At 35.9% G+C, this 121,896-nt stretch overlaps 1 protein-coding gene and 2 long non-coding RNA genes across 4 annotated transcripts; 2 read left to right on the top strand and 1 right to left on the bottom strand.

The window, feature by feature from the left end:
* The first annotated feature begins 5,244 nt into the window (after positions 1 to 5,244).
* LOC133523091 (nose resistant to fluoxetine protein 6-like) lies at positions 5,245 to 68,481 on the top strand. Of its 2 annotated transcripts, XM_061858610.1 has the most exons (13): positions 5,245 to 6,096; positions 16,743 to 17,071; positions 49,534 to 49,715; positions 51,133 to 51,332; positions 53,313 to 53,445; positions 54,878 to 54,956; positions 56,334 to 56,442; positions 57,445 to 57,600; positions 57,690 to 58,199; positions 58,292 to 58,461; positions 60,449 to 60,625; positions 61,767 to 61,963; positions 66,069 to 68,481. In XM_061858610.1, exons 2-13 carry the CDS (start codon positions 16,810 to 16,812, stop codon positions 66,198 to 66,200), a joined length of 2,307 nt encoding a protein of 768 aa, XP_061714594.1. In that variant the 5' UTR covers positions 5,245 to 6,096; positions 16,743 to 16,809; the 3' UTR covers positions 66,201 to 68,481. The 2 variants fall into 2 exon arrangements, with proteins under 2 accessions (XP_061714594.1, XP_061714585.1); XM_061858601.1 differs by lacking the exon at positions 5,245 to 6,096 and having other exon boundaries at positions 16,479 to 17,071.
* Positions 41,392 to 41,891, bottom strand: LOC133523262 (uncharacterized). The gene is made up of 2 exons (XR_009800205.1): positions 41,649 to 41,891; positions 41,392 to 41,428 (listed from the first exon to the last, which is right to left on the bottom strand). It is a non-coding gene; the product is annotated as an uncharacterized LOC133523262 (long non-coding RNA).
* Position 68,482: 1 nt separating the features above from the next.
* On the top strand, positions 68,483 to 69,441 carry LOC133523268 (uncharacterized). Its single transcript, XR_009800208.1, has 2 exons — positions 68,483 to 69,038; positions 69,290 to 69,441. It is a non-coding gene; the product is annotated as an uncharacterized LOC133523268 (long non-coding RNA).
* The last annotated feature ends 52,455 nt before the right edge of the window (positions 69,442 to 121,896 follow it).

Genomic DNA, 121,896 nt, shown 5'->3' with positions numbered 1-121,896 from the left:
CAGCATGGAGTGTGGACTGCTTCGGGCATTTCGAATGTACTGATGTGAACGAAAAGGTACTGATAAGTATTTTATGTTTATCCTCTAAATATACCTATAAGAAATAGTATTTTATATAATAGAGAGCTTTTCAGTCGAGTACCGCGTTCGAAATAACGAAGGTACGAGATTGAAAAGCTTGAATATACCACCATTGTATACAATACTTTCTCTACGAGTCATCTAAAATAATACTAGAAAACCTAAATAATTAATGAAAATTGGAGAGTATCTCGGTAGACAAAAATGTAGATATAAATGCGAGACTCCCGCCCCGCGCCCCTTTAGTCTTTTCTATGGGAGCGCGGCGACACCTAATTACAGCGTATTTTTTTTACAGATGACTACAGACGAAACGGTAGCGTATCGAAATGAATCTTATAGTTAAATGGGAGGCCATACATGAAAGTACGCAATTATAGTTTGGTATACGATTCTTATAATTCAACCATTACAGTAGACGAAAGAGAAAAATATATTATAAGTAGAAAATATATATTTAATATAGTGTGGTACTGGGCTACTCTTGTACGAAACTACTTTCTTTTATTAATTTATTAACAAAAGAAACATCCTTTTACATTACATAATGAACTAAAAATAGACCTAAAGCTTCCTATATTACTAAGAAAACTATTACAAAGTAATGTAAATTACTAAATTATAAATTGCCCATTTAGTTGTGTATTATATGCAAGTACCTAAAGTAGCAATACATAATATAAACATATGCATACAACAATGCAAAATATGAATGGAACCAATTTATCAACTTCTGGAAAACAATATTTGCCGAACTTTGTTCTTGAACACGGACAAACTATGAACGAGATTCATTATACAAATTACAAGTGCGCCTAAAGCAAGATTTTTAGCATACTGTGTGCCACAGGAGGAAATAGAAAATGTAGGTTTAGAACGTGAGTGGAACCGAGAAATTTTGAAGGAAATGCTCTCTAATAGTAGGTGAGAATCTATGTGATTTCTAATAATTTTAAATAAAAATAAAACATCTAGATATGCTATTCTTTTCTCCAAAGAAGATACATATATTTATCCTTACCGTTTTAAAATAATATGGTACGAGTAGTTAAACCGTAATAGCGCTTGTTTGCCACCGTCGATACATGAAAAAGAAAAATTTGCTAGCTCGACATTTCTTTTGTAATTTTGATGTAAATATTTTGGCATGACCAAATGAGCTCAGATCTGGTTGTCTATTCTATGGTCACGTAATCGATGGCCCAATTTATCTGGTACCTACACCTCTCGCGTCGAATGATAGTCCATACCTATTTATGGCATATATTTCCTTCTGGTATTTTTTGGTTCGATTATGTAATTGAAAAAATAAGTAATTAGAATTACTTAAATGTTACATTGTGTGTGTAAATTAATATGGTAAATTTAAAAAAAAATGTGTGGAGATATATTTTACGTGACAACTAGGTACTCCATATAAAATTGAATGGTCATAGAGACCATCATTCGACGTGAGAGGTATCTATAAATATCCTGTCTATCAGGCAAGGTCCCACTTTATTACACTGCGCTATTTAATTCAGTTAGCGAAGAAGAAGCAATTTGTACGAGTAGGTGATTTTTGGCTATAATTTTAGTAATAATAGGTACTTATATTAAGGCGTAGGGATGTGACGACCCCATCGTCCGCTGGTTTTACCAATGCAATAATTCAAGGCAGGGCAGCTTATGGCGAGCTGTTGGGGAATAGCGACTCCACGTACCCGAGTGCTCCTGGGGAGTACTGTCACCCGAAGGAGAGTGGGTGTTATAGGATTCTGTCTCTTGTCTTACTTTAGCTGGCAGGCCAGAGTGGAGTTGCAAGAGCTGCATTCTCGAGGGTAGGTGTGGAAACGTAAGTGGCGATTTGGCTATATGTTAAAAAAAAAAAACTCGTGGGAACGAGTCACCGTCTGCTAGAAATAAAACTGCATACCGTTTTATTAGACGGGCGTAAGGATTTTTATTCCATAGCTCTGTACTTAGTGTACTTAATAGCTTAGTTCATTTTAGATTCCATCAACTTCCAATAGATTTTGCACCTTGGCGGGTGCTGTCTCTGGGCGTGCCCCATGACCCGCACAATGACAGCATCCGCTCGGTGTACCCTTACATTTTATTAAGGTGTCAAAAGGGACTCTATGTGTTGGCTTCGGCTCCGTACATGCCTCCCAAAGGTCCGGAACACCATTATTCCGTTATGGGGGAAACAAATACTTATATCCCATAGTCCAGAATTTAGTCCATCGCATTCACCCAATAGCTTAGTTCATGTTAAATTCCATCAACTCTCAATAGTCCTTACACCTGCTTGCAGGTGCTGTCTCTGGGTGTGTCTCATGACACGAGTTAGGGCAGCATCCGCTCGTTGTACCCCTTAAATTTTGATTAAAGTGTCAAAAGGGACTCTACGTTTGGCGCAAACGTCCAGAACGGTACACCTTGGCCTCGGCCTTATTAGGAATCATTGATAGTGGAAAATATGTGAAATAAAGGAAATCAATTCCGATACAGAAAATAATTAAAAAAACGGCTGTACTTTATACTGTTTGTTCTTGAGGTGCAATACTCCGATCAGAGGCATCACAAAGTATAGATCGCGCCATTCACGACGACGCGTGCCTTGACTCTTATTGTCATGTTATTAAAGGTTAGATTTGACAAATCTGCGCGTTATCGTGGATGACACGAACTATATAATCAATAAAATAACATTATTAGTATTCCCAATTAATTCAATCAGCATATCTTATCTCATAGCCCTAATAATCCCATAGTAACTTAGAACTGAATTTTCACAAAACAAATTGTATGAAATGCACTGCACATTCCGCTGTAAAATCTACCGTTTTTATCAGGGGCTGAAAAACGGGCGCACCTGAGCCTCCATTGGGTACCACAAATAGCCTTGGAACTGTTAAAATAAGGATTGTGTTGCTACGGGATTTGCGAAATCCTCAGAATGACATACCTATTCGGAAGCGTAACTAAGGAAAGAGGGCTACATCAAGGGTTTTCCTTGTTCTTAAGCCTTACATGTGAAGACTTATTTTAAGTGACAGTTGAAATAAAGTATACAATGCAAAACCTTGCTAAATCCACCGGAAGGTAGGTTCAATATTCTGGATTAGTGAGAGTTTCAAGTCACGACGGTTAAGAGGGAGCTCCCGCAAAATTGCAGTTATTATTATTATTTATTTTTTTTACATTTTAATGAAGGACAAAAGTATTGAAATTTATACTGAAACTAGACTATATTTCCAAGGGCAGACTTTAAGAAAAACCTTAACCCCCTTATTCACGTGCATCGTAACTTTAGGACAAGTTTATGAATAAGGGGGTAAAAGGTTAAAGTTGGTTTGATAGAAAAATATAATGAAAACATGTCTAATTTTCATTTATTTTCAATTGTATATCATTATCCTGCATTCCATAACAGTATATCTAATTTCAGTATAAAATAGCTAGTGATATAGCCGAGGGATTCGACTAGCGAAATTTTAATCAGAAGTTATACTTTCAGAGTTATTGAGGAAAAACATCAAAACCCGCCCGATTGTCAAATCTTCCGTCGCACGTTTCGCGCGGTGCGCCTTGTTTTTCACAGATCGCATTCAAATGAACGCTGTTAAAAATTTAATTAATTCATAATCATCTTTTAAAACTCAATTCTACTAGCCAACATGACGACGCAACTCAAAATTTGTCTTCAATTACTTTGCCACTCTTGTGGATAAAATGCAACTTTCAGTCTTTACGAGCTGGAGTGGTGAAAATGAATAGTTTAGTAAAGTAAATATTGAGGGAAACAATTGCTGCGAAATTTAAAACTCTCCCTCCGATTTTTGAACCATGGGTACAAATGAAAGCAAATCATAAATAGAGAGCGGATTTGAAGTAGCGATCTCAATATTAATATGGATATGACTAGTGAAATTTGTTAAATACTTGTCATATTGTTTATAAGGTCGTACAGTCTATTATTATTACACGGCACACCGCAATCTTAGCTAAATAATTAGATTAAATGAATGTTACTTTTGCAACAAACTACATTTAAAGAAAAGTATTTTATTCTAAATAAAGGAGTTTTTATACAACTAAAAGATAGTAGTTGCTATTTATTACGTACCTACATGATATTTCATGTCAACAATGTCACTTTAATATAATAAAACGTGAATGCACACTTGAATGACTCATTGTTTATCTCTCATTTGCTATTAAATATTTTTATTAATAATTCGTAACATAACGGTAAACATAATCGACGAAAATGTATTTTTCGACGGTGTATGCTTAAAACGCAGTGTAAGTGTCATTATTGCTTTGAATTCGTTTGTGAGAAAGAACCAATAAACTACCTCGCAATTAATGAATTGTTTTGTGAGCTAATGCAATTCATTAATGCAATTTAAAAATAATTCTCTTCCATAATTGGAAGATAATTATTTTCATTTTTCATTTCTTTGTGTCGTAATAAATTATTTTACCGTGCATTGTGCAAAAGAAATATTAAAGAAGAACCTAAAAAAAGATATTATTTATTGTCATCATAATTATTGCCCAATATTTTACAAAAGCTTCCAAAAAGGTCTTTACTTTTTTGTTCTCATATGTTACATTTGGTATTGGTATTGGTATTCTCGGGCTTGGTTTCCGCAACTCGACGTCGTAATTCGCGCCTATTTTGGGTGGTGGGTTGTCGGCACTACTCTTGCCAACCCAACTCTACCAAGAAGCCTAGCAGACCCTTGATGTTGCCGACGACTTCTGGGAGAGACCCCGGAGAACCGAGGTATTGTGCCCGGTACTCTGCCAACGTCATTCTTGAATGCCCAGGGCATTCAAGAATGACGTGGGCGGCTGTCTCGTCTGCCTCTATGCACGCTCTGCAGAGGGGGCTTACATTAGTTACATTATTTTTGTGTGTAGACAAAATAATTAATTATACCAGTCATAGTCATATTAATATTGATATCGCTACTTCAAATTCGCTCTCTAAATCATAAATTAATTTAAAACTAGGTGCTCATTTTAAATGAATAAATATCAACAAGATCGACTAAGGCGTTTCACAATATTCACAATTCATCCTTGCTTCAGAGGATGTGCCTAAATGCTGCAACGTTGTACATTACACCCTTCTGCTTATTATGTCCATAGTACAAAAAGAAACGGACGGATAACTAAGAAACCTTATACATAGTTGGTCGGTCGGTCCTTAGTCGGTTTTTTTTATATTACCTGTTATAGGCAGGTAGTGTTCCAAATTAGACTTATCAATAAATTATCATATTCGGATCTTATGATAAATTACATTTTCCGTCATCCAAATTTATAGAAATGGCTCCGTCTATAAATCACGCCTCATAAAATACAAGAATTGAGTTGGTTTTCGATAATAAAATATGGGGAGGCTTGTAGATGTTGCATGAGTGATGTCCTGTCTAATATACAAGCAGTAATGCGGCTCTGCTCGCAACGGCCCGCCGGGAATACTAAGGGCCTGTAATTTGTCTGGTCTCGCCGAATATTGGACTTCGAGTCATCATCACGCTTCTTTGTTATTCCAGAGGGGTAAGACTCTCCCCGTTAATGAAACTTTTGCGTCGTTCAATTAATTTAATTGCAAATAAAGGGTGACGTTTCTTTCGGGCGCCTATTTTGTAAGTGTTTTGGTGACACTAGCACAAATAAAGTTCTTCAAGGAAATAGAGATGAGATGAACTTGCTTAGATTGGGTAATAGTGAAGTAGGTAAATTGTGATGTAGCATAGCTACTTTCATAATTTGCCGTCGGGGGATCGAGCGGTGGTGGTGGTGGCAGTATCCGCAGGGCTAGCCGCAGCACGCGCACGCGCCGGTCTCTAGCACTCGACTCGGCCGCTCTACGGGAATTGTTACATCGACTTCATCTGGCATTGTGTTATTAGCAGACTTTTTAAATAAACAGCTGTCAAAGCCAGTGGAAAACGCAAGTGGTGTGACTTTGAATATATCTCCTAAGATATTCGAAATATTAGTTCTTCAAAGGTTTGTATACTCGTACTATAAAAAGTTTTGCTAAGCTTGTAGTAATAACAACATTTGTCGTATTTATATATGTAGCTTTCTAATGATTTTTAACGAATGTTATAATAAGATGCGGCGGCGGTATTGTTTGTATGTAAAGTATCTGATATTCCGGATAACTTTTCCAAATATAGATAAATCTCTAAAAGTTACGTTGAAAAGTATATCTTTTAACGTCTCAATTGTTATACATATAGATCCACCACATTTTGTTAAGCTGTTACAGAATGGTAGATACTTTTGACACCTTGTTTGATCCGCTACTTTTGATGCTGACTGTACCTAGATACTGAAATGAGTGTAATTAATTTACGAATTCTAGTAATTATATACTAAGTTTGTAGTAAGATACCTTTTTTGATGCCGTAGTAATTTTACGAGTCAAAATAATAAAGATAATGTTACTGCTCACACATTCTACACTTAAGACTATTATATCTAACCTATTGTCATCATTGTAGAAGTACATGATACTTGTAAGTATAGGTAGGTCAAATTCTAATTTAAATTATATAAACCATAAGATACCTAATGTCAAGTCAGCATATAAAACTAGGTAGGGTAGGTATTGGAAATAATATAAGTAGGTCAGTTACAAACACCGCGCTTTACAAAAGCCCGCGTTTGACTATACTCGTAACGATATCACAGTTGACAACTGTTTGTTCACAGTTACATAACTAACTATGTTTCAATTATATTAATCTAAGCACGGGTTACTTTACCTATGTGAGTCATTATTTGTGCGTAAATTTATAACACAGCGCTGCTAAAAAAACCGTATTGCATTAGAGTTAAGTAAGGTGCTTTCAGTTTACCTGTCACAGCGAATCCTATATAGGTACTTAGTTCTCGCAATCATAGCTGAAGTAATAATCGCATCGGAATTCAGGCAACGATATTGCATGCGTCGATTAGTTGCGTAAAATAGTATAAAAGACCGGTTCTGCAGTAACCGCTCCATTTTGATCGGCTGACGGAGCAACGCCAGCGCGAGGAAAGTGGAAAAACGTTGAAAACACTTTCCGCTGGTCGCGCATTTATCTGCGATACTTTCAGCTTTGCTTTAAACAGTGCCTTTAGAAACACGCCGTTACTTTACTATTGCAGAGTACATTGTTTTGCAGCTCAGGTTAGTGCGGGTCAGATCGACAATCACTAAATGTATTAGGTCACCCTTGTAATCCCTAAAAGGTGTAACTTTTCAAGCTCTTTGCCGATGAGCTCCTTATTCATGTTTCTATGAAACATTAATCTCTTTTCTAATGAATCTTTTTAAACGTGAACTAACGAAAATATTGATATTTCAGACTGGAAAGTTTACAGTAACTTTAATGGGTAACTGTGAATGCTCGAGTAATTACTTAAATATGTTGGACGGAAATACCTAAAAAAATAACACAATAACCTCCTGACGATCAGTGTCCTACACGTAGTACATACGAGTACTACATAGGCCCCCACTCTATCTCGTCACCCCCGTCAGGAGGATAATGAAACTAAACATATTTTTAACAAAAATCTATGTAAATATTCCCTTTTTGTATAAAGTAAGTATTGTAAATATTTATCTAGGGCTTTACTCTTTAAAAGCGGTGATAGTAGATTTCGCCATTTTCTTGTGATAAAGCAATGACAACTGGAAGTCTTGTGGGAGTTTAGTGTAGGTATCTACATATATATTACGAATGCGGATCGTATATTTTGTAGACTTTTCATTGAAGCTTAGTTCAAATAAGGGAATCTGTATATATAAGTAATTTCATCATTTTAGAGGCATTTATAAATATGTGAACTACTAAACTAAATGTACTTACCTAAAGGTGCAAAATAAAATAAAGCAAAATTGACAATAAATCTGAAATGAAATTGGGCTTGACCGAATAATTAGCGTAACTTAACTACTTACGAGTAGGTATACTGCACAGTTATTGATGCAAAGTTTGGGAACGATCTTTGGGACCATAGCCGTTGTTTATCGATAAACGATAATCGAACCAAGTCCAGTATTACATGGGTCCGGTTTGCAAATCCTTAGTACTTACACTACTTGACACATTCAGTTATGAGCGTAAAAACATTGGCGCCGCCGTGCATTTTAAGAATATTTAAGCTCTATAATTTTTAAGCCTATTGTTAGTTACTTATTGGTAAAACTTGGTTATCTTTCAATATCTCAAATTGGTAAGTTTCACAAAAGAGCCATTTTGAAAAATTTAATTCACTGCGAAATTAATTGTTGTTTTGATTGGATGATGTGTTGCGGTAATGTCCGCAAATGAATTTACGGGACGGTAACTGGTTTCATCATAAGTCACGGGTTAGAGTAGGTGTTGACATTTAGACGGCCGATAGAAAATCGAGACGGAGTCATCTCTAACGGAGGCCCGGGGACCCGCATTGTCAACTTTCACCGTTTGTTAATTTTACCTCCGTGAGGATGCCGAGTTGCGCCATCTCATTTTTAGGGTACCGTAGTAAGAAATGAACTTTTATAGTTTCATCAAATCCGTCAACTATCAGTTCGTCCATCCGTGGTTTAGCTAGAGTAATGTAATTTGTCATGGATTTAAATATTATTGCCCCGACAGGGGAGAAAAAATCTTACTTCCTTATATGAAAAGTGGGGAGGATTTTTTTGCTTAGTGGAGTCATTGTACAGTTTTTTTCATATACACATAAATAAAACGGCCAAGTGCGAGTCGGACTCGCCCATGAAGGGTTCCGTACCATTTATGACGTGACGATTAAAATAAACTACTTACTAGATCTCGTTCAAACCAATTTTCAGTTTCAGTATCAATTCAGTTTAGAAAAAAATGATATTATAAACCTCAATATAATTTTTGAAGACCTATCCATACGTAGATACCCCACACGTATGGATTTGATGACAATTTTTTTTTTGAGTTTCAGTTCTAAGTATGGCGAACCCCCAAAATTTATTGTTTTTTTTTTTTCTATTTTTATGTGAAAATCTTAAGCGGTTCATAGAATTCATCTACTTACCAAGTTTGAACAGTATAGTTCTTATAGTTTCGGAAAAAAGTGGCTGTGACATGAACGGACAGATAGACGGACATGACGAATCCATAAGGGTTCCGTTTTTTGCCATTTGGCTACGGAACCCTTCATTATTCGTAACATGCAGTTTCCCAGTTTTTATAGCACAAAAGAGATAGAACATTACGTTTTTTCTGGCATACTCGTATAGTTCTTACTTCTCACTAGCTGCACAGTTGTTAACTAACAAGAACTAAAAGTGTCAAATGGTGTCTCTACAAGGTAAGTAATGAACGTACCCGGGCGTAGAGTCAGCGGGCCATGTCTTTAGATCACGAGTTAACGCCTCTACTACCTCCGGCCCTCGCCAAGGACACGAGGGCACGCTAGGCGCCCGCGCCCTGTTTTACGACTTCAATCCCCACGTTCCACGGCAGCGCGAGGCATCATACAATATCCAACAAATGATTAAATCTATCACTTTGAGACATTACAATTTCACGACTGACTCTTGAGTTTTGTTTTTAATACGTATGTACTTATCTGTCATTCTTACGCTCCTTTGATAAATTTATACATGCCTGGGGAAATCTGTATCGCAGTTTCGTCAAAGAACAAGGGAGTCAATGCGGAAAGTTTTTAAGGCTTATGAAATATTTAGCAATACATACATATTTGCCTACTTTGGCACTTGTTGACGGCCTTTACAAAGTTGTTATTCTCGGCAGACAAAAGTGAGAGAATATTTATATGCTATACAGAATTCATGTTAGGATAAATTGGGCCCAACATGTTAGAGCCCTAGCTCGTATGACATACATAACCTTATTTCCCTACGGCATGCGACTACGAGTTGTTCTCCATTTTCACAATACTAATGATGGATGTGCCGGTCCAAACGCACCGATTTCACGTTTATTTATTCAAGCGGTAATAATGAAGCGCTTTGTTTGTCTCTGGGCCTATTCCGTTCGTTTTATTTCTTAACAGTAGATTAACGCGACTGACGGGTCCGGTATGGGGTAGATTTTACTTGGTAATGGTTTTTCTCGCCACTTACTGGCAGCTCATTATCGTTACCGCTTGCTGTGAGGACACTGTACGCTGTGCGATGGAGATAACTAAAGCGCTTACCAGATTTATGGTCGCGACTTAATTTAGTTGGTTCTTAGTAAAATATCCCAAGAATTTAATCATCTCTTCCACCGCCTCTATACCGTCCTGTGTTTATTATATCTTTAGATTGAACTTTACTTTTTAACTACGCTTTAAGCACATTTATTTATAACTAAAATAAATAAATAAATGATTTTTATGCTATGGGATCGTGCGAAGTGCATGGTGTCCCCCCCCACACATCTCGAAAGCTGGCAAGCTTAAGAACCAGGCCTTCTTTGATGTAGGTACAGGTACCCTAATAATGTATTCAGTTGAATCATATATTAGAGAGACCAAAATATAAGCAAGCTACCAATAAAGCTTAAAATATTTTGTTTATATATCAAAATGTATATGCCAATTATAAACGTTACTAAGTTCGGTTCGATGGTCAGAGATAATAATGTTAATTTAACTCACACTTGCAATCGAAAACATTATTATGAACAGTCTCTATAGTAAAATGAAAGAAAAAAACATGTTTAAATACATATCAGCTTGTTTCAGTTTAGTACTAGTACTAGTGGCAGGTGAAAACTTTCCCAATTGTCTGTTAAGTTAAAACAGGATAGGGGAAATAGTTACATACGTTGTAAAGTGGAAAACGCGGAGCTACCCGGTCAATTATTTCGATACTGATAGACCGAACCACGATCCGGGTCATACGCCAGCGCGCTCGACCGCAACTGGTTTCGCAGCCAAATTGCACAATCAGGACCGCCATGACGGTGCAAATATGAACTCATATTTATTTAGTTTTGACGTGCATGGTAATTTCGTAAAAGATATGGATGGGTAGTATTTTACTAATATAAACATAATTATATGCCAGAAAATCGATCACTACTTACTTACCGCCCAGTTCAAACTTTAAGATACGTTAAATATTAGGTCTAGATACGATATTGATCGGATATGTCAGTGTCAAAAGTAACATTTTTGTTTGAATAAACGTTATCCGTCACCAATATAGTTTTACTAAGATTGTAGTTTACTTGAACTTAATTTCGTATGCGTTCGAACATTTTTTTCTCTCGAAAGTGGCTTTTGTCAGAAATATTAACTGTGTTAGAACTTATACACGTATGTATAAGTACTTTTAGTATCACAGAGTGGGAGGGTAGTAGTTCTGCCTAAGCGGCTATTCGGATTAATGTTTTATTCATCCCAATTTTAACTGCAAAGGGCTGCAAAGGGCAAATCTGGGGCTTTTTGCTTCTTGGCACCGTATTACATTCAGACTCATATTTACAATTATAATTACGAATTTTCTTTAAAATAGTGATAGCTTTTATATATATATATATATATTATTTATTTAGAAAACAAACAATCACATATACAAATGGATTTGAAGTACAATGTAGCGTACTCAACAGACTTAAGAATCATAGACCTGGAGGTTCATTATTAAGTACATAATGTTAACATACATACTAACAGCATAAAGAAAATGAAATCATGAGCCATACTTAAATTCTATTTACCAGTCTTCAGAGGTAAATCGGTATCTAAATATCACAAGAAATGTCTCTTACGTTCATTGTAATATTTACCTAATACTTTATAATTTGTTTGAAATGATTTGTTTTTGAACACATAATTATATGTCATCGGTAAGGAAACTATTGCACGTACACTTGTTTGAATGTAAATACCAAGTACCCCTTCAAAGACAGCGACGGTAGCCCCGCACCCTAACTGCGGCTTATCCAACGTTACCTCACACACGTCACGTTTCGACACCAGTGCGCGGGTGTAACTTAGGTACCCTGTTTCTGACCCCGTTGCGGTTATGATAAATGACGTGGTTGCGGTATAACTAAGTATATTAGTACAAAAATGTCATTTCGCATCGTGTGAAACCTTAATGTTAAGGGCCACCTCACTCTATCGTCCCTCGAGCGTCAGCGTCTACTCAACGCTATGGCTGCTGCGCTGCTCGACGTAACGTTGGCGCAACTGCGCAAGTGCACATTGACGCCATTTTCTATAGCGCTGACTAAAGTCTAGACGCCGACGCTCAGAAGAAGCTAGTGTGGTGTGGCTCCAATAGAACAAAACATAACACAATTTTTAATTATACATTAGTACAATCGTTCGTGCAGGCATAGAGATACGTTACCTACAATAGGTTGACCTATGATGTAAGGCATGAAGAATATCTACATACTTAGCACTTGCCTGGTAGTACATGGTCTGCGTTTGTTTCGTTTTACTCTGCGCTATTTTCCGCCTGGGTAAAGACAAACCGTATCACAAAAGCTTAAAGTTCCAGTATTCTTCTTTTGTACCACGGGTTAATAATAAAGGGGGAATCGAGTACAACAGCTAGCTTGTTTTCGCATCGACCATGAATCACAGACTACTTAATGGGACTATTAGAATAGATACGCTACTCTTGGATAGTGGGTAAGGTACTCTAGTAGTATGAATTGTATACAGTGTATACATTTCATATAGCGTGTCCACAATACAATCACGATACAACTCACACAAGGTCATACATTTTATAAATTAAGTAATATAAATAATGTTAAATGCAGAGTAATAAATGCCCAATTATACCAAAATATGTTTTTGTTTAACGCACGTGCGACGCATCGTATAAAATGGAATCTGTGCCCGTATTCAGGGTGGAGCGGTGTTTATATTAAAAAGCCGGTCTTCAGTGGCGCTTAATTGCTTGGGCGAGTTGGGCGGCTGCCATACGCTTCAGTATCCTATTACATTTTTGTTAACTTATTTATTATTCTACGTGTTTAAGGGTCTATTCTGAAACTTGCCGACCAAAGGGTGACAACATATAATGAAGTAGATACATATAATATTTTTTGATTTACATTATTTTATTATCTTCGGTTGCATGAAACTAACCGTAAAACTTAAATCATCCTATTAAGTTAAAATTGAAATGGCTGATTGATTGAATAAATGATTACATTAAACAAACGATTTCGTCAATTATTATTACGTACCTACATGTATCATATAATAATATAAAAAGAATCGAATTAGGATTGCAAAATTAGTGTTTTCAATTCACACAATTGTTAACCAACGAAATGTAGAAGGCTTCTTTGAATACCAATCAGCTTAATAAAGGATCATTTTAATTTTTGATTACGATTAAGTTACCGAAGAGTTGCCGATTAGAAAAATGTAGAGCAAGATGTTATAATAATTTTATAGAATCTAACAGTCAAACCTACTCCTCAATCTCATGATATACCGGGTGTTTCCTGTAACACGAGCAAATAATTAAACCATATATTGTACTCCTAAAACGATGACACTTGCATAGTTGTTGCGGATAGGGATCTTAAGACTGCCTTACAAAAAATTCAAAATATATTTGACACCATTTGTAAATGGTCACACGATGTTGGCCTAATCCTCAATGCGGACAAAACGAAGGCCATGCACATACGTTCTTCACATAACAAACTTTCCTACGCTCCAGTAATTAAGGCACACGCACACAGTTGCCTACACATACAACAAATAAACTGCGACTGCCCTACTATAGATTTTGTGAAAGAACATATGTACATTGGCTTACTAATTGACTATAGGTTCAATTGGAAACCGCATACTGAATACGTATGCAATAAACTAAGATCTGTCATAGGAAGGCTAACAATTTTAAGACATAAGATACCATACAACACCCTACGAATGTTATACCTCTCTCTGGCTGAATCGGTAATACGATATGGGCTGAATAGCTACGGAAGGTCATACAAAACTAATATTGCTAAAATATACAATCTACAGAAAACACTGTTGAAAACCATTGTGTTCAAAAACATACAAATAAATAATAGTGATGGCTATCCCCACCTTTTTCAATTTTGTAATGTGCTTCCCGTACAAAACTTAGTCAAGTTAACAATGCTTAAAGAAGATTGCAAGGATGTATCCGATCTAAAGGAATACCATCGTAACAATAGGCTAAGAGGTTTACCTAACTCACATCGATTTATATTACCAACAGTAAAAAATGTGTACGGTATGAGAACCAACTATTACTTGCTTCCAAAAACACTAAACAGCCTTCCGAAACATTTACAAGATTTATACCTAACCAATCCTGAATCAACTAAAGATATAAAAAAATACTTGTTATCATCTAATAACCATGAACATATTTTATAAAGGATAACATTAGAATAATATTAATGTAACATGTGTACAATATTATAACATAACTAAATTCTTAGTGCATTAGTCCGAACTCTGGCTGTAAACAAGCCATCTTTGGCTTAGCAGTTAAGAAATAAGAAACTCTGCGATTAATTTAATGTTTAGAACTTTAATAAATAAATAAATAAAAAAAATATATAACTTTTGATTAACAATTTTTAAAAAATAAGAAATCTTTAGATTTTAACTTTTCATACAAATTTGACATTATTTTCAATGTACGCTGACATCAGTGTGTTTGACGTTGCTTGTCTCGCTTTAAACATAACAAAATACATTGTGTCTTAGAATTAACTTAAATGTGTAATAAAAAACAAAACATAAGTTATTTTTCAAAGTTGTTGAACAAATGTTGGTCAGTTTGAGGAGTACAGCCTACAGTTTAATTCATTGCTCCTGTTACAGGAAACACCCGGTATAAGACGCTTGCTAGGCGCTAAATGTTATATAAGACGTCGCGTTACACACTCGTACATAATTCTGAAAATACTATTCTATGTCCTTTCCCGGGCCTCAAACTATCTCCATGCCAAATTTCATCTAAATCGGTTCAGCGGTTTAATCGTGAAGAGGCAACAGAGAGACAGACATTACTTTCTCATAATTACAATATTATAACAAGGAATTTCCCGTGCAATATTTTATGTGCGTTTCGCATTCCATTCGCTCGCTTGAAATAGTGTGTATTACTGCAATGTTCTGCCGCCAGAGTGCAGCACTAGCACATAATGTAAACCGTAGATTAACTTATACATACTATGCCTTAAACAGTTTTTTGACAAGTTTTCACTAAGACTTTGATGCATCAAGGCGGTTTGTTTACAGAGAGTTTACCGCGAAACGCAAAAATCGTAAATTGGTTATCTGCCTCTCTATCGAATATGCAAGAGTGATAGAGGCAAATAACGAAACTTCGATTTTCGTGTTTCGTGGTCGGGGCCTCAGCTTGTGCTAGTAGCGCCGTCTACGCAGAGTTTTGCGTAATAACTATCCCCTATTAAAAACCTGTAATATACGCATTCTGTTATCCCTTCTATCTTCGTCGTTAAAAGTAAAACAATCTCATGTAATAGCTTAACATCACCCGTGACTGCGTCATCATTAATCAAGGCTCCTGGCACAAAGGTGAAGTCAGGGTCCATTATGTACCCATTGGCCATTGTCTCGTGTATTGTGAATATCTTCACAGCGTACGTAATTTCCATCGCCAACGGTGTCGCACGGTCATTAATCTCAACTAAAAAATTGCTTGCTATTAAAGATAATTCTCTGTTGAAAATCTGCTGATCACTAGACAGAGTTTGTAATTATTATTTGGTGAAAGTATGATAGATGATAAAAACCCTACAAAGTAAGTAGGTAGACAGGCAAGTTGGTACCTAAGTATCTATCAAATATGTATTTTCAATCATTTTATATCATTTACGAGTAAGTTGTGTTTAATCCAGTAGTATGCCAAATTTATTGAAATGTTAACAATTAGATGATTAATCTTTTAATACATATTTTTTTATTGAAATATTAACAAAAACCGCGTTATTGTTGACTTAAACTTAATTTACTGCAGTGTTGTAAATTGCCATATTGACCTAATGTACGGTTAACCCGTTCATTCGAATACTGTGTGGTAGTAGTAGGGACAATGCTCTACGTTATTTTGTAGCTATGGTATTGCCTTCACATTTTGTATAATGGTGTTCCGTTTTTTCTTCGACAGTTCGTCTCAATGACTTCTAGGAAACGAGTGGCAAAGCAGTACAATAATTTTACGAGTATCTATCTATATCTAAATAAATACTATACCTAGTAAAAAAATCTAATCTTAGGTAATATGTCCTATCCAGTGTGTCCTGTTATTTACTTAAGTGTCTCGGCAAAAACAATAGGCTAATACGTCTGAAAAACTTTGATCCGACTACGGGTTTTTGTAAAAACTGCAGAGATGACCCCCGCCCTCCATAGAAACTTGTTTCCCCCCCTGGTTTTACTGTTTATGGTAGGCTCACATAAGTATTAAGTGCTGAGATTACACAGTCAGTGCAACCAAAATATTAATAGTACTGGGCATGACTGGGTCTACATAGGCATGCATAGCATAGGCATAACAAGTATAATTTTATCATGTCAAAGTTATAGCAAAATCTGAAAGCGATTCTACTTGATATGCAGAACCACTGCTGTCACGACTTTTTAGTATTATTTCTTAATAGATTTTGAATGTGTTTTTTTTCTTTTTTCAGTTCATTACTTGTCCAAGATTGCAGTTGACCGTGGAGTGGATGATGCTCAAATACTGATATCACCAGGATGTGCCTTAAATTTTATGGTGCAACTAGGACAATGATAATCGTGACGATTCTAGTGCTTGTGAGTGTGGTGGGTGCAAACGTGAACATCACGGAGGTGGCCAGGGGACAGTCCCGGGTAGCGTGGCTCCGGACTCTGATGGACCACCACGACTGGCCGGCGTACGTAGACAAAGAAGGCATCGCCCTGCCTCCGCAGTGCAAGGATGACCTCAAGACCTATTTTGCGGCTTTAAATGATGGCAAAGTGTGGGCTTCTAAAAGTGAGTACACATGTAAACTATAGATCGGCTATTCTCCGAAAACGTGCACTGTAATACCAATGTGAGCCCAATATCAGCGCGGCCCGTTTGCATAAAATGACGAGATTCAATATCGCAATATGAATGTATTGCAAGAATATTGGCATTGTATTTTCCGTCTCTGAATACACCCCCATTTTTGTTCCAATAACGTCTCTGTTCTGTAATAACATACGGAAGCTCGAAGCGAAGGCATTCAGGTGTGATTTTACTGCCTGCCATGCGAAAAATGCGGAATTATCTGTAATCGTCATTTATTTTTATATTTTCACGGTCACTAAATCAAATAATTATGAAAATAGCATTTTAAAATTTGTGTTGCTACAGTGCCGGATTTCTTCCAATTAAAACTATTTATATTTCGATGCGATCTTCAATTTCAGTCCTGGGTATGCTGTAGCCGAAGTGTCCATAAATTACATTTCCATACACCATCGTTTTCACTATTAACTGGCAGAATGTCCTTCAACAGTCAGTTAATAATGTTAAAAAAAGTGCCGATGCCCGCAATTAGAATGTGTGTTCGAAATTAGTTACATAATGTAAGTTTAAATTTGATGTCACACTGGTGGGAATTAAAGAGTGGCTTGAATAGCCCTTGAAAAAAGATGAAAAGTGAGTAATCGAGCAAATTAATCTGTCACAATCATTTCCAATTTGAAGGACGCATTGCATCACGTTTTATGAGTATTTCGATGAGCATGACCCAATTTTTTTCTACGCGTACGCTGAATAGTAATAGAGTCGGCGTAGATTAATTGACTTGTTTTATAATCGCGATATGCATGTAGTGTTTCTTTGTGGAAGGTTACATAATTGTAATCAAACAAAAACCACGAAAGCCCGCAGCCGGCGAATCGCTGAGCAACTGGGTCAGCTGAAGGATCGGTGCCATCGAACATGCTGACACACGACTCATTTGTCATGTAAGCAAATATAATGAACTGGGTGTCAGATCCGAAGTCTGTGCTGGCCTGACGTTACGACTGTTAATACTACTGTAGATAAACTTTGTATCTTTAGGTATTTAAATAAAATCTACTCTCCAGTGGCTCCTTAAGCCAGTTGAGGGTAGATGAAAATATTACATATTCGAATAATGTAGGTTAAAGTCAGGTCGTTCAGTGACAAACCCAGGCGGTTTTATATTTGGTTGGTTAACTAATAAATTGTATATTATGACTATCAGAAAATGTACAAATTGTTTGTTAACTTTTATTTAAATACCTAAAGATACAGAGTATAGATGAAGTCTGCTAGCTGTACAATCATAACATACGTACGGATAGATATCATACTCCATGGCAAGCCAACATGCTGTTTTGTTATTAAAGATCCCTGAATTCGTACATAGTTCAACACGTGTTCAAAACCATTCTTAAAATACACGAACCACCAAAAATAATTTATATTCTGTCTCAAAATCGTACTGAAGATATGTCTGATCTGGATCCATCCTACCTAATTGGATCCGGATAAAAAATCCCCATCACTAATCGACACATTAGATAAAATAGTACAAGCTATGATTTAGGGGTTGCAGTACTACTTAGAATATCGCTCAGCAATTCTGACAAAACCATTACATAGATAAGTACTTAGGTGCTAACTTTTGCAGCTTACCAAATGCTTGGAAACTTATGGCCACGGTTTACCCCTTTATACGTTAGCTATAACTATTATAATTAGGTACCTACTACTCGCCAACAAAGTCTTTACGAAGCCTTTGTTGGCGGGTACTAGACTCCCAACAGAAACTTAATAGTTTATGCCTCAACTGGCATATTTAAGATATAATAAACTAGCTGTTGCCCGCAACTTCGTACGCGTAGATTTTTAGGTTGGACATTGAGCATTGTACAGCAAAAGTTAATAGTAAGATAATCTATTTTTGCCAACACGTGTTATTTATATTTCACAATGCAGTTTAAAGTCCCTTGCTAAAAATATATTCTTCTCGATACGAACCCTCTCAACCCTCATAGAAGAAAAAGTTCCAAAAAATATACCACTTATGCGTAACATTACTATTAATCTAATAGATACAATACATGATGATAAATTATATTTTTAAAAACATAACTTATATAGTTTTTATATTTATTTTAGTTTTTTTAGGCTCTAGGATGGCAGAGATTTTATAGTCCAGACTGCGCAAGTGTTATTTTAAACGTCAAACTTCTACAACGCCTATTAAAATCGCTGCCAACTTAACTTGGTCGAATTCTATACGTATATTTTTACGAGTATACAGCCACCATCTTTTGTACCTGTACCCCTAGTGTAACTTTGATCGACATCATAACGTGACGAACGCGTTTGCGTTAAGTCTCATTTTGTATAGGATTTTGAGGTTCCAAAACGTCCCGCTTGGCGCGCTCTTCCTAAATCCAATACAAAATGAGACTAAACGCAAACGCGTACGTCAAGTTTCAAAATCGAATTTAGTTACACTAGGGGTACTGACCTTAACTTATAAGACGGATATAGCCTCCATACATGAGCATATATTATTACTGTAAATAGCCTAAGTTTGGCTTACCGTTTGTCAAATATTAGAAGAGCAAATACTCGAGCGTAGACGTAATGCATTATGTAAATAAGATTCTTATTTCGAAAAGTGTGAGTGAAAGTAAAAATATTTCGTGAACATTATGGGTATCATAGGGAAACTGACATCGTTACAGAGTTTTTGGGTGTGGGGTAATAAAAATATTCAAATAGTATTTTTATTTATTAATGTAAAAATGTGTAAATTTGGTCGTAGTACCTACTTTGTAGAAACGCAATATCGGCTTATTAAGAACGCTTTCCTTCCTTTGTATTATACAATATTCTATTACTATGAAATCGTTATAAAGTTAAATGTAATTAAAATGTATGCCCTATAGAACATAATGGGCAAGAGCTTAACCTAAAACGTCACGTTATACTTAACGAATTTGTATTTAATCCGATTATGAACGCGAACTGATGTGACGTTTCTATACTACCCGGGATCTGCGCCGCCCGCAAAATGAGACAGTTTTGATTGGCAGAGCTGCAAAAATAATTGCTTTAAATGAAGGAATCCTGCGCCTCACAAATTTGTCATATCAGTTAATTTTTATTAAATAATGATTTGTTATAGATCTCATAAGTCAAATTCAAACTTGAATAATCTGAGCTTGATTTGACATGTCATAATTCGCAGATGAACTGCCGCGCCAATATGTAAGTACGATCAAGATGGACTCAATGATATAATAACTAAATATATATACCTACGCGCTTCAAAATTGTAGCACTTAACTTTTGACGATACAATCATACAGTTTGCTCTTAGTCGTTGGACTTTTAACTATGACGCGCAAGTAACAAACTCTACTTAGGTATTCTTTCAATTATTCTATCTTTTACGTATTTTGCGTATGTAGGTAAACAATACAATAAGCAATGTGAGTGTGTGCTGCCATGACGTTGGAAACATTTTTTCGCTTGTTGTGTTAGGGTGTGCCATATAATATCATTGGATGGGCTGCGAGTAATATCAAACAAGTTCAAATTTTTAATTTTAGATTTTCGGTACTGGTCCCGTCAAGAGTAGGGCCAATGATCGATAACTTAGAATAATAACTTAGAATAGTACTATAAAATCAAAAGACCTACCTTATTCTCCTAAAAATTGTGTTTGCGCGTAAATTTTTTGCCTAGTCATGAGCTTCAATATACTTAAACTAGGGCTCGGAACTGGTTTATTTTTAAATCCCAAAATAGCCCAATATTTTTAATTATTTTATACTCTTTGCGTAGGACTGGATCATGTTTTTAGGCAACAACTTCGCATTATTACATAATCACATTAAAAATGAAATAATAAACCAAAGAACGAAAAAGAACGTAATAATACCGGTATTTTTTGTATGTATGTATGTATGAAGAATAAACCGGTTCCGAGCCTTGACTTAAACACTTTAAGTTACCTATCTGCTTAGTACAGAACGTCCAAATGTGTTGGTGAAGTAATATTACACTTGGCTCCCATTTTCACATTTTTGGTTTTGATGCGATGAGGGACAGAAAATATTATTACGTCAGTGCATCTCATTAGCATCTTTTTATATCTTGCTTGTTCCTTCCTTTCATAGTTACTACCGGATTCAAAGCTACCGATAAACAATAACTTTCCCTCATTGTTGAAGTTTTCTTAATCTCAAGAGCCTCACACAGCACAGGTATATTTCTAACCTATCTTTTCTCCTTGGCGGGGATTAGAGCTTTGTCAAACTTTATGAGTGACCGGGCTTGTCCATGACAAGCTACCAGACTTTGGTGAACTGTATTTAGGTATCTAAGCCAAAGGACTGTAAGGCCATAGCGTTGAAAGGTGTCAGAATATCGTTTCGTAAACGAATGAATTCCGTAATTTAAACATCTAAAGTAGGCTATACCTACTGATATACTGGACATATTAATCTACCTCCCGCTGGCTTTCGCTCCGCATACTAGGAGTAGTATTTGTGCTAACTAACAAATTTCCGAGCTAACTACTTAACTGTTTGGCGTTTTGTATTTTTTCCCATATTCAAAGATTTTTTACTGTTTTCCGGAATAAAAAAGCGCAGTCATGTTTTAAAAGCACAAACATTAGTCCACGAAACCTTTTTTTGAGATGATTAAAATGAATAAAGGAACTTGCACAAATTTGGTCATTAGTTTTATAATCCTACATGAAACGATCAAACCCAACCACAATCACATTATGTTGTTGACCCTATTTAATTTCAGTTTGCATTAATTCTATTGCTTACTCACAATTTCATTACCATTTTTATGTAGAAGGGTTTCATTGATATTCTAAGTTAATAGTTTTTATAATTTCTTCCTTCTGGCCTTCAGAAAGGGGTTTGATGGTCCTTTATTACATTATATGTTGGAACTTTATGATATCTCCCATTTGCTTATTTAGGTACTTAGTATGTTAATTGCGGTCGTAAACGGCTAAGAAAAAGACCTTAGTAACGGTCAAAGTGGCTCGCTAAATATTATGATCTAAGTAATAACCGTGTTGATTATTTGTAATATTTTAACGATGGTCACGAAGATGATGATGTATAGATCACAGTTATAATATTGTTATCTTAGGTCTTATATTCGTACTACCATTATTTAACTAGTATTTAAATAGCAAAATGGGGGATGGTGTTACTTAGATAATATATAATGTACTTAAGAGCTGGCGTAAAGCCAGGAAATTAGAAGGAGACAAAAGGTATAGCACGCCGCGCGAAAGCTGCGACTGAAGAAATGACCATCGCGCGGGTTGTTCCTTTTATTATCTCAATATATTTTATACTAAAATTATACTGACTATAATATGCAGGGTATCGATATTACAAATGAAAATATAAATGAACATTAGACATGTTTTCTTGATTTTTTTCTACCAAGCCAACTTTGTAATATACAATTTTTTTTTCTATTTATTTAGAAACAAACAGTCATACACAATTTTTGATCAAAACTTATAGACAAAAAATAGACCTATAGTTTCATATGTAGAAATAAAATATAAACAGGTCCGTGGCTATTACAAAAAACAAAAATACTTAAATCACATCACAAATGAAAATATAAATGAACATTAGACATGTTTTCTTGATTTTTCATACCAAGCCAACTTTGTAATATACAAATGAAAATATAAATGAACATTAGATATGTTTTCTTGATTTTTCCTACCAAGCCAACTTTGTAATATACAAATGAAAATATAAATGAACATTAGACATGTTTTCTTGATTTTTCCTACCAAGCCAACTTTGTAATATACAAATGAAAATATAAATGAACATTAGATATGTTTTCTTGATTTTTCCTACCAAGCCAACTTTGTAATATACAAATGAAAATATAAATGAACATTAGACATGTTTTCTTGATTTTTCCTACCAAGCCAACTTTGTAATATACAAATGAAAATATAAATGAACATTAGACATGTTTTCTTGATTTTTCCTACCAAGCCAACTTTGTAATATACAAATGAAAATATAAATGAACATTAGATATGTTTTCTTGATTTTTCCTACCAAGCCAACTTTGTAATATACAAATGAAAATATAAATGAACATTAGACATGTTTTCTTGATTTTTCCTACCAAGCCAACTTTGTAATATACAAATGAAAATATAAATGAACATTAGACATGTTTTCTTGATTTTTCATACCAAGCCAACTTTGTAATATACAAATGAAAATATAAATGAACATTAGACATGTTTTCTTGATTTTTCCTACCAAGCCAACTTCACCATTTTAAGGTATTGGTTGGAGGCTGCCCTTGCAAATATAGTCTACTTTCCGTGTAACATTTTTCATGGCCACTGCCCTTGGTTAAAACGGGTACAGATTCAATATAAAAACTACAATTTTGCGTTAGCCCTTCTTGGTTGCGTTTTAGAGGAGGAAACAGTCGAGAGCGAAACCTCGAGTTTTGAGTTTTTGCGTGAGAATTTTAGTCCGAGCTGCAGATGTCCTTATCCCACGCACGCACTGCCACCCATTGCAGCGCGACTGAAATATAGCTTCAAAAATTCGTGATTTGAATAGTTGCTCAGCTAGGAATTGCTTTTAATAAGAACACGAGACGCAAAGCTTTTCAGCGTTTTTCTCTTTGGTCAGACTTCTGCTGCTCCATTTTTTACCTTCAATTTAAAAAGAAATGCTGTGATCAAATGAGTCGATCTGCATTTATTTATTTTTTGTTAGATTTAGCTATTATCGTCTAAGTAATTGTATATTAGCTGGAATAAACGGTCTTAAGCCAAGCACACGCACGCCTTATGATTGTTAGAGTACCGGCTCGGCTCTACAAGTTCTGAGCATACCGTACGAATACCTAAGATCAAGTAAGAGGTAAACTTGTGCATGCCTTTTCGAGTTGCCACCGTAATATACGTCAATACCTCATAACTTTGATATATGCAAAGTACGTTCTTACAAAAAAAATATCTTTTTTTAGCAGATTTTGTTTATGAAATACATCAAAGAGATCAGCTACGCTCGGACCTGGAATTATGTCGATAACCTCGTCTATTGCGTCATGCAGGTATGCTAACCTCAATATGGGTAATTATTATAGTTTAATTAGGTAGTTATTTTCATTCATTCAAATCATTTATCAGTGTATCGCAGTAGCATATCAGCATAATGGTAGAAAACTTTTCGATTCATTGGAGTGATAGCGATAGCTACCATATGTCTACTTTCCCCTTTTTCACGTAAACGGACATCATTTATAGCCACGGTCACGACACGACCTACACGGCTACCACCAGTTTGACACTGTTAAGGCGGTCGTAGTAAGGCTACTGTTATAGCTACAAGTACATACTTATGTGTTGCAGATATACACAGTAAGCATGTGCAACACTTTATGAAACTTGTTCTCATAATCGCTCGGTTGTTTAATGAAATTTCAACTAGTTATAATCTTTCTACAAAAACCATTTTGTGACTGGTTACATTATCTACACGAATCATTTTCATGAAAAAACATAAGAAGCATATCAAATGTACCAGTTATATCTATCTTTGTACTTATTGTAAACCCATGAATAACTTTCAATATACATAAATTGCTTCTTGTAAGTGAAACCCACCGACCGATCATAAATCTTTGGTCAAACGACACGAAACAAAAGCCGTGGATATCGAAGCGGCCTCGCTGTGGGAGTTTTTATATTAGTTTCATTATTATAATATCGCCCGTGTCTTGTCTACCAGCGATAAATTAGTCTAATTTCATACAAAGGGCACCTAAATAATGTCCTGTAAACAGATGCTTTATATAAATTTTTCAATTCTAGCCCTCAATAACATGACATTACGAGTCAAGGTACGCGTCTCCGTGATTGACACGATCTATAACCTCGTTAAATATCAATTATGTCATGGCGTGTCATAAATGTCATAATTAAGGGAAACGGGTCTTAATTGCTGTCACTTTGTCTGTTATTACAGCGCACACATTCGCCTCGGTGTAACGGTAATGAGAACCTGTAGCCGGCGGACTAAGAAACAGATGTCTCACGGTCCGTTTCGAAGGTTAAGATACATCAAAAAATTCCTAAAGATACCTACGATATGGATTGAATATGCCAGTGTCTAAAGTGACGTTTTTTGTCTGAAGAACGTCAATTTTGACACTGACATATCGTACTGACGTATCTTTAGCAAATGTTTGACGTATCTTAAAGTTCAAATCGGGCCGTCAGTTATTGTCATCACAGGGTAATATTTATGTCGTCACCACCCTTTGCTAACTTAACCAGCTAAAGTTGAGCGAACATTACGAATAAGCCCAGTAAAGATTATGCAAAGCTTTTAATTAGAATATCCTGTTTATTTTTTCATTTTAAGTCTGTATCAACATAAATTAACTATAATATAGTATAAATCAAACATATAGTAAAAATAAAATAAAGTATAAATCAACATCAAAAAAGGAATCGGTTTATATGGCCATTAACATTATACAAGGGCGTTTTTTCTAGGCATATAATAAATAATAGAATAAATATGTTTATTAGCGTGCTTATACATTTTACTCTACAATCAGTAAATAAAAAGTAAAATCGTGCAAAATATGTTCACCCAGATTCACAAAATATTTATGGGGTTGATGGATGTATTTCTATTCCACCAAACTAGCGGACCGTAAAATGACTAGAGTAATTTTTCATTTTTGTAGTATTAATATAGCACATGTTAAATATTTCTTATCTGACGTGATTAAATCGTTGGTAGCCTAGTGGTAACAGCGTGCGACTTTTAATCCGGGCGTCGCCTGTCTCAATTCTGGCTCGTACCAATAAGTTATGTATGATATGTTATTATTATTTATTTAATGTTTTAACTGAAACAATAATCTTTTAACTGATACGAGTACATATTTAATAAATGAGTCGCTTAATATGTAACTTTGGGTCGTTACGAGTATGAATTAATTACTTTTCATTATTCTTTCCATATAATTTGTTTTCATGTTCTTTAAAGAGTTATAAATTAAATAATTGTAACCAAACATGTACGTATCTCAGTAAGTCCAAAAGGACGCATCTAAAATTAATAGACAAACAGAGCTTTCGGGTTTGATTTGGGTATGTTTGACTACAAATATCCCACAGACTGCTCTCCGCTGCCCGTTCCTGAATGATTTAGTTTTATCGTTACATTGGGTTGAAAAGAGTTATTGGACTCACGACGCGGGAACGATTTGTATAAGAAGTCACTCCGAAACCGAAGGGCGCACTACTAGTTTGTGACCGCCTACCTATATCAGGCCGGGGTCTGCACGGCATCGGCAAATTAAAGTCTGCAGCATCGTCCAGACTGAGGTTCAGACGCAAAAATTAGCAACGACTTTTTGCGTCCATATACAAAAGTGTACTGTACATAGAAATGTTAATAGATCGCAGAATCATTGAATCTACATTTTATTTCACGATATTGATTAAAAAAATATAGGAATACGACATTATAACACAAATTTACTAAGTCTCACAGTAAGCTCAATAAGCCTTGTGTTGTGGGTACTTAAACAACGATGTTTATAACATATAAATATTTATAAATACCTAATTACCTACATAGAAAACACCCATGACTCATGAACGTATCCGTGCTCATCACACAAATAACAATGACAAAAACACCCAAAAAACCCACCCAAAAACCCAAAAATTGACCCAGTGGTTGACTGGTAGAGAATGCCTTAAGGTATTAAGTCCACCATTTGTACTTAATATTTTATGTGCAATAAAGTATAAAATAAATAAATAAATGCCCTTACCAAGATTTGAATCCGGGACCATCGGCCTCATAGAGAGGGTCACTACCTCACTACTCACTGGGCCAGACAGTACCCCTAGTGTAAATAAATTCGATTTCGAAACGTGACGTACGCGTTTGCGTTTAGTCTCATTTTGTATGTGATTTAGAAAGAGCGCGCCAAGCGGGACGTTTTGGAAACTCAAAATCCTATACAAAATGAGACTTAACGCAAACGCGTTCGTCACGTTATGATGTCGATTAAATTTACACTAGAGGTACTGGTCGTCTAAACTCGTTGAAACTCGTTTGGTATAGCCTAGATATATACATTCAACTTAAAGGGGAAGCAAAGGGATGAAAAGGTTTGAAAAACCACATGTATAAAACTGACATTAACACACGTAAGTACATAAACATATTTATAATCAATACACAAGTATTAAGAAACTAAATAATTTAATGAAAATTTTGTAATTCTAACAAACCTCATACAAGACCGGTTTCTATAGGAGAACACTTTCCAATGATATCGTGCAAGGCACTAAAACTGGATCAGTTATGTCACTGGTAAGCTTGAATGGGAAAACCATTCATTCATTGCCCATCTTAAAGACTATGCACTCGAACCTAGTAGTAGTAATAAGAGACACAGGTTATTTTTTATAGAAATTTCTTTACAACGAGACTTCGTTTCAGTACACTTTAAGGAGGAAAACCGCAACCAAATAACTCTAGACCCTACTACTCATAGTGTTGTGTTCCTGTCGGTGAGTAAGGTTGCTCGAGCTCAACGAGGGTTGCGGAGTGTTAGGTTCGGCAACGCGCATGTAACTCTTTTGGAGTTGCAGGCGTCCATAGGCTACGGAGACTTACCATCAGGCGGGCCGTATGCTTGTTTGCCACCGACGCATTATAAAAAAGAAGCTTTAAGCCAGGAATTAGCAGGGGACAAAGGATGTGCGCCGCGCTAATCACTCAATCAATCAATCAAAATCAATTTAAATTACTAGAAATTCACTCTGAAAATACCTATACCTAATTTTGTTTAAAATCTTGCTCGTCAGATCCCTCGGCTATATCACTAGTTACTAGTCTACTCGACAACTTCAAAAAGGTGTATGGCTAAAAATACGTGTGATGCCTAATTGGATTTGGATTAATGTATAGAAAAATGTATTCGAAGCGTTAATTAGCATAAAGGCCAATACCAAAAAAAGGCGGAAAAAAGAAGACATTTCCTTTTTCACCAAGGTCTCAAAAAGTATTAACATTTATATTTATTATTTAACGCTGAACAAAATTAATGATTTTAAAACTTTTATACAAGGAGGGCTCCACAAAGCATTAAAAGATTTTAAGACAATTATTTATACATGTATATGAATCTGTATATAACAATACTAATAAAATAAATTTATAGCTCCAATAAGGATTTTTGAGTTGATTAGAATAACAGAAAGTAAATAGTTACAAAATGCAAAATATAAATTTACAATGTCAAAACTTACGAAAATACAAGAACAATAAAAATAAAAACGATAAATAAAAAGTCAATTAATCTCCAATAGGAACAGTCCTTATATTTAAATCAGTCAGTTGTTATATTTACATAGAGTAGGTATAAAATAACACAAATAATATCTCCCAATATGAATGGTCAACACACAACAATATAAAAAAACAATGAAATTGTATCTCCCAATAAGGATCGTCTGTATAAACAATGTCAATAAAGAACAATAAGAATAAAACAGCCGTCTTCTTAATACATGTTATACACCTTTTTTGCGCTTTAAGCTTATAAATTTTATGGAGATATTACCGTACTCATGCTATGTGAAAAATACTATAATAATAAAAATAACTAAACGTCTACGTACGATATCCTAACTAAATTTGTCCTTTTCAATAATGTCGTATTTATCTTTCAAAGCAAAAATGGACGGTTAATAGACATTATACAGAAAGCACAGCGCCTAGGGCCATTATACTTAAAAAGTCTTGACCACACGATATCTCACGCCCTCCTTCTGTAGCTGTCAGTTGAATATTAAAAATGCAAATTTTACTTTCTTAGTATTACGATTATGACTAAATATCTTTCATTAAGAAACATCATCATAAGTATATATGCTTCGAAAATGGGTAGTATATACTACTGAATCGGTGAGCTCCACCTTAGGCCCTGTCTTCACTTTCCATCAGGTGTGACTAGAGCCAATCGCCGATCAGTTTTTAATAAAAAAATAAAAATGTGCGTCGGTAAAAAATAAAAACCGATAGGTACTTTTTTTTTAGATTACAGTAGATTAGCTTCCTCCGTTTATTTCACTGGAAGGAATACCTCAAAGAGCTAATTTCACATTTGTAGCTACCTATTTGTTAAATGTATCTGTACTTATTAGCTATGTATCTACTTACCTGCTTATTTTGTATATTATTTACATTAACAGTTATAAGATAAGTAGCTCCAAGTAAGACTTGTAGTTAAAGGTTTATATGAGACACGATATTTCTGAGATAAAATTAATTCGCTATGCTTATAGCAAATTATGAAACGGTGTAATATCGTTGTGTCGAATACAATTTGGAGCGCATCCGCTAACCGAAGTGAGAAAATAATGCTTTATTGGTGAGGAATCTACGCAGGCATGTCAAAAGCGCCAACAGAACACAAACCGCGGCCCGTGGCTGTGACATAACTCGGCGCAAGGCAGCACCGCGCTTGCGCAAACACCGCATAATGTATTTAATCGCAAATTTCATTATTTAGTAACGCGTGAAAGTGCGATTCTATCCACTTATGCGAACCATTACAAAGTATTGCTCATCACAATCTATTGTTAAATAAGCAAAGCTTTGACCTAGTGATGTGATGTGCCTTGTCGATAAAGTGGAAATAATGCCAGCTACGGTCTTCAACGTTACTGGAAACATTGGTTTGACTTTTTTCAGTATTATTAAACCCTTATTTAGACAACATTAAAAACACTGGAAATAACTACAGACCCTCTTTTTGCATTGTTTTACCGAAACAGAATAATAACAATTACCTATTGTGCGGCAAGGCGGTTTGAACTCTCGGGCTTGTATTTAAATAAATACTTATTAAACGTTTACTGTAACGAATGACAAGATAATAAATGACGAATTGATTTATTTTACCTAACCAGGATAATGTTCATGTTTCTTAATCAGGAGGTTGAATTCCCGGCCTTCCAATTAAATACATATTTATTAAAAGGTTTAATGTAACGAAAAACAGTATAATAAATGACGAATTGCTTTACCATTATTAAGGGGCCCACCCATTACCAGTCCACCTGCATTCTCTGGTCCTATCGGGCTATAACAACTAATTTAAATTGTTCGTCCATACTTGCAAAGTAAAAATAATTATTTGCTGAACTTTGCTCGAAGGTACCACACTACATTCACCACCAAATAAAAAGCTAGAGTAAAATACAAAGCTATTCTAAAAAAATAACCAGTGGAAAGTTGTCGGTAAAAAGAATACTGATAAAAAACCCCATCACTACTTTAAACCGATTTAGCATAATCCACGCCAACCTTAAATTCATTATTCATGCAGCCGTCGCCTACAGTTTGTTTGACCTGCGCGTAAACGACAGTTAAATCATAACCTGCACCTTGCTCACTAATGTTTGTTTGTGCATAAGATCATTAGCATTATTAGACGAACTTACGAGTAAGTACTTATGTGGTAAAAGGTATAGGTAAAACAGGATTGTGGGCTGAGTGAGACAGATTGCCTCTTCGGGGAGAGATTTTGCCCAAGTCTGCTATTTGTGTAGGGGCGAGTCTTCATCAATCACGCTCGCATCTTGTCACTTGTTGCAATATGGTTCCTATTTGCACATCCTCAAGGAGCTTATTTGCTATAAGTAACACTATGTCTAACTACAAGATCGTATGATCGCATTTCTTGGGCTGAAAATTACATACATAAGTACCTGCAAGTTTTTTTTTAACAGTAAAGCTATAACGGCCTTAGCAAAGGAGCTACGAACTAAAAACTTACAGTACCTATGCAATTAAAACTGCAAGCGGCCATGCAGTTGGCGAGGAACAGAAGCCTAGTCTTCAACAGAAGGACATGATGTCACGATCCTAAATATTGAGGGAACGACTGAAGAAGAATCAATAGCGCAGTGAAATACGCCCGGCAAATGTCGAAATGATGTTTTTTTTTTACATTTAAAAGTCATCTCAAATTCAGAGTTTCACTAATGACTAGGAATCGTAATAGTTTTTATGTAAACTTGATAAATTGTTAATTTATGTTTAGTTTGGCCTTTTTCACTAAATATTTATTTCCTTTTTTCTTCCGAGTCAAACGAGTCTTACGGCATATACTTACATTAATACGTTCTCGGCGTTTGAATGACATGAGCTTACGACTTTCCACGCAGTTTGGAACAAAGTGACAAGATGTTACCTACGGTTTTGTCGGAACGACATTATTTGGACCCAATTTATTTCTTACGCCTTTTAGAGTTTGTAGACTAAATTGTATAAACATATTTTTTACTAAACTAAGACAATCTAAGGAGCCATACATTGAAACGCTAATACGCGCACAATTAAAATTATGAAACGCACAATTAATTAAGTAATCACAACAACGTGTATCTATCTAAATTGATCTGATCACCCGCGAATATTATGTGGGCCAGTGGCCGACCATGACAGTGACGGTGTTCACCGCGCCTTTTTAATTACTACATATAATGTTATGAAATAGCCCGCACGAGACTACAGGCGTAATCTGATTATAATAATGGATTAAGAATTAGATCTGGATCACATATGGATCTGATCTGTCAGTGTCAAAAGTGACGTTTTTGGTTGAAAAAATGACAGTCAATCCAGATCTAAAAAAATCCAGATCTTAAAATCAGAATACGCCTGTTAGTCTAAGTCCAAGAGATAAGAATATTATTATCATATTTCCCATTTTGATTTGGAAGCGTCTCCAACGTCGTCTTGTGACGTAACCATACAGGTTGTAAAAATTGGGGGGATCCGTTCAGATCAGTTTGGTATTGTGTTTTGATAAGCAAAAAGTAGACGAAAATTCTTTTTTTCTATGGGGTAGGTCTTCCAAGTCGGGCAACTCTCTATACAAAGGGCAAAAAATTTTTTGTCACAATTTTTTTTCTTCTATCAGCCTCATTAGGGCTCACGCTAGACAACGTCCATCCATAATGTTTACTTAGGGTCGTCGTCATCGAAAACGATGAAGAGGACTATACTTATAATCATATTACTTTCCTTATCCAGTTATTTATTTCATGAGAATCTGTTTCCGATAAAGTACTCACACTAAATGATGACTTGTAAAACGATTTCCCGGCCTTTGTACAAAACAAATACACAGCGCACAAACACACACACAGCTTAAAATATACAGCGTGTATTTTTGATAGGACCGCATAACCAAAAGGTAGTTAGTTTAAGTTTTTATGAACACATTTTCATTGGTTTTATAAAAAAAATAGAAGACTTATTTTTCCGTATAAAATAATTCAGCTAGCAACGCGACGACACAACTTTCACAAGTGACTATGATGAATATAATGCCGTTAGAAAAAAAATCAAAAATTAATTATGCTCTGGTACTTAAGACTTAATTAAAAAAATCTTTCAGAATCGTTTTATAGCACTAACACCTAGTTAAGTTTGAGGTTATATAAAAATACATTCTGAACAAAGTTTCATTTATTAAAATGTACTATGGTACGACGTTATATTTAAAACACACATTGATTTCAAATTTGGACAATTTAATTTTAGAAACTCTCACCACCGTCTTCAACATATCTTTTGGGGAAAGAACTTGGACCCAGGCTAGCCTGCCCGATAGGTTGGGTGGCCTGGGCATCCGCAAAATTTCCAGCGTGGCGCTACCTGCTTTCTTGGCTTCGGTACACGGTGCTCAAAACCTTATCGGGAAAATTTTAGCCCCTTCTCTTGGGGTCCTGGAGGCTGCGCACTGTTCCGAGGCCAAGAACGTATGGTCACTAACATGCCCCAACACAGACCCACCTGTCAACCCATGCTCGCAAAGGCAGTGGGACGAGCCTCTCTGTCGTCTAACAAGGAACAGCCTCCTAGAGACGGCACTAAGTCCAACAGATCGAGCTCGTCTCATTGCGACAGCGGAGTGAGAGTCGGGTCTGTGGTTGCAGGCACTTCCATCACCAACAATAGGAACTTTGCTGGACAACTCAACTTTCCGGTTGGCCACTTGCCTTAGAATAGGAGCATCAACAAACATGCCTCACCGATGCCAATGAGGCTTCATGGTAGACAACCTAGGCCACCACGGCCTCTCTTGCAGCCGAAGTGCTGGGAGGATACCTCGGCACGCCAGCATCAATGACGTCATCCGTAGGGCCTATGTTAGTGCCAAGGTGCCGGCGGTCCTCGAGCCCAACTGCCTGGTCAGGGATGATGGCAAGAGGCCTGATGGAATGACGTTGGTGCCTTGGAGTATGGGACGGCCCCTTGTCTGGGATGCTACATGCGTAGATACCCTGGCACCGTCCCATATTCCAGGCACCAAAGTTGACGCTGGTGCGGCCGCATCCTCGGCCGAAAGCCTCAAGCGTCGCAAGTATGTCAACCTCGGTAGTAGTTACATATTTGCGGCGTTTGGGGTTGAAACCCTAGGGCCGTGGGGGCCTAGCGTGCGCCGCCTCTATAAGGAGTTAGCAAAACGCCTCATAGAGGCTTCGGGTGACCAGAGGGCTGGCCTGTACTTCGCCCAGCGGATAAGCATTGCTATCCAGAGGGGCAATGCAGCCAGCCTTCTGGGCACCCTGCCAAGCGGTCTCGATCTGGGACAAATTTTTTATTTATAAGTTTTTAATTTAAGTTTTTAATTGTTTTTCCATCCGTTTTTATTAATAAATACTGAATAGTAGAAAAAGTAAAAAAAAAACACACACATTCGATTTGTCAGAAAAAACGGATATAATATTTCATCCTCCTAAAATAGAAAAATCACTAGGAATGAAGCTTTTATTCGAATGTATAAAATTGATCCTCCAACTATTATAGTACCCTGTTTCCTGTTTGAATAATCAGATTACTGGGTACAACAGACAATATTTGTATTTACGATAATTAAAAGTTAGTTTTATTGAGGTAATATCATTTCTAGCGACAAATATACTAAAAAGTGCTCTATCCTTTTTGTAATGGAGAGGTCTTGAAATAGGTATATAGTGCAATTTTTTTTTAATAAGTAAGTACCTACTTTCTCTAAGATTAAGAGACACTGCCCTCTTAAATGATGTGCCTATTGCATGGATCTTCGTCGTCGACGTTTTTTGTTATTATAATTTTTATATGTTATTTATTAAACGTTTAGTAATTTTATATAATAACATAAAAATATCTAAAGTACCCGAAAACATGTTGCCCTCAGTATATGTTGTCCGTCCGTGTGTCAGTCATTTCTTTACCATCTACGTTATATGCACCGTAGTATTTAAGTAGTCCAGTATTTTATATAATTTTATTTTACTGCGGTTTTGTATGAATCTAGTAAATTCCTGCTCCTTTTATACGGAGGAAATTATAAAATTAATCGGATCATTAGCTATCTTGAATTTGTATTTTTTTCGTCATCCTATATAAAATATTAGGGCTAATACTTAGCGCTTGAATATTGTTAAAGCTACTAGGCGAAATACTATCGAAGGTACGAGGGACATTCTAGCAAAGCCAAATATTTGTCTGGCTTAAGCAAACATCAACAACTTTGGAGTGGCATTGCGGCTGTGCGAAAGTCATTATAAAAATATTTTCTCAAAATAATACTAGGTATTTACGTTCAGATTACTTTTACGTGAAGTTGGTTTACATATGCAGACTAGACACTACATAATACTATCGGAATGTTATTAATAATAGTGACATTCATAGTTCGGTAATGATATTCCAGAACTTCCCCACACACTGTTTACTACTACTACTACATTACTAGCCGTGGGTAATTTAAGTTTTTATTTACCTAACCTTTTAAGCCAAGTAATTTAGGTATATTGTTGAAGCAATGATAATAATAAACCTAATAATAAGAAGGAGAACCTAATAAAATAAGAAAACATAAGCATAAGAATATAAAAACCCCCTCCTATGAAAAGTCCCGCAGGTCTGTCCCCTAACCATTTGGTCAGCACACTATTATCAATCATTATATTTAAAAGTAATGTTATTACTAGTGGTAGTGACTGATTTGTAATAAACATTGGCTTGATTTCGAATTTATTTAACTGGGAACGTAATAACTATTACATAAACATATTAGTAGTAGGTAGGTATTTTATATTTATTTCATCTTAAATTAACATGTTTTGATGATAAAACCGACACTTAACGTTGAACATGATTAGGTAATGTACGTATATTTTGACTGCATTATTATTCAGCTTAAGTGATTGAATCATGTATCAGAAATTGCACAAGGGGAACAGTACAAATGAACTTACTCGCGCTCATACTTATGAATCCAAAGAGTTTAATTAAACTAAGGCGTAAAGGTTAAATCAGGTTCAATGTGGTTGTGAAGGTCTTGATTCACGGGAACAGCATCGTGACTACACACACAAATTCCCATCGGTTGGGCTTTTCTTAGCATTCAACTCTTGGAACAGCTAGGAAAAATAAACCCGGTAGGTTGTCATCACCAAAATCTGGTTCTGGGTAAGTTTGCTAGTGTTTTCACTGCTACATAGGTACAGTGAAGCTTTAATATAATTTTGTATGTAGAAAGCTTGACAATCTTAACATACCTAACTCTTAAGCTAAGGAAAATTATAGGCTATTTTTAATAACTTTTATTTATATTTGTTATATTCATGTCAGACGATGCCTTTAACGTGTTTCTTGTCTTTTATCACATAATTACTATGCTGCCATCAACTTTTTTCTTCTTTTATGTATACTTGCATTTATTGGAAAACTGACTTTAGGATACACACATTTTATGTCTCAATTCATTTATCGATTTCAATTACTTATCTGTACCCTTCTCATCTGTCTTTCGCAGTTGCATCCTAAAGGAGCCCGTGCAAATGATTTCAATTGGAATATTATTTCCTCCCATTTTTAGGGTTCCGTACCAAAAATGGACGAAAGGAACCCTTATGCTGCGACTCTCTACGTCCGTTTGTCTATCGGTCACATCACTAAATATCTCGAGAACCACTTAAGCTAGCGATTTGAAATTTGAATAATAAAATTGAAATTTGAAATAGTAGAGTTAAGTTTTTTTTTTTCAAAAACATGTATGGAGCCTTGACAAAATATCAAAATATCCCAAGAACCGAAACAAATATGGTAATATGCTCGCAGATGCTTATACTACGAATTAATTGTGATTTTTTGGCATAATACATATATCTGTCACAGGAGCGGATTTTTTTTAAAATCATTTATTGTTTCTATGGAAAAAGTACAAAAACCAAAGTCAAGATTTTAAGATTTTTTTGATTGAAATGGGTTTTGCCCAGTATGTTTATGCTAAGTTACAAGTTTCAGATGATTTGAGTTGAAAATAGTAGAGTTATGATTTAAAAAAAAAATTATGGAGGCGGAACAAGAAATCAAAATATCTCAAGAACCGCAAAAACGACGGTAATATGCTCTCAGATGGTTATTCTTTGAATTATTTGTGATATTTTGGCATACGACATATACCCGTCACAGTGCGTTTTTTTGAAAAAGCACATAAAAAATCATAACTCTACTAGGTATTTTCAATTCAAATCGTCTAAAACTTATAACTTAGCATAAACACACGACGCGGGTTTTGCGTCAATAAAAAAAAAACTTAAAATCTTGACTTTAGTTTTTGTGCTTTTTCCATAGAAACAATTAATAATTTTTTTTAAAATTCGCACCCGTAACGGATATATGCAGTATGTCAAAAAATCACAAATAATTCGTAGTATAACCACCTACGAAGATATTACGGTTTGTTTTGCGGTTCTTGAGTAATAATGATTTCTTATTCCTGCTCCATACATTTATTTTGAAAAAAAAATGGTAACTCGACAATTTTCATTCAAAATCGTCTAAAACTCATAAGTTACCATAACAATGCTGGGCAAAACCTATTTCAATAAAAAAAAACAGAAAAATAACAACTTCGGTTTCTATGTCAATGAGAGCCGAATTTCAGCCAACAGTGCGGCGCTGTACACAATCATACTTAGTGGTACTTTTGATCAAAATTCTTTCGCCTTTAAAGTTACACTAGATAATTCAAAGTTTGTACGGAATCCTCGGTGCGCGAGTAAAACGAACTCGCACTTGGCTGGTTTTATTAAATACATGAAACAATTTATAGCCTCTGTGTCGTGTACTAACTGCAAAATAAAACGTAGATAGTTATTTTATTATTCATTAAAACAATCCTCCATTAATTTTGAGAGCTTTTATGCCATTCGTGCATTTCATCAAGATAAAAAAGCTTTTAACTTTAATACGGACTCTATTTTTATCATCGCTGAAATCGAATTCAAGTTAAATAATATTATAGAGGTCACGACCATTTTAATGTAGGTGACGACGTCCACGATATTTTGCTGTAAATGCGTTTAAAAAATTTTTTCATTCTGGGAGATAAGCTAAGATGAATATGGGTGTCGTTCGAATGGTAGGGTTATGTCTTTATACAAGGATCACCGGGCGGGCCGCACCTAATAAATGGCCGGCGGCGGGCCGCAGCAGGTTGAGTTGAGCAGGTTTGATCTAGAGGAAGACGGTGGTGCTGGACTGCCGTTATTCCAGTTTCAGTATTTTACCACTGGATTTCGCTGAAATCTTCTTCAATAACCGAATCGATTTTATTTTCTAAGTAAATGTGATTAAATTGTTTACTAAATAATTATTAGAGGGAAATGCTTGGAACACAATTTTTAACTTCGTAACTTTGTTTGGACTAGTTAAGTTAGGAGGTGAACATATCTAAAGTCCCCGGCTGGAGCCCTTGAGCCGGCGGGAGAGGGGGGTTTGAAGGTCCCATTTTTCGGTATTTCACTTCTATTTTGGTAACTTTGCATTTTAGCGCCATGACTAGACAAAACGAAAGCTGATTAAATTTGCTAGAAGTTTGATTTGGTCTAGTTTTTCGATATCTTGAATAGTTTTCGAGATATCCTCTCTTGAATGTTTATTTTAGGACTCTCAAACTTTTATCTTGATATCTACATTATTGAAACTACTGGGCCATGTTCGGTATCGTTTTAAATAATAATTTATGGTATCATACAGGTTTTATTTACTTGAGTCATTTGGATACCTAAGGTTTTCTGAAAAGGCTGATATGCATCATATTTTTTTAATACTGATCTCGCCAAGGCATTTGATAAAATTTGTCACGTTATCTTTCTTCAGAAGCTCTGGCGCCTCGGTATACACGGCGATTTGTTTTGATGGATCAAATCCTATATTGAGAATCGTAGCCAATGTGTAATTCTATTCGGTTATGCCGCACAATGGAAATCTATCGGTTATAGAGTTCCATAAGGGTCAAATCTTGGTCCATTATTGTTTTTGCTATTTATAAATGATATCGACAAATATATCAAACACCCGAGTATTCTACTCTGCGTGAATGATACTAAAATACATAAAATTATTCACTCTGTTGAAGATTGTCACAAGTTACAAGAAGATTTAGTTAATTTTGGTGTTAATATTCTTGGTGTTATTATGGATTCCGAGCTATCATTTAAACCTCATTTAGATTCAATAATAAAAAAGGCATATAAGCAACTCGGTTTTATTGTGCGTGTAGGGAAACCGTTTAAAAATAATCTCACTTATAAAATTTTATATTATAGATTTGTTCGCAGCCACCTTGAGTTTGCCTCTTCTGTCTGGAAACCTTACCACGCCATTCATATTGAAAGAATAGAAAGTATACAAAAAAAGTTTATCAAAGCCCTTGATTATAGAACCGGCCATAATCACACTAGCTATCAGGACTCACTAAATTATCATAAACTCCAAACGCTCAGTGACCGTCGCGATTGTATAGACTCTATCATGTTATTTAAAGGTTTACATACCATAATGGATGTCCCGTCACTGTTCCATCAAATCCAAATCAAAGTCCCTCGTGTTCGTCAGCGCCAGTGTAGAAAAAAACTTTTAATTCCATTGCAAAAAGCCGAACTTGTTACGCACGAAATGTGTTCATAAGACACGCCTGCAGACTTATTCAACTGTAGTGTTATTTCCCTAAAACATGTTTTCAGATAACAACAGAATATACTAGATGCGCCCACGACTATGTTCATAGATTTCACTTTCAAGTTGATGTAAGTACTGAAGAACCTTTACTATGAAAATTATTATCATAATAAAAACCAACCTATTTAAATATTGCTCCGGCTCACACATTAATCAACTATACGAAATTTCATTGAATTGCAGATTGATTTTTGTAGTAGTCTTTGCGTAGTTTGCGATGTATCACTTGTTGATCTTAGTGTAATTTATTAATTAGTTACTCGGGGTTTTTCATTGTAAAATTCTATAACAATTTTAGGAAACTATAGATCTAAACTTAAAACTTTATACATTTACTCTTTTTGTATAAGACTTGTTTGTTTCTGAATAAATAAAAACCCACAACTTAGATTACAGTTTAGGTTGTCTTAGTTAATTCGTTCTTCTCGTAAGAGTAATACAACAGATTTGTAAAAACTACTACAAACAGTCGCACCAGAAGTTGAGCTAATTATTCAATTGTGGTCGAATTCTGTGTTATTACCGTGATTATTTACTGAGGGCACATTCAAAGTCGTATAAAATCAGAATATTAAAAATGTAGGGGTTAAAATGTAATATCAAAACTGCCAGAAATCCTAAAATAGGTACCAATAACAATCAATCAATTTATACCTCAATCAGATACTAGGTATGTTTAAACAAAAATCTTTTACTGTTATCCTAAGTGGCTTTTTCCAGAAACATTCAGTTTTCATCGACTCCATTAAATTTATAGTCATCTCATCAGTTTCTATAATTAGTTTATTTCAGCCTTTTTTAAAACAGGATTCTTTCAAAAACACATTTCAATATACATCGGTACTTTTAAAAATCTTGAAGCTGTTCTAAAGTATATCATGACATGACTTCTATATACCCGTTGATAGCGTATTCAGAGGTATAGATCCTAATATGGAAATATTGGTTAAATAGTGAACGAGATGATCTCACTCGCTTGCGTGAAAATCCGCCTCTCGCCCCATCAGCGAATGTTCAGCTTCGTGTTTTATAGCCCAAGTAAATAAATGATAAGGTTTTTATGAGCTTATACTACCTTCCTGTATTTGGTGTGCGGCCTTCATTTTCTTGTAAAATATTTAAAATCGGTGAACATTTAGTTTAAGTTCATTATAGCTAATACTGGGAAATGGCCATTCGTGAATAATAGTACATTACGATACAAGTGCGAAAAATAGGAAACGAGTGGCGATAAATTAAAACACGACCGAAGGGAGTGTTTTAAATCGACACGAGTTGCGAATTACCTATTCGCACATGTATCGTACAACGTTTTACAGTACATAGGGGGAGTCCGGGAGACTTGAACCTCTTTTTACTCAGAAGCCACTAGAGGTTTATCCGTAAGTGTTAGCAACTCGATATTTCGTGTATAGATGACATATCTAAATAGGTATCTTTAGAGCATAGCAAAGTGCTGATAAAGTACAAAATTTAAGTTCTGCTAAAATATTTTTCTTAAACGGGGTATTGGCTCAAGTCTCCCCAACCTATGGGAGAGTTGACCAGGGGGTGTGGGAGATATGACCATACATATGTTAAGTAGGAAAAACAGTGAAAAAACTGCTGTTTAATCCAATATATTTATTAAAAAAGGAAAGTAGTTGTAACAAAGTATTTTTACCCATAAAACAAAATGTTAAAATTTAATAAACTTTATAAAATTTAAAATCGGCAACATTAAATGAAATTCAAGAGATGAATTATCTTTGAATTATTATTATTATGAATTATTTCTATGAGATCAATTCAGTCAACAAATTATCAAAGGCACATGCAAGGTCCTTTTCATTTTACATAACATAATTCTTCATGTCAAATAAAGTTGTCCACATCTTTGTCAGTTAACCCATCGCAAACTTCGTGAATATACCTATCCTTTGCAGGAACCACATAGTCGAACATTTTTTATGCAACTTACGTCGGTGGCAAACAAGCATACGGCCCGTCTGATAGTAAGCAGTGACCGTGCCTATGGACGCCTGCAACTCTAGAGGTGTTTTATGCGCGTTGCCGACCCTAACACTCCGCACTCCGTACCCTCGTTGAGCTCTGGCGACCTTACTCACCGGTAGGAACACAACACTTGTTTTTTATTTTATTTTTGGATTTTTTTCTCTTGTCGCTATCTTGCAACACCTTCCTCTTACCTCCTTTGACGTTTGGCCTGCATAAAAATAAAGGAAACCCTTATTTAAGCACAGTGTGGGAGAATTGAACCACTGATCATGTCTCCCTACCACCATGCGGCTCAACTCTCCCGCACCCCCCTTTACTTTATATAGATTATGTTTTCTTTATACTCTTACAATAAACATTCCAAATGATCACTGTTAGTAAAACTACATTAACCAACAAGTACAATAAGATAAAATAATACTACTCACCTGTTTAATTTTCAAAATAGTGTAAAAATATAAAATTGTAATTTTTTTCACTTCGCGACAGCGAAACCACGTTTACTCCAGTCATTTCCAAACCAGACTAATAGCGGCCAATATGGCGTCGCCAAAAGTTGCGCCTTCTGTTAAAGTACGACATGAGCTGTCAACGGCGTCGGTGGCGCGAAATTTGAATTGAAATATTTGTCGTGGTTCAACTCTCCCACCTGGTCATATCTCCCGGACTCCCCCTATGGCCCTTTAAATGTTCGACACAGTAACGTAATATGCTAATTTTTGCACTAGTACTATAAAGTAGCACCATATGTACTGTAAATACATTTTCACCACACCAGCTGATAAAGGCTGATTGTTCAAAAACTGATGAGAAAGTGACATTTTAGGCACATGCAGGGCAAAGTAATCTGATGCAAATTTGTTGTTTCATTACGTTAACTGGTAGAATTGACTTTTAGATGATGATTTTGAATAATAAATATTTAATAACATTAATTTTGAATTGGTTTTGTTTGATATCTTACAGTTTTTCATTATTTTTTCGGGTTGGCGTGGTAAAAAAATCGTGTTTAATCGGGGGCAAAAATTTAAATCTCGTGTCTTGAAACCCTCGCAACGCTTCAGTATTCATTTTTCGAACCACTATCTACGCTCGTGGTTCAATTTTGGAATCTTTCGCTTGCTCGGGTATCATTATTAGCACGAGCGGTTAAACAACAACTTTGCTCATTGTATAAAAAATAACATTTTTTTTAAGTATGGTATATTACAATATATATTATTTTTATTTTGCCGACCCTACCTATATCTAAAAAGTAGGTACCTAGTCGCAATGCTAGACTTCCCAATTGCTATTAAAGGGATATTACAAATTACATTAAGTAAAATATCGATTACCTGTAGATTCTAAACATTTGTACTGTGAAGTTGTACAGCAAACAACTTCGATTTTGATAATAAGTAGGTATCTACAACGTGAACAATTACAAAAGCGAATGTAGACAGTGACAGTTATGACTCCTGACATCGAGCGTTGTTGACCTCTGCCTCTTTAGGTGTTTTATACGGGAACTTTCTTTATTTACTCTAACTACAATTATAATATTGTATTATTTACAAATTATTATCTGAAAGTCGCTAAAATTATTATTGGGGAAAGTGGGAAATTATCACATATCGATATTTACTTTTAACTACGTTTGTAGCGTACAATTTCACGAAGGACGAATATACTTGTCATGCTTTATTTATATATTTATGTATTCACATGATATTTATTTGTCCATTTAGGTACCCATATTATTCAAAAAATACCTAGCAGTAGTATTTAATATTTTCAATAGTAACAATATTATGTAAACATTGTCATTTCATCCAAAGTCGTCGTGTTATCATTATAACAAAAACGATTTTTTTATAAATAATCGTGTTGTCCTATAAGTCTGACGTGCACATGCATATGCTGCGCAGGCGTCTTGTAGGTACAGCACCTTGGTTATCCACAAAATATATTTTTTTAAATATGTATTTTATGTTTGTTTATTACTCGTATTTTGATACGAGTAATAAACAAACATAAAACTCAAAAGTAAACCGTCGTTAGTATTCATTACTCTCATTTTATTTATAACTAAACTTATTTATTACTAACAAGTATTAAATATTTGTGAAATAACAAACTGCCTTGTATCCGTAATTACCCAATGAGTTGGGACGAAATACGAACAGCAAATGGGATAATTAAGGACACTTTGGGCTAAATGCAAAAATATTGGCAGTCTATTTATCACGGTTATTGGTCGGAATAAACATGAACTTAGTACTTACATATGTCAAAGATTACATTAATTTATACGACATGGTTACATACTACACTTATGGCTGACAGAAAGGAAGAGAGCGAAATCACACACAACTATTATTAACTAAGTACAGCATAGTGTTGCTCTGAGCCAGTGGAATAACGGGGCGCGGACGGGTGTACAAACGTTAGACACTCTAGTGTCCGAAATTAACCAATGTCCGCGTTTATCCCACTCTCCTCTACCGTTAATTACATCTTTTACTATACCTTCATGAGCCATAAAAAATCCAATTGGTTTGTTTTACCGCCGGGGAACGTTCGAGTTATTTTACTGCAAGCAGGCAGAGTTCCCGCAATCCACTATAAAATACTGTTAGCTCAGCCGGAGACGCTCCTAAACTCGTGCTCGAAGTAATATAGCATACACATGACGTCTGAGCGTCGTCTAAACTTGGACATGTTAGCTCTTGGAAATGTTATCTATTTGAGACAAACCGTATTATGTTAATACACGGTTTATCCACCACTGCAGTCGAATCAAAGATTAGGCAGTAGATAACTTTTCTTTGTTTTTATCTGCATTAGAAAGAACAGCAGAAGTAAGCGTAAGGTTTTTATTGGGCATTCTATACCAGTACTTAAAGTATAGGATGATAAAAACAACGGTTAAATTCTGAATTCGCTCCACGTGACCGCTTCTCCGTATAAACGGAGCTTTTAAATTTTTGTATGGAATTTGTTTTTCGCTCCTAATTAATAACCAAAAAATCTAAAAAGTCAAACTGTCTTTGTTTGTTTCCATAGCTATTATACGAGACCACGAAATATTAGAGATATAATATAATAGCCAATTATAAAACAGTCTTTACAGATATGGTATGACGGAAAACGCATGACATTTCTAATCTTTAAAAAAAAAGTAGAGCATGCCACTCACACATTATTGATGATTAAAGGAATTTTCCTGCAAAATAAAAGGGAATTTTCCTGCAAAATAAAAAAACTTACGTAAACTTATAATTATGCTTAGCTGCTCTATTCGAAGCGGTTATTTCAAAGATTTAAATTTCGAAGCGATTCAGGTTGACCTGTATTACATATTAATCGCTTCAAATTCAGCAACAAAGCATAATTTGATTCAAAACTTTACTTCTACGGAGTTGTTTTTAACCTTTTGAACGCCAAAACACCTAAAGTCGTTAGTGGTCGAGCTATCGCGCCATGTACAACTATAGGTGTTATGACGGACGCTGCATATCAAAGTAGCCTTCACCATTTTAAGTAAAGTTTACAATTAGCACGCTTGCGCCCGGGAGCTTGGCGTGTCAGTGGGGTTTTTGTTTATAACGTAAAGCGTTCAAAGTGTTAAAAACCTCGGTGTACTCAACAGATCGAGACAGTATTTCACGCCGGCCCAACGCTTACAGCTTTATAAGGCGCAGGTGCGCCCGCACATGGAATACTGTTCTCATCTATGGGCAGGGGCACCCCAGTGCCAGCTTCTCCCGCTGGACCGTACCCAACGAAGAGCGACTCGAATTTTCGACTGCCAGCGTATTTCGGGTCGGCTTGACTCCTTGACGCTGCGTAGAGATGTGGCCTCGCTCTGCATTTTCTATCGCATGTACAACGGAGAGTGCTCCGAGGAATTGTTCGGATTAATCCCTGCCGTTTCTTTTCGCCATCGCCCTACGCGACAACATTTCCACCCTCACCACTTAGATGGTTGGCAGTCCTCAAATGTGCGTTTTTCCAGGAACTTTCTGCTTCGCACAGCTAAACTGTGGAATTAACTGTCGCCTGCGGTATTTCCATACCGATACGACCTTCAAACCCTCAAGAAAAGAGCGTACTCCCATCTTAAAGGCTGGCAACGCACTTACAACCCCTCTGGTGTTGCAGGTGTCCATGGGCGGCGGTAATCGCTTACCATCAGGTGATCCGTCTGCTCGTTTGCCTCCTCTACCATAAAAAAACTAATAAAGCGAATTACGGAGTTTTTACATACTTATGTGCCTAATATATTCAGAGTTGGATTAAGTTGTCCAATATATCGTTATTCATTTGTACGAGCAAGGGTTCGACCGCACGCCTTCTGCGTTGTAAATCGCCTTACCGCTCGGCTTGTACCCAGCAGAAGGAAAAGTACTTAAAATGTTTGAAACTGACGCTGACGCCCCACCCATACATTTACTTGTCATACATTAGGTACATTAGAGTATTACCGCCAAAGGCAAAGAGAGGTGCCCCCGTGTATTATTTTCTATGTCTTAGCCCTTATTGGTTGACTAGCTGTTGCCCGCGACTTCGTACGCGTAAATTTTTATGTTGGCTATACTTTATTGTTGTTTAATCTGCATGAAGATTGAACACTACGAGTATGTAGCAAAAAATGCAGTAAGATAATTTGTTAATTTGACAACACGTCACATTTGCTGGTCACTATGTTTCTCTACACAGTGTCAAGTCTATTTAAATCGATATACACCTTCTCAACCATCAATGAAGAAGAATTTTCCAAAGCGCTAAAATTATGTTTATTATATTAAAGTAAAAATAAACTTAAGTATGTGATTAAAAAAATACAATCCCATTTCATTATTAATTAAACTTCCCACATCTGTAATAATTCTGATAAACGTTTTAATATTTTTTTCTGATATTGTATTTTCTAAGTTTTTTTTGATATTGGATTTTCGCTGATGGCTTAGCGGTAAGAGCGTGCGACTTGCAATCCGGAGGTCGCGGGTTCAAACCCGGGCTCGTACCAATGAGTTTTTCGGAACTTATGTACGAAATATCATTTGATATTTACCAGTCGCTTTTCGGTGAAGGAAAACATCGTGAGGAAACCGGACTAATCCCAACCAGGCCTAGTTTACCCTCTGGGTTGGAAGGTCAGATGGCAGTCGCTTTCGTAAAAACTAGTACCTACGCCAAATCTTGGGATTAGTTGTCAAGCGGACCCCAGGCTCCCATGAGCCGTGGCAATATGCCGGGACAACGCGAGGAAGAAGATTGTATTTTCTAAGAAGTGTCAAGTCCCTAACTCAAAAATTATGCGTACCAGGGGGCCTCCTGCGGAAACAGAAATTCGCAAATGCGGGGATCTTTCTTTTACTCTCACTAAGACCAAATTAGATTGACAGAGAAAAATGCCCGTAAGTGACGAACTTCGATTTTCGCGGTTATAGCCCAGATACGAAGACACAACCTCTTTTTAACCCTTTGGATAATAAATTGTCATAAACGCCGAAATAGCTTTTGTTGATTTCTAATATTGTGTCTCTGAAGTTTTATGTTCCTCGCTCAAAAAATATTCGTAGCCGATACAAACATTCAATCCCTATATAATCCCATACAGGGATTATAAAGGGATATAAAGATTTTTTTTGTTTTCTAATGTTGTGCTTACTTACGAAGTACCATATTCCTTACTTTAAAAACATGTCGCTCCCGATACAATATTTGACCCCTCTTTGAACCCCTGAGAGATGAATTTTGAAAAACAGCTTTTATTGTATTCCAGTAATATATAATCTTGTATTCTTTTAATTTATTTGATCAATGGAATCTGGATCATTGTGTCACCATTTCTCAAAAACAGTACAAAATGTATGTAAAGTCAACAGACTGCGATCAGTTTTCAAATTTCAGGAGACTGAAATCTGTGGGGCTAAATCAATGCACACTTTTTTGAAGTGAGACCTGACCTACTTATGGGTATACACAACATAGAGAAGAATGGACTCGTTTTCAAGGGTAATATATCAAGAAATTAATAAATGTGGGCTATAAATCTTGGAATCGCGGAACACCGCGTGGACGATCAACCTGCGCGCTGCCCGTCGTAGCTGCCACCTTGACTTAAATAGGCCTATTCCATTAGTGAAGCGCGGTCTTTACGTCCCTTCTGTGCCGGAGTGGAGGCATGCCCCTCCTCACGACCGGCACGTACGTTCATTAATCATTATTGTACGAGAAAAGAACTCATTTCGACTTGAAAGATTATTTTTCAGTAGGTACCTAAACGAGAACTTCCGTTCAACCTGAGTTACAAACAATTTGAGATCAATAGGTATCACTTCCTTGTTTACAGTCTACTAAAATAATGTTTTCACCACACCAGCTCGTAAAGGCTCTCTATATTCTTCAAAACCTGATAACTACGTTGCATTTTATCTACAAGAATGGCAAAGTAATGGAACAGTTAGAATTACTTTTAAATAAAAATTAAAAAAAAAAGAAAGAAAAAATATATATTTATGACAAAACAAACAGGGATGGCAAAAACATGTTGACAATACAATATATAACATTTAGCGCAAAATGACATAAAAGGGTCACAACTCAGCATGTAGCTGGCAAACCCAGCGCTGTTCTTCGGTACAAAATATGTATGTATGTGTTGTTGTTCCGTAAATATATATATATATATATATTTAATAGCGTTCATTTGGATTTTATATGTGATGTTTTATAGTAGTGTTTTTCTCGCGTTGAGTGGTGAAATTTTTTGTGTTTCACGCGGTAGCAAAGTTTGTTAAGCCCTCGTTCCTTGACACCCGCAACGCTCAAGATTCCACTTTTCACTCGCTACGCTCAGGGAATATGGAATACTCGCAAGCTCGGTTAAAAATTTAGCGCGAGAGGTTACCTAAACAACTACTTTGCCCCCTTGTAAAAAAACCTATTTCATCTGCATATAATCCTCTAAAAATCCCTGTAACTTTACTTTAAATGATATAAGGTATAATGAGCTGTTTGCCATTTGGGGTAGGCTGTCTTGTGGTAGTAAGTAGATATTTTTGTAATCCGACTGAGCAGATGGTCTTCCGCCCGCTTTCCACTGAGACCAATATTTGCATGCTAACGCATTTTGTTTTAGGATTTGGTTTACTGTCAGAGTATTACTGCCTTCGTTTGGGGCTCAAGTTAATTATGTTCTTGTAAATAGCATCTCACCCCAAACAAAAAATATTGCAAGTTCTATAGATTAGCTATTGAATATTTAACCAAACCAATGTGTGACCAGTCTTTAAAAAAAATAGCGATTCTTGAACCCGTTTCTCATGAATGGTTTTTCATTTGAATGTCGTTGTATGACCTTAGGCGTGCAACGTTGCTAATATTGCGTTTTTTTTTTTTAAATCAATAATGTTTATTTAGGTGTTTTCATGAAATACTGCATCCGGCCGGGGACAGAGCGCTTTTTGCTATGCGAACTTGGGTATTACACCACGGCCGCTTCTCCATACAAATGTAGTCCACATTTTTCTCTTTGGATATTGAAATAATGAAAAATGTTTTTACATATTTTGATGTATATTAAGCCTATGCTATAATAGCTATGTCCCTATGTTTGACTTTATTCGATTTTTTTTGTGTAATAATTAGAAGCGAAAAACAGATTTCATACAAATTTTTAAAAGCTCCTTACTCTCTTAAAATAAATAAGTGTGTCAAAATTTTTAATAATGTTAATATCCAGAGAGAAAAATAAGGACTAGGTTTGTGTGTAGAACCGGCTGTGCTGTATCCTCGATAAATTCCTACCCGAAATAAAACAGAAATCGTATTTTGGTATTTCCTGTGTTGAACTTTTGGAATTGTAGAATATTTAATTTTATAAATATACAAAATGAAACAAGATTAGTAATAGTCTCAGTGTCGATTTTTATTCGAAACATTACTTTTGTACTAATAGCCATACCAACAACCAATTGAACCTCAGAAAATGCGCCGACTAGACGAGAACATGTGAATCTGGGCTCATACATACACGCAAGTTTAATACATGTACATAAGGAAATGCCCAATGAATTAGGTATTTAAACTAAAGTTAGTATCTATATTTTTAAGTACTAAGGAGTGCTCTCAGTACTAGTTTTCTATACAAATACAGTACCGGAACCGGGAATTCTCGGTTCTTGCCATACAAAGTCAGTACCGGGAGCCTTCCCTATTAAGTACCTACCTAAATAATTGAGATTCCAGGCAATTCGAGTAGAATTATATACTTCTGTGGACCTTGACAACAGATAGTAAAGTAATAAACGTGTGTTCCAGTATACGACGCGTCAGGGCAGTACAACCAGAACGTGATGTTCGGCAACGAGTACTGGCTGGGCTCGTTCAGCTCGTGCCGCGACCTCCAGCTCAAGCAGTACTACGCGTCCACGCCGCCTTTTGACACCAAGTTCCACATGGTCAGGATCAACGTCACGCTAGACGAGGACCACTTGCCACAGGTAACTTGCTGATTTCTTATGCTTATATATCCAGTAAAAACAATTTTTGAGCGTCTGCTATTTACTTAAGCCAGGGATAGACTAGAGACAATTGGTCCCAAGACACGTGGCGCCAGCAACATCGGGAGAAGTGCCGCAATCTTGTCGGACTTCGCTCGACATGTCGGACGACATTGCGCGCCTTACATATGAGTCACTCGACATGTCGAGCGAAGTCCGTATCTGGTAGTAGCAGGACTAGCAGGAGCCCCTTATGAGTAGGTTTTATTTCAAGAGGTGTATTTGTTCACAAGTACAGCAGTTCAAGATTCCATAAGAATGAAGCTGCAAGGGCCCATAAGGCTACGATGCTGGACATCACCACCGTGATAAAAATAAACTTATTGGTACATGCCATAGTGTGTTCTCCAACTGGCATACTTATAGTTGTATTAGCAATTTTTTGTGCAGCTAGTTCTAATATGCATTTTTAGTTTTAGTTCATTTTTTAAGACACACAAGCATTTACAATTCCATTTCACCTGGCGAATTCCAGTTTAGTAAATGTACAATAAGCGAAGTACTAAAATTCAATTGATGTTTTACTAGCAGTGCTCTTACAAGGCTTACTACCTAGCCTTGCAACTTGCGAGGCGGCTGAGAGCTTTTGTAATCATAATAAATGTAAAAGCCTACGAAGCTTACGAAAGCATCATCTATTCTATTTTGTATGTGCCTTTGCAAGAATTATTTAAAGGCAACAATGGGCATGGTGTTACTCAAGGTAATGTTAATATGCCATCCAGCAAATATTTTGCGAAAAACTGCAGGTACTGAATAACAATTAATAATTACTATGTCTCTAATAACTAAAACCAGCACGTCTACGATTTCAGTCAAGCTCTAGACTCTCTAGAGTCAAGTCAATTACTACACACGGAAAGTGGTTCCCGAGAGCTCCACTTACTCTCGTTAGTTTTGAGTATATTTAAGCAGGCATTAAAATCGTATAGTTAATTATATATTAGTTTATATTTAATATGTTTTGACATAAATACGTACAATATAAGTACATATTTGGGATTTTGGTATTGTGTAATCTTGAGACCAAAAAATATGTGTACTTAAATAGTTATCTAAGAATTTGTAATTCATTTAATTTTATTTACTTTATTTAAAAAAAATTAAATTAAAGAGGGAGAGGAGGGAAGGGAGCTAGGTTATTCGTCATTTGTACGGTACGGTACTTCTAGATATTTTTTTTATTATATTGAAATCCTAGAAGATTAACACCATTTGGTGAAGTGTTTTTTGGGATTTTTTTTTGTTAAATATTTCATACTTATAAGTAGTAGGCTACTTAACTGGAGAAAAATAATCGTAGGTACAGGTATTTTATAATTTTAAATGTTTATTTTATGTATACTTAAACTTTCAGAGCAGAGTGATTCTGGTGGGCGAGTGTCTACCAGCGTCGTGCAATGAGTCGGCCATCCTGGCCATCATGAGCGAGGCGGAGGCTGCAGCAAGCGCGCGGGCGGCCGCCGCTGGCCTGCCGTCCTCCGTCAGAACCGTCGGCGTGCGGCCTGTCCCCAGCTCCTACAATATACTGCACGACACAAAGCTACATATTCTAGGGTAAGAATTAAACAATTGTAGGTAATACACATGTGTTTGAACAGATAGTTCTGAGGAAAACCACCATGGCCGAAAAAATGGCGGCGGTACGGCAGGAGGCATGTGCAGCTTTGACATCTCAGTTTTTTTGGCTCTGCAATTACTTTTTTTGTTATGGCGTGCGACAATTTTTTTGGTAGATAAGAGAAACATACGATAATAATTAAAAATCAATAGCATCAGAATGGCAAAGTCTCTCTCAATTACATACCTACCCAATTATCTATTAGTACCTGTACCTTGTACCTACCAGCCTACATTACGTTATATCATTGATGCATGAGGCAGGTCGGTAATATTACGGTTCTTAATACCCCTTTTTGCAGAAATACGAAATTTAAAGAAATACGATGGAGTTTGGCTATAATTTCAAATTGTGAACAAGTAGAAAATAGGGCACGACGGGTCGCGCAGTTTGCAATGCATTTCCCGATCCCCATTGTCCAGCTCGCTCCGACAGCCCGCGATGGAGGACACAAATAAAACGATAAATTATGTCGCGTTATGAATTTAAATAAATCACGGTTTTCATGAATTCTCCGAGAAAACACCCCCAAGATTGGACTGAATAAAATATGATTACTGGCTGGCTGAAATATTAAAACTCTGATTTAACTATACTTCACAGGCATTCATGAATCATGATATATAACCATTAGTGTGGTTGTCGTTTAGTTAGTGCGATCCGCGTGGAAATTGAGGTATAATGAACATGATAAGGGGAAATCTTCTCATTTTGAACATACACAATTAATCAGAATGTTTTAAGAGACAGTACTGACTCGGACCAATGATAAGAAGCGCTGGTAGCCTAGCGGTAAGAGCGTACGATCCAGAGGTGGTGGATTCAAACCCCGACTCGTATACCAATGAGTTTTTCGGAACGAATGTACGAAATATCATTTGATATTTACCAGGCGCCTTTCGGTGATGAATAACATCGTGAGGAAACATTGTGTTCCTGCCGGTCAGTAAGATTGCCAGAGCTTAATCCGCCTAAACGCGGTTGACGCTCTTGCGGAGAGCGTGCGGAGTATTAGGGCCAGCAACGCGCAGTCAACTCCTCTGGTTGCATGCGCGGCTACATAGGCTACGGAGACCATAAGGCGGGCCGTATGCCTGTTTGACACCGACATAGTATAAAAAAACTGGACTAATCCCAATAAATAAGGCCTAGAGTTTACCCTCTGGGTTGGAAGTTCAGATGGCAGTCGCTTTCCTAAAAATTAGTGTCTGCGCCAATTGGGATTTGGATTAGGATTAGTTGCCAGGCGGACCCCAAGCTCCCAAGGACAACGCGAGGAAGATGACGATCCCCTCAAACCATTAGAGCCAACCGAGTTATCTCATCGTGAAACATTGCTTAATGGAATATTCTAGTGTTCGCAGATTTAATCATTTACGTAAAGTACCCACGATAATGGCTTATTATACATTTACTCTTTACCTTTATAATACGATGTTGAAAATTCATGAGCGTAATCTAGCTGAATTAGAAAAATGTGGTTGAAGTTAGGAGATAAAAAGAGATTTATATTTTTTGATATAAATAGGTACTCCTAGTACCTACAAATACGGAAACCGTGGCCTTGGGGCCTGTAAAGCGGAAGGGTGTGCGGTGTAGTGTGGTGGGAGGCACGCGAGACTGCATTTTGCTTCCTCGGATCAAGTATTTCAATTAAAGTTATACATTCATGTATACATTTAAAACTTGAAGGTTAAGTAAAAGCCAAGATTATAAGTTATTATTAAATCATACTGATTCATCATCATCACACCGAAATTACATTGAGTCACTTAATGCTGTACTGCCGCACCGTACATTTCACGTATAGATAAATTTTTACTTATTTTTATTTTGTAATGAGCCGTATTCTGTTAGCCGTTATTGGCTTAATGCGTAGATTTACAACATTTTAAAATGTGTTTCATCTGTTACAGCACCGTATCCATTGTAGTTTTCTTGTTGATGGTGACGGCTTCTTGCTACGAGGGCTACCTGGAGCGCCGATTCAAACAGAGCACTGACCCGCGTGACCTGGAGCTAGCACAACACGAAAACAACAACAAACCGGTATCGCATCAAATTCTCTATTTCCACAATAAAAACTAGAAGTCACACAAATATTTGTCTGAAATTACAACGATAGTAGGTACAAGTGCAAAAAAAAGGAAATTTGAAACGAGTGGCGATAAATTAACACACGACCAAAGGGACTGTTTTAAATCGACACGAGTTGCGAATTACCTATTCGTACATGTATCGTACAACGTTTTAAAGTACATATGACCCTTTAAATTTTCGACATAGTAACGTAATGTGCTAATTATCTTTCTAGTGTGGTACGAGTAAAGTAGCACCATATATACTGTAAATGTTATTTTATGTCTCAGGTTACATTTTGGAGTTTGCCTTTAAAACTGATAAGACTAATTTTCTCAATATCAAATAATTCCCATACCTTATTGAGTTTTCTGAACAATTTACCTACATAATGTTATAACTCCTACGCACAAGAAATCTATAAGTAGGTACTGTGAATCGTCCCGTTATAAATTCCGCTGTTCTGTAACCCCTGCACATTAAATATTACGATGTTGTTAGGAGACTGAAGGCCTGAAACCACAAAGATAAATTTACGAGGTAAATCGAGTTTCATTGCCTGTCACGCCCACAAAAGCGTAGTCGGCATATTCAGCTGCGATTAGTGACGTTACTAATAGCGCATCTTTAATCCAGCTAATGTTTACATCATAAAAGTAGTCTTTCAATTTTGCGTCCATCGTTTTTACCAAATTGCCTGAATGTGTGCTCATAAAAAGGGTAGAAGCATCAAATTACTACTTAAGTACATATTTGTACCATCTGCTATGACAGCATTATTATAACTATTTACCTACCTATTATTATTCTAAGGCTAAGATGTAGCTAATATGAGTCACACATTATTATGCGTGACTATTGTCATGTATGTTATTTGTTTCGGTTTGTTAGGCGTGTTGCGGTTTACAGGCCACATTAGTTCCGATTTTCCCTAGTTCTGTTTTTTTAAAGTATGTTGTTAGGACCACCACCAGTAATGTAGGTATGTCCAAGTTTGGATAACTGTTGGCGGCCGATCGTAAAATCAGGCTGATCGTAAAGTCACTGTGTAATTTTTGACGGTAGTCACATTAAACCAATAGATAGGTGGGGTAGGTTCGTTAATTCGACGCACGAAGGGCGCAACCCGGCGCACGTGGCTATCTAGTATCAACACCATCCCGCTCTATCCTGTATATACGTCTCTCTCTCTCTCTCTCACCTAACTCAATTCTCCGGTATCTACCAAGTGATGAACACCCTAATAAATGCCAAACCAGGATTTGAATCCGAGACCACTTGCTTTGTAGGCAGGGTCACTACTGACTAGGCTAGGAGACCGTCAGGTTCCGTAGGCAATAAATGGATAAATGAATTAGCATAAGCGAATATGTACCTAAATATAATGATGACATTTTCTTAGGTCAGCGACGGCACACATCAAGCCGATGGGAACTCAGCCAAAGACAATCACGACAGAGACCTTCGGCGGGAAACTTGCGGTTAGTACACAGTTTTGCGACTGCAACTCTTACGACAGCTGCAGGCAATTTGCCGTGATGTAATATTATATAATCGGTATATTGTTCTCTGTACATAATACTGAATATTTACTTTAAACAGGTTGAATTGTAAAGAAAACTGCTGATGAAGTACATTTTTATTGTACGGGAGAGCGTTAAACGCGAGCGAATGTTGCCGCTTTAGCTTGTTGCTGTTTTTCTCTGGTAGTATTTCTCATACAAAGCAATTGAATCCTTTGAAATTTTGTGAGCAGGTTCGATAATAATTGCGTGTCATGTTTTTTTTAATGGGGGTTCACTAGGTCTACAACTAACATATGTGGATCTAGTTAAATATACTATTCTACATACAAGCGTATGCCCAAGGGAGAGACAGGTCACTTTACACCCCATGCTAAAAGTATGGAAACAGACCTATAGGTACCTATAGGCATAGATGCAAACTCATTACTGAATAAGTAGGCCTGAAACAGCAAGCGTATGCTTGTTTGCCATCAATGTATAAAATATGTCTAGGGGGTATTATAGGAAATTTTGGTGGAGGTAAGGTACTACCGTATGACATTATCGTAAACGACACGAGGGTTGGTCCGAAAGATGTGTTTTATTATATATTTTTTATGGAAAGTTGTTTTTATTTTGCCACGTATAACGTGGATCCGCGTATGAGGAAACTAATTTGAAAAAAAAAACTCGCGGCACACGATATAACATATTTATATTATATTAAAAATAAGCGTTATCTAAAAATGAGTTTAGAGTTATTAATGAGTTTTAAATGAGGTTAAAATCAAGATCCCTTACAACTGTATAAATAAAATTAAAATCGTCTGAATAGAGTAAAGCCGGAGCAGCTAACAACTTTCGAATCAACACTCGTAATCATCGCTTACGAATATGTCAAACGAGTATAGTATACATGATACTTATCTTATAATACCTATTTTTGTGTCAGGATTGAGTGTGAAGACTGTGTATGTGTATGTGTAGGTAATAACTTAAGTAAAGCCCCTCTAGCATGTAGTTATTAAGGTATAGTTTATAAAAACAACTTTGAGTAAATCAATTGACCTTAACAACTATTTCTGTTTATTCTTTATGGAAATTAGAGTAGTATTAGTAGAGACAGGATGGAGGATGATGAGTACGCAGTTCTTACACATTTTATTATATATTTTAAATGTGGAAAGTCTATCCGACCTACTATAATGGTACCTAAGCTTGAGGCAAAAATTTGTAACATCGTTGCATCGCAATTGACCTTTCGTAAACCTTATTGCAACGAAATGAGATTTACCCATTGTTAGTTAAGTGTGCTGCTGTTAGACCCCACACCAGATAGCCCTTAATGCGCAGGGACATGGGCCGAGGTGCTGCTGTCGTTCTCGATGCTGTCGAATGGTCGCGCCATCCTCAGCACGCACCGCCCCACCGACGGGGCGCTCACTTCACTACATGGAATTAGGTAATGTGTACCACACACACTAAATTACTAAAACCGAGCCACCTGCGTGATTTGATTTTCCGCGAGGCAAGCATTTGCACCAAATTAGTAACTTAATTATCAATTGAAATACATACGAATGTAGAAAAAATCGGCCCAGAGCGAGTCGGGCCATGATCAGTGTTGGGTTTCGTTAGTTACCATTCTGTCAGAACAGGCCTAACGGGGCTATTAATTAGCAAGTATCATTTATATTACAAGCATGAGGGAGTACCTTCACAGCGCTGTGTACTTCTTTTTGCTAAAAAGATTTTTTGCAATAACTCAAAAGCGGCTGGACCGATCATTCTCGCAATTATATTTTCATTGAAAGTAATACTAAGCTTTTGTTTCACAATTTTTTTTTATTTTTTGGACCCATGGTTCAAAAGTTAGAGGGGGGGGGGAGAGGGGTTCGGAGTGACACCCCACACTATTGCACCACCAAAATGATTTTGTATGGGAGGTACCCTAAATTTATTTTTGTAGATTTTATTTTACCGTTTTATTGCCATGCATGATTTATGTATCCATACCAAATTGCAGCTTTCTAGCACAAATCATCACGGAGCGGAGCCGCGGTCGGATGGACAGACGAACAATACGGACATGACGAAACTATAAGGGTCGGTTGCACCAAACCGTTCTATCACCGTTAAAGCATTCGCTAAATTTGATTGTATGGGAAGTTTCATAGCTCTGTTACGTGACGTTGATCAGTCTGTGTTTGGTGCAACTGGCCCTAAGCCGGTCTAATAAGTGACTACGAAACCCTAAAAAGATTATACTTCTTAATGTATATTTATTTATACAGCTGAATCTGACTTGTTTGCTTTATCGTAGGTAAGCAGAAGTACCTACTTATATTATCGACTTATGTACTAACTGCTTTAGACATTTCGGCGAGGAATATCTTATACACTTGATATGTCAACATGTCATATACAAAGACAAAACCATTTTATCTTAATGTACGTATTTCAGATTCTTATCTGTGGTATGGGTGATAATGGTACATACTTACCTGACTGTATTCTACATCTCGACGAACAAGACAATGAGAACTATAATAGAACGCAACTTCATGTACCAATCTGTTGGCAACGCTTCCTATTGCGTGGACAGTTTCTTCTTCATAAGGTTTGTTTAGTAAAATAATTAAAAAAATTGGACACTTACAAGTAAATGAAAAGTACTATACCTACTTAAATTTTTGTTTTTATTTCCAGTGGCCTACTTGTTACAGTCCTATTCCTAAGAACCGAAGACAAAAAAGCCGCAAGAAGAGAAGAAGTGAAGCAGCAGAAAGATAAACAGGACATTAACAAAAATATGAACGGTTACACGAATTCCGCATTATCGGTATCCGTCATAAGCCAGAGTTCGTTCTGTCAGGACTTACTAGAGAAACCTAAAGGAAAGTTATATACGAAGGGGGAATTTTTCAGTCTAATCAAAAACTTTGTGGTTTTGTTTTTCTATAGAGTTGTGCGACTGTCTCCAGCGTACGCCTTCGTGATTGGTTTAAACGAGATCACTCTTCGGTATACCAACTCGCACTCAGTGTTTGAGCCGGCACAGTACGACCACGTCACTTGTGACCAGTTCTGGTGGAGAAATCTTCTCTACATCAACAACCTGTACTCACAGCGAGAAATGTGTATGGTTTGGTCTTGGTACATGGCCAACGACACGCAATTTTATGTCGTGGGCATAATATTACTGTTGATATCAGTGAAGTAAGTAAACATTAATGAAATCAACAATAAATTGCAATAACTAGATTCAATAATTATTGAGACTAAATTTGGTGCTTATTTGAATTCACCAGGCATCCAAAGTTTGCCGTGAGCTCGCTGGGTGCGATCATGGTGAGCTCCTGGGCCACCACTATCTACATCTCCGTGTCGAGCATGTACAAGGCGCGAATACAAGAGCCGTTTGAAATGTTCGACGGGCTGTACGATAAGCCATGGTCCAGAATTGGTCCCTATTTAGTCGGTAAGGCGATAAACTCTTATAAAAACCCCTCACCGAACTCCCAAGTGGGGCGGCGTTGTCCCTTTTTGCTGTAATATCCATCGAACCTTCCCAAAAAAGTAAACGTTTATATTGTTAGATTGTAAGTAGTACGTTTCAAATATCCCCTTTGTAGGTCAGTGAGCCCGCCCTAAACGCGTTCCACAAAAACCGATGGGCCGGATGAACTATATCGATAACTTCACACAGCTGCCAATCTTTCACTTCACAAAATACGTACCGTATGAGATACCAAGTTATTGTATCATTTCCGTTGGGACTCTCCGAACATTTGGAATACACTTGATGATGCTTTGAATATACTCTTTTCTGATTAGTTTTTTATTATTGTGGAATATTCACAAAGTCTTTAAATAGTTCTACCGCAGATTATAAATAATACAATGTCTAAGTTTCAATATAGTAACGTAGTATAAATATACTATGTAAAAGTAAGCAATAAAAATATTGATTGATACTATTATGTGCAATAATAAAAAAAAATAAAAAAATATATATTTATTCTCAGACAATACAGTCCATATTTGTTAGTATCAACTTACAACCTATGTTATGTTACCTTCCGCACAATAAATTACATAAATTAAATTAGGTAACTTACACACTTTAGATTGCTGATTATCTTGGGCGATTTACCGAACTGCACGTTTGTGAACATGCAATTTGATAAATCGTCCCAAAATACCAGAATCTAACCGCTCGGCTATCATTTTCAGGATCCCGCTGGTGCTCCCGTGTATACGGTGTACCACTGATGCATTCTTTTTTCGCATAATAGCATAAAAATCATCTACATGTGCGTCCGCAAACATGCCAGAAGCACTACAGTATCGCGGAAGCTTCAGCAGGGCCCTGAAAACGTTGTTATACTGGACCCTCAGAGAGTCAAAGGATTTCTGCTTAAAATTAGCCCACAGGCCACTAGTATAAAAACATTGGCAATACGGAATAAAGTAATTTTAACCTCCATGCTACACTTACACTTAGTAATGAAATGCATACTACTACCAAAGAGAATTTTGACGACCAGTTTGGCCTAGTGGATAGTGACCCTGCCTACGAAGCTGATGGTCCCGGGTTCAAATCCTGGTAAGGGCATTTATTCGTGTGATGAGCATGGATATTTGTTCCTGTCATGGGTGTTTTCTATGTATTTAAGTATTTATAAATATTTATATATTATATATATCGTTGTCTAAGTACCCTCAACACAAGCCTTATTGAGCTTACTGTGGGACTTAGTCAATTTGTGTAAATGTGTAATAATGTCCTATAATATTAAAAAAAAAAAAAACTTGTTTACCTGTCAAATTAGAAGCACGAAATTGTCTTAGATTTAAACGCATCTCACTCAATCAATGCATCTTTGCTACTACTATAAAATCATATAATATATCTACACTTAGGAGCAAAACTGTCCCAACAGTAGCATATTAGGAGAATGTAGAGAGGTTGATGTCGATCAAGGGGAGGGGTACATGGTTAATACATAACAGTACTCCTTGAAATTTTCTACAAATCGGCCTAACATATGATGTACTTGGCATTTACGGTTATTTTGTAATTTCGAATCGAAAAGTAGAAAAAAACACATTTTTATTTTTTCCAATATTTCTAGTTCCTCCTATGAAAACTCCGAATAGGAAACCATACATAATTAAGAAATTTAGCCTCTTAAATGCCAAGTACATCATATGTTAGGCCGATTTGTAGAAAATTTCAAGGAGTACTGTTATGTATTAATCATGCCCCTCCCCTTGATCGACATCAACCTCTCCACATTCTCCTAATATGCTACTGTTGGGACAGTTTTGCTCCTAAGTGTATATACTTAAATTAGATTCGTCTTTGAAAGCCATTTTACATACTTACAAAAGGGCACACGACACCATTTCTACCCAGGATACATTTTATAGGAATGAATACTAACAAAACCAATAACTTGAAGGTATGATTGTGGGCTGGTACTTGCACAAGACGAAGTGCCAGGTGAAGATGCCCTACTGGCTGGTGGCCGTCGGCTGGCCGGTGTCGCTCGCCATTATCGGCAGCCTCATCTTCGGGATGGTGGACGGCTACTTTGAGGTCTGGCCGACCGCTTTCTACGTCAGCGTGGGACATACCGGTAAAATACAAACAATAAAGGTTTCCTACAGTTTTCTGCATAACAAAGAATTAAACTATTAAAATAACTTTTTTGTACTGAAGTTTTTCCGATTTTTGGGTTGTTAGTTGGATTGGATTCGAAAATAACAAGGTACGATTATTTCGGTACTTAATTGATGCTGTTATCGTGAAATCGAATATCAGCGCTTTATAAAAGTAGGTACGTACCATTTTTAGTATCAAAGTTAAATTGTTTAGCTGCAAAAATCGATAAAAGTTCGTTTAATTAAAAACTCCTATAGCTCGCAGTATGCATACCATTTTGCCTCTGGACTTCAATAGGTTCCAAAGCTCAAAGCGCACATGCACTGGCTAAAAATAGTGTAGGTAAAGACTTGTGTCTAGAGAATCTGGCGACGTATTTTTTGAACTGGACTCAGAAACTGTGGTTATTAAGTTGAATCTTCTTTACTAAGTTGTATTTCTAAAGAAAACTCAAAATATTTATTACAATTTTTAAACGACGTTGTCTTTCAATGAACAAAGTAGACATTTCAAAAGTCACTATTTGATTACCACCATTGACAAATGAGTCTTTGTTATCAATCTCAAGTCCTTTTAAGCCGCGCTTTGTAAGACTCCAAAAAAGGCTTGACTTGTGAGTGCAATCTCGTAATAGTCGCGTTCGTTCAATTTAGACTCGTATAACTCGAGTTTTTCCCAACTCTAACTAGAAGTAGTCTTTTTATTGCATAAAATAGCCTTCTTTTTCCATTCCGTGAGAGAGATGAAAATAGAAAATGTGACCTTTTTTATAACAGTCCACGGAATTTTGTTTCTCTTTTGCATGGTAGCAAAAAACAAAAATATGTTAAGCTCGAATGTTTATTGTACTTAACTAACTGGATTTTTCCAGTGGCTTACACATTACGAAGATTTAAATAAATTCCATTCTCGGTCGCAGACGGCGGGTACCGCACGGTTTTATAAAGGACGCTGCTAGCAGCTGCCGCCTGCGGTTCACCGCAGATTTGTACCTACCTTAAACAGTTCACTTGACGCATCGTACAGTTGATTCAACCAACTAAAGATTAGGTTTATGGTGTTTATTAAAGTCTGGTAAGATTAGAAGTTATAAATATTTTTGTGTATATGCGCAGCGTGGGGCGTGGCGTTGGCCTGGGTGAGCATCGCGTGCTGCTGTGGCTACGGCGGTTTGGTCAACTCAGTGCTGTCGTACCGGGGGCTGCTGCCCTTGAGCAGGCTCACCTACTGCGCCTACCTCGTACACCCCACTATCATGATGTACACTTGCTTTCTTTTGGATGGGCCCTTCCATTTGCAAAACTCTATGGTGGTCAGTATTTATAACAACTTAACAAAATACACCAAGCTAATACGTTAAATATATTCATCTAGCTCTTTACTAATATTTTTTTAAATAATTAATTGCCGATTAAAAAGTAGGGGAACAAATATCAAAAAGTACATCCAGATTGAGCCTAGATTAAACCCGTGAAATGAGAAATGTATGTACTTTCTCGTAATCTGGTAGTTTATTTAGGTACACTGAGTTAGTTTCGAGTCGATAGCAATCCTGTTTATTCCGATCGAACTGCTTTCACGGAATAGCTTACTGATTTGTACTGTTACTGATTTAAAAAAGTGATTTTGGTCAAGTTCGATAGCATTTGTTTTCACATATCTTATTCAATTACTATGACGTTCTTCAGTGGCTCTATGATGGTTGGGCTTTTATTGTCTAACAACGTGGCCGTCACTTTCTAACAAGAAGGTATGTCAGCGCAAGAATGACATATGACACGATCATTGATAAAAGCACAGTGGACAGAAAATTCATAGTAGAAATGAACAATTATGAGACGACTAACGTGAAATAATTAAATTTATACTCGTGTATACGTAATGTATGTACTTTCAAAACAATACACACCTAAACTTTCTTTCAATTAAGGTCAATACGGATAAGTGTAGGTACGGGGTAAGTGTAACTGGCCTTCATGTTACGTAAACTATTTGAAATTTTGATACTGGTATGTTCAGTTGTCATGAGCAAATGAACGATTTATTCATATTAAGTACTACATGTGACGTTATCAAGCAAATTGTGACACAATCGTCATTTTTAAATCTGTAATTTTTTTAATACCAGTTGCAGTGCACACGAGGCATTTCGATCTATAAAAATCTAAGAAAATTCGTCAAATCCGTTAATTGTAAATAGGTAAGTATCATATATGCTCTTTATTTTTCAAGTTATTTTTATTATTTCTCTAAAATTATGAAAAATAAGAATTGTGCATGCATTTAAAAATGTAACCTATTTAAATAGTGAGTGATTGGGAAATTGTGTCTATTTCACTTGAGGCAAGTGTGACTGTATGATACACTTGCCCCGTATCAGGTATAGTAAACAATTATCGTAATTAATATAATCTTGATAAAATCGTTAGTTTTTGTTCTTTTATTGGTTTCACTTTTATATTTTTTAAAGTTCTAATAAGATCTTTCATTGACTTACCAACCCATCGTGCATCCCTAAGCATCACAATAGTATTATGCAATTTATGGAACAGAACTAGGATTAGGATAACATCGTGAGGAAACTGATACCTATTTTATTAACTCTTTTCCAGGCCGCACTAATCTACAAGGTATTCCCAAAAAAAAAACAAATATATTCCAATAAATCCAAAAACAATTTATTTCACAGATATTACATAATTCATAACAATAAACTATAAATAAACTCAATAATAATAAAAAAGGCTACAAATAAACTTAAAGTATTAATCCAGCTTTGATAATTAATTTGAAGGCAAGTCATATTTTCCGAAAGTGCAATCTAATTTGAACCTTAAATCTGAATGCTAAAGTTGAATTTCTATTGGCGCGTATGTGGTCGATAAATCGTACTATGCCTGGAAAAGGGTTAAGTACAGAAGATATTTTTTGTTTTGTTCAATAATAAAAGCTTTAATAAAAGAGGACTTTCTTAAAAATGCATTTAAAAAAGGCTTTTATTTCGGACATATTTCCATATAAATTCATTAAATACTTAAAATAAAAATTTATAATTAAATTAAACCAACAATTATCAATTTAATTATACTATATAATAATATTAAAAAAGGTTTTCCACCCCACCTAGGAACACATATGCCACAGTTACCCCGGATTTTATTTTTTCATAAATGATAATAACTAACTATGTATACCATATAGATACAAATTAATGAATTATAATCGTTTAGTATCATGGTTATTACGTTTTAAAATTAAAAAGGGCTTTCTAGAATGCACTAACAATGCAGTTACACTTGCCTCATTTTTCTGGGGAAGTTGACTCTGACGCTACTTTCATTTAAGACATTAAATACCATCTAGTAATCATCAAAATAACATAAAACACATTGTTTCCAGCTAAAGTTGAACCGTACCGAATTGTACCTTGGGCAGTGTTCTAAATCCAACTTTATGATCTTGATTTATCTTTTCAAAGCTAACTTTTACAAAAGTATGTCACATTTACCCATATTGTCCTTACTCAAAAGTTGTATGTAGTCTTTTTCTATACTTTTATCATTTTTTTTTATTTTACTGTCCGTAGTGTCTGTACGACAACAGTGAAAGCCAACTCGAAAATTGCTCGAAAACGAAAACATGCAAATAAGAGATCAGTTTTGATTCCCGTAGGACGCGGTGGCGGCGGCGACCCGTGAAACTGCCCCGAACAATCACCGGGAAAAACTTTTAACACTAGAGTCTTGTTATTATTCCCCAGGGCTTCATAATTTATCAACACTGCGTCATATCGCAGTTTTGCATTAAAACTATCGGTCTACTGTTCACTTTAATGGCACACACGAGAGCTCGCTCGCTTCGCACCCCGAATGCGATGCGGCGATAGGATTTTCTCTTTAGTCCCAATGACTGCGAGCACAGTTTTCAATTATTGCTATAATTTGGAATATGTTTTCATGTAGGAAATATTTTTCAGAAGCTGGAAATGCGTGCCCAAGGATGGTTAGAGTGGATATATTTGTAATATAAAAATAATTTATTTTTGGGCACTCACGTTTCCCGGTTTCAACGAGTACAGTTAATAGGCATCGCGGGGGCATTAAATCAATCGATCTCGGCTCCGCCTCCGCAAAGCACTTGTGCAGCCGAAGCACATCGTTTGTCGAACAACTTTGTTCGTTAAATTGAATATCTAACGGAGTTCATTTTTAGGGTAAAACAAGAACCCTTCAAAGTGTTCCACCGCGGAGTATAAAAGCGGATTCGGAATGGAGATTATGGAGATGCGTCTGTTAGATTATTATTTATAAATTGTATTATGTATGAAACTGACCTGTTTCTCTGACGTCCAATGTTGATAAATATTCACTATTTAAACAATAAACTCAATATAACGTGAAGTTTACACAATTTGTGATTTATGTGGGTACGATACGAAACCACGGTTGATTAGAGAAACATGGATAGTGGTAACTCAGAGACAGTAGTTAACCTACTAATAAGATTTGTTAACTATTTAAAAGTGATTATATTATGTATTAATATTACTTATTAGAAATTATGTATTACGGAGTTTATTGAAAAGATGTTGTGATCATTTTATTCTGCATTATTCGATAAATGAGAAGATACGTTTGTGACGTCACTTCTCGAACGACAAATGGCATGATTAACCAGTTGCGAGTGGCTGGTTAGCAGTGGATATAAAAGGGCCCGACCCATTTCATTTGGATCATTCTCATTGTGATTCTTCGTTGCGCTGCAGCACTGAGTTAATCGTCGCCACAGGAATATTGAAAGTTGAGTAAATACTATGTTGATCATTATGTTAATGTTTTTGTACTTACTTGATTAATTTGATGAATTAATTATTAAATAATATATTGGTGAATTATAAAGTATTAGTGATTGTATTTATTAGTTGTTGATGATAAGGTTAATAAATTGGTTTATTAACTATAATAAAAAGGTTTTATTTTCAATTATATTTGTTAATTATTCTAGTGATTGATTTAGCAGTTTCAAATCATTCTGAATCAAGGTAAATAAATAACTTGATGACAAGTTATGCCTAATTTATACAGCTAACTTAGTGTTATCAAGCAGTATTGAGAATTTAAGGTAATATTTACTATTAATTCTGTTTCAATTGCTTGTTTACATAGCAGCAGGGTTTGCTTTTATCTGCTCGGACATCCAATTTAATTTAATATTCTAACACGTCCGTATTCATTCATTCAGTTTGACAATATCCGACGGGCATTCAATATACGTCCTTTTCATGGAGGCTAAATAATAAGGAGCTCACTCGGTGTCAGTTGGCGCTCCACATTCATCCCGCGCACGTCGCGGCAGCGATCCAACAGAGCGGAAACTTTTATGCATTATGTCGGTAACGAGATGTTTTATTGTTTCAGATAATTTCGTACTCAGGGTACGCTGTGATGGCGTTCGTCACGTCGTTCGTGATCTCGCTCGCGTTCGAAGCGCCCGTCGTGAGGCTGCTCAAGATCGTCAGCGGCGGACACCGCAAAAGCAAAAGCCATTAATACGCTTCATCTAGTTGTAATAATATTTAGACGCGGTTAATAGCTAGAATAAGTTAAACGTTTCGCTTGTCCATATTGGAACGAAACTATGTACTGAGCTATTTGTAGTAGCTGCGTAGGTTTATTTATACATACTTTATTAATCCATATCGTGGCCACCGTACAAAATAATAAAGTATGCGGCGGCGTTGCATTGTACAGGACTTCAGCCGAACTTGGACTAAATTGATATGCAGGGCACGTGAAGAGCAATGCCTTGCTAGTCGCAGCCAGCAAATTGGGAATCCGGCCCCTTTAGACCAACCAACGAAGGCGTAGTTACCTCAAAGTATTTAGTATTTATCAGTCTTAAAAGTATTGTGAATCAAATACGTAAAACGCACCTAATAGACATATTGAATATTCCAAGAAAAGACACTTAAATAAGTATGTACTTTTCAGTTTATTTTTGTCTTTCAGGCCAATTCGAGCTTTAGTTATTCCATCTGTTTACAATATGATAGTGATTCGTATTTAAAGAAATATCACTTTAGACACTGAAAGATCTGTATCATATTGGAAACAGATGGGATAACTAAAACTTAAATTGGCCTGCCAATCAACTGTTCAAAATTAACGTAAGAAAAGTAATAACGAAAAGGAGTAGGGTATTGGAAACTGTGATATTATACGAGTACTACAGAGTATTTCCAGCCGTGCTCTCAGGTGCATAAACATTAGATGGCTTAAAAAAGCCGGTGGTTATGTTAAATTTGACTGACATATTTTCTAGTTTTGATATAAATTTAGGAGGAAAGGAAATGAGAACCCTGCTAATAATCAACCCTTATTTCGTCCACTTTTTGCCACTTTGTTATTACAGAGACAAAAAAAACTCTAAAAAAATTGTAACGTTCTCATATCATTTACGGGCATTGGATATTCCACTTTCCCCGACTATCTAGTAAAGTTGACGTATTCTCAAACAATAAAGCTTAGTTCATATAGAATTGGCACATAATTAGCAATGTTTAAAAAATAATAATTCCATTGCGGGAAAAAATTTACAGTTACAGTTCAATCACCAACCTTCAAAGTATTAATAGTGAAAATATTATTTTTCTAGCTTCATGCATTTTAAAGTTTTGGACCATGAAAATTGAGAACAGGAGATTGATCGTGCACAAATGCTTCGAAAATTCTTATCGATCCCGGACAAAGACAGCAGCAAACTTAGTCGCTTAAGATGCTAAAAGCTAGTATTTATAGAGTCATAAAACGTTACAAGGAAACTCTATCAGCCGACAGGAAAATACAAACTAATCGGAGGTGTGGGAAAAATAACAAGATTTTGGGAAAAAAGTCCCAAGGTCACTCAAACAAAATTCAGGACGGTCTAATTACGTTTTATCCCAAAAATTCAAAGAAACTTCTAGAAAGATAAAATGATTCACCTCAGAGGTGGCTATAAGAGCTACCGAGCAATAAAATAGCCAAATCGGACTGTTAAACAGATCCGACAAGCTAAAACACTAGCTCGACTATTATACGACCCAGTATTGACAAAATTCGAAGGTTGCTTATTGTTGGACGAAAGACGAAAAGACGTATGTAAAACTCGATTTTAATCAACTACTCAGTTCGAAGTTTTATATGGCCAATAATAGAGGTACTGTACCCAAAAAATATAAGTTCGTGAAACTTATTATATAAACAAAAAAACATATGATATGGCAAGGAATTTACAATTGCGGCTGTAAGACGAAAAGTTTTATAACAGTCAACAATGAAGTCGAACCTTTATATTAAAGAGTGCTTAGAGAAATGAGTATTGCCATTTATTAGAACCCATAACGGTCCTGTGAAATGCTGGCCAGATTTAGCCAGCTGCCACTATTCAAAAAAAGTTTTGGCATGGTGTGCTAATAATCAGGCCAATTACATACGCCGCGAGATGAATCCTTCGAATTGTCCCCGATTTCAATCTATCAAAAACTACTGGGCAATCATGGAAAAAAAATTAAACAAGACTAGTCAAATTGTCCAGGGTATCAATTCATTGCGATCTACAAGAAATCAACACGCCAAAAATGTCGACAAAAGTGTTGTGCAGAAAATGACGGGGTCTCATTATTTACATTTAGTTCGTAATTATTTACATAACAGAGATTTTTTATTTATTTATACATATTTGAAAGCTAAATATATTACTATTTAAAATTCACTTATTACATTCATTTATTTATTTAAAAAAATAACAATCTTCTAGTGCGTACCAATTCTATATGAACTATGCTTTAGTACCAAGGCCTGTCGACTTCCTTAGAAAGATATGACGCTTCATAATTGCGCATGTGTGGTCTGACGCTCTGGAAATAGATACCAGTTATTAATATAAAAATATTTTGCTACAGCAACATTGCTCCTATCTGACTTTGTCTATTCAACTTTGGGAACAAATAAAATCATTTTTATCAAATATTTTGATTTATGTCACACTACCATATGTAAATTTTATTATTTTATATAAATTATTACCTATTTCAGTTTGTCTTTGTCTATGTTCATAAAATCTATGGAGGTCAGAGGCACATATACCGTCCATAAAGCCTTGCACTTGGGTCTGGCCGGTTAGAACATAGACAAAAGTCTGCAATGTCAATGCTGTCAAAGTAATTGACTATTTTCATTTTCAAAACTATCAGTTTTCATATAAAATGATTAAATAACGATTTATGTTCTTGAAATAGATTTATTGATTAATTTTTAAAATTAAAAATCCACCGCACAGTATCTCCGCTCAGACTCGGTTAAAGTTTAATCCATTGTACTAAACTAAGAAACAACAATTATTTCAAGGTAAGAAATATTTTAATCTATAAATAAAATAAGTGTACTATTGCCAAATTCAAATACATAAATTTAATCTTACCACCCTCTTAAGTCCCACGGACGCCCTATCGCATCCAAAATTACAATCAAAATTCATCATAGATGTAAAATTTAACATTGTTTTAGCCGGCAATTTAGAACTCTGGTAGCTATTAGCAAGGTTAGTAATTAGGGACATAGGTTATAGTATTGTTTAAAATGTGACTGTTTTGTTTTAGAGGGTGAACTTGAGAAAATAATCCATCATTTCCTTGGAAAGGCTCAAAATCAAAAGGCACGGATCCGCCACATAATTCCGACTAGTTGTAGTTTCTCGGTGACCATCAACAAGACCGCTGCATTGAGCTGTGGAGCAGAAAGTGTCCGACAATCGGATAGATGTAATAACAACTTTGTCTGTCATATATTCATGTATTTTTAGTTTTATAGGCTGATATATGTGATATGATTACAATTTACACTAATTGCAATTGTGGAGTAAAATCAGATGTGCCAATGATCATGTTTTAGATACATAAAAAGCTATATTAAATGCAATAAATAGTATATGTATATATATATAAAATTGTTTTTATCATGAAGATTTTAATGACTTCTATTTATTGTTATGAAGGTAATCTGGGAATTAAAACATGCGCTAAAAATAGGCGACCTAAGCATAAATAACGCCTTAAAAAAATCAAAAGATAATAATCACACGCACAGGATAGGTTAACTATTTGGTACCCACATCAATAATGAACCGAAATTACCGACCTGTGGTCTCATTGAATAAAATTCATATAGGTATGTAGATATTATATGGAAGTGTCACAGTTAGTTCAACAAGCCCCGACCGATACATAAATTTGTATAGAAAATGACTTTTTTCCTGCCTATTGTATGTTTTTCGAACGAATTAAGCTCTTTTGATCCTAATATATAGGAATACAAATATTTATAACTTGATAATAAACCGTATTGTTACCTTTTATATTGAAAAAACTTCAAAATATAGATATCATAATCTCTTAGGACAAAAGATGCCTGTGATTTTGATTAATATAATATGTAACAATATTTTTTTATTTGGTAAATACTAATTTGAAAACCTCACCCTAACAAAAACAAAAATAAAAAAATACAAAAAGAAATTCCGTCGCCGGGATTCGAACCCAGAACCACTAGCTAGAACTGGATCACTACCTACCAAAACCCGCCAGGCTAAACCGGTTGTCAATTTTAGTACTGAGATACAAAGAGAGCGCCACTAGTATAAACGAACTTTTGAAAGGGACATTTTTTTGTATGGAGTTAGCGTTCTTCTCCTAGTGAGTATTATATTCTTTGTTTAGTACCTATCTTCCTATTCATTATTTACTGACACTGATACTCGTGCTTCGTTGACTTAGTTAACTGATAGACGTTTCCGTCGTTGAAATGCCAGGTTTCAAATCATTGTAGAGTCTGTTCGGAAAGACAAGAGTCGTGGAATGTATTGGGCCACATTATACATTCCACGACTCCGCTCTTTCCGCACAGACTCTACTCTACTTGACAGTACTGAACATACATATTTTATACAATGTCATTAAGGCTTTAAATGTATCAATAAAATATTACCCCTTGAACATTATTACTTTTGTTCTAAAGGTTAAAAAACAACAGATGTATAATGATAAGTAATTAAAGCTTCAAATGTATTGTATTATGATGTAATTAGTGGACTGAAAGTGACATGTAAAAAACGTTATTTTATTAATAAATGTAAGATCGATTGATGGGTAAATTGCAAAATATAAGAACCTGTAATTAGTCTCAAGTTAATTGATTCCATTGTGTTACGAAAATTAAATAGGGTAGTGTCACCAATAAATGAACGATTAATCTACTACCCCAAATATATTTTGTTCTGTATGATTGAACGCGTTTTCAAGTAGTTTATTTTTTTGTATGATTCAGTATATGATCGAGTTTAGATTAAACTACTCCGAACTATATAATTATTATTTAGTATTTTTATAAAAAATAATAAGGGCCGGAATAGACCAGTTTTCGCAGAAGATGAACAATGTGACCTAAGTATAGATAATAGCCTTCAGACCCTCCTGTATAAATTTGTAAAAAATAAATAAGTTATAGTATTCGAAAGATACTTAGTTTTTCATAGACCCTTATGATTTGAATTGCCTAAAAGCAATGTGAGTAAAAATTAAATGGTAATTTTATAGATCACATCCTAAAACATGAACCAATAAAAATTTGTTAGTTTTGGTCACGATTTCGATGAATTAATGGATATTAATTTATTGGAATAAAAGTTAAAAGTTGCCTATCATTATATTCCCTACGTTCAAGTTTTGGACAAAGATTTGAACCAAGTTAACCTCTGCTTCGCTTAGTAGCAGATATACTCCATATTCAACTACAACATTAATATAATATAATCATGATTGCTATATAAACTAACCTAAAAATAATCACGTAAGATATACATATAAGTAAAAAGTTACGTTCATATTTATATTAGTAGAGATTAATTGATGCTATCAAAGCTGTATTCCCAGAAAATTAATAAAAGCATTAGAAAAATTAAGTCTTGTCTAAAAGTTGAACGCCATTCATCTATTGGCTCAATCGCCCAATGTTTTAATTGAACCAGGACTTAAACGGCAAAAACGAGTTTTTATTATTATTATATGAAGTTTTTTTTATTTCATACAATAATTAAAAAAAAAAATTCTGAATAACGTAAACACTAGAAAAATTTGTATAGAATCAATATTTGTATTATTCTAGTTTATCTATACTTATATATCCTAAGAAACCGTGTTTTGGCGCGAAGAAAGTAGGTACGCGGCGACCGCTCATGTCATGACCGCATGGGTAATGTAAGCGTCGGGATTCCAGTTTTAGTATAAAATATTTTAAGGCTGTAAAGTATGTCAGGATTTAATTATTTCGATTTTTAAGCCATCGTCTGGGGTCTGTGTAAATTGTATTGTATTTATCCCAGCATTTTTCCACGTTATAAAGGAAAGCGCCTACGGCTCAATGTGTTAAATAAAAATTGCTTAATTGCCGCACCCCAACGGAATAAATTAACTTCAGACTAATGACAGGTTTTTTTACAATCAAACCTGATCCAGAAATTCGTTTTATATTTATCGGCATTTGTAACATTTTCATTAAAACAATATTTTACTCTACTTACATCTAAAGTTATTAAATTTTTTGAAAAATAACATTGTTAAAATCAAGGTCGATGGCCCATGGCATATTCATATACAGTATGTGGCCTGTATCTGAGCACACCCGGTATACTATATAACCGACCATGAAACAAAGGCATTAGTAATAATACGCTCAAATAGAATAGATTTAAGCGATTACATTGTTGCAATGATTTAACTATGTATTTGAGTTTCACACGAACTTAATTTTGGGCTAATGTTCTTCTGAAATGCTCGCCGGACTATGAAGTGGTAAATGAAGTAGCTCAAGTATAGCTGGAAATTTTAGTGCTTTCTCGCAGAAATGGAGTTGTATGTCTCATAAGTGAGGAAGTACTAAAATATGTATCTGTTACGATTTAAGTTTTAGATAGTTACCAAGGGATGTGTTCATTATTTAAATACCTGCCTTATAGTTAACATGATTCCAATCAAAATAAGACATTTAGCTACTTTAACATGATTTGTGTGCGATATTCATAACATCTTACATAAGTTTTATGTCCATGTAATACAGTCAGTATTAGACATAGGACCTTAAAGGACGAAAGAAAAAAAAGAACTTATTTTATTCAAGTATCTACAATAGTTTCAAGCACTATTCGAACTCCAACACGTAAACCTGTATTTGCTGCTGAATGTAGAATGTGAGCAATGCGTCTATTACCTATTATTATTTCATGAGTCCATTAGGATTTAATGTATAGTGTTCACTAAAGGATCTTATTAGATGGATGTTGTAACAAGGCGCCGCAGTAAAGATTTATGTTTTTTTGTTCTTTTTTCAGAGAAATATATGAGTTCAAAATAAGATTCTACGGTTTTACTTACTAAGTGAAATCTACAGATAACTTAATTACTTACCTAAATTTTGCCAGTACCTATATAAATAATTAATCAACATAATAATATTCGTACAACAAACAGAAACAATGCATTTGTTACAAAGTTCTCACGTTTAGAAGTACCAACATGCATCTTTATCTGTCACTCTGATTACGCTTTAATGGGAGTAAAAGAGAAAGATGCCCGCATTTTGCGATCTTCGTTGTTCGCGGTAGGCTGCCAGGATATTTAAGGGATTGGGCTGTCGCGAAATCGTCAAATTTGTGCGAACATCGCATTTTTCATCCAACTAAACTTCTAAAGCAAAACGGTCAACCAATTAACTACAAAGGAAGCCACGCAGAGAGAGCCCACCGTCACTCTTGCAAGAAAATCCTGGACGTGTCATTGTATGGTATTGAGACTTCTTATACAGTTAAAATTATATATATTATTTACCTTTTATTGAACCGATTGAACCTTAATAAAGAGCCTTGATAAAGGTTTAATTATAGGATAGGATAATCGTCAGCGAGATTGCAAAGAAAGCTGTGTGAAAATAAATAATCGTTTATCGCGCGACTGCTGCTGTAGTGGGGGCACGTACGTGGGGTCACGTGTATAGCGTAAACTATACTGCCCCACCACACATAACAACCGCAAGTGACATTGGAAAAATTGTTTCAACTTGGAATTTAATGCGTGAGAATGGGGCAAACGATTGAACGAGGCTCTGACTGTCATTTTCGGTTGATTTGAGTGGGTGGGTATTATATACCGTAGCTAAACGATACAAAGTTTTACTTTAAATCTGAAAATATAACTTGATATAATTCGATTGAATATTTGCAGACGACCTTACACAGGTCCTTGTGTTATTCTAACAAAAAAGTTAGACATACCGGTTTCAGATATTAAATAAGTCAACTTCCTTCTAGATTATTCACTCAAACAAGTTTTTTATTACTTAACTTTAGATCGGGCACGCGCGAGACTTGAAACGTCGAGTTTTTAGCATAAATCAAATTTTCAAACAAATTAAATAGGTAAAACAAGAAAAAATATCGATGAAGGAGGCAATACGAACTTACCAGACAGAAATATCTTCCGTTCATTTTTCCACTTCGTTATTTTCTCATTATTTTACGTTAAGCTGTCATGCCCAAGAAATCAATAAAACATTGTCTCCTAACTATAAAAAATCTACAGCGGCAAAAAATAGGACCTTGCCAGATTATCAAACCAATTATAAATGATTTACCAGTGTGGGCCTATGACAATTAATCAAAACCATTTACAATTTTAATGGGATCGGAGTAATACTCGTAATAAAACGAAGCAATCTATAGGTTCAAATAAAACATCAGCGCGCGGAAAGGAATGTGTTAAGGTTCATCCAGCAGACTTTTTGATAAAACGTAGCGCTTTTTTAGAACATAACACAGTTACCAAAACATATGAACGCAATATTCAGGCCTTTCTCTAGGAAATTCATCTATTCAAAACCTAATTTCTTGACTCGAAAAAAAACACGAACATAGTCCGAAGGAACCTTAAACATGATGAAACAACAACAAAACAATTATTGCTAAAAATATGATAATGGTTTCCAAAAATGCAAAACCTCGGAACGACATGCATCCGGAACAAACGTGCCAAATATACAGCGGCAGTACCCCGCCGCACAGCCAACGATATTTAAATTAAATTAAATATCATTTATTTTCAGACAACTAAGGCCCATACCTACATACATACCTTAAAAACTAACATACATACAATAATAAAAATCTTAGAATGTAATAATCATTTTGATGACGCAGTTTTCGGTTGCGCCACCTGTTCCGGTGCGGGATTTGGCAGATTCCCACGAAACCGCCGAAATATGACACCCTTCGGCCAGAAGTCTACGCTCGCGATGGTTTCCAGCAGCGGCCGCGGGACGCGCACCACAAACGAGCTGAAGTGAACGTAATGCCGCGATCGCAGCTGGAATACTTTCAGCTCGTAACGGATCTTCTTGCGGATATATTCCACCACATCTGCCGTGGCGGAAACATGCAGGCGTGATACATATAGTGCCGTATTCGGTGTGGCAACCCTCAGACCAGAAGCAATATCTGGCTCTGCAGTGCCACACTGGGTCTTGCGAGGCGCCTTGCGCGGCCTCCTCTCCTTCGATGCCTGTGTGAATCCTTTCGTGGCGGGGGGCGGCTTCTCATCACGAGAAACACGTTTAGGCACCCTTGAAGGTGCTTTTCTCAGTTTTGCAGCAGCAGCATAATCGCGATGAGAAGACGCGGCGTGCGGGGTGCGGGGGGGGGGGGGCGTCGGCGGGGACAGGCGTCATATCGCTCGTTGCTGACCCAGCATTGCACATAATTGCACGCGCATCACTCCACGAGCCCAAGTCAGTGGCCTCGTGTGACCTACATGCCGAAACAGTGTCACGAAGCGTCGCCACCTCGACACGGAGTTCACAAATGGTGTTATTTACCACCTCTAACTTGGACTGCACCTCTGTCAGACTTGTCTTCAGGAATGTAATGTCCTTCTGCAGCCTGGTGACGTCGACGTGATCGAAGGTGCGGCGGTACCCGGCGGTAACCGGCGGAATATCTTTGAGCCAGACCGGGGATCACAACCCTTCTCCCTGAAACGCCGCCTTAAATCTTTGGTAAAACTTTGATTACCGTTTAGCGTAAGGTTTCAAGTACATATATTCAATTGGATATACGAGTATAATACATATGCCTGATATTTTAGTCTCTTTACTTGGTATCGTAGTAATAGTATCTAGTCGTAAATTCCCGGCCACCCGTATCATCATTAGGGCTTGCAATGGACCAATTTTCAGATATTACAATTCCGGAATTGGGACTTATGTACTTTAATTAGATTTTATTACGTTTAATACTGAAAATCGTTAATAAACTACACTATGCTCGTGTTATTAGCCGTCGCTGACTAATTTCTCAAGTCTAGCAGCATTAAACATCGTTTTTTTTTACTTTTGATACTTACATGCTAAGATTCGTTTTTTTAGCATTAGAAAGAATGTGATGGATATTTGACATGTATTTTTATTGAATAACGCGTTTGAAACACAATTATTATGTAACAATTATAAATCATATAAGATTGAAAAATAAAACATTACTTTGCTGTCATAAGTAAAAGTTACCTATTTCTAAAAAGCGTTTTTCAATAATAAGACACGTCAAGATTTGATTGCTTGCCCTTTTTTTCTAATGCTCAAAACGAAGTATACAGCAAAACCATACATCTATACTTTCCCAGAAATCTACCTATGCGAATTTTTAAATTAAAATTTATAAATATTTGGATTTTTCATTCACAATTCAGAAAGAAGTTTCCTTAATGAAAGATTTCGGATCCTGTAGCGGAACATATTATATTCTGAATTAGGAACTAGTAAAGAAAAAACCGAATTTGAAAAACGTATCGTTTAAGTACCCATATTTTGCATTAAGTCTATGAGCCATTGCAGTTATTATTTTACACTTCATAAAAAGGCTCATCCGGCTGAATGTAGCGCTAATATAGTACATTACGATACAAGTGCGAAAAATAGGAAATTCGAAACGAGTGGCGATAAATTAAAACACGACCGAAGGGAGTGTTTTAAATCGACACGAGTTGCGAATTACCTATTCGCACATGTATCGTACAACGTTTTACAGTACATATGGCCCTTTAAATGTTCGACACAGTAACATAATATGCTACTTCTCGCACTAGTGCTATAAAGTAGCCCCATATGTACTGTAAAAATAATTTTAACCATTTAGCCCATTTGGTTTAATCTTAATAAGGCTTGAGTTTTGGGCACTAATCGGCAATGCACAAAGGTAATAGGTATAGCTATATACTTTAATACATAGAACACAACCTTAGCTCAGGAACAAATAATCGTTATAAACACAATAAATGCCCTTACCGAGATCGGAACCCCAGGACCTTCATCTTCGTAAACAGAGCCACTACTTACTAGGCTACGCAGCCGTTATATTTAAACATTATATAAAATTACGCATCAAATGGTTTGCTAGCATCCGTAGTTTCCCCAAATAAATACGCCGTATCATTAAAGTGAATAAAGGTGACCATAGTAATGAAATGCTAAAATAAGTGGTGCAATAACGGCACTACTCAATTTATTGATATTTCTCGATTAATAATACTACTAACTAATTTCTATCGAAACAACACTTTCTTTGATGAACGTAAAGTATCAGAATTTAATTTTTTTTTAGTTTTTTATTAAAAAATCTAATAAAAATATGGTGAGCCCCAATTCCGGAACCAGTTCCGGAATTCCGGAATTGGGACCCAATATCGAAAATCAGTTCCGGAATTGGAAACCGTCCGATATTGCAAGCCCTAATCATCATGTCGGCCTTCCCATCTGTGCGTCAGGGTTGATGCGCAGTTGAGATACTATCTATCGCGATTAAATTTATTAGACAGATGCTGAGTTGGGTCTTGTTGAAAAAAGGTTGTTACAAAATGCTCAGCTTTATTTATGTGTCAATAAAAGTACTCAAAAAGTCAATAATTGCTTTCCTTACAAATTGTCATACGAATATTGAATTTTTAGATACCTAGGTAACACTTGTATCAGTCTCTATGAGACTTTCCCTCTTAAATATTTCCTTTTCCTTTAATCCGTTATATTTATTATTCATAAATTTGATCGACAGTAGAATTTTTAGCTAGGCCGAAAATCTCGTCACACACACTTCTGGCAGAAAGGTAGGACCGCTAAGAGAGGAAAAAAACGTCCATGTAGCAAACGAATACTATAATAGTAGCTGAGTGACTATATACAGTGCAATCGCTCTAATAACAGAAGCGGAGCCAGGATAGAGTCACGTACGATATCGTTTTAAGTTATATCGGAGCGTAGGAGGGTCCCGCGTGCTGACACAATCTACTCAACTCGTAACGCCGGGTGTACGGGGTGTAATCTGGTTTAGATTATTTCTTGCCGTTTAAACGATATCTCATACTCTACATAGGATGATTAATGAGAAATTAGAAAATAAGTATATTTCACAAATAAGATAAATGAATTTCCAATATGACTTGGAACTCCGGTAGCCTTCTAAGAAGTGTAACGTTCTTACGGTAGATGTCGCTAGGGTCCCCTAGACCCATATGGTGGAAAATTTGCTGCCTATGGATGAGGTATTGATGGCTCAGTTGGCAGAGAGCTGGAGTATTGATCCAGAGGCCGTGAGTTCAAGTCTCACCCAAGACAGTAATTTTTCCACTGTTAAATTTATTCTAAGCTAAATAGCATCGTTCGCAGACGTTTCTGCTTGTTAAAAATTAATTTAAGATAAATTAATTCTATGTATAATAAAAAAAAACACTCGGGAATCGAATAAAGTTGAAATTTGGACGAGTAATAATAACCAGAATAATAAGAGACATTTTATGCCCGTTGTCTCGTGTTAGCCTGCTAATCATGAAAGACATTTCCGAACTCGTAAGCACATCTTGTATCAAAAACAACAATGTACTATTGTTATCTGCAAAAGTGGGTTTTAAATACAATTTCAGATTTTTACCTCACTGCTCCCTTTGAGTTAAAAATTTTGTGTACTCCTAAATTAAGCAACCTTTTGTTTGATCTAGGAATAATGTGACCATCCGCATCCCCTGAACAAGCCTTGAATAAAACTAGTTAGTCAGATAAAATCATAAAACTTTACAAGCCCCGAGCTAAGGAACATTTAGCAAGTCCTAATGACGTTATCAGCACGCCAATCCGAATTGTTAGGCGTGATTGTGTCACAGATGATTTATTGCTTATATGCATCACTAAATTATACGAATAGTTTTTATGAATACGAATAGCAGTTGCTATGTTTCAAGTACAAACGTAACATTGCAGTTTTCTTCATTCACAGACATGGCTACCAACTGTAAAAACTTATCTTTATTATTGTTGCGAATTTTTCTTAATTACTCTTATGTTACGGTAAAAGTCACTAAGAAAAATGTTGAGCAGACTAAATTTATTTAATGATATTGTAAAAAAAACTCCTCTTCACATATCAACAATACATTTATTGATCACAATATTCCGTTACAGTCCAAAATCAAACACTTATACAATCTGCACCACACAATCGTCCTCCCTTCCCAAAGGTCTTACAAGAGTACCTACCTAGTGTGCATTAATCCCCCATACAAATTAATACTTATGTGTTATGTAGCCATGGACCGGAAATCTCACATGGGTTTTATTTTTATGTACGTTTGTCCGAACTTAAAAGTACATTTGTCTGTTTTAGATAAAAACGAGTTTTGTTACAGGTCCGCACATACTCTTAAGGTAGGCAAAAAAGCTTCAGTAAGTTGATCGTTTTTAATTGAGTCAACAGGCACATGTTTCTGGGAAAGGGAGGGAAAGCAACGGTGCTATATTAGTTGACCCCGCCGAGACCCGTGGCTAACAAAGTGTGCACGTGGTCAAACTAGACCAATAAATTAAAGGAGTGAAGGTCCCGAAGGCATCCCAACAGGCTCTACGCCATCTGTTAGCATTACTTGAACACACAATTATAATAGGTAATTATTATCCCATCATAGTAGGATTTTTGTACTAATCAATTATCGAATCAACAGGAGAAACTCGGCAACAACTAAAAACCTTAAGGCCCAGTAGGTTAGTGTTTCTTCTCTCACTCTGAGATGGATGTGAGTGTTCGGGACTGCGGATATCATGTTATAACAAAAAAAGTCCCGTCTAGCTTAATATCGCACATTTATATAAATAATTTTCATAAATATTACTCGTTTTTAAGCAAAAAATATAACTTTTAAAGTACATTTTAGACCTATGTTCGTGATATTTTTATATTGAACGAAAGTCAAAAACTCTGGATTCGAATCGGCGATGTCCCTAGAAAAAGGCCTCTAGATTGCTATGCTAGAGCGCTATGATTTTTCAAAAACTCCGTTTTCGAACTTACTGCATCCTAACATGAAAGCAAAATAATCTGTGCAATACGAGTAAGAAGACTTACAACCAATTTTTAAAACTATTACAATTCTAAAAAATTTCATTAGACTGCAGCGTTTCTAAAGGATTAACACATACAAACACATAAGCTCGACATTAACATTATCCTCGATTCATCATCAACTGAGAAAAATATTCATGACAAATTTAAGTTGCCATCCGAATGGTAATAACTCTATAGTTACATTAAATCCCGGTTGACGTTAAATGAATAATGTTCATCGTATGAAGGCTACAACACAGTTGCGGTCTGGAATGGCAGTGAAGTCGTGCTTACCAAATTTTACAAAAATACCAAGCCCAATTTTCAGACAACAGTAAAATGGAACATGTAAGTACCTATACATACATTTCTACTACAAGTATATCGATATACGTATCGATAATCGAAGGTCGGGCACAACATAAGCCTAGAATTCCAGGATTTTAACATTATCTAAGCCCTGTTCAATTGATTATATTTATATAGCAAGTTTACACAATTTTAGAACGTAAGATTAAAATTAATTTTCTTAATTAATTAAAACCTTCATGTTTACCGCCTACATGAACCGTAGGGATCCTATATTTACTTGAAAATATCTTACAGACTAGCAATATTATTCTTGCATAGTTTTTTATTTGAAAATGTAAAGAATATTTGTAACACGATAAGAAAAAGGCGCGACAACTTAAACCGCTATTTTCCTCGACCGCAATAGAGCTGTTGGTCTGAAAGTACACAGTTCCTGATCATCGATTCTATTTTCTCGCCCCAGCCCCATCCCGCCGCTTTTACGACGATCCCGACAGGGCCCCGAATAGGTTACTTTTTGTAGGGCAACTCCAAACTCTGTGTTAAATGCGGTTGAACCGTTTTACTTGCACTTATTTTAAGAGATGGTTTACCGGCTTGCGAAGACATGAATAATTGCTCCGATTCCCTTAAAGATGAAAGTTTTTTTATGACATTAATAGTGGGGTGTTTTACGATCATTGAAAAGCTCCATGACATTCTATAGAAGGTCCGGGCCGGGCGTACGATATCTGCAGGCAAAAACGCCATATTGATAATCAATATAGTGTATGTCACCATAAAAACCCGTCTCTAGTGAAAACGCGTTTTCCCTAGCTAACTAGTTTTCCGTATCAGTAAAACGCTTTTTTCACTGTTTAAAATTAGTTTACCGTCAGACCTCGGTGAAAACTAGTTTTAACTGGGATTTTTTTAAGTCTAAACTAAGTTTCTTGATGAAAACTAGTTATTATATAAATCTTGTATTTATAAATAGTTCTTTTTATACCACGCTGATGACAAACAAGCATATAGACGGCTCGCCAGATTCTAATGTTACCGTAGTCCATAGACGCCTGCAACTCCAGAGGTATTTACATGCGCGTTGCCGACCCTTTAAAAACCTGTAGGTACATTTCTCTTTTGAAGAATCCTATACTGTAGCCCCTCGAGAAAACCTCAACAGGGAGCTAATTCCACAGCCGGAGCGTCCGCGGGAAGAAATTCCTATTTAACCGCACAGTGTGCGACCATTTAGGTTCCAGGGTGTGAGGATGAAATAGTCAGGGTATTCTGCCAGAGTCAAAAGATAAGTGTAACGACGAGAGAAGCGAGGTGGAGCGTGTTCGGAATCGAGTTCAAGTATTTTATAATGTTTTCACTAAAAACGAGGTTTACGGTAACATACTACATATAGGTCACCTCTGTGTTTTAAATTATTGGTCACTATGAATTGTCACATACTTAATGATATGCACTAACTACTACAACGCATATTCTCATAAGTAGGTACCGAGATAATAATAACTTAATCGATCGCTTTTAAATAATATTACTGAGGCCCTTTAGTGCGTTAGTATTTCTATCAAAGCAACTCAATTATCGTCTAGAAGGTTATCTCTTGCTCGGAATCATATTAATTATGATTACTTCAAAGTTATAAGCTCTCGCTTACAGCGAAATGACATTATAATCATTGTCAGCCTAAAATGCGGTTAGATAGAAAGTGTGGGTTATAAATTAATGGCTATAATTGCAATCGTGTTGCTTTCGAGGGATAATGGAGATTAAAATCGTCAGCAATACTATTTTACTTACACACTTACTTGTTGCCTTATGGATTTTTCTTCTTAAATTATAATGGGTATTTATACTCATATGCGCGTAAATATTGATAAAAAAATTAATAAAGCAACTCGTATTTAGGACAGAAGATGGAACGATACGTCACGAAAACGACATCTCATAATTCCCACTAAACTAAGCCACCGATATTGATGGATAAATTGAGTAAATAAATACCAGTAAGAGATAGCTTTATACCTACGTTCTCCATCGAATCGATTACGATTTGGTTTAAAAAAAATATAAACATAAGTACAAAATTTTACGAAATTATTTTTATTTTTTGTTGTTGTACCGGTATAAAAATACTTCAAAATTGTTTGTAAAATACCTAAACTTCATGCTTACTTATAACAAGAATTAACAATGCAAAATACTCTTACAGAACTGAAATAAGATGAATACAACTTCAAGCTTTACCAACTAAATGAAAAATGGTCTGGTTTTAATACCAACCTTAAGATTTTTATAATGGAAATGTACAAATCATTAAATATTAATAAAATATAACAGAATACTAATTTCTTGTTCTTACTGAAAGTACCTTGTTTGAATTTCATCTGCAGGTAATTATGGAAAGGTGCTCGTAATCGAGCCGGGTTTTAGTTAAAATCTAATTAAATGAGTATGCTAATATGTATTATACATGCAAAATAACGTCTTAAATATCAGTAGGTATGGTAATAATTTCAATTGCGTTTTTCAGCATTTTTTTTACATTGCAAATTTTTATGATGTTGGATAAGTGTAAAGTATGCATACCTAAAGCTAAGTGGTTTTTCGGCCCCACCGGTTGCGTTACAGGTGAAGGTCAGGGAATAACTTAAAAATCTTCAAATCTAACAATAGCAATACTTACCTTTACCTACATCTACACCTTTACCTTTATCTACATACGAGTATAAGAAGGTAAGTAAGAAAGCTACGGTACAATGCGTCTGTAAATATATATATAACCTAATAGTTAACATAAATCTAAAAAGGGATCTTTATATCTAAGAAAGGACTGAAATTTAAAACCTGCATTTAAACTATTAACTCGCTCTTAGTGCCGTGCGAAGTGGTGTCGCGTTCGTAATTAACGGGCGACACCTTTCTACCTAGTTAAGGCAGGTATATACCTGTGGCCCTAGTGAAAAAGGGTACAAGTCTCTGGTAGCGCAGGTGTAAAGGGGTGTAAGTTCCACGTAACACTTATGCCCTTATACACCTAAACTGCCAGAGACTTGTACCCTTTTTCACTAGGGCCACAGTACATATTCGTATGTCTTTTACGAGTCGAATTGAAACGCTCAAAGAAATGTAGTCACTTGAAATATGCGAGATTTAAAAAAACATCCATGTTCCAATGAACATGGATTTTTCTTAATTTAGTACGATTACTAAATTATATTATATTCTACTCTTAGAATTTATTTTATACCGCCGCTACGACACAGTTTTATGGTGAAACTGGAAGTTTACTCAAAATACCTCTTCATAGCTTAAATCGTTGGCAACCAATAAAGAAAGCGAGAAACCCGAAAATGTGAAACCAGGATTACGAACGATAAGACGAAGGAGGAGAAACACTAGTTTTGATACCGTAATCATTTGAGATCTACTAAATTATGAACTAAATGCTAAGTCTTGCCAAAGTTGCGACGCGGTATCGCCTTCTTATGTAATAAGTAAGTCCTTTATTTGCATTCATGTTGTACAAATAGGTATTAAATAACAAATGAGTTGTTTCAAACATGAGCCCTGCAAGGGCGTAGCAATATTACTTAAACTAACTTATTCCTAATACAAATACGAGGGTTGATTGAAAAAATTCGCGGCCTGGCCAATAAAAAAAAAACTTAAATACCTGCATAAAAAAGGATTGACACCGAAGCAAATTTATGATGATATGCAAAGTACATTAGGGCAATCCTGTCCATCATATACGATGGTGAAAAAATGGGCAGCTGAATTCAAGCGTGGACGAGATAGTATCGCAGATGACCGTCGTCCCGGGAGGCCAACAACGGTGACTAACACGGACAATGTGGCAATTATATGCGAAATGATAATGAAAGACCGGCGATTAAAGGTGCGGGAAATAGCTGACATCGTAGGCATCTCTTATGAAAGAACTCAAAATATTATAGTCAACGAATTAGGTTTTTCCAAGGTGTCGGCGAGATGGGTCCCGAGGCTTCTTTCAGTGGAACAAAAAATCGCTCGCCGTACTAATTCACGTGAATGTCTAGAGCTGTACGAGTATGAAGCCCGAGCGTTACTCAAGACTTTTTGGACAGATTTGTAACTATGGACGGTGGGTCCACCACTATACACCAGAGACCAAACAGCAATCGAAGCAGTGGGTTCGTCCTGGATCTCCGCCTCCCAAAAAAGCCAAAGCAATTTTGTCGGCCAATATAGTCATGGCATCTGTTTTCTCGGATGCAAAGGGTTATAATGGTTGACTATCTCCAGAGAGGTAAAACTATAAATTCCGACTATTATTGCGAGTTATTACGCAGATTACGCGAGGCTCTGAAGATAAAAAGACCTGGAATGTTGACAAAGAAAGTTATCTCACTAAAATCGGTGGCGGAGATTGCCAAAAGTGAGTTTGAATTATTGCCCCACCCACGCTATTCACCCGATTTAGCACCATCGGACTTTCATCTGTTCCCCAATTTAAAAAAAACATATGAGTGGTATGAAATTTTCAAGCAACGCCGAGGTCCAAGCTGAGGTGGATGCCTATTTTGAAGGTCTCGAGGAAAGCTTCTTCAAAAGTGGTGTAGTGGCTATGGAATCCAGATGGAACAAGTGCATTCAACTCGACGGGGACTATGTAGAAAAATAAATTAAAAAACCTCTGTTTTATTTTTAATATTCAGGCCGCGAATTCTTCAATCCACCCTCGTATAATCGTTATCGTAATCTTATTACATCTTAAAACTTATCATTTAAATATTCGTCGACAGTGTAATAGCTTTTGTTTATTAGGGTTTCTTTTAATTTTCGTACAAATAGGTGTTCTTTTTTTTTCTTCCTTTATATTTTATGGTAGTTTATTATATATCTTTATGGACATTGATAAAGGGCCAGACGAATGAAGTTTTAATCGGGAGGGTGGTTGCATTAACTTTGATTTGTTTCTTAATGTATAAGTTAGCTGTACGTCTTCACGTTTGGTATATAATTCTAAGTGTTTATGGACAAATTCGCATATTTCTAGGATATAGAGGCTAGGTACGGTAAGTATTTTGTGTTCTATAAAAGGTGGTTTACAACTATCAGTTTGTTTTATATTTACGAGTATGCGGATAAGTTTTTTTTGTAAGGTGAAAAGGGAGGGAGCATCTGTGCTGTTGCCCCATAGGATTATTCCATAAGAAAGCCAGGAATAACGGTATGCATAATATGTTGCAAGATTTACTCTTTGGTATCGCCCGTCTCTCCGTACAACCTACGCGCTCACATGTCGAGGGCAAAGAAGTGCGTTTTAAGCTTCTTGGTACCTATAGGGACCGTGCGCGTTGGAGGGTCTGCCATCTTGTGGCCTGAATCGGAATCATAAACATGCACATTTACACGTCACGTGTTTTCTTGTGCATAGTAGGTTCTGCCATCTTGTGGGCTACATCGGAACAATAAACATCACATTTACGCCTCGCGCCAAAAATCTGACGGCTCCTGTGCTGCGTCCTACAGTTCATGCACGCTCCCTATTCTGTCATTATTTTAAGACTTGTTTACAAGCCACGCCTCTAATAGTAGACGTTTTGCTAAAAAAGGGACGTTAATCATTAAGCAACAGTATCCAATGTCTAATGCAGAGAGGATCAACGCTAAAACGTTACAACGTAAGAACATACGAGTATTAAGCACCGGGAATAGAGTAAATTTATAAGCCATTCTGTGTAAGGTACGGATTCAGACACACAGTAGTATCTCTAATCTAATTGAAGTCCCTTTGTTCGAAGAGGGAACCGTTCAATACTGATTTGATAACCGTTCTGCACAAAGCACTGTTGAGTTTACCTATTGATACAGAGAATCGGAAACTTTTAGGTAGTTTGCTGCTATTAAAGCAAATTTTTACTTATTTTAATTAATATTTTTTTATTAAAATTTAAGTAAATAGGCGGCTCATGAATATATATGATCAAGTGCCTTTGGTTTTCACAATAAAGTATTTTTTGCACTAAGTTTTACTGTATTACTTGTACTAACAGACGGTAAAAACTTATGTACACATTGATGGTTAAAACGTCATGGACGACATTAGTAATAAATAATTAAGTACCTTTTTGCTCCTTAATCCTGTTGTTTTATCGCTTACCTGAGATAGGTTTTTAGCAAATATTAGTTGAATAAAAGCATTTCCTTCACTCTTACACATTTAAATGTCGAGTAAGAGCAATTTGGCAGCATTTACGTTACATATTTGCCGAGAAAAGGCAGTGTGGCTGCTTTTAAAGAACAAATAATCGAATTAAGGCGCTATTGTTGCTATTAAACACTAGAAGTGCTTTTATCCACTTTTACTCAAATCTTACAGCATCGATTTGCTTCTTATAAAGCGCTTACTCTAGTTTTATAACACTCTAGTCTGTATAACGTGCGCCTTTTTCGCGTCGAGTAAACGTTTACAGGACTTTACAGTACATACGGTGCTACTTTACCGCACTAGTGTGAAAATTAGCATATTACGTTACTATGTCAAACATTTAAAGGGCCATATGTACTGTAAAACGTTGTACGATACATGTGCGAATAGGTAATTCGCAGCTCGTGTCAATTTAAAACACTCCCTTCGATCGTGTTTTAATTTATCACCACTCGTTTCGAATTTACTATTTTTCGCACTTGTATCGTAATGTACTATTATGTTAGCATCACAAAGCGAAAATAAAAACGTGCATTCGACTTTTACAGCACATAAATTTGCTAGTTGGGTAGTCACGGGTGAATTTTTATGACTTTTTTATAAATGTTCAAATGTTGAGCATACGCAATAAGCTTCAATTAGCAATGTCGAAGGTAACTATCCCAGCCTCAAGCAACATCCCATTTGGTAATATTGCCAGTAAACTTCAAATAAGCTCCCTGTAACAAAAAGTATACACTACATACAGGTCAATACAGGAACTTTACCAACTACATATATTGTTCTAATTTGGTAGTTACACCTATAAATAGTTGTACCTACATTAAAGCTAATGTACTAAAAGCTGATATTTTTTGTCGTGTACAGTCGCCATAGCTTATATTGGTAGCATTAGATTACTTATACGTAGCTCAACGTGTACCACAGAATACGATCCCGATCAACACCGTTCCTACATATTATGAGCTCTGACATGCCTGACAATGTTTCTGATCCTTAATCCTTAAACTATCCTTCTTCCTCGCGTTGTGTCCCGGCATTTTGCCACAGCTCATGGGAGCCTGGGGTCCGCTTGACAACTAATCCCAAAATTTGGCATAGGCACTAGTTTTTACGAAAGCGACTGCCATCTGACCTTCCTACCCAGAGGGTAAACTAGGCCTGGGTGGGATTAGTCCGGTTTCCTCACGATGTTTTCCTTCACCGAAAAGCGACTGGTAAATATCAAATGATATTTCGTACATAAGTTCCGAAAAACTCATTGGTACGAGCCGGGTTTGAACCCGCGAGCTCTGGATTGCAAGTCGCATGCTCTTACCGCTAGGCCACCAGCGCTTTTTAACACGCTTTTATTAGGTTGACATGTATGTAACTAACTACATATGTAATGGAATCTAAGGTAACTAATTTAACCATCTTCCAAGGATCGTAGCGTCATGAAAATTGGCAGCTGTATGTAGTTCTGATGACAATACAATAATATGGTACTGTCGAACTGATCTGATGATCGAGCCGGAAGATATGAACTGGAACTTCATGATGGAACATCGTATCATAGCTGTGTTTGGATTTGTTAGAAAAGTCTTGTAATGAACTTTGACCACGATTAGGTTTCAAGGTCTGGTGATGAAGCCGGAAGATAGGCACTGGCATTCCATGATGGAATATCGTAACATAGTCGTGTTTTCACTACAAACCTATGATATATTGACTTGAAGCGTGTTTTTCTAGTGTTTTTTAAACTATTAATTTATTTTAAGGGTGGTTACTATATGTTCTAATTTGGTAGTTACACCTATAAATAGTTGTACCTACATTAAAGCTAATGTACTAAAAGCTGATATTTTTTGTCGTGTACAGTCGCCATAGCTTATATTGGTAGCATTAGATTACTTATACGTAGCTCAACGTGTACCACAGAATACGATCCCGATCAACACCGTTCCTACATATTATGAGCTCTGACATGCCTGACAATGTTTCTGATGGCACCACTGTCGCACCTACACAAAATCCAGATAACTTGGAATAGGTAGTATCCTTTTAAATTAAACGTTCGTGATAGGCAGCCATTTTGTTAATTAGGCCTCGTACCCAATTGTTAGCGCTATCAAGGGTATGCGGATGCTGCTTTTGTGGCTTTGATGCGGGTAAATATCATTTGGGTTAAGTATGAGCCAGCCCATAATTAGATAAAACCAGTAAGTACTAGCCATGTGTGAATATTCGAATTTGTGTTTCTTTTGCATAAGCAATGAAAACTTTTTGTGAAAGTGGTAGCCGGCATACGTAATTTTTGAGTTGTTGGAACTTAAATGACGTAATTGTCCGGGATCGGGTTCCTGCAACTTGAAGGGCAACTCGTCACAAACTACTCTGCTTTGAGCAAACTATCCTTCTTCCTCGCGTTGTGTCCCGGCATTTTGCCACAGCTCATGGGAGCCTGGGGTCCGCTTGACAACTAATCCCAAAATTTGGCATAGGCACTAGTTTTTTCGAAAGCGACTGCCATCTGACCTTCCTACCCAGAGGGTAAACTAGGCCTGGGTGGGATTAGTCCGGTTTCCTCACGATGTTTTCCTTAACCGAAAAGCGACTGGTAAATATCAAATGATATTTCGTACATAAGTTCCGAAAAACTCATTGGTACGAGCCGGGTTTGAACCCGCGAGCTCTGGATTGCAAGTCGCATGCTCTTACCGCTAGGCCACCAGCGCTTTTTAACACGCTTTTATTAGGTTGACATGTATGTAACTAACTACATATGTAATGGAATCTAAGGTAACTAATTTAACCATCTTCCAAGGATCGTAGCGTCATGAAAATTGGCAGCTGTATGTAGTTCTGATGACAATACAATAATATGGTACTGTCGAACTGATCTGATGATCGAGCCGGAAGATATGAACTGGAACTTCATGATGGAACATCGTATCATAGCTGTGTTTGGATTTGTTAGAAAAGTCTTGTAATGAACTTTGACCACGATTAGGTTTCAAGGTCTGGTGATGAAGCCGGAAGATAGGCACTGGCATTCCATGATGGAATATCGTAACATAGTCGTGTTTTCACTACAAACCTATGATATATTGACTTGAAGCGTGTTTTTCTAGTGTTTTTTAAACTATTAATTTATTTTAAGGGTGGTTACTATGATAATTGTTAATAACTAAGCTCAGGGACATGAAATCAAAAGATATCACATAAAAAATGTGAACTTACTCGTACTCGTAATTAAACAATCAATGTGTTAAGCGGCAATATTAAGTACGTTTGTGAAAAGTCATACTCCTTCATTTCGTCCGTCTATCTCAAAATTTTTATATCCATATAAAAAAATACACTACGTCGGTGGCAAACAAGCACTTGGCCCGCTTGATGGTAAGCAGTCACCCTGACCCTAACACACCGCACCCTCGTTGAGCTCTGGCAACCTTACTCTATAAAACTAATCATAAAAATCACATCACATTAGTTTTGACGATGCGTGTTGAAGATGACTTATGTGTAAGTAGACATTCCGTTTTGACGAAACCTGCCCGCGAAGCCAACATGCCAATAGTTGACGCTCCGTAGCGTAGTCATCTCTCTCTATCACTCTTCCAAATCAGTGCGACAGTGACAGTTGCGTTTCGTTCGCTACGGAGCGTTAACGATTGGCATGTTGGCTACGCGGGCTGAGGTGGATAAGCTTTCTGTTATGTGACGAGGCCTGCGCTGTGGATCTAATGGTATGCTAATTTTTGGTTAATAAATATTATCATAAAAAAATATTTATAATATTTAGGAGGTAAACTAAAAAGGCAATAAATACTACATATTATTTAACGTAAAGCTCGAGCGGAGTGTCTCCTTTTCAGGCTAGCCGAAAATGCTTTCCTAATGTCCGTCAACTGGCCGGCTGTTTTCCTTAATAGGTCACATTTCTTACCCACTTCCCGTAAAATTTTGTAAGCATATTCAATAATTATATTGATACTTTGGTCGATTCAGTTTTTTAATATATTTCCATGGGGATTCTCGTTGTGTACAGTTTCAGAATTTTTGTGTGAACACATGAAAGACCGTAACAAGACATGAATCGACGGAAACGAAATTTCGGCCAGGTCACAGCGATAATTGCTTGCGTAGCATAAAACACGTATCATCTAGTATGACACACTTGAAGTATTCTTCTCGAATCTCTCGCAACTATAAGACAAACTCGAGATCGAATCGGTCGCTGTTAGTGTGGCTTGGAAATCGTGCGTCTCAAAATACAAATCCAAATGCGCGGCGATAACGCGCTTTCGGTAACCTTGATGGAAAATTATGTGAAGTAATTATCGCGGGCGCAAGAAGTAAAAAAATAAATATGCAAATTATATTTCATTTGGGACCATAATATGTAAACACGGTTTTGTTCTGAGTGGGGCCCGGACAGCTCCGGAGGTTCTATTTCTGCGGCCTAAATTTTAGTGTAATTAGCAAGATTAATGGCTCCCTTAAAGTTGAGGGCTCTTGAGTTTAAGCGAATATTTTTCTCATTTTCTCTCGACATTCATAAAACCTAAGCGAAGTTAGGGTACCAAATAGAATGAATAATACGTCAATTTAACTCCTTATCTCGGATTAAGATCAATGACGCATGGCTATTTTTCAGAATGTGGTGATATGATAACTGACTTTTGTAACGAATTGTACAGTTGCACGTACACACTATTAAGACGGCAAGTAACTATTTGACATTACGTATATGCTATAACTATACTAACAGTAACAGTTTACTAACAACAAAGTATCTTGTTGCAATGAGGTAGAAAACGGAGGTTAACTTAGTGAACTATAAGTTATGCTGAGCTGTAGAGTCATTAAACACAAGTACATACACGGTCGTTCTATAATATAGAAGTTTTTCTGACTGTGAAATATTTATGAAAATACTATCTAATAATAATAATACCTACGCAAGTAGCTTACATATATATGTTAAGTAATGGGTCGTAATTTTAATTCCTTCTTTATGTTATTTGTACTAATTATGTAAGTTGACATGTAATCACCTATTTATTACCAATAAAGAATGAGTATAGGTATGAGTTATGAGCTGCTAATATAATTAATATACAAGTATATGGCATATGGATAGTCGTTTGTAGGGTTTTTATTTTTATACTTTACATGTATGTCTGTCGTTACTAGCATCTAGTAAGTAGGTACCACAGTGACACAAATTTTGGTAAATGAGGTGTACATAACCGATTCGTTTTTATGACACGGGTAACATAGGCTAAGCATTTATAACTAACTTTAAACAAGAAGGGATTTCTTCAAGAAGATCTGTAGCCTTGTAATGCAACCCTTATACTCGTAGAGCATACACCCTCGTTATGAGTATGTCATGAATTCATGATGGCTTGTACTTGACTCTAAGTCAACAATTCTGGCTACATATACGTAGGTACTTAAGTAAATTCTTAGTTAACAATTATTTTTAATTCTGTTAACCCGACAAACTAAAATTATGGTAGCACAGAGCAATATTTGAGGCAGAGATGTGACTTTATTTGACTAAGCGGGCACAGCGAACAGCAAGTAGGTAGGTACCTAACTTTGCCGAGAAGAGCTAATTTGGTAGCGTGTACCCTCTCCAACTTCAAAGGACTCATGAGTAACTTAGTAAGGGACATTACATCGTACCCGGGTTTATTACTGCCAAATAATAGAACGGAACTTACATTGATTGGAGAAAGAAGATATTAAGACATAGAAATTCAATAAAAGCAATGTCGGCAACACGATTGACTCATAAATCATTAGACGAAAACTATCTACAATGAAACATGATATATATTTTTTGCCCCCTCGTATTCTTAAAACTGCATTATTACTTACCCTGTGTAGAGGAAGCTAATAGTACATTGTTTTAAGGACGGTAAACAAGAATTTACGTACAAGTGTTAATTTTCAGTCCGAGTTCGTAATTCTTGTACCGCCCGTGGCACACACAAATTTTCGTCACACTTGTGAGGATAAAACTAAAATTTAAACGAAATAATTCTTAAAAACATTCGTCCTCCATATATTGTCATTTTTTATGAACACACGATCGGAAATTGTATATTTTAAGCGGCTATTAAATTGATCAAATTAAATATTTATAAACAGACACAAAAATATATACCCGTCAATATTTTAAATAAAAATATATTTATACCCACTTGAAAAAACATTATACCCAATATAGCGTGATGAAATTTAAAAAAAAAACTATTGCGCCTGTGGGCATTATGTACCTGATTTCATCTCAGTGTGCTGGCATAGATATATTAACAACGTTTACGAGCAAGTGTGATGAAAATTATATTTTTGTTTCCTCTCCATCTTTCTGTCGGTCATCGGTTGTCTGGAAGAGATCGCTTGTTAGCGATAAGACCGCCTGTTGTTACCTGGTTCTATTTTCCTTTAAAATTCATTTGTAGTTTTACATGTATGTAAAATGTATAATTGTTGGTGCAATAAAGAATATTTACTTACTTACTTACTTTTTTTGTTTGTAATCATTAGCTGAAAAGTGTTGAAAAGCAATTATTTTGTAAGCAATAATACTGACATTATTTGGATATAATTTTGATGTCGCAATGTATTTTGAACTGGCCTTCTGTACAGGTACACTATTTTGGGTTATATTAAGAGGGAAGTATAACACCTGACCGTCCATACAAAAAGAGAAAACGATTTTTCACTTCTAAATATTTTCCATTCTCCATGACTTTTTAGAATGTCATTGATACAATGAAAAACTAGGTTTATAGATTAACTTACGAAAATATCGGTAAATCTACATTAAATTTTGTCATCATAAAAATAATCGGCCAAGTGAGAGTCAGACTCGCTCACGAAGGGTTCCGTGCCATTATATAAAGATCACTTTTTTGTATGGGAGTCCCCTTAAATATTTATTTTATTGTTTTTAGTATTTCTTGTTATAGCGGTAACAGAAATACATAATCTTTAAATTAAATTTCAAGTGGCTAGTTATCACGGTTCATGAGGTAAAGCCCGGTGACTGACGGACGGACGGACGGACAGCGGAGTCTCAGTAATAGCGTCCCGTTTGACCTTTTGTGTACGCAACCCTAAAAAGGTTAAAGAGTTTTCCTTTTTTTCAAATATTGCAAAACAATTTTTTTTTTCATAAAAGCTAAACCTACTTAGAATATATTATGCTAAAGCGATCGACACCAAAATCAAAGTGATTTAATAAGATTTAGTTAGTGGAAAATGTCTTCTTCCAAAATGGAATTCCATAGAAAAATTACCGTTATTTCGTTAGATTTGAAAAGCTATTCTTCCCTCTTAATATACATCTTTGCGTGTTTACAAATGATGTTATGTGGATGGTGTTGTATTGTTAATGATGTCCAGTCAGCAGCAACAGGGAGACTATACATAAAAAGAGTTATACCTATAAATGTACCTAGAACTTTATATTTTGGTCTCCGCAAATTTGACTATATTTCGTCTTTCCGTGATCAACTTAAGTGGTTACCTATCCGCCGCCGTAGAGACATGCATACGTTATCTCTTCTTTTTAAAGTACTACTCGTATTCATTCCCTCTTCCCCACTGTACCTCTCTGAGCGGTTCAAGTTTCTAGCAAACGATAGTGACCACCGACTACGCTCTAGCACCGATCTTTCCCTCTCTATCCCGATTCATAAACACCGATCATATCACAAAGCATTCACCGTAAATTCTGTTAAGCTTTGGAGCGCGCTACCACCTCCTTTGAGACAGTGCCAATCAGTGGCATCACTGAAATATAAGCTAAAAAAACTATGGCTCTCAAATGAAGAACCTACTGACAGGTAGGAAGATGTGTGCGGTCATAATATATATTTATATTTATTCATATATGTATATAAAGATATTTATTTATATATAGTATACAGTATGTAATAAATTATATTTACTTTAGATATAGTTTTTAATTACTCTTTTAAGTATGGTTAGCTGGAAGAGATTGCTCTTAGGGATAAGTTCGCCTTTGTACTACCCAATTATATTCCATCTGATGTAATGTTTATTTTTTTCGTACAATAAAGTGTTTACTTACTTACTTACTTACATAATATACAGATCAGATCAGAGTGTATCAGATATTTTGATATCTCTATTTGTATAATAATTACAGGGTAACAGATAGTTACTATCGGCACGTTATTTTATTACTAATATTTAGGTTTACTTTCCGATGAAGTAGGCAGTTCGTGCAAATTAATGGACATTTATGTAGACTTTTCTAATACGGCGCGGAGATAATATATTTGACTTGAAGTTGAATTTTAAGAAAATTTTGTGCATTAAGTTAACTTCTATAATTCTCTTACAGCTGCACTGCAATTGCTATGTTCATTCGTCATAGTACGTTGTTCTTTATTGTTTTGTATTCGAAGTTATTCTATTAAAAATCTTCAAATTTTTTGAAAAACAAATGAATACTAGGTTGATTTCATATTTAGATAAATATTAAATTTGGTCTAGTTCCCAATTTGGCCTCAGAAAAGGTAAGTCCGCCAAGGATGTAGTGCTAGTGCTCACTTCACTAATCTAAGCATCTAGATAAAGGCAACCGGTGTATGGCAGTCTTTTTAGATTAAAAAAAAAGCCTTCGTCGCCGTCTCGATTCCCACTCCTGTAATACACAAATTAGAGCTGATTGGAATTAGAGGCAAACCTTTGTATCTGTTGAGTGATTACCTGCAAAATCGGGAAAAAGGTGTAAGATTTAAGGATTATTTATTTAAGCCACGACTCAGACATATCCTATGGTGTTCCTAAAGGCAGTGTACTGGGGCGTACGCTGTTCTTGATTTACATTAACGAACTGATCAACATGCTTGTAAAAGATGGACAGGTGTTTTCATATGCAGATGACACGGTTATAGTGTTTAACGGGAAGTCTTGGGATAAAGTCTACAATAGCGCCGAAATTGGTCTAAACACGGATCTAATTGGCAAAATGTAATCTTTAAACGCTAAACACATCAAAAACAACCTGTTATACTAAAACCATAAGTACTCAGCCATCTGATAGTTACACTCTAAAAATACATACGGGTGATCTTATTATTACCACCGATTAGAAAAAGATAGCTCTACTAATTATCTTGCTTAAAAATGTATTCAAATTAAACCAGATCAAATGAAATGTATTAATAAATGGGATAAAGTAGAAGTACTAGTGATCGATGCTGCACTAGTACTCGACATGAGCACTTTATGTCAAAGTGACACGGATTAAGTTCAAATACAGAAAAATCTTCGTTGTTCAAATTTAACCTATATTTCCATGATATAAAGTGCCCATGTCGGTGACTAGTGCAGCGTCGAGCACTAGTACTTCTACCTTAGTAAATGTATTAATATTGTAAATAACAAGATAGTTATATTTGTTCTTTTAAACAGCAATGCTGCTACTATTAGAAGTATTAGAACAAATTAAATTATTTTCAGAAAATAGCCGAGGGTGGCCGAGTGTCTCAGGCACCTGCCGCGATAGAAGAGGATGCTAGTTCGATTCCAGCCTGAGCCACTGGAGGCCTTAGTCACTTTTTCTTAGTATATGACATTTATTTTAGTTAAACAATACTGCTTAATTGTTTATATTAGGTCAACCTATGAAATTGGCGTTTTGTATGGAGAACTTTAACGAAATTCGATTTTTCATACAATGAATTTTGCGGATTCTTTTGTGATGGCATTTTCAAACCAAACAAATTTTTGCCAGTAATTTGAGACATTTTTAAGGCACATTTTCTATCTCATTTTTTCTTTAAACTGTCCCGTCAGAAAAATATAAGTTATTTAAATACTCGAGTCGGCAGCACATGAAAAGAGCTGTTTTCAGGGCGGTATTCTGAATACATAAAACAATAAAAGTAGCAAATAATTGTATGTAAAATAGTTGTTATATAGCGCACTAATGATATTAAAAAATACTTCGAAGTTACTGTTAAAATAAATAAACTATTACATGACTAATACTTATGAACAAAAACGCCAATTTCATAGGTAATGACCCAATATTTGTTAATTAAGTTCTACACGTGTTGTCATGGAAGAGCGTGGTCTTCTGTCACAGGTATTTTATACTTACTAGAAGACTCCAGCCTTTACAATTGTACCCTGTATTATTAACAAATAAAACGTTTTTCATTTTTTCATTTTCAAGCCAGTTCTGCCTAGCTGAAGTTGTAAAGGGTAATCTCGCCACTTCTCCTCAACAATAGCACTCAATTCTCCTTGAGGGTCTCTCGAAAATCTTAACAAAGTGCCAATCAAATATAAACATGATAATTATAAGCTATGAGACCTAGTAATGTGCTAAAAGCCTTAACAAATCGATATCGATGACAAGGCGGAATATAGAGGTCAAGTTGTACAGTCGCCATCATATAAATACGAATAAGTCAGAGCCACAAAGGTGCTCTAACATGTTTGAACTTGCACTTTAACATTTTGATAAATGAGGCTCTAGGCCCGATTATCGAAGAATGATTAAGACACATTTAAGGTCTTGGAAAGATCTTTAAAAGATCGATAACTAAACGACATGTCAAAGTTGACGTTTATTTCGATTCCGCTGTGATCCCAATAAGATCTATCTACGATATTTCTAATGTCAAAGTGACATTGGTAGCCCGAATCAAATAAATTCAAATTATGATTTATATTTGTGCCAACAATACCTTTACACTTATTATATAACACAACAAAATTCGGCTTATACCTGATAACCTAAATGTTTTCATGGAACCCGCTTTTATTCATTAAACAAGGTACATATAAGTACTGTGTAAGAAAATTTCTTACCCATTTGTACCTATGTCGCATTACGATTATCATTATTACACACTTAAAGGTTCCACAACGACCATAAAGCCATATGAAGGTCAAAGTTCGTATCATATGAATGTCGAAATTATTCAAATAGGTATAAGGCCCAAAATGAATGGTGGTAGGAGTTCAAAACTTAATGAAACCGACTTGGTAAAGGTATATACGCTTTATGTTGACTATCAGCGTTACTTATAGCTTTACATTAATAGTAAGTTGTGCATGATCGGTTTACTGAAAAAAAAAAACGTTTGAACGTTGAAAGCCACATAGGTACGTACTTATTACGTGAGTAGAGTTCGATATTCATCCGAGTAAAGATGTTGTTTATTCAGTTGGGCGCATGTATACCAAGTAAGTACTCGTAGATTGAGGTAACTCGAGATACCGTAGTACACTGGTGAGAATGTTTCGCGGATAACATTACGACGGTAAATAACAACATACACCACAATACCATTCACAGTATTGTCGTATAAAATTAGATAAGGTGAACCCAGTAGCCTGCTTTTAACCGATGTAACTAAAATTATATATGTTGTATAATGTATTGTATTGTATTTATTGTATACATGTACAGTACAGTAATGCATCAAGATACATGGTGTTATATATAATTTCTTACGAATAGTACATGCTACCCTGTGAGGGCATTACAATGTCTTATTTCTATACTTATACCTATTTTATATTTTATCCATCTTATGTTAATAGTTGTAAAGATAAATTATTCGGAATTTATTTTATTTCAGACTTTTTCAAATCCATATTTTTGTTAGTAGTTACACATGTAGAAAAATGGTTAGTAAACAATGATGACTATCGATAAATTAATAAATTTAAATTAATAAAACATAAATAATCCTGTAACAATATTTTCCGGGTGATAAAACTCGACAGCTATTATTTAAGTAGGCATATTAAAATGCGCTTATGAGCGTCAAATAAAGCTACACCGGCTCTAACCCTACACCTCTGACCCGAGAAGATTTAAATGCTGAAAAAATGCTTTCCCCTGTGCCGTCGTTTGATGTACGTGCGCAACTGTCATTATGTACATCTAGTCCGGTATCGTATGCTTAAGGTTTTCATAAACACATCACGTGATTACATAATAACATACCTTGCGCATCTGCATCAAAATGTAAATATATATTTTGATTTATTTGTTAACTACATAGACTGACTTGAAATAGATAACAGTATCTTAGGTACACAGGTACAGTCAGCATCCCACGGATCAGACTACGGATCAAAAGTATCTACCATTCTCTAACAGTTTGTCAATATAGTAGTATATACGCATGTATAAATAGTAGAAAAATTTGCTAGCAAATAATTTTTACGAATTTTCAAACATTTCGGGCGTTTTCAAAATAAACTGTATTACTTTTTTCGTAAATCTACCAAATTTTGAGTTATTTCGACGGAGAAATTCCTAAGATAGACTGATATGGTGAAGATTTCCGGAATTCTACTTACATTCTGGTTACCCCGAATACATGTTACCCTTATACCTACATAATTAATTATGTATATCGTCGTCTGGAACCCATAGCACAAGCCTTATTGATATTACTGTGGGACTAAGTCGATTCGTGTAAGAACGTCGTTATAATATTTATTTGATTTATTTAGTCATTTATTACAAAATCAGCGCTATGTTGCATGTTTTCTTTGTCGGAATGGTCGGTATGTATTTGTAGTCCGTTATTTTGACTTCAGTTAAAACTACGTATCAAGTTAACTAATTATGAAGAAAAACGCAATTTTATAATAATCCTTTAATAAAGGGTTTGCAGGCTACGGAAGGAGAAGTGGCCCCTGATGGTGGTACGAATATTTTAGATAATAAAATATATAAACTTATTCGTAGTATACGTATGTATTTAAGAGGTTTATTATTGTAGGTATATAAGAGCTATCAAATAAACTGAAAATGCTAGACTCATTTGGTAGTTAAACGCTTTTGTTGACATTTTATTTAAGTATGTCGCACCAATTATATTGAATTGATTTTTCTATGGTAGTAGCTAGTACTATTTGAGTTTAAGTGATTTTTTCCATAGGTGTACCTTTACAAATACTTGTTGAAAAGAGCTGTCAAAAAAATCTCTGACATTTTAATCATTATTTTTTCAGGGAAGTAAGTAAGTAAATATTCTTTATTACTCCAACAATTATACATTTTACATACATGTAAAACTACAAATAGATTTTAAAGGAAACTAGAACCAGGTAACAAAAGGTGGTCTTATCGCTAAAAAGCGATCTCTTCCAGACAACCTTTAAATTAAATATTTAAGTTCTGAGTTATACTCCTTCTCATTCTTTGTAGCTATGATTTGGTTTGATTGCTCTACCTTATATAGTTTAGGAGAAAACCGACTGAAAGGTGTGTCCATAAAATGACGTTTTTGACATTATCTCGGTACCGGTTCAGGATAGGGGGCTGAAAGTTAAGGTGTTTCTATATTATAAGATAGCCAACAAATGACATTATATAAATCCGATATTCGACACAGGGGCCACTTCTCCTTCCTTAGCCTGCTAGATCCTTTGAAGCGTTTTTTATGTTAAAATATAAATGCGCTAAGCGCTAATTTTCCGATTCTTTTGAATGTTTTCTACCAAGAGCATAGCTTTTATATTAAAGATAGCCTGTACTTAAAGAATGGGAAGCAATATTTTTGTTTTATGTCTTGAGAAAATTCATCTTTTCCCCGGAAAACCTTTGGAATTAAGTGAGGCCATCTTCGAAGTTTAATGTTATTTTAATGAAACTCAAGTACGTAGGCATTCAAAATAATATTCACCCTTAGCGTTCACTTCTAAGATATATTTTATGCTTCTAAAATGATCACCATTTATTTCAATAAGATTATAAAAACTACTGAAAGACTAACTACTACTACTACTAATGCGCATGTAACACCTCTGGAGTTGCAGGCGTCCATAGGCTACGGTGACAACTTATCATCAGGCGAGCGGTATGCTTGTTTGCCACTGACGTGGTATTAAAATAAAAGAGAAATATTAGTAGAAATGCGCATTTTGGTTTTACCTAATTGAATTTATACGAGCCATTAGTCATTATCTCGAGAAATACCAGATCTCTGCGCTAATTCCTTTTGGGCTTCTTACGTAACTGAGTTTTCTCTCTAATCAATCGTGGTCATATAGGAACTCAATAAGTATACCTCAACTACTCTCCTAGCAATTTTGACTAAGTCCAGAATAAATATACTAAAGTTATAGCGAAACGCAAAGATAATCTTATGCTAATTTAGAGAACGTCTTTTGCCACTATGAGATTTGTCACCTGACACTGTCAATCGCCGTACCATGCTGGTCTAACAAATAAATATAGACTGACACTACATACTGTCATTATAAGTACTTATAGACCCGGAAATGAACGGTCAATGCCAGTGTCAGAGGACCTATCACATCGTTATCAGACTCTCTTTCACTCGAATGTGCAAGAGTACGAGAGAGAAGGTAGAGAACGACTTTATATTTTTCGATTTCCACGCCGGTAGGCTCTCAGTAGTCTCAGTTGTCAATTGCCAGCGTGGTCGAATAGACGCCTGAAATTACCAAGGTGAATGTACGTACATGTACTATTTGCGTATTGTATACAAGTATATTCCTTTACAGACTCTCAGTAAAAAGTTTTTTGACAAAATTTGCAATTTTATACAAGCTTTTATCGCAGAGTTCCTACGGCCACGTCTTGTGTTCATCTTCAGATCAGCTTGATGGTACCATAATAGGTATTGCATTGTCTTACATAGGTATGTATGTAAAGTTTCAGCACAATGGAATAATAAGAAGTTGGTCTAATTTTACTCGAACAAACAAACAAAATAAACTAACATCATAGCTTCTAGTTCGTGATTGAGATTGTTGTTTATACATTTGATTCACAAACACAATAAAGATGTTATATAAAACACGCCTAAGAAACGATATTTCTTGTAATATAGACTTTACAATGAATATAACGATGTACAATGTACGACATTTCAAGGATATTACTAATAAATACTAAAAATGCTGAACTAAGGTGTCACACTTTGATACATCACATATATACATCAGTCATACAAATATACCTATAAGTACAGATATCGGAACACCAAACTCTGGCGTAGAAAAGGGAACATCCAATCAAAAAACAATTTACGCTTTTATGAAAATTTCTGCCGGAGATGTTATTTTGTGAGGAAATAACTTTAGACGAGCGCATTATGGATTGAAAAGCTTACGTTATTCTTTCGTGGGTAAATACCAGTAGGTATAGTATGTTTGTTTCGAGCCAGCGTCCATCGCTGCGAGCGATCTTGAAAAATTTCTAGTTACATTTGAACAAACATCTTTCACGCGAAACAGAAACTTTTACATTTACTTTCGTTGAACGGTTTACAAGCTTATGTCACATTTTTCCCGCGGTTATAGTTCAATGGAACTCGCGTAACTTTTCCCTTTCATAACTTCTTGCAGCTCACTAGAGTAGAACGATAACGTGAACTTCGAGAGTGTCACACAGACACAAAAAATGACACATTTTAATAACTGGCTAAGAGCATATCGGCCACGCAAGTGTAGGGTTCAGCAGACGTTATTAATTACATTAGGAAAAACACTGTTAAAACTTAACACCAAAAAACATACATATTAAGTTCTAGGTACCTATATAATATACCGTTGACTACTAAAAGCATTCTCCTCATACAATTTTAGTAAAGTATACTTGTAACTTCAGAACGAATATGTTCTAGCTACCTACTCGTGGTACTTAGGTACCACGGACTAGTTAAAATATTTATTAAGACTCAATAGAGCTGGCTGCAGTGTGCAGAGTGGGTATCATCTACCTATTAGTTATTAGCATGTCAAGCGCCAGCAGCAGAACCAAAAATAAAAGACTGTATCTACTGTACCAAGGTGTCGGAGCAAAACACATATAACAATGTTATATCTCTACATAAGGTTGAAAACTTGACCACGAGATAAAAAAAAAACCTATGTCCAAATGCGATTATAATGAAGAGAGGTATATACTTACAAAGATTTATTCTAAAGCCATCCTACGTTACAATCATATTATTGTATTTCTTCATCAGGGGCCTCAGAGCCCTACCTTCAACGAGCGTAATACGAAGTTTCGCAGAGTTAAACGTTCCTATTGGAAAAAGTTTTTTATTAGTTTAACAGTAAATATCCGAATTATGCGTCCAATTATTGCAATGGGCTAGGCAATGCACCCTTCCGATATTAGTTAGCCAACTAAGAGTGCGGGGTTAATAGAAATTCGAACATGAGTAGATATGAAAAATTAAATTTCGTGCGTACACTTCGGAAACATTACAAACTTTAGTGAGTTTTAGTACTTATACAACCACTACACCTATTAAATCCTGCCTGTTGTTAACTGGTTCTATTTTTCCTTTAAAATTCACTTGTAGTTTTACATGTATGTAAAATGTATAATTGTTGGTGCAATAAAGAATATTTACTTACTTACTTAAATCAAAGACAGATTGGAAACATTCTAATGAGTTATAAATAAAACCGGACAGGAGCATGTCGGGCCATGCTCAGAGTAGGGTTCCGTAGTTACCCGCTCATCACGATAGGCTGCTTTAAACAGGGGCTATTAGGTGGTATCCTGTGTATAACAAGCAAAAGGGAGTATACTTGCAAAAACTTTAAAACGACTAAACAGATCAAGTTCGCTTTAGTTTTCATCGAAAGTATTTACTAAGCTTTACTTATTTGATTTTTTATTAATTTTGACTAGGGTGGTAATGGTTCAAAAGTTAGAAGGGGGGACACATTTTTTATTTATTTTGGAGCTAAAATATTCTCTTTATCAAAAACTGGTTTTTGAAGACCTCTATTCATTTTGAATTATCTATCCAACGACACCCACATGATAGGATTCAATTAAAAAATTATAGGGGAGATACCCAAAAAATTACCATTTTGTTGCCATGATTGATTTATTCATCCATGGCAAATTGTAGCTTTCTAGTACCTACTAACGATCGACGGACAGACAGGCGGACATGGCGAAACTATAAGGGTTCCCAGTTGACTACGGGACCGTAATAAAATGTCGAACTCGTGTTCGAAGTTGGCACGGTGATTTAAAGTTTGAAAGCGTCCTTACAGTAACTGAGCAGGGGACTGGCGAGTATCCCTGCCAAGAAAAGAAAAAAGGCAAAGCACCGTCACAACAGCAGGGTTAAGATAATAGGACGGAGTAAAAAATATTAATGACTCATAAGGGTTCCATCTGTAACAGTACTCAGGAAAAGCTTCATAACTAAATATTTAACATCTAAGACTAAGACTTATTAACTTGCATTCATCCAAATAATTGTTAAGTAAGGTTCAACACAATTCATATAGGTAAGTAATACCTGGTAGGTCAGTGTAGGTATAGTTAGGTCATCCACGATCACACGCAGATTTGTCAAATCTAAACTTTAATAACATGACATTACATAACATGACAGCACGCGGCGCGTCTTCGTGAATGACTCGATCTATTTACGGAATACTTAAATTAGGTATATAAATACCTCACTCAACATTGCATACATTCCTAAAAACCATTCAAAAAATAATAAATTATGAAGCCCACTGTGAGCTCACAGAGCCCCGATCCGCGAACTTATACTGCGCAATTTTTCATGAAAGCATTTCAAACTGCGGATTGCACTGCTCGTCCACCAGGCGATGATCGTACATGCGATGCGCTCCAATCACGCTCGGAATGCTCAAAGTGTACTCGCTTCACGCCTGAATACTACACATTACATAACTCTACGTACCCGTAAGCAAAATTACTACAAATACCCCACGGTGGCTGCTTACCATCGGGCGGGCCGTATGCTTGTTTGCCACCGACGTGGTAAATAAAAAGAACTTGAATTGAAGTCTGTTTGTGGAAAAATTGATTACATACTCAGTATCATGTATAAAATTATAAATAAATAAATATTATAGGACATTACACAAATTGACTAAGTAACACACACACACACACACACACACACACACACACACACACACACACACACACACACACACGCACACGCACACACGCACGCACGCACACACACACACGCACACACACGCACACACGCACACACACGCACACACGCACACAGTAAGCTGAATAAGGATTGTCTTGTAGGTATTTAGAATGGCCTTACCAAAATTTGACCCCGGGACCATCGGCTTCATAGGCAGGGTCACTACCCACTAGGCCAGACCGGTCGGATGATGGGTCGGTATTTTTAATATTGTACTGTGATCAATGGAAATATTTTCTAAGACTGGAACTTAATCCCTGATTAAGTAATCAGGGTAACCTCAGGTAGGTTACCCGGTTATAGTTGATAGCTACTATAGTTTCAAAATATAAGAACTAAAAGTCCAAGTTTCCAAAAGAAAAAAAGGACCTTCTAAATTGTGTTGAGCAATAGCATTCCATATTATTTAAAATTATGTTGTTTTATTTTTCGAAAACACCCAAACGCAAATCACACATTCCGATTTGATCTACCGATGAGCACAGATAATGAAATAATTAACAGGCAATGAAATTAGGGGATTGGAGCGGAATTATGCAACGACGGGGGGTATGTAAAATTTTGTAACGTTCTTTTAAATAAATTATATTCTTACACCTGGAATTACAGATAATTGTTTTCATCACACTTGCATAGAAAAATTTAAATTTTAAGCAAAATAAATCTTAAATACGGTGACATTTCAAACATTTGTCCGCCATTCTTTGACAGGTCAGGCATCAAAAGCAATTAATTTAATTAAATATCTTTAAACATGAACCTAAATATTAAAATATTAAACGTAAATAATGTTATTAATGTCCAACATCGTGAATCGTTTTTCAAAATTACTTTTATAGTCGTCATTTCTTCTGAATTATTTTTCTCACTGCTCCCACATTAGAGAATTTCTGTTTTGCCCTATGGTTGACTGGTAGAGAATGCCTTAAGGCATTAAGTCCGCCATTTGTACTTATTTTTATTGTGCAATAAAGTTTAAATAAATAAATAATTTTAAAAGTAAAACTAATTTATACCTTATACCTACTTGGTCCGTATGAATTGGTGACATATTTAAAAAAGCAATAACTCCCAAGGGAATGGGTTCTCTAGGAAGTTATAGCCTTTTTTCACAATCCATAACTCCCGCGGGAACAATATATACATGTAGGCCTTTGTGCTTCAGTACACCTGCATGAATGAAGTTTTTTTCGAGCAAGTGAGTTGAAAACCAAATTGCAAGATTTCATCTGTAGGTAATATATCACGATCAGTGAACAAAAACTCTGTCGCGTCCATAACACAAACGCGAGTTACGTCCCTCTCAAGAAAATTCAATTACCCGAGAAATTTTCGATAAATTGATTTCGTAGGGAAAATTTATGACTCTCGTTAGGCTTGCAAACCTATAGCACAAACACAGTTAAGTCAACAAGGATGGCACAGATTTCAGCCGATTGATTTCAAAGGCCCGTCACAATCACTACATTTACTAGACTCGACCAAAGTGAGATCGCGTGCGTGAGATACTTCGTATATAATATAATAATAAATAACAGCTAGGAAGAAAATAAATGGACAAACGTAACTTAAAGTGCAGTGAGTTTAGCCAGTAGAGTTGTTGTAAAATCGTACCAGTTGTTTAGATCGTTGCCAAAAATATGAACAGCAATCTTGAGACCTTTCCCGAAACCTGAAACGAACTTACGCTCGATGGAAAAAAATACGAACATAGGTCTAAAGCGCATTATTTTTTTCCCATTTTAAAACTACGTGATGATTTTGTAATTAAACTTTGCAGATACAATAACATGAGGTAGGTATATCTAGTCCCGTCATTAGTTTATATAAGTAGAGCAATCTAGTTAGTCGTTTAAAATTGAGTGCGTAACACAGTTTATACGGAGAACCAATCAACCAACCATTTTTGCACAAAAGCTATTAACATGAAAATTGCTTCTCATAACGGGTAATTTAATTTTTAATCGAGCTAGTTGATTATTTTATTGTTAAAATTAACTAAAAGTAACAATTCAAAATCAATGCTATCCGCAATCCTATGCACGCACGGCTGTCCGCTCAGTGCTCAGCTAGCTGCGTTCAGAGAAGGACTTGAACTCGCGGCGCCTTAACGACGACTCGACTGTCAAATAATCTATAATATTAATAGCCGACTCTAATGGTAACCTCGTAAGTCGTAACTTGTATACGTTTTAACGTCTTTATCCTTAAAGTAGGAACAGTACGTCCGAAACGAGAATGGTTAAATACAGAAAAACCGTCGTTATTTTTCAAGTGATACAAGGGCTTCATTAATCTGCGTGTTTTAATTACGATCTTGTCCCTAAATCACAGAAAAAACCAAGTTTCTCTTTGTAAAATGCATAAATAGATAGTTAGTGGTGTATTGAAATGTGGACCTTAATTTTCATTCACTAAGGTTTCAATTTAAGATATAGCTTTGGGAAAGATACGGACTTGATATAGTAAGCAGTATATCTCCCCCACACAAACACGTCGCTTCTCGCAGTTACGCTCGTTTTCTTTACGCCATTCGTTTTTTCTTCATAATTGTAGTAAAAACGCAATCACTGCTTGAAGCATCTCAAACCTTTTATCGTCTAGAATTTTTCATTTTTCAATGTTTGTAGTGTTTACTTTATGGAACGAGCGAGCGCAACTATGTTCTTATAGATAAATAAATTATGAGGCTCAATTAAGGGTTTATGGAGCTAGAAGAGCCAAGAAGACTCAAATGCTATTTGCGATGGATCTAGTATGGCATCAGGATAGTCAATACTGATCAAGTCGAGCAAGAAAATACGCGTGTCCATAGTGTAGGTACATAGGTAGGGTAGTTGGACTATTGGCTGTTCCATTGGCTACTTGACAGATTTTTGTTAATAATCTCAATCGATCTTAATTTTCCTGAGGATCAAATGTCCATATAGGACTCATGGCATTTAAGCAACACAAAGGTCAGAAATGAGAGTTATAATCTGACGCACGCACTCTACGATTGAAACGCCTCTAACAAAATTCACATTACATACGTGATGTCACATTACATTTCTCTGTCCTAAATGTGTGGAAGGTCAAGAAAATTGCTGTTTTGACCCTGAGATATTGCGTTTATGTATGTAGAAGTCATACAATTTATTTTTCAATAAAATGTAAGGAATTTAATATTACCATTTTCTCTTTTATTTTTGAAAGATGTGTCAAGTACCCAATTGTGGTGGGTACGCAGGAAACTACAGGAGGCATACTACTACTACTTTAGGAGGCATATACAATATTAGTAGGTATCACTCGTCTGATTGAGTTGGACTCAGTTCGGGGCAAACTACTAGTTTAAAAACATTAAATAGCAGACTCTTAAACAAAGCGAGGCAATGCAACTGGGATATTTTGGCGCTCTCTCTTCGTTTGTGCGTGAATAGCATAGTTCAGAGTTCAGTACCCCTAGTGTAAATATTTTCGACAGCGAAACGTGACGTACGCGTTTGCGTAAAGTGTCATTTTGTATGAGATTTTTGACTTTCCAAAACGTCCCGCTTGGCGCGCTGTTTAAAAACCCATACAAAATGAGACTTAACGCAAACGCGTACGTCACGTTTTGCTATCGACTAAATTTACACTAGGGGTACTGATCACACAAAATAATGTGAGTACAATTTACCTACGTTTTTTATGGTCTGTGGCCCGTTTTATAAAGCTACAAGTTACAATTTACATACCGAACTCTCTTTTTAACACATAGGGTTACAAAACAAACTTAACACATAGGATTAGAAAGAGAGTTCCGCTTGTAAATTGTAACTTGTAGCTTTAGAAAACTGGCCTCTGTACGCTATGCTATAATCTACGCCGCAGTATCGGTTGGTGTATGGAGCAGTGGAGCACAACGGGTCGGTTAAAAAGGATTTGCCGTGCCAGTGCGCGGCAAGTGGTGTTTTTTATCGGGAGTTCGCAGGCACGTAAATAAACGGTTCTTAAGAAAGTAAAGGTAGCGATATATGACGGTACGACGTCATACCATTTCATTTGGGTTGGATTTTAATAGCGAAATTGTTTTTTCTACAGCGGAAGGTGGCGTATAATATGCCGACATACTTCTTACACAAGTGACCTTCTCTTCTCTTCTTCTTCTGTAATTTCGATTAATAGAGATAGAAATACAGTACAAAGTTACATTAAGGGGTGTACCGAAATAAAACTGTAAAATTCAAATGAAACACTGATGCCATTGAGAACAAACTAAGGTTTTTAGAATAACTACAATAAAAAGCGACTTTTAATTTAGATAATTGACAGTTTTTTTTATTATATTGTTTTCAGTAAGAGTGATAGGCAGCTTTTTCCTAGCACATTCAGTGGCAGCTTTATATGGACCCGTTTTTCATATTTGCCTGCATCAGCCCATCACCTGCTGGAATTGTTAATGTTACTCGTATTTGTTATTTCATTCTTTTCTTTTAATACACCTTTTTTATTTGAGCCCAATAATAGTTCAGAGAACAGCACTCCAGGACGTTTCGATAATTACCAAATGCGATTTTTGTACGAAGGAAATTGTATGATTTTCGACATAAATAACGCAAATTTTCGATTACTTTAGCTATCCTAGCCTTTGTACGAAGAACTGAACTAACATCCGTCGTATTTCGTTCCCCATATGTACCCCAGTTTTTACGATAAATATGACTACTTAGTAATTCTTCTGAAGGGCCTAGGGTCACTTGTTCCTAGAGGTCTGCCGCTTCAAGGCCTCTGTCCAAAAGACAACATAGTAAACTAGTTATTTATTATGAAATGCACGAAACTGCGAAGTAATTTTAAGTGTTTCGAAATCAAGCATATAGGATGTTACAAATTTTCTTACTATTTGGAAAAGACCAACTTTCAGCGATCTCTTCTATTTACCGGTGTAACGTTGATTAGCGTAAAATCGGAATTATTTATATTGGAATACATAATATAATAATTAAACTTATTATGGCAGTAAGAAAGTCTTAGTCATCTTGGTTAGAAACGAAATTACAGCCGTTTGAAATTTAAGGTTTTTAATCGATACAGGCCTTATTGTACTGTATTTCCATCTCTGACGCGCAAATAATAATACGTAAACGAACTTACAGGCAAAATCACTTGTTCAAAAAGTTTGCCGGCACCTGTACCGTTATTTTTTTGGATATCTTAACCTTTGTCGTACTTACGGTATCGCTTGAGCCTTTTGACAGCAATAGCGAGTTAGAAGCTTGGCTCTACATGAGATCCTGATAACTTTTTGACAGTGCGAGCCTTATGATTTCATCTTGGCGACATTTTGCATGAAAATGTTTTTGGTAGGATTGCACTTTTTTTAAGTTGTTGCGTAAGAGCTTACTAGCTTGATTTGTATGTTAGTGGTTATACATATGGTATATTCTACATGAGTGTAGAACATTATGTAGCAAAAGATAGCAGTAGGGACGGTTAATCAAGATATGAGGGATGAAGATTTAAATAAACCACTAAGCGTTTCGAGAAAAGGTAGGCAGTGCCCTTGTGCTTCGCTTGGATCGCCTTGGCGGGGGCACTACCGTGCCCCAGATGGTTTTTAAACAGTTATTTATTATCATAGACACTTTTTCAGGCTTTTGCATACTTTTTTGCCTGTTAATAATTTGGCTATAAATAATAAACTCTTGTCAGTTAAAATCCTACTTAATAATAATATAAAAGACCCTGACTTCTGTAGGTTTCACACATTTCAATTATGGTTTTAAGTTAAGATTTTTTTTCTTTCTATTGATATATCACTCATAAGTTATGTATGTATGTATAGTTCGCAAAACTATTCTTTTTTTAATTATGTAATTTACTCCCCAAACGGCCACACGAGTAATCCTTTAAATTATCCATTTTTCTCCTTTTGAATTACGGAACTCTGAAAATATATGTGCAAAGTTTACTTCATGCTGATTTAAACAAGTCGTGTGTTTTTCAAAAATCCTTATAACATAAACCGTGAACGCTTAAGAGGAAAGAGGACGGCCGATTCTCCATACAAACGTAGTCCCCATTTTCCTCTCTTGATTTTGAAATTTTGGATTTTTTTTATAGCTATGCTAGGAGTGAAAAACAGATTTCATACCAAATTTTAAATGCTTGTAACTTCTATAATAATGAATAATTCGAAAAAAATAATAAACATAGAGGCATAGCTGTGGTTGATATACAACAAATTGTGTCAAAATATTTTCAATAATGCTAATATCCAGAGAGGAAAATGAGGACTACGGTATGAAAAGGTAATTTCGCGCAGGTCCTCCACTTTCGTCTTAACAACTTATAGTCGAAAAATTATCCACACTTAACTCGACGCACCTTACGATCTACGTACGCCACGCGGCTTTATCGTCACTCCCGCCTCTCGCCGCCGCCGGCGCGAGGAACTAACTATCAACAACTATACGAAGGATACGGTCGAAGTTTTTCAGTATATAAATAATACCGATTGAATACCTATAAAAATACCTTAATATTTCAATATGTTACTACTTTTGAAAAGAATTGCTATCAATAATCAATAGCGGTACCGTACCGCTTATACCGAAATGAAATCAGTCCCTGGTTGTTAACGATAATTATAATAAATGTTCAATTTATTATTCAATAACACCAGTATTCATATTAACATGATAATTTTACAGGAACTTCCTAATGAGTATCATAATCCAGGCCTGCTGTTTTTGAGCCTTGTACCCGCCTGTTCCTATCTCTGTCGCACGCGTACGATTATATTGCTGTCCCGCTCGCACCATGTCATTGACCACCAGCATCATGAGCGGGACACCAATATAATTACGCGCGTGCAGTAGAGATAGGAACAGTGGTCAATGTACAAAATTCCTCTAGCTAAGCGTAAAAATATTTATTTTAACGGCCAAAACAATAAAATAGGACTGTCAGAAGAAAATGTACAAATTTAGTTAGAATCCGGAGTAGGTAAATACATACTATAAATAAGAATGCGTTGCATATTTGACACTAGTTGGTCTACTCGTACATACCCATACCAATACACCCTATTCAGTATATTGTTGCCAGCTCTCAATACCCACTTAAATCCGTTTACTTACCCGATATTGGACATTTGGTGTCGATTTATATGGTAAGCTTTAGATGAAAATAGTAAGTAGAACGCGGGAAATTAGGGATTGCTGGTCAAGTAGTTATTGTCCGGGTTGTACGAAAAATATTGCCGATGCCTCTCTCTAAAGCGCCTGCAACATGATAGTATTTCGCAGGAATGAGAAAAGTTATTTTTTTTATTCTAGGGTTTTCTATTCTTTAAGTTATCTTTAAAACTATTTAATTAAACTAAAAACTACAAAGGAGGTTATGTTTTTCTCGTAAACGGCTAGACTGATTTTAATTTTTTTGTTTACTTTACAGTTTACCAGTAAGGATTTGATAATGGGATGGTGGTAAAATCAACGGAACTCTCCAAATATCATACCTAATCAAAAATTTTATCAAATAAATATAAACATTTTAAATATAAGTTATGGGTATATAAGTGTGTTTTGTGTGCCGCTACTTAGTTTTATAATAAATAATATAAATAAATAAATAAATATTATCTATAGGACATTATTACACAAATTGACTAAGTCCCACAGTAAGCTCAATAAGGCTTGTGTTGAGGGTACTTAGACAACAATATATATAATATATAAATATTTATAAATACTTAAATACATAGAAAACACCCATATATCCATGCTCATCACACGAATAAATGCCCTTACCAGGATTTGAACCCGGGACCATCAGCTTTGTAGGCAGGGTCACTACCCACTAGGCCAAACCGGTCGTCGAAACTTATAATTAAATGATTAAAACCTCATTACCTCACTCAGCAATTCTCTTCAAGAAATGAATGCAAAGTTTATGTTTTATCCATTTGATAGCAAAACGAGATTCGGTTAATTAACATGGCGCTTAAATGATGATGTAAGTACGTTCTCTATCTAATACGCAACAACATAACAACGAGAAATCAAAGCCCAATAGATAAGGCCACAAGTAACTAAATTATTTGAAACGTTAATAATAACAATTGAGTCATTTCTGAGTAACTACAATCAGGGTTATGGCGAAAAAAAAATGACAATAACAAATAAATCAAATATTCATTATATGTATATTAAGGCCAGTCCAGCCAGACGTGCATAATTACCAATTTATTATAAATTAAACTGTCTACACGTACCTATACAATTGAATAGTGGGATCGACAAGCCAATGTCCTTGAATTTTTTTTTTGCTTCCACACCACACAATTTCATAAGATTGTGAATTTGTCCAGTCTGAACTGACCTATTGCCTACATACCTACATATCGCTTTAGTTATCACCTTTTGATGGGTAAGTGACGTTATGCGGGTTGAAAGAACCCTCGACAACGCGATGACGATTCAAAAGTGGAGTAAACACAACACAAGACATAACTGTTTGTTGGGCAATAACATCGGGCGTCACGTCCGTCCGTTCGTGCCAGCCGGCCGTAAAATGAGCTTGCTTCTTCCAGTTTCGATATTTCATTGTCTCGCCTGAGCTGAATCCAAGTCACTTTTGGCGTAATAGACTTTGTATTTCAACAAAATCTTTGAGTTTTGGGTTTAAATAGAAAACTGTCTGGTATTAATATAAGCCTAACTAGGGTCTTCTTTCACTGGATAAAAATTATCTCTGTGCCCTACCCGGTGCTTTTCCAAACCATATTAATGTTGATAGCCCAGCCTGTGCAAGTGTCAAGTAAACGTCATAATTTCATAGAAGTTTGACGTTTAAAATAACACTTGCACTGGCTGGGCTGCCTGGGCTGCCAAAATCGCTGCCAACTTATCTTGGTTTGACTCCAGTAGTATAATCACAGAAGTTCTTTGAAGCATGTTTCTTCTCTTTCCCATGTTATTAAATAAGAAACTTCCGCTTGTATATAACAAGTCACAAGCTCGCATGAAAAGAACCATAGGTAATCAGTATGGTTAAAAATGTTCGAATGGTTACTAATAAACTGCAAGTGAAACTCACGCATTCGAGGGTTCCGTGCCATACACAATTTTGTGCTATTACACACGGAACCCTATAATTTCGTCATGCATGTCTGTCTGTCCGTCCATCTGTCTATTCTTATGTCACATTTTACTAGAACATTTTAAGTTATACAAGTGTATTTTGTATGTCGATACTTACTTTAAGAAAAGCCTCATTCCCTCCCTCAGTAATTGTCTTCACGGTATGAATGCAAAGTTTATGTTTTATCCATTTGATAGCAATACGGGAATTACTAATGTATAATTGTTGGTGCAATAAATAATATTTACTTACTCACTAAAGACCACTCGCTTAATTAACATGGCGCTTAAATTATTCATGATGTAAGTGACTTCTTTATCTAATGCTAAACTATTAAATGCTGAATAGCAATGACAAATCAAATCCTAATAAATAAGGTCACGAGTAACTAAATTACTTATTGAAACGTTAATAATAACTAGTGATTAGTTTCTGAGTAATAGGCAACTACCTTCAGGGTTTTAGCAAACATGTAAATAGGTACCAACCAAACGACTCTTTTGTCTCTAGTATTTTCTTATAGCTTTCATATTTTACGTTTTAAGGTTATAGGTAGGTATAGGTAGGTAAATTGTATGGAGATGACAGCTTTGACCGTACCAAAGCTATGTGAAAAATACTATAATACAGCATTTACTCCGTAACTATTAAATACTAAAATACTATACTATACGTATAAATAGTTAAGTTTTTATAACAACAACTATCTACCGACAGCTTATGAGCAATTTTGATTGCAAAACTCAAATCTTTTTATTGTGTAAAGTACTTCGTACAAAATACATTGTACATAGTTTGAATATTTGTGACACGCCGCGAGCACGCAACAGCAAAGTAAATTGAATCGACAGCGGGAAATTAAAGTTCCGATGCCGGTAACAATTTTATTTTTACGTGAGTTTCAAGTAATGTTCTCGCTTTCAGAGAAACATTTTAATACAGTAAGGTATAGTACATTATTGCAGAGCAGAGGCCGGGAAAGGGCAATTTGTGGATGTGTTTCGATTTTGTCGAACGACGCGAAGCAATATTAGCTGTATTTGCACGCATGAGCACGCATCCTTAAAAAATATATAAAAGTTATATACTCTTTGATTTTATTAAGCTGTATTCGCACGATCATACACGACTATCCTATTAGCTTAAAATGATTCTGACCGGGTCGTGTAGACGCAGCCCGCGGCTATATTAACTGGCTGTTTGCGTTTTTCTTAGTGGATACATGTTTTTAAAAAGTAAAAAACAATACAGTAATAAATAACTTCCCATCCGCTAAAACACAACAATAATGGTTTACTTTTTTTAATTTGAGTTTGACCATAACGAAGAACTTCCTGTACTATTTTTGCTACAATAATGTGAACATTTCCGAGCATATTGGAGAAAATTTATTTTATTACATTTTCATAGAGGTGTTCTCCACATTAGAGGGCCATTTTCGAACTAAGCTTGCTCTACATAGATCAAGGGTCACCATAAACGTCAAAAATATGAAATTAAAATAGCACTGTCATACTTTGCCAGGTCAAAATCGGTGCAGAGACTACAGAATTATCGTAGATGGACTCTACTAGTAGAGTCTAGGTCAATAGGTGGGTAAAATATGCATCCGACTAATTTTGCATAAATAGTACCTGCTTAAACTCCATCTTATTGCCACGCTGCCATAACATAAGTAAGTTAAGTAAGTTATAATTGGCCTCTAACAGTTTTATCTTCGCGGCGCGGTATACTTTAATTATTTTTCTCAAACTTGTAATGAAATGTTGACATGACTTACTTACTTCAAATTAGGTCCGGAAATACTACATATCAGGTGCGATGAGTGAAGATGATATGTAAAGGAATTTCATACAGCCTTAAACACATAGGCCTGTAAGACAACCTTCTTTTGTTGTTAAACGTCAAATTATGCCACGTCTTGGCATTCAACCATAAAAAACTTATAAGCAAAATTCTGCCATTATGTTTTTTTTATTTTTTTGTGTTTTTTTCTTTTTAGTGTTTGTTAAATATTATTTCGGGGGTTCCAAGGGGAACAAAAATTTCATTATATTTACGCTACGACGCACGGTTTAGGATATACAGCCCTTTTTTTCAGTCATGCAGAAATCTTTATAGGGCTGTATCTCCTAAACCGTACGTCGTAGCGTAAAAATAATCAAATTTTCATTCCCCCTTTAACAACCCGCAAGTAATAATAACAATCATCATCATCAATCATTCATTGCAAGTTTGAGAAAAGCACTATACAAATCTCGGCGAGAAACGGGGTTGCCGGCCGCATATCCTTACCCGACTTTGCTACGCTCGGCCGTCTATATCTACTTGGCCTGCAACCCTTCGTTTCCCGTCCTCTATAGTAATATAGTCCACCATAAACCCCCTTCGGTCGTTTCTTAGTTTATCACCACTCGTTGTGATTTTCCTATTTTCTGCACTTGTATCGTAAATAACAATTTCATCACACTTGTTCGTAAACGGTGTTATTTTATGCCAGCATACTGATATGTATTGAGCAATTTTTTACCCATGGACGGTAATAGATGTTTATTTATTATATCATTATGCCCATGGGCATATTTTTTAATTATGTCACTAATTCATACGATCAAGTAAATATAAAGAGTTTTACTTTTAAAATATTGACGTTTATAATTAAATATTTTTGATTACATTAAAAAATATTTAAAGTGATTAATTTAACAGCCATTTATACTATTTTTTACACAATTTCCAATCGTGGCTGAATGCCGGATGGATCTGTGCCTTCGATGCCTAACTGTCAAAAATGACAATATGGCGGACGAATGTTTGAAATGTCACATAGCTCAAGAAAATTAATAAAATCAGGAGAAATAATTCGTGTAGTTTTAAAAATTGGTATAGATATACCTTGTGGTCTCCAGATAAACATACTAAAAGTCCTCGAGGGTGGGGGTTGTGCTGAGGGTGTAGGGGAGGGTTGAAGATACCTTTTTTCAGATTTTTGCTCATATGTTGAATATCTGTAAAAATAGCATTATAATTGCTTCGGACTAAAGTTTTACCATAAAATTCTCTACACATTTGGTTATATCTATTTTTACTCTACGATCACTACAAGGTGTTTAAGTTGTCAGAGAGACAAAAAATAGAGGATTTAAGAAAACGTCGTTTATTCGTATTTGTTCATACAGCTGCTGACCAAATATTTAAAAAAACCCGGCCAGGAACAAGTCGAGCCCTGCTCAATGTAGGGTTCTATAGTTATAGTTACCCGTTCGCCAACATAAACTTTTAGCAAAAACTCAAAAACGGCAAGACCGATCAGATTCGCTATAGTTTTTCTTGAAAGTCTTTAGTAAGCTTTACTCTCACGATCTTTTCATATTATTGGGACCCATGGTTAAGAAGTTAGGGGCAGTAGAGGGGGTAATCTATTATTTTTTCATTCAGGGAGATTATTACCGAAAATATTACGTTTATCAAAGAATGGCTTTTAAGACCCGTATTCGTTTTGAAAGACCTATCCAACAACACCCCACACTTTAGGGTTGAATAAAAAAAAATCATCCCCACTTTTGGTATAGGGAAGCCTTGGTTTGTATGGAAATAGCTTTTTATCACAATCCATAATTCCCGCGGGAACAAAATAGGCCTTCTTTCAGTACACCTGCACGAAATAAGATCTTTTTCGAGCAAGTGTGATGAAAACGTATTTTGACGTTTTTCTAACTAAAAGAACTTGTGCAAACTAAATTATTATGGTAATGAGTTAGCGGATATACCTACTTCGAACACAATAAACTCTGAAGAAACACCAAGCAACTTCGCAAAACTTGGCGAGTGGGTTTTATGGTTGGGAACTGGCAGTTAAATGGCAGCGAACTACGAGATTAATTGTACCTACAAAGAGTTGAATTAGTCCTTAACGAGGTCCATTGTCCGTCTATGTACTTGTCTAATTCAGGAGAGGTAATTCTGCGAAGAGAATCTACCGACGTGTTTTGATTTTTAAGATCATTATAAGGCTTGCAACTTAGGTATAAAATATTATACAAAATATTATAATATTTGTGGACTGTGTAACTTCTCGTAGTGGAACCGACAAACGTTGTCCTAACTATTAGGGTTCTGTAATCTGTACCCCTAGTGTACATTTATTCGATAGCGAAACGTGACGTACGCGTTTGCGTTAAGTCTCATTTTGTATGGGATTTTGAGTTTCCAAAACGTCCCGCTTGGCGCGCTGTTTCTAAATCCCATACAAAATGGGACTTATCGCAAACGTCACGTCACACTATCGAATAAATTTACACTAGGGGTTCTGCTCTGTAGGTATTTATTGCATTTGATATAAAACACCAATTAGTACTCATGGAAAAACATTAACTAAGAATTTCAGAAACATTGTGTGGGTAGTTTTAGAGATAATAAATATTTTTAATAAATCTTAAAAATGACTTAAGTCGGAGACTATCAAACATAAGAAGCTGAGACTTGGGCAAAATAATAGACACCATAAGGGGTGCTTACCACAAAAAAAAGTCGATACTCTATAATAAAAACCCTCTCCTCTTGTTTACCTCTTCTTTATGTGTTGTATTATTTGTACTGTTTCTGTATTGAGGTGTGCAATAAAGTGTATTTGTACTGTATTGTATTGTATAACAGGTCGCAAATGTATGAAAGTCCGAACTTAGCCTTTATACTTGGTACGAAGTCTGTCCTAGTAGGAGCATTCCACAGACCCACCGTTGCGGGCAGTAAGTTCTCGAACATTCTCGTCCAGTAAGTCATGGAATGCTCATCACAAGTTACTACTTATTTAAACAACAAGTAGTTACAAGTTATTCCACATTACCTACCGGTAATCAGGTATTTATGTTAACATTTCCTTATTTTATCCTGACTCTGGGTTATTTTAGTGTTTATCATTAATTAGTACATTAATAAATAATAATACATATTGTAGGACATTATTACACAGATTGACCAAGTCCCACAGTAAGCTCATATGGCTTGTGTTGTGGGTACTTAGTCAAAGATATAACATATAAATATTTACAGTACATATGGTGCTACTTTACCGCACTAGTGCGAAAATTAGCATATTACGTTAGTGTGTCGAACATTTAAAGGGCCATATGTACTGTAAAACGTTGTACGATACATGTGTGAATAGGTAATTCGCACATGTATCGTACAACGTTTTTTTTTCCTATTTTTCGCACTTGTATCGTAATGTACTATTACAGTACATATGGTGCTACTTTACCGCACTAGTGCGAAAATTAGCATATTACGTTACTGAGTCGAACATCTAAAGGGCCATATCTACTGTAAAACGTTGTACGATACATGTGCGAATAGGTAATTCGCAACTCGTGTCGATTTAAAACACTCCGTCGTGTTTTAAGTTATCGCCACTTGTTTTGAATTTCCTATTTTTCGCACTTGTATCGTAATGTACTATTATATATACTCGCACTTAAATACATAAAAAATACTCATGGCTCAGTCACAAATATCCGTGCTCATCACATAAATGATGCTCTTACCATGATTTGTGATTTGAACCGGGACCATCGGCTTAGTTTAAGGGATCTCTTCCAGTACATTGAGACTTTAGGTCACATTCGCATTGCGATTGCAACAGCGTCACTGCTGTACTGCTTCATCGTGTCTGGAACAGCTGTAAAGCAACGGAACATGGTCGATATTACTGTCAATGTCCCTGATAAACGTTGCTAAGCCGTTGCTGTCGATATTATAATGTTCAATGCGTCATTATTTATCGAGTAGAATACACAATGACACAGCGTTCCTCCCGCTATTGCAACATTTTAACAGTAATGCCGCGGCACTTAAGTAGGTAAGTAATTATAAAAATATATATAAGAACGACTACAATGCGGTTTGGATAGATACTGACTTTATATGCATTATGAATGCCTCGTACTTGTAAAGCGACTTGTTAGACAGTAGGTCCCATTACGTTAGTTAACCACCTCTTTAAGAGTAGTTAATTATCTACAGTTAGCCCCCCCCCCCCCCCTGCAAACAAACAGTCTAAGATGCAAAGGGGTCAACTATCTCTGCAGCTAACTGTATATAAAATATTCATTCTAATTATAGGGACTTTTGTTAATAGCTATTTCATGAGCTTGTTTTAAACGTATTCATACATTGTGCACAGGCCTCTATCTTTACACTACGAGTTCGACATGTAGAGATTAGGTAAGTGCAAAGTATTTCCCAAACTTCGTTTGTTTAATCCTTTGCGGGTTTGATTTAAAGTCATATTTTTATGTCATAATTCCGTGCACTGAAATCACTGCCGAATGTGCATGATACACATAGTATCCTAAGATGTTACCTAAATCATTCAAAGCAAACAACAACTATGCAAGTTTAGCATGCCCGCTACGCAGGCACCAATCCCGATTCTAGCTCAAGGGAGGACATCAACCACTATCTACCTACCCACCTTGTCCCCCCCCCCCCCCCCCCCTCCTCCCAGCTTCCTTAGAGAGCTTAGAGATATGAGATTGTAACCATTGGACGTCCCGGTAGGAGAGCAATTGCACATAGATTTAGGAAAGAACAATTTTTTTTAATAATTAAATTACAGAATATTTTAAGCACATAGTAACTTAATAAGCAGGTATGTATCTACATGTTTTTCTGCACCACGAATTGGTAATTCTGCTCAATTAACGGCACAACGAGGAAGATTCAAGTTATTAGTTTTCCTCGTTATGCTTGTCCGTGCTCTGGAAATACCCGCACTTCATTCTAAGGAACAATTTTTTATTTCTGCCGGATATTGTTGAGGTTATAAATGTTACTCGTTTATTTCATTTATAGGGCTCCGTAGCTAAAATGGCATAAACGGAACCCATTAAGTTTCGTCATTTCCGTCTATCAGACAGGCCGCGGTCCTTCCTCCGTCTGTCTGTCCGTATGGCAGACATTTTACTCGAAAACTTTAAGGTATATTTATTTAGATAAAATATGCAATGTAGTCGATATTAGTAAACTCATACAAATTTCAACTTAGATGTAAACATTCAAAAATATATATTTGAAAAGGACACTCCCATAAGTAACTAAAACTGTTCGGCACACAAATCGATTGCAAAAGCAAAATGCTGCGTCCAAAATGTTTGTAATGTTACTTTTAAAGGATATTTCAACATGGAATATGCTTACAAGGCCAAGAAAACATCTCTCGAAAGCGTTAATTAAGATTTTGCGAGGAAAATATAATATGATTTAGATCGAAAATGTATAATTTAAGAACAATATTACACTTCTCTCGTACACATGATACGCTGTAATATCATAATTGTATCCGTGATAGCTGAACGCGAAACATCGTCTTTCGGGCGGCTAATATTGAAACACTGGTATTAGATTTTTCCACAATCAAGATAATATTGTATTGTTAATAAAAATTCATATCGGCGATATGTATAAAAAACATTTGCAACCAGTTTTTGTCTGAAATTAAATACTGCTTCCTTTATTATTCTGTCAGTGGTAGAAAACCAGATTTATTTCAATATAAAGCTATTAAACATGTAACTACTGTTATAAGGATTGAAATTAAACCGGTTTTTCAATATAATTTTAAGCAAAGCTAAAACATGACAAAGAGCCCAATTATAATTTATCAAATTTGTTGCGGTTTTGATATTATTTTGATACGACATTTTGATTGGTGCATCCGAAATGAGTGAAAGTCATGCGCGAGACGTGAGCCAGTCAAGGTCATACCAAACCAATAACAAATTGGTGGATTAGAATCAACTTCAAGTGTACCCACGCATGTTGTTTTTGAAAACGTCAAGGTCACAGATTGATATCACACTGATGCGGATCCACATGCAGGGCCGGTGTATGAGCGTGACAGCGCTATGCACGTGTTTGTCGAGTGATGATAATCCCAGTCCAATGTGACGACTGCCTTAGTTTTACTTCGCAAAGCAACTAGTATCTCATCCTCCATTATAATAAAGAAACATCTTGTTATGTAAGAATTTCAGATAATATAAATAAAATGTACGTCATTGATAAAAATCCGAGCGGATACAGATGCCTATACCACGCCTGACCGACAACACTTTATTAATTATACTAAGATATTTCCTTAAG

This window comes from Cydia pomonella, chromosome 1 (assembly GCF_033807575.1).
Source record: "Cydia pomonella isolate Wapato2018A chromosome 1, ilCydPomo1, whole genome shotgun sequence".
Taxonomy (NCBI): Eukaryota; Metazoa; Arthropoda; class Insecta; order Lepidoptera; family Tortricidae; genus Cydia; species Cydia pomonella.
Note: the sequence above shows the minus strand (reverse complement) of the source record. Positions and strands in the feature narration are given on the sequence as shown.

Coding starts and splice junctions, on each gene's coding strand:
- LOC133523091 (XM_061858610.1), top strand. CDS start 16,810: ATGTGCCTTAAATTTTATGGTGCAACTAGGACAATGATAATCGTGACG. Junction 53,446..54,877: donor ACGAAAACAACAACAAACCG/GTATCGCATCAA, acceptor ACATTTTCTTAG/GTCAGCGACGGCACACATCA. Junction 58,200..58,291: donor TTACTGTTGATATCAGTGAA/GTAAGTAAACAT, acceptor TGAATTCACCAG/GCATCCAAAGTTTGCCGTGA.